Raw genomic sequence first — 144,179 nt, 5'->3', positions numbered from 1 at the left:
CTTTTGTATTAAGAACATATGTACATATCAGTGAAAGTTACGAAATAGAAAAATGATGATTGCCAAATCGAGCAAAACGTTCACTACAATGCGTATTTTGTATCTCTAATTTGTTGTTTGTGATCTCGTACACGATTAAAAGAGACGTTCATTGTTTTACAATCTAATTTTATTGCAGATTAGACATTTGGCTTAATTTATCAGATTCCAAGTTTTGCAGTTCATAAAGTCATTAACTTTTGCTTGTTTTATGTTCTTCTATACCAATATCCCCCATGAACATATAGCATTTAAGACTTTAGGACGCAAAAACTCTCACAATTCTCATCTAATGAATGCAAAGTTCAGTTTTAATTTTTGAATTGAAGTATATTAACTTCACAATTCATTGGTGATCACATATCCTGGTTTGACGACGCGGATGGCTCAATGCTATGCCAATATCTTTATTGTCAAATTAGAAAAGTAATACTTCTCCATTCGTTCAAGTTCAACGACAATATTGTCACGAAGGAGGATAAATATATCAAAGAACTTACTCTCTTTATTCAACATGCTAACAACGATCATTCTTTAATAGAATTCATTTATAAAATCTCTGCCTCTGATATAACATTCCGTGACACTGTTACACACTGTCAAGTGAATGATCGATTGAATGCAAACACAATCAGCCGATATGAAATGTACAATTGCTGTATTATGATAAAGGCTTCACCTAAAAATGTTGTTTGTGCTGACTTAACAATCAAATATTGATAAATTTGCACACCTTATAGTGATATTTTCTTATTATTAACTAAATTTGAAATAAATCGAAAAAAATCCTAAAGTATCTACAATCTTCCACGAGCCAACTGCACTGACCTTTCTTGGGCTTTGAAGACTTGCTGTTTTGAGAGCCGATACATTATCATGAAATGTACTTATACATTTGTGTTGTTTAAATACATATGTATTACCATGCATGTTTATCATGTTTTAATTGTGTTCTTACTATTTAATCTGTGATAAGTCTTACAATTACACATTTCAAGTGCTTCAACTTGGAACGTTAAGCTCGATTTTCACGAAAAGATTGTTGAAATCTTAAAATAGACGTTTAAACCCGCTGCATTTTTATGCACCTGTCCTAAGTCAGGAGCCTGTTGTTCAGTGGTTGTCGTTTGTTGGTGTGGTTCATAAGTGTTTCTCGTTTTTTATATAGATTAGACCGTTAGTTTTCCTGTTTGAATTGTTTTACAATAGTCATTTTGGGACCCTTTATAGCTTGCTGTTCGGTGTGAGCCAAGGCTCCGTGTTGAAGGCCGTACTTTGACCTATAATTATTTACTTTTTACACATTGTGACTTGGATGGATAGTTATCTCATTGGCACTCACACCACATCTTCTTATTTATATGTTCTTTGAATATACATTGAGATTTAGTAATTGTAGTACCTATGTTAGTGCACTTCTAATAGTTTATACTATAGTTAATTTCCACTTAACTTGCGTCAATACTAAATTTGTGTAACATTTAATATTCCAAAATTATATCAACTAAAAAATAGGGCGCCATTCTTACTCGAATGATAAAAGTGAAAATTCAGATTTATAATTGACCACAGTTTCAATTCTTTGGTAATTTGCAGGAATGCTTAAAAGGACACTGCACAAGAACTAACCTAAGTTTTTAAAATAAAAACTTGATAGTCTCCGTTATCATTTAGTTGTCATTGTAGACTACAGCCCATCAAATATTACTGTGGTAAGAAGAACATCCTCAAGCATCAGCATTAAGTGGATCCAGGCAAAAACTTGTTATGAACGAGCCGGAATAGTCATCATCTTATACACACCTGACAATAAGACAATGGAGTTCCCAATCGACAAAGATGCTACAACCTTTGATCTTTCAGGGTTATCAAGTTTGACCTCTTATTGGTTTCTTATGTACACAAAGTATGGAAACGGCACAAACAATGTCAGCAGTATAAGTCCTGCTATGTTTTCATTTGCAACACGGAAAAAAGGTAATATAGTTTGTTTGATCCATACGAAATTTATTATGTGTATCAATGTAAGTTCGATGAATTTTGAAGAACATAAGAAAAAAGTGCTTAATATTTGTTACCACACACTTACACACAATTGTGTATATTGGAAATCTTCGAGTGCTGTTGTCATTGGCATAAGAAAATGAAAAAAGACAGAATAAGTATTACATTATGAATAATAAAACCAATTATATTCGTAAGTGCACTAAACACGCTTCCTTCGAAAAACATGACATATATGAGCTTTATTTTTATATTGAAAAAATGATTTAATAATAAAATTATGATGAAAAAAAACCGGGTTGCTCAAAATAAGAAAAAATCCAATCAAAATTGATTGAAATGTAATATTGACTTAGACATGTTAGATAATACAATATTATAAGCATACGACACAGTTTTTTTTTGCTTTCAAACTAATACTGACATGAGGGATAAACACTGCATGTTTACAAATTTGTTTATTCATATGTATTTTTTTATTTTCATAATGTACATATAGTTAATATATATATAATATATATACAAGTCTAAATTGAAAACAACGTTCAAACCTATGATTGCGTTGGATAAAAACCGCAATTTTTATACGTGTGCATGCAAAACAAATTTCTTGGTAGAGGGGTCTAAATACAGCACAAACAACATTTTCCAATAGACCAAATTGAGTGAAAAAGTATATTTTAACAAAACGCATTTGACTAGCAGGTCGAACAACAAATGTTCTTTAACCCTGCTGACTGCCATTGGCGATTGCCAAATAAACGGATCACCGATGTAATAAATGGATCTTAATTATAAATTAAATACTAAACAGAAAACAATAAACTTGCGGGAAAGATGGTATACCACAAACAAAAGGTGCAAAGATTTTTGTACACCATATCCGGATTTCGACAATTAATGTCTCTTCAGTGATGTTAGGAATCGAAACGGTATTTGGAAAGCCATACAATTTACCTCAATTTAGGATAGATATATTGTTTCTATGATTTGGAAGGTAACATTATCAAAAGAATGTTTCATTGAACGAAGATGTCTTGTGAGAGGACAGTTTTTGTTGGTTTTGTACCATGAACGATGGTTATTGAGCCGAATATTAAATTTGTCCATTGTTTCTCCCACATACTGAATGCCACATGTGTCACATGTTAATATATAACATATTGTATACAAGCAGTTCTTTCATCAGCTCCGTTACTAAACAAAATTATACCATCTACTCAAATTCCAACTGTAAAACGGAGAACTCAATTTATATATTAACATGTGACACATGTGGCATTCAGTATGTGGGAGAAACAATGGACAAATTTAATATTCGGCTCAATAACCATCGTTCATGGTACAAAACCAACAAAAACTGTCCTCTCACAAGACATCTTCGTTCAACGAAACATTCTTTTGATAATGTTACCTTCCAAATCATAGAAGTCAACACCGAGTGGGACACCACGGCGAGAAGGAGAAGAGAAAATTTTTGGATCCACCAACTCCACACTTTAGAACCTGATGGTCTTAACGAAAAAGATGAGAAAAGATACAGGAAAAATAAAGAATAATTTAGTACACAGCATCGTCCTTTTAATCCTGTAATATTGGCCAATGGACGTTGCTAACTTCAACTACCAATTTTGTAAAAATCTTGAACTTCATCCAAATTATGTATTATTTTCAAGGCAGCTAAATTCAAGTGCAACATATACATTGAGCTGCAAAAGTTTCTTATCATCTACATCCGATTTCACCTGGATAGATGCACGCTTGATAAAGCTAGTTAGTCTAGCGAAATATTGCGTTTATTTTCATCATTTTGTAAATATTTTAAACATTCTTATATTTACATACTAAATAGTGTGTTAAAATTACATTGTTAGGCAATCTATATATATATATATATATATATATATATATATATATATATATATATAAATAAATTTGATACAAATCTGATTCATTTGCAGAGGAAGGTTTTCCAGTTGCAGGACTAATAGCAGGTATGTTTTTCAAAATATTTCCAGGAAACCCTTTCTTTTGCTTGTTTGATTAATTCATAACTATTCAACTCTTTCCAAATAATATTACTATATGGATCATCATAAACAATAAATTGCAGTGTGTAAAGCATCATTTCCATAGCAATAAGATATAATACAAAAGAATGCATGTATTTTTTTCCCTATCTATACGATTCACGGTAGTAAAAAAAGATGTTATGATTTGTGCACGTACATAAATGGACAAAACAGAACTTTATTATGCACGCTCGAGACCACCAACACCAACACCAAATATGAAATTTTGGACAGCACAAACATTAAAAAAGCCAAAATAGGCTGAACAAAAAAGTCAAAACTGTCTTTTGTCACCTTTGTCTGAAGGACTCACTTAGCTCAAACTAATTTAAGATGATTGATGAACTTGAAAACTACAGATAAATTGAATCAATTAAAGTCATTATACCGACAGCATTGGCTACTTAGCCAAAACTTTAAATATCGAAAGTATACATTGACATTAATTCTGATAAAGCCATTAATTCATACTCTGACTCCAAATAACCCAAACAGAGTTAAGGATGTACTCAGTATTTTTTGTCAGATGTTCGGACTCCTTAGGTGTTTTCCTACGCTTCTGGGTAAAATATTTTGCCCCATATCACCCACTTTTCTTCTCATATAGGACTTTAATAGGTCATAAAAAGGTCATTACCAAATTTTAAGCAGATTCTAAATTTTTTTCGTACGACTATAGACCCAAATAATGCCAATGCTTAATAAAAGGTAAAAGTCCGAGTCAGTCATTTCCCGCCATTTTTCAAAAATCAAATATCACAAAAAGGAGTTCGATAACCTATCAATATTTTTCAGCTAACTGTGTTCCTTAACGAATGCTCTTCTGACTTATAGTATAAATTTTAAATTCTAGATTTTTTTTAATTTCACCTAACTACATCCGTAAGAAACAAAATTATAGGGAAAACGCTTATCGGGAGTTATGGTCGTCTTAGAAAGTTAATCGACCGTTTCATAGTCACAGTTTCTAAATCAAAGTATCAACTCCGTCATTGATCTTAAATGTCTGTTTCCGTCTATTCAATATTATCTTGTTTTTTTTCGTGTTCAATATTTGTTATGCAATCTGCTATCTATACAAAGTTAGTTGTTTCTTTACATTTGAGCGTTACAAATAAGTAATGGTCTTTCGGGGTAGATTGACGACAAGGAAAGATAGGCGAAGGCTAAATTTGGAGAAACTTGAAGCTGGCCTCACTTATATATACCATTTTGAGTCCAATTAATATGTTTGGTTTATAGCACATACTTTCTTTTCATTGTGCATAGTCCTTATCTTCCATTCATGTAGCACATGGTAGGATACTCTCCATCATAACATGCATAAGGAGTTATGTATTACTGTACTGTGGTGTATACTATATTTGCATTCAAGGCGAATCGATGTATCCGTCAAATTTATTATATTTGTTTAAATGAATATATTTTCGTTTTTTAATTGTTTAACATCATTATATTCATTCTGGTAGGTTTTGTCTATTTACAACAGGATTCATAGTGGTACTCATAGTTGTTATTATTGTCTTGGTATTCCTTGGAAGGACTGGACGATTGCAACCAGCCAAACAGCGTATCACAGCCGGAATACGTACAGTTAGAAATACAATTCGAGTTCGAGCAACGTCAAATGCATATTATGTAAGCAAAAATGAATATACTCTAGAAAATAAATTTGAGTCTGAAAGGTAATTTTGATCAGAACCACTATTAAAAGACTAAGCATAGAATATTAAATCATTTTCAGTTTGCCAGTCAACTTCTCCACAGCAGTAAATTCAGTATTGTTTATACAATTCGCTTGCAGTCAATTAAGATCTGTTCAGTCTATGTTCAGACTGTTCAGTGGTTTACATGTATAGATCAATAGCATACTTAATTGTCTGAAAAGTTACTAAACAGAACTGAATTGACTGCAAGCGAAATGTCTGAACAGTAAAAAATTAATAAAGCCGATAAATCTGAAAATTTATTGAAGGACTTAACATGACTTAATAATATTTTGTTCAGACTTTACTTATTATGTTAAGATCAAATTGACCACAGAAATGTGTTTACTAGTGAAAATATTTAGGCAAAGGATTACCCTATTACAAAACTGGTAATGGTTTTTTGAACATGCATACAACAGAAGAGTTTTGGATGCCGATTAATAAATCATTTTTGCACCAACGTTAATACACCGAAACATTAAAATCTATACTCAAATGTATTTTCAAATGCACACGTATTTAAACAACTACAATATAAGATTCTTAATAGGGAATTAAAAAAAGACAAGGCACTAGATATTAAAACTATTACCGTTTTATAAGTAAAGTAAAACTAAGTTTAATCCCCACTGTCGTTCGGAATTGCCCTTCCCATGTTAGCACAAGGACATCCAATCGCTTGTTTTCACCATCTAAAGTGGGGATGAGAAGAGGGTTCATTTAAAAAACGAAGAAAATGACAAATTGGAAACACATTGCACAAGTTGAAAAGTGAAGACAACACCGTGCCCCTATAAAAAATGGACAAAACGACAAACAGTGTACAAAACTTTGCATCAAAAACTTTGAAATCTTCTTCAAAAATAGGCCTGCTTGGAGAAGGTAAACATTTCTTGTTCCGCAATTGGCAACCGTAGTATTGCTCTTTTTTCGGAAGTAATAATCCGGTGTTAAGTTTTATAGAACAGATTTCCTAGAAAAAACCCTTTTCAGTAAGTATATCAATAATGCATTTTTACACGTTACTTGAAGTTGGGTATATTCATGAGTGCCTATGAAATAAGACCAATTAACAGTGCATTACCGTTCTGCCTTAAACAATGAGCTAAACTTATATCTTTATGTGTACATAACAATTAAATACAAAATCCGACAACATATAATTAACTTATCTGACTATTTACTAGCTAAAGCATTGTATGATGATTTAGAGTATTAATATTGAAGGCTAACTGACATTCACGAACACCTGAGTTCGTCTCTGCCTTACGCTTGTGTTGTCTGTCCTTAAATACTTTTTTCGAATGCTCCAATGTTATAGTTTTACTTTTTTTTTTCTATAAAATATTTTTAGAATCGGGCCTATGTTTCAAAGCAGGATGACGATATCTACTTCTATGGGGGAATGGATATGAAAGAGGACAATATGAAAATATCGCGTAAAGATATATCTCTGGAATCTGAATTGGCGCGTGGAAGATTTGCTGTGATTTTCCTGGCGAAGTATTACACTAAAGGCGAATGTCATGATGTTGTTGCAAAGACATTAAAAGGTACAAACTTTTCAAATGACTTCATCTAACAAATTAGTAAGGTTTAACAGGTTTAACAGTATATTTATTATATGTCTTTGTTCCAAAGTACTACCGTGTTGGAAGATTTATAATGCATATAATGATCACAAAAAATTTATCCAAAACTATATGAAACACTCTGAGAGAAATATAACATTGAACTAAAAAGAACTGAGTATAGAATACAATAAAATGAAAATTATAACACTATATACATTTAATGCATCCAAAGCGCTTTCTGGATCTACTTTCCTCAGAAACGGTCAACACCATATATTTTAAAGTCAAGGACGGATAAGTACCGAACCACAATTGAGCTGTCTGACCAAAATGACCTCAAATAATATCCAAATCTATCTAAGATGAACTTTGCCGGGGTGAGTTGGTACTTTAGTTTCATCATAAATTGTAAATTTATCAAACAAAAATTCAAAAAAGGTATGTTATATATGTACCGAAACAATGACTGCTAAGTCGAATTAAACAACTGTTTAGAATAAAAAAGAATTCGAGCAAAAAGAAAGCGATCATGTAAAAGCAAAGTTGCACTTGTGTCTGATCCAAATCCCAGATCCCTATGTTAACCGATCTGAAGAACCATAATGAATATATTTAGAATTTTAGCATGTTATAACCAAACAAATGTCTAATCCGCACGAAATCACCAACAAAAGAACAGTTAAGACACATTACACTGTTGAATCCTTATTATTCCAGCTCAGTTCTTTTGAGGTAATAGCAGTATAATTGTAGTTGAAATTTTGCCTTGAAATTTATGGCGGTATACAATCAAAATGAACGATTGATACAAAAATGTTGCATTATGATTTTGTGATTGGTATTCCATGAATTATATGATAAGTATATCATGTCTGTTAAATTCCAGGTTATGAAATAATTTTAGTTGGAGAAGGGTTTTCCTTTAAGACCGAGTTAGTTTTTTTATATTTCTAAAACTTTTATTCGGTGCAAATTTTAAAAGCTGCAACCTTATTTACGGTAAATTCAATATTTCTTTTTAATTTATTTATTTTTTGTTTCATGTTCAAACTTGGAATGTATGCATTTTATCGGATACCTTTGTCAGGTCGTGTATACAAACAAATGTAATAACAAAAATACCTGACTCCAAGGTAAATTCAAAAAGGGGAAATCAATTAAACCTGACAAACCAAATGCTCAACTATGTCAACCAATCGAAGGACTGGAAAAACAAATTCCAAAAATCAGGTAAAACAAATGGGAATAAAAATAAAAAATATCGTTATGGTATATATCATTGGAACAAAACAGGCAAATACGAGTAATTTTTTCTCTCTTTTTCTTCAGATGATCAGAACGAAGAAGCAATAATGAAAATGAAAGCAAAAATAAATTTCTATACTAAAAAAGTTGGTCGTCACAAAAATGTCTTGGAGTTTATTGGAAGCGTTGAGGATGAAGTTCGTAAGTGTAAATAGATGATCGTAACAAAGCACAAATAAATTGAAAATATAATACTCAAGATAAAATTCGTTAACAATGTGTATCTGCTGTACATAATATAACTTTACACTTGTACATGAATGAAATAACGTATGTCGCTAGTAGAGCAGAAGATGTGTGCCCTTCTGTAGCACATAAGTTCACCCAAAACGATGTGGTGTTCTTGCTGTCTAATCTAAAGTTTTCACTGATGTGTATTTGAACTGTTGTAGATTTTGAATTTCTTAATTTTTATCTTCTCACTTCGTTTGTTTTAAATGTATAATCCGTTTTCCGTGGTGTCCGTGTTTATAAAAAAAACATGTATGTACCATGTATGTTACACCAACATTATTAAAAGAAACTTTGAAACTTTCATTGAGAAGAAATTCGACAACACTTTTCAAAACGTTATCTTTTATTTGAATCAACGGACGTTGAACGAGACACAATGCACACATATGTATAATATGTATAACACGATCTCTTTTCAACAATACGAGAAGCACAATAAACAAAAAGGCCATTCTATTTTGGCTAAATACTGCAGCTGTGCTACTTGCGCAATCAAATTGCATTGACAGTATACTCATTAGTGATATACAGTCACTGACCGTATATCGCCTTGTTTATGACGTTGACAATGCGTTTCCGTAGAGTTTTATTTATGACGTCAATAAACAATATAGGTTCGCGGAAATTTTACGTCGTCCGCTTCAAATAAAAGAATGATTGTTTTTACCCTAAATATTTAATTTGGGATAGCTATAGGAGTTGCAGTATATAAAGAATTACCATACATTGTCTCGAAATATAAATTTTATTTGTACTCGGCTCAAAACAGGCTAGAAATGCTGGGCAAAGCCTAGCTTTCTACCTGTTTCTAAGCCTTGTACAAATAAAATTTATATTTCGAGACAATGTATGGTTACTCTGTATATACACGGTATTTTGTTTTTCTATAAAGAACCGTCTTTGAGTATAAAATAGATTTTATCAATATGAAGGAATAAGTTTGGTAAGGGTTATATTTGGCCCCGAATATTAAGTCCATTGTTTTTAGAGAAATATATTTCAAGTTGATGAAAATACACACAAGTAAGTGAAATAAAACTTTTTTTGTCAAGTTTTTCTTACGGAAGCGTATAAGCGCCACACAACTTTTTTTTTATATTTCTTCCTACGTTTGCGTTATAACGCAAACATTTGCGAAATAACGCAAACCTCTTGCGTTATAACGCAAACATTTGCGATATAACGCAAACTTTAACGTTATAACGCAAACGTTTGCGATTTTGTTTTATCTTATTTCTTATTTAAGATTCAAAGGAAGGAGCAGTTATTAATGGAGGAGGCTGCATACATTAAAATTTATCTTCTTTGTACTCATTGCAAAGTAAAATGCTTTACTATTTAACTAATATTGAGCAGGCTAATAGATATAAGAAGATGTGGTATGAGTGCCTATGAGAAAACTCTCCATCTAAGTTATAATTGGTAAAAGCATGCGGTCTTCAACACGGAGCATTGGCTCACACCAAACATCAAGCTATAAAGTGCCCCCCAAAATGATGTACATATATTACAATGAAAATTGAGTAAATTAAAGTTATACCGAAGAAAAAAAAAACCAACCCTGCTAATATAGCTATAGCCGAATATAAATATACTTCCAAAGTAAGCTCTCGTTTGAGGATTGTGTAAGGTTGGTTAACTACCCTTTTGCAGTAAATGAATAGAATGAAGATGTTTTATTAATAAAATTATGTTCTCTTCATTTAAATTGCTACCAAGTTACCACACTAGATTGAAAATTTCATGACTTTTTATTAAAGAATCTTTATGATATTCTGAGATTTTAAAAAACGATTTCTTACATCAAAATTAAAAAAGAAAAAAATCTTTCTTAATAATTCATTTTACAGCAGAAAGATCATTTTGTCTATTTGACTTGACAGTTTTACAATTGTATGACATTATTTTTGCTCGTACTTATCTACTTAATCAAAATGTTAAAAATGTTGGCCTTTCAAATAAAATATGCCTATAACATTTCTATTTTCTTGTTAAATTATATACTTTTCTGGTTCCTATGCATATTTATTATAATGACTTTGCCTTGTATTTATGGTTCTTTTCCTAACTAAATCACAACAGAAATTTAATGACAGACGGACATTTATACAAAACTCAATGAATAATTGAAATCAAGATGTTTGCGTTATAACGCAAAGGTTTGCGTAGGTTTGCGTTACACGCAAATGTTTGCGTTATAACGCAAAGGTTTTTTGCGTTATAACGCAAATGTTTGCGTTATATCGCAAAGATAGAGAGAAAATTATAAAAAAAATACGCTTCCGTATTTTCTTCTAACGCTTCAATATTTACAAAACATTAAACTTAGTATAGATTTTGGTGAAATTTGAAAAAATCATCTAAATTTCAATCAAATTTAGGTCTAGGAAACACAGGCTTCAACAAACTAGATATTTAATTCAGATATGTAAAATGTTATAACACATATCTTTTATGTAGACGCATGCGCTCTATAATTCCAGTCCTAAAAATCAATACAAATTGACTTTTTTCATTGAATTGTCGCGAAAAATCAAAATGCGTACTACTTGTAACCACAGGAACAGAAAGCTTATACGTAACATTTTAACAAAAAGACCTATTTCCTAGCTAGTCATTGTTTAATCTATGATGCATTGTGACATTGGCAAATTAACCCTAATGAGAAAGTTTATCTAGAAATATGAACCATATCAGGGCCTTATCGAACCTACTGAAGGCGATGTCCTTTTCTACATTTACCATCATAAGGAACATTCATACCCAAATATTTGAAAGCCAATGACGTACATATACGTAAAACATGAACGATAAACAAACAAAGATATTTATATGTAGGTGGTCCAATGATGATACTAGAGTACTGTTCAAAGGGAGTTCTCAAGCAATTTCTGGAAGCAATCAAGTCAAACATATCCGTTGACATTGACGAACGACTCTCTAGAATGGTATTTGGAGTATGCCTTGGAATGGACTTTCTTGCTTCAAAGCAGGTAAGTCTGAATAATGCATATACTTGTGAAATTTCATGGATAAAAATTCTTATAGGCACATCTGTTCACAATTTCTGACTCTACTTACATTCTACAACATAATTATGTCAACGCCTTCCACCCGTCAAGCATGACAAATTGTATCGCATTTTTTTTTTCGCAAGTACTGCAAATCAGATTTTCCTGAAATTTGGTATCGTGTTGTACCATGTGATGCGTTTTCATATGCATTCTCCTCGGCTAACTTACTTACTTACTTACTAAACGTAATACGTACAACAGTGTATCAGTTGTGAGCATCACAACCAATGTTATTTGGTTTCTCTTAGTCAAATAAAGACAAAACTATTTTATTTTTAAATGCTTCATCATCTATCACATGCAAATAAAGTATAATTCTCGCTTATGGAGATAAACAGTATCAACAACTTGTGCACTTGAAGCAATATATTCTAAAATTTTATAATTTAGGTTGTTCACAGACGTTTGGCTGCACGAAATATATTACTGAATGACATGTACGAACCAAAGATCACCGGTTTCGGCCCAGACCCTAATCCTGACGAAGAAGATGACAAATCTGTAGGTATTTAAATGCAAACAAGGAGGGAATATCAGTTGAATGAATTCTTATTGATATATATCCACATCTTCTATTATTCATAAGGAACGCGCAAACAAAATTCATATGATATTTTATAATTACACGTATATATCATGACCGCCTTCATCTTATATTTATTTTTCATAATAGAAAAGATTAAGATATTACTTGATATCAACGTGAGTGATTTGAATTCAATGTAAGAATAAACGAACCTTTGGCGACTTTATTGGTATTATTGATTTTGAAAAAAATTAGATAAGAAATTATCACAACCATAAGATAATTTTTATTAAATAAACAAAAATGTTTGATTCATTCTTTGTTAATCTATACATTAGGGTCGCATAGTTTGTATTTACCATATAAAAAATGGCAGCTGAAAAAATCACAAATTAAAACCAACACATATTTGTTTACCATACTAGTCTATTGTTCTTTTGATTCCCGTGCGGATTAAGGTTAGTTTTCACTTAATTTTAAACAATAAAATGCACATTAATATTACAACAGTCAGTTGTGAATGTAAATATATACACATATGGAACATAAGGATCTTGGGAACAGTATAAATTAGACCACTATTGATTTACAGGGTAAAGGTACGGTCCTCCGTTGCAAGTAATATTACTCACGCGCAGTAAATAAGAGTAAATTGTTTGAAAATGCTTTTACCGGCGTAAATGGAAAAAAGTAAAATCACAAAAATACTAAACTCTGAGGAAAATTCAAAACGGAAAGTCCCTAATCAAATGGCAAAATCAAATGATAAAACACATCAAACGAATGGACAACAACTGTCATATTCCTGACTTGGTACAGGCATTTTCAAATGTAGAAAATGGTGGATTAAACCTGGTTTTATAGCGTTAAACCTCTCACTTGTATGACAGTCGCATCAAATTCCATTATATTTACAACAATGCATGAACAAAACAGACATAATAGGTAACATTGTCAAAATATGGGTACAGCAGTCATAGAAATGTGCTCGTAAACAGAAATCCACTCAATCATGGAGAATTACAACTTGATTAATAAATGACAATTTCTTTTCTCTGAAAGGAATTACTACTAGATACATGCCGAATGTTAGAGCGATTTCAATCGGTAATCACTGTTCTCTCAGTCTGCTTTTACTTTTGACAAGAACTAGTATGATTAAGTATATCAATGTCTTTTCTGCAGATGAGTGTTAAGTATTATATTGGGTCTTTAATGTTACTCTCATGTAATTCTACAAGAAATGTATTTTTAAGACACCAAACAGTAATTATTTGATGGGATTGAGGCATGGGTTGTTTTTTTTTAAATTATTTGCTTCTAATTCAATAATTAAACAATTAACACACAGGAAGACGGATTTTTTTAAACTTAACACTGCATTCTCTTTTCCCCCAAATTTTCAATTGAAACTAACATATCATTTTTTTCTGTTCTGATAAAAATAGTATTAATGTAAAACAATTTCATAATTCCCTTTTTGAGAATTGAATAGTATCTTTCTTTGAAAATTAATTCGATAGACAGAACATTAAGGAGCTAAATTAATATTTTATACTGTCTCGTCGTTCCAAAAAGTAACTACATTTTTGTTTTAGCTAAAATTAATATATGCATGTGCTTTAAATTGTGCCATTTTTTCACTCAAACTTGAAGTTTATACCCAGATCAGTTCATAGTGTTAATAATTCCGCAGTCTTTCACCCCTTCAATCAGTTCTGTTGACTCATCAATACCGTCCTTATATCATTCCGTAAAGGATGGCATTTGATTTGTTGTACACATTAAGTCTTTACAACAGTAATTATAATATAACTAAATGAAAACATTGTTTCTTTTATAAACTAAGCTATTTTCTATACATTCGCACAATTTGTTTTGAATTTTATTCATATTAGTGGGTGAATCCATATTGAAAAGTAAAATTACAAAACTACCATACTCCAAGGAAAATTCAAATCGGAAAGTCCCAAATCAAATGGCAAAATCAAAAGCTAAAACAGATCAAACGAATGAAAAACAACTGTCATATTCCTGACTTGGTACAGGCATTTCCTCATGTAGATTAAAAGGTGGATAAAACTGGTTTTATAGCTAACTTAACCTCTCACCTGTATGACCGTCCTATAAAATTCCATTATATTGACAACAATGTGTGAACAAATCAAACAGACATGATAGGACAACATGTCAAAAATAGGGGCACAGAAGTCAACATTTTGCTATAATCTTAATAACTATAAAAACCAACAAATATGTCAACGAAGAAAAACAAAATGGCATATAGACAAAGCACATAAGCAAAAATGAAATTGTAATAAGTGAATCATTCTCTGTATTTGTACAAATAAATCATATATCAGCGGGGTCCATGTTTCTTTTTTCTAATCATAGGGGCCAGAATCTGTATCTACCTTAGAGTTATAACAAACTGGTGTAATTTGTAAAGATTACTCTATATCGGCTACTTAAGCCATTCAGATACCTACGCCCGTTTTCATGAAAATGAGTTAATGTAAAATAGTGTCAAATGTACAGATAAAAAATAACTTAAATTCTTTCTTTTTAAAACTCAACGTTTAAGACACAGCTTCAATCTTACAATACTTTTACATTTTGAACCTATTGCATTTGGAGCAGTTGATATGGAGTGATTAAGTGTTTGTACTTTCTTCCGTTCATTCGTCATTCCGTTCAAATTGTGTGTCCGATACTGTTCAAGAAATGCTTGAATCAATTTTAAGGAATTTCACAAAGTATTTTTAGTATTACTAACAGAATGTTCTCTTCCACCTCCTGTTTCCATTCTTCATCCGAATTTATTTTTGGTTTACCTTGACATGATGTGGATTTTGTTAAATTTGCAAACTGCAGTACACATTATTCTCTAAAATCCCTTTAATAAAACGTAAACATATCAAATATTCACCATATAACGCAATTTTGACCCCACTTTTCTATTTTTTATCATAGTTATCTCTGGAATTTCACTAGTAAATCATTGACTTTGGCGTTGATTTATCACGGCATATTAATTTTGTATCGAAAACTCCTCCTAAACGAATTATATATGTATTTATGCAAACTTTCACATATGTCTAGTCATAAAACCCAATGTTTATGATATTGCACCCCCTATTTTGTTGCTTATCTTTTTTTTTGGGGTTTCCTTAAGAAATATGGCATTGCTTTATTCTGAGCGAAGGTATCATTATGTAAGCTTGCTGAAAATAAGTTCATAAAATAAATTAAGTCAAAACAAAGTTACATCTCTATCCTCCTAATTCACATTTTTTTTCTCATATTTCCTGCTGTCCGCCCTTCTATTATATTCCTAAAAGCGTATTTGATAGTAATTTGTCTATATACATACTTCAATAGAAGGTAACACAACACCGCCGTTTGAGACAGGAATTACTTAGAATCATCAACATGATGAACGCACGCTTCAAGAAAATAAAACTTAAAAACATTCCATTGATCGGATTAAAATTCATATGCATTTGTACAGTTTCAAACAGGTAATTAATTGACGATTAACCATAGTTTTTAGGTCTATAAAAAGTACCTGTCAAACTTAATTACATATCAGCATACGTTGGTCGAACCCACATTCCATTTTCGTATACAACAGGAGGATGTATCGAAATTCTAGTGTACTGATGATAATATGGACTGATTTGTTGTGGAATATCTGAAACAATCGTCTACCGAATGCGTTCTAGAAAATAAAACAATTGCATCTACTGTGTAGGTATAGTGCAGGCACATTGCATAACGGTTTTGTGTGTACAATTTAATTCCTATTTCAGTGTTGAAACTTTACTATTTAAACTAAAAAAATACTTTTAGGGAAATGAAAGAATTCCTATCAAATGGGTGGCTCCAGAATGCATGAAATCAACACAACATGCCAATGAGCTGAGCGATGTTTGGTCTTTTGGGATTGTCATGTGGGAAATATTTTCACTTGGTAAGACAATAATTCTAGATGAGTCCTGTACACTCAGTTCACAATGTTTGAAAACTCCTTGAGAAAAATGTGTTTTACCATACAGAGAACGAAATCAAGAAATAAACATGCTATTTTACAAAATAAATTTTGAAAATATCTTGCAATCCTCAAACAACAAAACACTCAAATGGAAAACGAGGGAGAATATACACACCATAAAACATACGTTAAAGTAACAGTTTTAGCATCAACCTGAAAAGTTATTAAATCAAAAATGTAAAAAATAATTCTGTTAATCAATGGAGACGTGCGAAGTTTTGCGTTTTTGAAAAATGGCGTACCATGTTATGATTTGGAATGATATTTGAATAAGGTATGCTTGTTATATAAAAAAAAAACAGATAGATTTTTGTTTGCACAACGTCCAGTGGCAAATGTTGAAGGCATATTAAAGACGAGAATAAATGCAAAAGTTAGTCTCTGCACAGTAGACAAACCGGGGAATAAGAAATGAAATCGGGACTTCTACTGGAAATAAAAACGCTATATCAGATAGGAAAGAGGCACATGACTGCAAAAAAAAAAAAAAAAAGAGATACAAATCAATGAATAGTTATAATTGTAATTATTATCATTATCATATTATCAATAATAATCAGGTGAAACACCGTATCCAGGATTGCAGAGCAGAGAAGTTCCAGGAAAAATCAAACAAGGCTATAAGATGAAGAAACCTGAATACTGTGATAATACGTATGTATAAACAAATACATCAGTTCAATAAATTATTTATATCAGATGTCGATTAGAAAATTCAAAGAAAACCCATTGGTGGCCTTCTGCTGTTGTCTGCTCTTTGGTCGGGTTGTTGTCTCTTTGACATATTCCCCATTTCCATTCTCAATTTTATCATAAATATTCTAATTGGAAAATACCAAGATTATAATTCGGTATCAAGATATATACAGCACGGTGTTCACATACAAAATATATACATTTGTTTAATTTGTCAAATTAATTCCTATATTTCTTTTTTTTTATAATCGATGGCAGTTAAACACATTTTGTTTGTTTATTAATTACTTTCTAGTAAAGATTATTTCTCAGTTACTGTAATCCAAATTTTATCAATTTGATAAATACGTTCAAATCATATTTAACGGAACTATTGAAAGTATTTAGCATGTTAAGCAATTAAGCAAGGACAATGCATGCTAGTTACTGTGTCGTGTTTAGTTAATAAGAAACAAAGTCGCCCAGAGCTAGAATTGAGGAAACTTGTCTCTAGTTATGCAACTATTTTTGAAAGTGGTAACTTTCCAACTGCAAATATGGATCTAACAATTTCAACAGCATGTACATACTGCAGCAAAGCAACATGGTCTATAGTGTATAACGTAGGAAACTTCACGTCATTCTCAGCTGTGCACTTCTTTATTTTAACTTAAATATATTGATTTTCATAGTTTCTATTGGTATAATATGAACCTAGTCATATCTACATACAAAAAGTAGTGAATTCATAATTCCCGAAATCTCTCATTTTTAAAGACACTTGGTGTATAAAAATTACGTTGACCTTAATGCAGTTATGGAACTTTTTATATATATTAATAATAATACTTCAAAAAGGAAAACAAGATTCTTTCAATTATGAAACATTGGATAGTTCGTTAATGAAACATTTCCTACATTTAATAATGGATTGATTCGAATAATTTACTGATTGTTTCCTTTTCCGTATGTAGATTCGCATGGCGAATGATGCACGGTCTTGCTCCTTTTTGGAGTTGGTGCGATTCACTCAGTTGTTGTTTGTAACATTGATTTGTCTTCTTGTTCGATTTATAACATTCGAATATCGAGTTATTACTGTTGCCTTAATTTGATACAATCTACTGTCTTTTGTAACTTAAATGTAGGACACACGTGTTTTTTTTTATTATCAATAATCAGTATATAACTTACATGGAAATAAAAAAGATGTGATAATGATTGGCAACGAGACACTCTCCACCAGAGACCAAATAACGTAGAAGTTAGCAACTATAGGTCATTAAACGGCCTTCAACAATAAGCAAAATCCATACCGCATAACAAACTATAATTGGCCTCTTAATGACAAATATAAAACAATTTAAATGAGAGAACTAACGACCTGAAAAACAATAAACAAAAACAAATGTGGTATACAGCAACAAACAACAACAACTAAATTATGCATTGAAGATACTTTTTTAAATCAAATGGTTCAGTTTGAAAACGGTAAAAATTCTGGTCGCTATTATCATCATCTTTTCTCACCATTATGACCATTACATTATGAACATAATATTACATGTATACTTGTACAGTATAATTACTATCGTCGTGAAAAATATATATTTTAGATTTTATAAAGTAATGCTGAAATGTTGGCACTATGATCCACGGAAACGTTCGGGTTTTAAACTTCTGAAGGAACAGATGGATAATATGTTCACCGAGGCTCCTGGGGATGATTATTACTACAGAACAAACGATCTTTAAGAAGGTTTCAAATTCGATGACAATGACGACACTACTGATAACAGCGATGAATATTTCAAATTATTCAAATTGTATTGTTTGATATACTTTTATTACTTTTTTTCTTCTTTGTATTTATGTTATTAACAGTTGTATTTTATTAAGAAATAGATCAATTCTGTAATATACGTAATCGAAGTTCTTAAAAGGTGAACATTGTGTTGGATACTCCTTTTCGCGTTTTAATGCACTATGTTTTCTCGCGGATGTTGAATTCATCCACAGAAGTAACGTCGCTTTTCATATTGAACAATGTTTGTTTTCTACAAATTATTTGCGCTGATGTTGTGATCACACTTTCGCGTGAAATAAGCTTATACAACAAAAATATATAAATGGAACACTGTTCAAAAATTTCAACGTTTTCAGTATATTAAAGAGAAAGACTAAGTGCATGTCTGGTTACTAGACTACGCTGAAAGAACCATTCGGGAATCTTCGACTCTTTTCATAAAAAAATCTAACGACTGAAATTTATTGTAAGTTATACTGAAATATGAATAACTTACTAGTATTTTTACTCTGAAGATACTTTTTGAAAAGTGCAGATGGGTGTTTACCATCTAATTAGGAAACGAATTTCCTCTAATTTTCGTGCTATTTTCACATTTCTTGACTAGTGAAAAATGTGTTCTCGGCAAGTGATTGGTCGAATTTAATTATGACGTCAAATTTTCTTGGTTTCTTCTGAATTTTCCTATTGTGACGTCATGAAAAAAGGCGACCATGCCTGATGACGTCACATATAAAGAACACAACTTTCTGCAAATCTTTGAAAAGGAAGGATAAGAATCATTAGAGAAACAGATTCCACCACTATAACTCGTGTATTACGATGTTTCTCCACTCTCAACAGTTAAATTTAAAGTATTCAAAAAGCTCGGCAAGACTCGCGCTTTAAATATTAAAATTTAACTGTCTCGAGTGGAGAAATATCGTAACACACTTGTTGCAGTGGTGAAATCTATATTTCGCAATGTAGACAAGTATATATTTCCCTCTTATTAACAAAACCGCACGTTTTTTTTTAAATTATTAAGTGGTATATAAATGCATGCGGTTTTCGTTTTAATGACGGTAATCTTATAAAAATTATTTTATTAATAGACATCGAACAATATATAACACTGTTTTTGTCATGTATTATACCTATGTTAATTTACAAATTATTACTGTTTTTATTTTTAAATTGATGCAATGACAACATATTTTGTAATTTGTTTGGTAAGATTTCATGTTTATATTTCTATAGAACGGGTTAATTCAATATTTATGTTTGGAAGCCCTATACAGAAAGACTGTACAAGCTACATTTTGTTTATCCTGTTACATTATTTTACGAGTTATATACGATTATACAACAATGTTTCTTTCTGCAGTCATATGTTTCTAACTGTATATTCGAATCGTATTAGAATATATATTGAAACTTAAAACTATAATGATTACATTACATGTATGTTTTAATACTTATCTGTAATTAATATTGGCTGACAACAATTTCGTGGCACTCCAATATCATATTCTATTTACAGTAACCTGTTATGACTGCTATCCGTGAAAATGTTAAAACAATGGATGGAAAAAAAAAACGAAAAGCTTTTATACAATTTTTAATTTTATGGTTGTAGCACAAAAATGTAATTATAAGAACTGAATGCTTTTTTTCATAATTTTATGGAGTTGTAAAAGCGTTGATCGTGCGCACATTTTAGTTTGAAGCGCTATTGTGCATCATTCAAAATGCGCTACTGTCAAGGCTTTTCCACCAAAAAAAAAATAAATAAAAAAGAATAATTCAATTTATAAATATAAGTATTTGGTCTCCCTTTCACTGTGCTTGACAGATTTTTGAAAATAAGATTAATATGTGTTTGCTTTGCGCTTAATTGATTTGAAATAAAGACATTTTAGATTTATCCAAAAGCATACTGCAGACAATTGGGGATTGATATGTTATGTAAAAATCAAAAATAATACCTTAAAGGCATTGTCTAAAGGTTTGAAGAGACATAAATCTTGCGTGTTTTTTTTTTTTTTTTTCTTGTAAAGTGTAGCACTTTTCCCTAGTGATTTGCAACGATAACTTTAAAAACCTACATTGATGTGCTGGTATTTTACTAATGTAATGTACTTACATGTTTTATAGTATGAGCTTGTGTGTAATTGCATAGAAATATATGCATGTTTCAGTAAAATGCATCGCAACTCTCTCTTTTGAGAGCCTTGTACATATGGCATCATATCATAATTATTTTAACCATTGATTACAATGCTTTAATTGTAAAATACAAATGAATTGAAAATATTACATCGGTTCAAAAATGAAATAAATCTTACAGCTAATAAACCAGTATGCTTTTGATATTCCTGTAACAGCAAATTCAACAGCTGCGTACTTTCTTAGAACAATTGATGCATCCATAGAGTTGGAGCTTAGTTTTGAATGAACGACGAAGGCTAATTTCTACCCTACTTCAATTTTAGCCAAAGCGCTTCTTTCACTTTCAACATTACACAACAACGACAATGTGTCACGTGTAATGAACAATAATGACTGCTTATAGATTATTGAAAAATTGCTTGCAAAGCGATACGTATTATCAAATGCGTAAGAATACGGTACAGCTACTTTTTATTTGGTAATGAATTGGTTTGCTTGCAAAGCGATACGTATTATCAAGTTCGTAAGAAAACGTACAGCTACTTTTTATTTGGTAATGAATTTGTAGGTTCAAGATGGTTTTACTTTTAAAAACCAACCATATTACGGAGAGTACCATGAACAAGCTATGATAAATAGTTTAGACTTTAGAAAATTTTAAAACATTCTCCGATTAAAACTTGAAATGAACGGCGTGTTTGTTTGGTAGAATGCTTGGAATATTTGGAAATAAGTTCGATTTAGAGCCTATCAATAATAATTGGTGTTGATTGAGTGTTGGACTTTTGGTGTCTTTTATTGTTATTTATTTTTTTGGGTTGCTGTCTCATTGACTTATAACCCACATCTTTCTTTTATTCAACAGAGAGTGATTAGCGAGTTCTCAGTAGACAATATATCAATTCATTCTTCTATTAGATTATATACTGTCCAATCAGAATTATATTTTTTTAACTATTTGTTTGTCATAACGGAAACAGTGTTGCAGAAAGCTTATAAATCTATGTGAAACTTAACTTTTCCAATTGAATGTAATTCGTTCATTCATTTAAACATGAGTAGCCATTGTATTTGTCAATATCTTTATACGTGGAAAATATTGACAAATATAGTGCCTTATCATGTTAAAATGACTTTGATGGAGAGTTGTCTCGTTAGCACTCATACCACATCTTCTTATATCTATTTACTGCAAGGTTTGTTGCTCGTGCTGTGTGGATGCAGTAGAATGTGTCCCCGTGCTTGTGGTGTATGCCCTTATATTTTTCAATTATGGGTTGTTTGCCTGTGAGAGAGCTTTCACATGTTTATTATATATTTGTTCTTAATTGTTAATTATATATTATGGTGTTTAGATGTATAAATACTCATCCACGCCTGCTATTTTTATTATTGCCCCCTGCTATGGTTTTACTAAGATTTCTTACCATCTCTTTTTTTGCCCTGTGTTTCTTATATGTCAGTATTGTAATACTCAAGTCTTTACGTCGGGCCTTTTATAACAGTTTTTGTAAGAGTTCTTTTACTGCTTTGCCTATTATTTCCTATTCCGTAATTGTGATCCTTATTCAATGTTACAACCTTCGGTCTTTTTTATTGTTCCTATACCCCTATTTAATTATCATGATTTTACGTAATGGAAAGAAAATTATTAACAACACAACTTCTAGGATATCCACGTGCTTAAACACACGTATTTGAAATGCCTCTACAGCCAGATTGTTTAACAAAAATGCATGTGGGTATCCACAAATTTTCAAGTGCAATGCCAAAAAATGACTAACCTGTTTTAGATTAACTTCACAAAATACTGTAAGGTCAACAGTGAACGGGAGAGCTTTTTTGCTCTCCTTTTCCTGTGACATTACCTGAAAAACTCAAAACCTAATATATGTGGTTACTTGAACCCAACCTTAGTGTGATATTCAATATGTGGGACAGACGGGACGAGAGTTTTACAGAAGAAATCAAGAACACCTTTACCGCTTTCGTAGACCTAAAAAATTCAAAAGTTTGATATATCAACATTTAGATAAGTATAATCACAATCTAAAATTTATAAAATTTCAACCACTTGAAACTTTATAACTTTTCTTAAGAAAGGACCGACATATCGTCCTCCATCTAAAATAGATTGGAAACAGTGTCGTCAAGTCATTAAAGACGCTCTGTCTGTCTACTGTTAAAATTGGTGTAAACGTAAAAATTCTGATAAAAAATCTCTAGACAGTTATTTGAATAAAATTATGAATACTGTTAATATTCGTATATCTCATTTTGAAAACAATTCTGAAATTAATAATAGGGTCCATGATATTTCCATTTCTAGATTAAGAAATATACTCCAAGTACTCGCAAAGCGGTTTGTGTTCGTACCGGCAGACAAAGCAGCAAATAATGTAGTGGTGGTGTGACGGATAAACTACACGGAAGTTCTCCGAAAACGAAATTACAAATTCTTCTACATTCAGGTCCGTACGCTCCACAGAGAGTCAAATTGTAAACAAGCATATCACTGCCACTACCCAGTTTAAAGCCTCTTCCGAACATATGAAAGTCCCTACTATGTACTGGTTACCTAAATTGCACAAAAAACCATTTAAATTCCGTTTCATCTCCGCGTCTAGTAAGTGTTCTACTACCAATCTATCAGTGCTTCTAACTACCTCCCTTACTACTATCAAAGAACTTTTGTAATAAAGCTTATGAAAATAATGGTATTAATTATTTTTGGAGTGTTAAAAATTCTTTAGAGGTTTAAGATAAAAAACATGCTTTTGATGGTCCTTTTAATTCTGTTGACAGTTATGATTTTCTACTCTCTATACTACACTTCCACACAATCTTATCAAGAACAATTTTTCATATTTAATTAAATGGTCTTTTGAAAATCTCATTACAAATTTATTTGCTGTAACTCGATTAAAGCCTTTTTCTGTGACGAAAAAGGAAAGTCTGCTAAATACACTTACTAGAAATGTGAAGATATGATTGAAGCTTTAAATTTTCTCCTGGACAACATATATGTACGTTTCGGTGATAAAGTGTATCGACAAGTAGTAGGTATTCCTATGGGCACTAACTGCGCCCCTTTAATAGCAGATTTATTCCTGTTTTGCTATGAATCTCAGTTTATGACCAAACTCAGTAAAGACATGTCATTGTTACATTTGGTTGATACATTCAACAATTCTTTCCTTTATCTGGATGATATTTTTTCGGTAAATAATCCAGAGTTCTCTAAATATACTACCGAAATTTACCCAAAACGAACTTACTTTAACTAAATCTAACATAAACAGCAGTAATTGTCCATTTCTAAATTTTGACATTTCAATCTCTTAAGTAAAACTCCATACTAAAATTTACGACAAAAGAGACAACTTTTTATTCCCTATTGTTAATTTTCCTTTTATAGACGGCGATGTTCCTTTGGCTCCATCATACGGTGTTTATATATCCCAACTCGTTCGTTATGCCCGTGTGTGTAGTGATGTCATAGATTTTAACGAACGTAATCAATGCATCACTGGTAAATTATTAAGTCAGGGATTTCGTAACCATAAATTACGTTACACTTTTACTAAATTCTTTCATAGATACAAAGATTTGATAAGTAAATTTGGCTGTATCTGTAGAAAACTGATTAAAAACGGTATTTCACATCCTAAATTTAACGGTAATATTGTACTTAAAGCGCGGAAATCACTATGTGATCCGTGTAAACTCATCGAACCTTTAAACAAACTTATTAGTAAAGGTTAACTTACCTATGTTGTAATTAGATCTTTGAATAAAGTTTACATTGGCACTAATATCGATTTTGTCATCAGAAAATTAAAACATGACGTCAAAAGGTAAGTGTTGTTTATAGGTGTCGTACTTTCTTGTTTATTTTACCTCTTGATTCTAATTGTAATGCTTTTTTGTTATTTAATGTTTACTTATAAAGGGTTATTTCTGGTCTATGTACCAGCTTTAATAAATGTTTGGTATTACTATAAATTTTCACTTCTTCGTACTATGAACATCAAAATTATTTATTTTGTAAAAATATTTCCTTTCTCCATTTGAACTGTACACGTATACCTAACAACAAAATTATTTTCATTTACCTGTGATTAAAGTAATTACAAATGGCTGATATTTTTGTTCAAGCATATTGTTTTTCTTAAATTTTTTAACATTTCACAGCGGTATAACATGTTACTTTAACCATTCTTCCCTTAGTTTATTTTTTTTGTATTTACATTGTATCATAGATCAAATTTATTTGTTCAGGGTATGTTCACTGGTGTTAATATGTCTTTTGATTGCGTTAAGCCATTTCAATTGATATTTTATAGTGTTTCTTTCTATGTTGTGATGTTACACTAGTGTGTCAGATAAGGGTGAAGGTTTGGTTCCATTAAAACGTTTAAACCCGCTGCAATTGTTTGCACCTGTCCGGAATCTCATGTTCAGTAGTTGTCGTTTGTTGATGTGGTTCATAAGAGTTTCTCGTTTCTAGTTTTTTATATAGATTAGACCGTTGGTTTTCCCGTTTGAATGGTTTTATACCAGTAATTTTTGGGGCCCTTTATAGCTTGCTGTTCGGTGTGAGCCAAAGCTCCGTGTTGAAGACAGTACTTTGACCATAATGGTTTACTTTTATAAATTTTGACTAGGATGGAGAGTTGTCTCATTGGCACTCATACCACATCTTCTTATATCTATAGAGAATGACTTGAAGAAATTAATCGATTCTTATAGGATTGTTGAGAGCTTTTGTATTTCGAAGCGGACCTATTATACACAACAGGCAGCTACTCTGATTGGGTCACATAAAACGTTATAGAAATCCTAATCGTTTCACGTTTAGAAAATGAACAGATAAATGTAGACCTACTTTAAGACAGATTGTATTTAGTTTCTTTGCGAGCAATATCAAAAGAAAAATTTACTTTCATTTTCATCTATCGCGTTGTTCAAAACACAACATCATACACGTGCAAACAATGTTTTATTAGAGTTCGAAAATGATTTCGATTGCAAAGTTTAAGCGAAAGAAGAGTGTCATGAACGAGAATTATCAAATTGTTATTATATAAAGGTCTTTTAATTGTCCGGATAATGTCAATAAAGCATAAATACCCAGCCACGTCTGAATGGAACCTTCAATGCGATGAACCTTGTAAAAGAAATTAATAAGTTATCCTTTACATTCCCATAAAAAGAACGAATGGAATTTGCGGTAAATAACCTTTGGGTGGTGATAGATGTTTGCAATATCATTGTCGGTTCCAAAAAACATTATCTGCAACAACTAATTAAACGGAATTCATAATACATCAATGTCAGTTTACAAAATATTGCAAGAATTTGAGATACATTGCAATCTTAAAAAGTGACAATAATTTTACAAAATATCATAACGAGTACTGAAAAGACATATAAATACTAACAAATGTAGACGAAGCATTTCAAACAAAACCTCAATATTTACTACGAACGCTTACTAAGTTATCGGGGATATTTACTACTGAATTATTGATGGTCATTCTCGACTTAAACGTGTGTCTGTATGACATTCAATCAGTTTCTTGATTGTATTGCAATCAAAACACGGATGGTAGCATTGGTATTTTTATGTTCTATGGTATTTACTACATTCACATGTAACAGCAGACAAGATATTAGTCCACAGACAAGACCTACATACACTTGGAATTCAAAACGAAAAGAAATTATAATTCAGGTTGACATACCTTCACGTGATATTTGTGCAAATAGAAAAGCAAGGTTTCTATATATTTTTAATTCTCCTGAAGCATTTTGTTTTTATTTTCAACTTTTATGCACGAGAATCCAAAACGTTTAAAACAATCTAAACTTATTATCGAGAGCAAACATATGCTATACACAATGTGTTATAGAAGTAAAAATGAATACTTTTGTTTTCGTTATTTTTCCTTTTTAAAGTTGATTGATATTTAATAAAGAACCTTAGTTGGTGCGTTTTTTACTGCAGATCAACATAATCTTGTGTGTTTTTTTTTACCTTAACGTCAAGTTCGCTTGTCTTAAAACATAATCATCTTAATTCGTATTACAGTGAGTAACACGACGGGTGCAACTAATGGGGTAGTATATGGTGACCCTTCCAGAGCACCCGAGATCACCCCACCCCAACTTTTCACGTCTTTTACTTTTTGCCATGGCATTGTGAGTCTCTGTCGATTTAGGAGTATTGAATGTCTACTTGTTATCTTCCGACTTGATTTGTTAGATAATGATGCAAATATGTCTTTCATTTAAACTCCTTTTTAACAAAACCTTCCGGGAAGCGACACTATACTTATAACCTATCTCACATTTGTAAAATGAATTCATGATTCATTTGATTTATTTTTTAATAGAGATTTTTTTCCCTCTTTTCGAAGCAGGAGATAATTCACTGTGTGTCCTGTTCCAACAAATGCCTTCCATGTCCAATACTTACGTGAAGTTGAAATTATTTATAGGCTGTGTCACAGGTCTTCTATATATATATTATGCTTTAATTGGTTTTATGAAGAAAAAAATCATGTTATTTTTTATAATGTATATATCTATTTGCAAAACAAGGAAAAGGGAAAATTATTAAACAATTTATATATACTACAATTCATGTCCATATGTGGTGAAGGTCATTTGTTAATCAATGTAACTGTCTGTTAGACACATCAAACCGTTATCATGACATTATAAACCACACGGATTTTGTGTTACTTTCTGAAATTAGAAAATGAATAGATATGTATTTTTTGCTTTAAATGTGATAGCGTTTTGTGGCTTTGGTGAAAGCATTCTTAAGATAGGTACGTTCAACTATTTTATTATGAGAAAGCAAAGACCACCCAAAATTGAAACAGATAAAAACATCTGCTTTAAACTGAGGCACATAAGCTTTTATTGTTTTAATATATATAGCATAATCAGAAAAAAAACAAGAAAAACTAAATTGAAGATTATTTCAAAACTACAATTTCAAAAAGCTGTAAACCGCATTACTTGATAATTTATATGCTTGTCATAAGCTGAATTGATTAACATTTAACTTTAAATTTTGTCTCGAAGTATTCGGATTTAAATTTAAATCGCTTAATTGTCTTTTTAAAACAGAAACATGCACCATGTACATGAAAAACATATATATCGTCCTCTAAAACGGTTGTATTAAGAAGCCCAAAAAAAGATTTAACAAAGGGGAAAAGTGTCATCAAATGTCATAAGAAGAAAAAGACAACACAATGACTGTAACAAAACAAAACAACAACGAATGTTATCAAAACATTACACCAACAAAGAAATTGGTTTATATATTCTTTTACTCTTTAGTTATAATCTAAGGTTCATTTTAATGTTGACATTGTGTATGTTGGACAACTTGTGACCAAACAAAGTAAGACTGATTGATAGCATGCATTATAAAACTAAAATTATAAGTAAACACTGGCTATGATAAGGGAAAAAATTAAAAGTCCTTGTACGTAACCGGACATCCGGATTAAAGGACGTTTTTTTTTTTAAAGTATGATTCTTTTTTTTTTCTTCTCGTTATTTTATATTTCAAAATTGTATCATAATCAAACAGTATTATTGTTTCCCCCGTTAAATGTTTATAATCAGTTCCTATGTTGTACGTTAGAAAGGGCAAACGTCGAACATGTTGTTCCTTAACTTCACTGACAATAAAATAAATCTACACGAAAACCAAAACGACAAAAAATACAAAACATAAAATATATTTAATAGATAAAAGAATATCAAGGAGACTGTAATACAGTTTGTTGACATGAAATGACAAGTGTTATCAATTAAGCGCGTTAAGATTACATGTATAAGTTATCAAATAGTGTATGTAAGTGGTTTTGGTCAGGGTGTATCATGCACGGACCGACGAATTTGATGAATATAGTATGTAATCCGCGAAAGTTCGAGCCTTAAATGTATTATTCGTTTTTAGAGCTAAAAGTAAATTATTAAAAAATTATAAGTTAACTTATTATTACACAGTAGTCAGTGGATTATTATTATAGTAATCTATAGCTAGAACAGTATATTGACGTCCGCAAAATGGGTCAAGTGTAGAAAGCTATGAAAAAAAAGGAGAAACAAATAAAGGTAACAGGTTTGTAGATAAGTGATCTTGTGGGCATTTATGAAAATTTGTAGCACTAGTACACAAGAAATTGCATACGAATGTAGATAGAACTTTATTACTAATGTTTTATTGATATACGATTAATAAAGGGTCAAAAGAGTTCATGTTCACTGTATGAATCATTCAAGTGTATCAGTAATATCTAGAAACTACGAAAAAATCAGATTTTGGGGCACAATGCAGTCACGACGGCACGATTCCTTTTTCGGCAATTTTCGCCAGCTGTGCTGACAATTCAACTAATTATAATGAAAATATGAGTTTGGTGACCCGCTTTATTATCAAATATTTCAGCAGCAATAATTATGATTTTTTAAAGGCAATTCGTAAGACAAGTTAATTTTTAATAAGTCAATTAACGTAGAATTACATAATTATTTTGTCGTATAAACATAATTTCTTTAAATTTGTACTTCTAATTTCCGGATAGTTAGTTTGTATTTTTTTGGAAAGTATAAAAGTTATATACAGACTTTTTTGATATTCATATGTAGTTTTTTCTTCTTAAAGTAGCATGGAAAATTTCATAAATTTCCTTGTTATACAATTTACGTGCCTTAAGTGAATAAAATTGAGAATGGAAATGGGGAATGTGTCAAAGAGACAACAACCCGACCATAGAACAGACAGCAGCAGAAGGTCACCAACAGGTCCTCAATGTAGCGAGAAATTCCCGCACCCGGAGTCGTCCTTCAGCTGGCCCCTAAACAAATATATATACTAGTTCAGTGATAATGAACGCCATACTAAACTCCAAATTGTACACAAGAAACTAAAATTAAAAATAATACAAGACTAACAAAGGCTAGAGGCTCCTGACTTGGGACAGGCGCAAAAATGTGGCGGGGTTAAACATGTTTATGAGATCTCAACCCTCCCCCTATACCTCTAGCCAATGTAGAAAAGTAAACGCATAACAATACGCACATTAAAATTCAGTTCAAGAGAAGTCCGAATGTTCATAGATGGTGAATTAATATGGTTATGGGCCGATGATTGGTTTAATAAAGTACTCTAATTCATAGATGTTAAGACAATATTCCATTTACGAAAAGTTTAATTTTGTGTAAAATCCGAAAGTGAAACGTCAATGCCGAAAACATGTATCCGCATGGCTAAGTACGTCAAAGAAAGAAAGATCCACATACACATACAGATAATATGTATACGAAGAATGCGCGAAAAGAATAAGGTAGCGTGTATGTTAAACCCGTGCCATTTGTATTCTAAAAGAAAAAGTATATATATTCATATTGATGATGATCTATGATCTTTGGTTTTTTAGGGACACTCGAAGAAGAGAACAATAATTCATCAAATCCAAATGACACGTTAAAATCTTCATATACAGAGCTGTTTAGTATGATTAGTGATTCCCTATGTTCAGGTTGTGGCAAAGTAAATGGAACAGGATGTCGAAAATTTTGTATAAAGTCTAAGACTCCTTGATAACGTGTTGATATCTCTTCAGTGTGAAATAAAATAATTTAATAGAAAGTTATTTTTTTACAAATGCTATTGTTTATGGACGTCCATATAAATAATGATATGAAAACATATAAACTACTTTATCTATACATTTGTTTTACAACTTTACATAAAATATTCAAACTTATATAGAAATGGTTTAAATTTTCATAATTCACCGTCATCTTTTGAGTGTATTTTTACATTATCGCCAAACAGACACAGTAGAAATTTCAATTTAGAATACGTTTAAACACACGCAAATGCAAGTGTCAATATAAGAGTCAAGGACAAAAAGATGACAACATAAATTAATCGAGTCAGACACCTGTTTTGAAGTGACTACGGAAACAAATACATACACACGTACGCATTTTGTATTATCAATCAATTCAAAAGAAGTTCCGAAACTGATTTGTGGACGTTTCCAATATTTAAAAAAAATATTTGTTGAAAAATATAGATACCTCCATATAATAATGATATGAAATTCGCATGCAATTAAATAAACTCTGTTTTATGTATACATTTGCCTTAATACAATACAATATAAATGTAAATATATTTATATAGAAAGGTTATATCCTTTTATAATTCACGGTCTACTTTTGAGTTATCTTGCATTTATCACCAAATAAAATAGAAATGTCAATTGCGAATACGTTAAAACAAATGCAAAATTAATGTGAATGTAACCGCCAAGGACAATGAGATGACAACATACATAATTTAGTTAGACATCTGTTTTAAAGCGACTACGGAAACAATTATATTACACACGTACGCATTTTTTTTTAATTCGAGTAGAATATCCCATTAGTATCTATCTGCCATATTTATGCAATTTTGTGACAGTAAATACCAGATTTTAAGCTTATAAAAACAGTAAACGCGGATTGCAAACTTGACTGGTTATATTCACACCAAATGCAAAAAATCGTAATTGTAAAAGGCCCTCGACTTCAGAGAAGATACTATCATTTAAAAAAAAAGATTTTGACAGTACAATGCAATCGTACCATTGTCGTCAACCAGGAATTTACATAGAATTGCAGAAATTTAAAAAGTGTTATTTTCATTTGTTTACTGATTATCTCAGTTTCTTGTAGTCCTGATCAAAATAAAAAAACCTTCAAAAGTTCTTTTGTGTACAATATCAATTAGTCTTCAAAAACAACATTTTCATGCTGGACCCCCCCTTTTCCACCCCCCCTTTTAAAAAAGCTTAACCCATTTCACCATGAATTGAAGCAGTATGATAATGTTTGAATGACATGCGCCGCAAATAGTTCTGTTGTGATAAACGCACAGACGGAATTAAAATTTGTGAATTAGTACAATTGAAAAAAACGCCTGTACTTAGTCAGGAATATGACAGTTGTTGTCCATTCTTTCCGTTGATTGGTAACGTCTAACGTTTGATTTGTCAGATTTTATTGAATCAAACATGGAGTTCGGTATTTTTGTCATACATTTTTGCAATGCTGAGAAGGAGAACTTTACAGAAAACGGAGTAAATTTAAGTTGTACAGAAGAAAATTAAAAACCAACCCTGTTTATGTATAAAATTTATACACAATTCTGGAGAAAGCGCTCGTATGCGCCCTGTGTAAGATTCGTATGATCCAAACAATCTACTCTTGACATAAATGTATTAGATAACGATATTGTTATTATAATTATTATGTATTCTATAATCAAATTGCTTCCCGAGCGTCTTAAATTGTAACATTACTACATTGAAATTTAAAACCCCATGAGTTTTTGTCAAAGAATCTGTATCGTATTCTTAGATTTCAACAAAAACTTTCTTACATCAATAAATTAAAATTTTCATAATCTTTCTTTTTTATTGAACATTGTTCATTTCTTATCTATTTTTATATTCAATTTATATAATTTTCCGATACGAAAATCATTTTTAATTTGTGTATAGTTCCGACACAAGTTTTCTTTTTTCCTATGCACCTTTATGATAATTACTTGGCCTTGTCTTCGTGGTCCTTCTCTTAACTAAATTTCAAGCAAATTTTACTGGCAGACGGACATGCAAATGCCGATGTTTACAAAGCGCTATTTTTCCCATCATAAAACAAAATGTAAATTGTAAATTCAAGATAGTTTTTGATTATAGAATATACAAAACTTAATGAATAATAACATCAGAACGTTCCCGTTTTAAGAAATACATTAAAATGTTTGTGTTTCTTTTAAAGCCCAATGTGAAACATTCATTGTACCACTTGTTGCTCTTTCTAGAAAAAGTTTTGTTAGTGTAATTTTCCTGTGTCTCTTACGCTCTGGTAGATAAATTATTAAATTGATTTATTATTCCTGTGAAGCGAAAGATTCATCATAAACTGTAACGTAAATGTACAGGTGTAATATATATATATATATGTTGAAGGAAAATAATACATGTGTATGTAAAATTATACATCTTACGTTGTCAAATCAACCACATTGTACTTCCGTCAAAAATCTTCCATAAAATATTTGAAATAATAAAATTAAATAATTAAGGCAAACAGCTAGAAAAAGTATAAATGTCAATTTAAAATAATTTCTAATTTAGTTATAATTAATTAAATCATCATTGTACTAGGACGCACAATCAATTATTAGTAGTATGTATTTTACATTGAATCCGTATATTAGAATCCAGCGGCGGTTGGAGGTTAAGTATCATAAAACAAGGAAAGACCATTATCAAGCATTAAATCAATAAATCAATTGACCATTCGTCTATTAATTTGTGAGCAATCAAGCAGCTTTTTACTTGAATATTTCAAATAAATATGTGGAAGATAAAAACAACACGTTATAAATTTCAACTTGTCAAACTAATAAAACAGCATGAAAATACATTATTATGACAGATAAGCGTCAAGTTGCAAAACAATTATATAATAAGCATCGTAAAAATAAATAAAAAAAAAAAAAAAACATGTAAAATGTTTAGATGGTGACGAAGTTTGGGGAATTGAAATCTTCTCTATTATCTGGCATTGATTAATTAATATGATAACACAATTGACAATTCATCTTTCCTCCAACGATCTGATAGAATACAAACAACATATTAAGTATATCTCTTCGTCTTAGTGAAACACATTTAACGTCTCTATTATTTACACAAGTATTCGTAATGCTTAGATACAAGACAGATTGAGATAATAAGTCCAATTTGGATTCCTGAAACCGGAATTACCAATGCAATGTAAATACAAATTTAGTGTTTAAGGAACGGGTGAAGAGAGGCGAAAGATACAAAAGGGACATTCAAACTCATTAGTTGAAAATAAATTGACAACTTCATTGCAAAAAATTAAAAAAAAAGACCTAAAGACAAACGACAGTATTCAAAACACAATATAGACAACTAAAGACTGAGCAACATTAACCCCACCAAATACTGGGGTTAATATCAGGTGTTTCGGAAGGGTAAGCAGATCCTGCTCTACTTGTGACATCCGTCGGGTTGCTCATGTAAGTACAAACCCGATGATAAGTCTCATTTAAGGCAAAGAGGACATGATTGTGTTATGACAATTGGAACATATCCGTTGTCATCTGTGAAACAGATATTCTTTAACGGTCCACTCGTGATGGCGTCCATAAAATGTTCGAAAGGATGATTTTAAATTCACCATTTGGAACTCTTGGTTTAATAGCTTCCTTGTAAGCAGTTACTATCAAGAAACACATGTTAGGAAATGCAAGCTATGAAATACCGTATCAACTGGGAGATATATATGTAAAATAACACCTTGATTCCGACTATGAATTTTGCGATTCTAATATCATCAAGAAGCTTGACTTTTTTTTATTTACGACACAATTGTTTCGTTTTGAGGCAGTGTATTTCAAAAATTAAACTTTATATCAATGTTATAATACTACCATGAGTTTTAAAACATGTTCAGTCGTTCTGAAGTATCATGTTGATGACGTCACCATTATTATCCGTCTGTAGACATTTTTGATATATACTAAATGATGGTTTGTCGTTTGTCTTTTCATAGCCCCTCTGTAAAAAGTAGACCGATTCATTTCAATGTTTTAAGGTGTGTCGCGATGATAGCTTGTTTACACCAGATCAGTATGAAGCATAATAAAAAATCTTCTTCAGTTGTAGTAGTCAACTTATGACAATAAAAACGTGTGTTAGTAAACTAAATTTAGTGTGCACGTTTGTCAGAAAAACCTATTCAGATACTGGCAAAATAGTTTACGAGAAGGTAATGTTTTTTTTTAGCAAAATAAAAAACAAAGTGGATTCTGGAATTTATAAAGATATACATCAATAAACCATTTATGTAACAATGAACATGCGGAAGAAGTTCAACATGATGCTCTGAAGGATTTTTTTTTTATATGAATAACAAGATATTCAGGGTATACGTCATAAGCACAAATACTAAAAAAAATTATGCAACTAGAAATTAAATACGTTTCTTAACAAAATGTGTCTAATCAGCATATTAAGTTCATAATCGCACCGAGCCACAGAAAGTAGTAATTGAGTTGACCAGACTTTCCAAGATATGCGATCAACACCAATTCTTATTTTAATGTCTAAATAGAATAAAACAAATGTTCGGAAGCGTATTAGCGCCACACAACTTTTTTTTTAAATATTTCTTCCTATGTTTGCGTTATAACGCAAACCTTTGCGTTATAACGCAAACCGTTTGCGTTATAACGCAAAAATTTGCGAAATAACGCAAACCTTTGCGTTATAACGCAATTAAACCTTTTGCGTTATAACGCAAACCTTTGCGATATAACGCAAACCGTTGCGTTATAACGCAAACATTTACGAAATAACGCATACCTTTGCGTTATATATAACGCAAACATCTTGATTTCAATTATTCATTAAGTTTTGTATATATGTCTGTCTGTCATTAATTTCGGTTTTGATTTACTGTAGTAGATAAGAAAAGAACCATAAATACAAGGTTAAATCATTATAATAAATATGCATAGGAATAAGGGAATACTTGAAGTGCCATTATACATAAATTAAGAATGATTTGTGCATCAGAATATATAATTTAACAAGAAAATAGATATGGTATAGGCAAATTTTAATTGAAAGAGCAAAAATAATGTCATACATCTCAAAATATGATAAAGATTCTTTGATAGAAAGTCATAGAATTTTCATTTCAATCTAGTGAAGTAACTTTAAGATGCTTGGGTAGCAATTTGAATGGAGAAAACATAATTTTAATAATAAAACATCTTCATTTTATTGCAAAATGGTAGATTGTTTGGATCTCACCAACCGTACACAATCCTCAAACGAGAGCTTACTTTCCAAGTATATTTATATTTTGCTATAGCTGTATTAGCAGGGTTGATTTTTTATATTCTTCGATATAACTTCAATTTACTAAATTTTCTTTGTAATATATATTATCATGTATATAATTTATGAGACCCTTTATAGCTTGCTGTTCGGTGTGAGCCGTGTAGAAGACAGTACTTTGACCTATAATGGTTTTCTTTAGAATTTGTGACTTAGATGGAGAGTTGTCTCATTGAAATTCATACAACATCTTCTTTATATCTAATATCCTACTCATAATTAGTCAATGATATGTTGAAAATATTCAAGCATTTTACTTTGCAAAAAGTACAAAGGGGGATAAATTTTAATATATGCAGCCTCCTCCATTTATAGCTGCTGCTTCCTTTGAATCTCAAATAAGAAATAAGATAAAACAAAGGTTTGCGTTATATCGCAAAGTTTTGCGTTATAACGCAAAAGGTTTGCGTTTGCGTTATAACGCAAAAGGTTTGCGTTATAACGTTATAACGCAAAGTTTTGCGTTATTTCGCAAATGTTTGCGTTATATAACGCAAAAAGTTTGCGTTATATCGCAAAGGTTTGCGTTATAACGCAAAGGTTTGCGTTATTTCGCAAAGGTTTGCGTTATAACGCAAAAGGTTTGCGTTATAACGCAAACATGGGAAGAAATATTAAAAAAAAAAGTTGTGTGGCGCTAATACGCTTCCGTATAAATGAGTTTAGACTGCATTTTATTTTATTTTTTTTAATTTACCTTTCACCAGATTTGTATATTATTTTAAAGAAAGACCACTTAACAATTAAAAATTCAGGATTCTAGATTTTCTAATGTTAAAAGGTGAATTGAAAAATTACAAATTTAATATGTAAGTTCGAATTTCAAATAATTTTTAAATGCAAAGTAGAAGGGGAATAAGGGTTCATTTTTGACACAAATAGATGAAATTTATATAAAGTAGTTTAAATTAACTCATTATACAAGATGTATAAATATTTTCAAATAGATTTACATTGCTATGACATGATCATTACGCAATAATATATAAATATAAGGACATGTAATATGTTTGCAAGTGAAAAAACTATCCATAAATAATAAGCAAAACCATAAAGTAGAATAAGCTATAAAAGGCTCAAGATTACAAAATATAAGAAAATAAAAAACCGGCCTGATTTCTGCAACTAAAACCAAACAAAATTCGAATTCATAGAAATGTTGTTTAAAGCCTTATGCAACTCAAACCAAAATCGAGCAGTATACCACCTACGGATTAGATACAAATACACCACAAGCAGTCTGAAAAAGTATGAACTTGAAATGGCTTGGTATTATTATCGACAGGTTGTAGGACAAATTAAAACTTTGATTGCAAATAATCTTTAGTTGTGTATTCCTACTGTTGAAACTTGAATCAATGGTAGTACCGATAAAGTTCATATTTCGCACACAAATAAGGAAAACTGCTGATATTGAGTGGTTTTCAAACAACAATACGTTTTAGAAACATTGTCGACAGCAATGAAAGACAAAACAATTTCAGATAAGCTTTATTAAAGCTATTGACATAATCCAAAGACATCTAAACATTCAGTTGCTATAATGTTGTTTCTTTATTGTTCCAATCTACCATATATTAAAAGTTAATGCAAAACAAGCCCAAGCTTGAGATTTGAAAAAAATGTACCAATGTTTTAATGTTTTTGCCATGTTTACATTTTGAAATTGTGTTTTTTTCTACTTCGTTTACCCAAAGTAAAGGTCATGTACGGTAACTTTTGAAACTTCCTCTCGATGAGAAGTTATGATAAGGCCACTTATTTTGGCCCTTGCATTAGAAAACTACCAAAAAATGAATCTATCAAATCACAATTTTCAGATGTATATGTCACATATTAGTATCAATATTTTTTAAAATTTCATCACACATACTTGTATTAGGGCTTCGAACCTCTTGCATTTAGCGCAAAACTGTAAAAACTTTCACTATTTAGATATATCCAAGATATTATTAAGCTGTTTGCTATGTGTAAAATAACTAATATATAATCTGTTTGTTCCGTTTTTTCCTTTTATAGTTGATGTGTTTCCCTCGGTTTTGGTTTGTGACCCGGATTTGTTTTCGCTTATTCGACTTATGACTATTGAACAGCGGTATACTACTGTTGCCTTTATTTAGCAAATACGAGCGAACTGGCCTTTTAAGTCAACTAAGACAGTTAAGACGTGTGTATGGCATCATAATTCCATCATATGTGACTTTATGCACTACGATTTAAAATGATATCAACCTGGTTATTTTTCTGTTATATAAGCAAAATTTTAAAAGTTTGAAAAGTTTAACTTTATTCGGAGATTCAGGGGATAACTCATGGCTCATATAATGTCTCCTCCTGTTAGGCCAGATATCACATGTGAAGCAAATAATATCAGCAAAAATAGTCTCAAAATTTGTCTAGATAGGTCAAAAAGAGTGTTATAAATTTATGTTGAATAAACTATAAAAAAAAACAAATATTTGACAGTTCTTGGCATCTGCCATCTTAGGATGAAACTAATATGCAGCAAATTTACATTATTCAGTTATCATTTAGTTCTTTGTTATATACATGGAGATATTAAGAATAATTAATTAATTCTTGAATTCAAGTAAAAAAACAAGTCATAAGAATTTTTTATATTCATTGGAGACAATGCTAATTGGGTTTCGCTTATTGGTTTAGGCGATATCTTGAAAGAGATAAAATCATTACTTTTTTTTTATTACGAAATGAATTCCGAATATACGTGTTTAGACTTTTACAGACGTTATACTGTGTATAATGTATATTACGAATGCATTAACAATGTAAATCACCCTAGTTTGGTGTAGGGTTTGTGTTTCTCAGTCATAAGTTTTCAATGTTGTGTTTTGTGCATCATTGTTCTTCTTTTTGTCTTTTTTTGTTTGTTTCTAACATTGCTATTGTCAGTTTTTTTTTAACGACCTATGAGTTTGATAATCTTCAGGTATTTTTCGCCTAAAATATAATTATGCGTAAAGGCAAATTCAGAGAGCGTTTAGACGCTTACGAAAATGATGAATGAAATTCAGACAACGCTAAGACTGTTGCGAATATGTTGAGACAAATAAAGATAATGTTAAGACTACTACGACACAAAGCTAAGAATAATCATAAAAATTTAATAAATTGTAGAAAATGTTAAGACTGCTATGACACAAAGCTAAGAGTAGTCATAGTAATTCAATAAATTCTTGACAATGGTAAGAAACATTGAGGAATAAAATGCGTTTCAGAATGTTAAATCAAAGTTTTGTACAGTTCCAAATGATCAGAAGATGTCATGTCGTGCAGTCCATGAAAATGTTCTTCTTGCATTTGTTTGGTAATCATAATCATAAACATAATCCTCCAACTTAAGAAATAGAATATTATCTTTCATCAATATTTGTTGTTTAAGAGACCAAATGGCGAACTTGTTTACATTTGTCATTTCAGGCCTTTTATAGCTGATAATGCGGATTGGGTTTTGTACATTGTTGAAGGCCGTACGGTGACCTATAGTTGTTTATTTCTGTGTTATTTGGTCTCTTGTGAAGAGTTGTCTCTTTGGCAATCATATCACATCTTCTTATTTTTGTACCTTTCTTCTTAATTCATCTGCATCAATATATTTCTTGCCAGGTCTGTGTTGATTATTCATACTGTATGGAGTTATTTCTTTAATCCATCATGCTTATTGTCCCTCAATATTTTTCTTAATTCAATTCCCAAGTCCAATTGTTCCACTCGAATAGATATCCCACTTCTGACACCACTGTTGTGAATTATGTTTGTGTTAAGGCAGATATTTGTCATTTTAAAATCTACTAATTTTGTAGTGAGGGTTGTACAAAATAGCCGAATATTCTAGAGTTACACAAAAATAGACAGTTGCCAATTTTAGCAAATCATTTTCATAAGTTTAGATGTTATATTTTGTAGTGAGCTAGTTTATAATTACCAGATACCAATTATATATTTGTCCATGATTATTAGAAAACGAACAAAAATCTTATTTAGGGAGTATAATCTGGAAAGATTTGTAATTTAGATATTGCTTAGCTTTGCGTTATCTCCTACTTGACATTAGTAAGATATTACAGTTAGATGTGAAGACTAGAATCCACAAACTTTCGAAAATCGATTAGGAAAAACAACCAATACTTTCTCATTTCGATATTTCCTTTGAATGTGACATTATCTATAATTTTCACATTATAGGTTGAAAAATAGAATGAAATAGATTTTTAAAACATTAAGTAGAACGGAATATTAAACAATTATAGAATAACTAATCCAAGAATTCAAATATAGAAAAAACTTCAACGAGTGACCGAACAAACTATTAATTCATTTTTGTCACAGTGGTCAAAATTACTTAGCTGTTGCATGATTAATACTAGGACAACAATTTGATTTCATTTATATCGATATTTATGCAACCAGTGACCTCAGTTGGAAAGGAATGTGCCTGTACTCAGCATTTTCGTTGATTGAAAAGAATATCACTTGAAAATGTGAATTAAGGGATCCGACAGGTAAAACATTTCGTTAATTGATTCAACCGTTCAATTTGTTTAAGAAGAAGTTGAAACCTTAGTTTAAGCACAATTACTGACAAGATAAATAATTTCAATCATCTTACTACTTGAGCAATGACTACCAGAACTCGTAAAAATAATTTAATCAGAACTTTAAAAATGTTAATTTTTTTAGTTTTGATTTTTCCTTGATTATAAGTTATGCCAACCATAGAAAAAAATTAGTTTAACCATTGCTGTAATTTAGCCAATAAATCATTTAACGTGGTTTCTGTTTCTTCATAAATCGGGGTGTTGATATTCCGTAAGGTTAAGACGAATTGTAGAAATAACGTTGGGAGTAAAACAAATTGGTAGGTTTTGCTTTTCTGTGTTTCTTTGGTGTTTATATCATTTGTGTTAATAATGAAATTGTATAATAACTTTCAATTAGATTTGAACTTTTTGGTTCACCGACATATTTCCTGTCTTTTTATTCAACAAAATATTTACGTTAGCATCAATATCTTTTTTCAAACATTTTCAGTAAAATACTATTCATATCAGTACACTAAGGGATTAGACATTTAACTTCAAAAAGGGGGGGGGGGGGGTATGGTTTTCTCCTAAAAAAAGATACTTTGATCCCAAATTTTATGAGAAAAAATTTACTATGCTCAAGCAGATGACAAATTAATGTTCTGCATGATTCCTGATTTTCCGAATACCGTATAGTGCTAATTTAAACAAAAATATTTGGGTGATGGCGTTGAAAAGTAAATAGTTAATATACTCAGAAAAGAACATACCGCCCCATTTATGAAGCAAAATAATCGGTCAATAAATGTTTCTTCGATATATGGACATGAATAGTATTTTGGACAATGCTGAAAGTAAAGAAATGATGATACCGACGTTCATATTTCAATAAAAAAAGACAGGAAATAAGTAAATTTAAAATCAAATCTTATCAAAAGATAAAATCCCTATCAACTCACCAATGCACGATTGATCCTATAAAAAAAAAGTGTTCGTGTAATACACGTCCAAATAAGCAGCAAATCTAGAAGAAAATCATTCAACTTATGTGATCAGTTTTGGACGGTAAGCTGCGATTGGACCATATAGTAACACGTGTTTAATCCCGATCAACACTTGCAGATCTAGAGACGAGCATGAATTTAAAAAAAAATCAAAGTATATGCCTGAATATATATAATATTATGACAAAATCCATTTTTTCATAACATTTCATTCACTAATGAAGTAGGAAACTCATTCTTTTGATACATTTATATTGTTATTGAATTTATATATACATATATATCAGTTGCGGATCCAGCCATTTTAAAAAAGGGGGTTCCCAATCCAGGACAAAACAGGGGGGGGGGGGGGGGGTCTAACTATATGTCCCCATTTAAATGTATTGATAGTTCAAAAAAGGGGTGTTACTACCCCCGGGACCCCCACCACTGAATATTGAATTAATGTATTTGGCAACAAACGTGCGATTTTTACGATTTTTTTAAAGGGGGAATGGGGGGATGGAATGGCACATTCTGCATTTTTTCATCAAAATAAAGATCACAGCCTGTTTATTTTAAATTAAATTAGACCCCCCTCCCCGCTTTCCGTTTCATCCATAAAAATCAAACGTTAGCTTACTTATCACTAAAATATTTCTTTAATATATTACTTTTTTACGAAGTTGCATTTTAAAAAGTCTTAAATGTGTACAGCATTCATCTTTTACTTGATATGGTTCTTTTTTATCAGATTACTAGATTCCTGATTTTTTTTCTTGAAAAAAACTCTCGGTTGAAGGGAAATGAAAAAAAAGTGTGTTTATACTATAACTCACATTTACTGCTTTATGGCTAGTATCTAAGTTTCTCAAATGTTTAGTCTTGCAAAATGTATTATTACTTTCTTGAAACGTCGTACAAGTCAGATACAAAACAAATGTAACAAAAAAACAGGCCGGAAACAACCTGCCGTATAGTTTTTCTGCACTTGTAGTCAGATCAAGGTCCTCGGCTATCGCCTCGGACCTTCACCTGACTACTCGTGCAGAAAAACTATCCGGCAACGGTTATTACCGGCCTGTTTCTTTGTTACCTTTGTATTGTATCTAATACTTATTTGAGCTCACTAATAATGAGTTCTAATTAAGAATAGAACTGTTAAGTTTGAAAAGTCGTTACAACACTATTTAAAGAATACAGTACAGTGCTTTAGATCGATGTAGGATTTCATATAGTTCAAGTGTGAAGAATGCATGTAAAACCTTTTCTTATTAAAGGATTATTATATTGTTTACTAACAACTCAATCCAAAAACCTCTGTTTAAAATTCAGTACATTTTCTTAAGAATCAACTTGACAGGAGTTCTGATTAAGACTCGTTTAAACTTGAATTTTAGATCAAAAAAGGAAAAAGCAAACACGGTTGAGGTTAAATTGAATATTGATAATTTCTTGAATCCACAAACTTCAGATTGATAAAGACAATAACAAAATTTATATAAAAAACTAAAAATTTCAATTATTAAATAGAACCCCAAAAGTTTTCCCTTGAAGACTAAATCCGTTTGATATAATGTTTCATTTTATCTTAATTATCTTTTATACCAAAACAGTATTTGACGTTCATCGAGACATTGATCGTGATTAAAGTATAGTTGTAACTCTTAACATTCTTTATACTTGAACTAACAAAACATCAAACAAACAATAATCAGTCCTAAAAGACAACCAGAATTATATTCCTACTCAACATTAGGACCTTATACAATTTCTATCATATCACCATACTGTTGTACCATCAAAAGAAAAAGCACAATTTACTAACTTTGTAAAATATAAAAAAAAAATCCTTACATCACAAGGACTAGTCTAACTATAGGTTACAATTCTGTAAAGATAGACAATGTAATTTTTCATAGGAACTCCTTTTACGGCTAAAACTGTACTACTTTTACTATGAAGTTTCGAAAAAAATTATATCCTAGAATGGAAAGCTCCAATGCACTACTATTTTTTTCAAAGGTCAAAATATAGGGCTGTGCGGCATATTTTTCACATTTATTTGCCCCGAACGTCTAGGAGTTTAAACTTATACTTAAATTCTATACCACCCCTACCTAAACTTTGGGTCTATCTCAGAATTCAAGGCGGCCGCTTATAATGTTTACTTATACTGGTAACACTCCCAAGTTATGTCTATGAGAAGATACATAGAGATCATATCTGGGAACCAGTACGTAATCAAAACAATCTATCTATGAATATTATATATCTCCCCAAAAGAGGCTTAGTTTGTGAAAGAGCTGTATTTACAAAGTGCAACCTATAAAGCCTCAAAAGTATGCTTGATGGCAATGAGCATTTTTAACCATTATTAATTTTGACTAAGACAATAGATGTAGAAGTAGACTATTCGATAAAATGGTAGGAATTGCACAATTTTCTTAATTGTGAATATGCATAATAATCGTGTATTCCTTAGGTGTTGAATTCGCATTTTATTGATTATCAATTCAAATCAATAAATTTTCGGAATTTCAGTTACAATTATAATTTCACTCCAAACCCAATACATGTACATCTCTTTACTTAAAATATAATATACTACTTTGTTTTGTTAGGTAGTTAATTGAAATTAAATAATTCATTTTTAAATGGCGTTAAAATAAATAATCTGCTGTTTATCTAATTCGTTCAACGTATTTGGCAACTTTAAACAAATTGGTAATTTAGCCGACTGGTTACCTTATAGTTTTTTAATAAATACAAAGGAAGATTGCGGTTTAGAAATAAGACCACTCTGGTCTTCTCCCGACAGACGGTAAAACTCTTGACAAAGTGAGGTGTCCGTTTGGATGTGCGGGTGTATAAATTCGCATCCACGTCCGATCAGATTGGGAATGTTATATTCAACGCCTCGTGTAGAAATAGCGTCAACCTGTTTTCCAGTTAAAGACCAAATTTATAATATTGTATATAGATCTGTAGGTGGGCAGTTACAAGACTAGTTTTTGACTCTATCCAGCATACCATCATTTCCAGTGGCAGTCGAAATTTCCTGCTCTTCATCCCAGCCGGCCTACTTTGCAGAAACCTCTCATTGTAATGATTTTGCTAATAGTCTTTCGTTCGAAATATGAATAATATATTTTCCGCTGGACGTTCAGAAAACAACAATCATTTCAATCAATCTTTTATTTTTCATTTTGCTTGTGCATTGTTTTATTTTAATCTATTTTGCAGTAAGACGAGTTTTTAAGTTAATATCGATATATACTTACTTGAAATTTAACCTTTTAATTTCATCTTTTTATGTTTAGAAATTCTAATATATTTTCAAACATTACGCTGAGTAATGTGCTTCAGAGCAGTTTGAGATCCTTTGTACAGTTTTGAACGGTAAACACTAGGATAATCCATTGCTAAGAACATGTTTCACACTAGTTCTTCTCAATAAAGAAACATGAAATTCTACAGTTTCATTGGTCGAAAGTACTTACGTTTATTCTAATCAATTATGAGAACGGTAATTACTTTAAACGTGATGATCTATTTCTTACACATTCATTATAATCCCTGGCTTTTATTCATAACGTTTGATTGATGTTCTATTCGATTTTTGATGGAATGCAAACTTTTACTGACCTCAATTAAGTGATAAATACCTTCGCTTTGAGTATTGACAAATCAGTACCAACAATGTCAAGTAGACCGTTCCTATTAATCAATTTACAACTTTTTAAATGGAATTAATTACCTTGTTGAAATGTCGAACTGGTTCGCTGGGTTATTTTTATTTCTACATGGACAAAAGAACCGTAATATGAGCTTAGGAAGGTATAACTGGTAAAATAAATTATTTCCATCAATTTACCACTTGCAAACCTGTGGATCAGTTACCATGTTGTAAAAATTTGTTACAATACCAATGTACTTTGAAGGAATCTTTTTAACTATGGTATGTGTATGTGCATTTATAGGGAATATGAGTATGTGGATAATAATATGTAAAAATCAGAATTTGAGGACTGTAACAAATGTTTTTATACTTGGGTTAACCACTGCTGACTTATTAGTTGCTGTGGCTAGCATGCCTGTAACAATTTTTTCACTTTTTCTTGGTAAATGGACACTATCGGTTGGCTCGTGTATTGTATTTGGATACTGCAACATGCTTACTTTAGTATTGAGCGTTATGTCTCTTTGCAATATTAGTATTAACAGATACGTCATGGTTTGTAAACCTATCTACTTCAAAACTGTATACACCAATCAGAACGCTGTCATTATGATATGCAGTAAGTATGTGTAATTTAAATATGTGATAGCATACATGTGGGTTACACACAAGAATGTAATAGAAGTTTTTAAAGCCCAGTAGAATAAATAACTACTTCATGCATTGTGTTTAAAAACAATGGGGTATTTTACAATATTTAATGATTTAGATTTTAGGTGGGGTAAGTGTTGCTCAGTCTTTATTTTTCTAAGTTGTGTTTTGTGTACTGTTGTTTGTTTTTTGGTCTTTTTCTTCTTTCTTTTGCCATGATGTTATCAGTTTGTTGTTCGATTTATGAGTTTGAAAAAAAAGTTAAATCACAAAAACACTGAACTCCGAGGAAAATTCATAACGGAAAGTCCCTTTGGTATCTTTCGACTCACTTTTAGAGTACTTATGTATTCGTTCCCGAGATCAAACGGTAAACATTAGACGTTCGATTCCTAAAATTATAAACATCTACATTAAATTCTTCAATCACAATCATTACAGTTATGAAATGATATCAAAACGTTTGATTGTTCTACGCTTTACACTGCTATGACCCATGCTCAATTGAAAGATTGAGTACATCTTCTGCTTCAAAATAGAAATCTTTTAATAAAGCTGGGAATCGTAGATACAAATAGTCTGTGTCAGTTCAAATGCTTACTTATTATGATTCTTACCGTTTAGCTTAGTTGTGTAATCATTAGAAGCAACATGTTTACTCTCTCAAAGACAAAAAAAAACATGTTTCACATTTCTTTTATTTAATTTTAAAATATATTGATGATGTCTTGTCACTCAAAAACCCACGTTTGAGACCAGGCTGACATTTAATATACCCCAGTGGGGTATACACTGTAAGGTCTGATTCATAATTGGATCTTTTTCTTGATATTAACGACTGGAAATCTAGGATCCATGTTTCCTAGCAGTAACAATCCCTCTGTCCATTCGTATGGAGTTTACATGTTACAGTTGATTCGTTACCCGCATGCATGTTCACATTTTATACAAAAATAAAAACAAAGAAAAGTCTCTTTTTCTTGCGACTCCCTTAGTTTTATTTTAAATCTGGCTTTCTACCTTCGTAATGGATCTTATAAGTATTGAAAATACGTAAACTACTATTGCCTTTAATTTGATTGAAAAAACAACAACAATACTTAAATCGCACGGAACCTGTTCAGTTGTCTTCTGTTTTATTCATTAGTTTTATGTTAAGCGTTCAGATCCACACTTGTGTACGTGCCATTTTGACATTTTTTTGCGTTCAACTTGTAAAAAAAATACGTTTGATCATATGAGGTGTGACAATGCATAGACTGGAAATGATTAGATTTGACTTGCATAATTTTTCAAGTTTCCAAAAGAAAAAAAATCAAGCATGACATTGAACTTTGGAGTAAAATAAAATCTTTCAGTTTTTCAATAACACAATGTCTGTATTTTATGCCCTTTATGCCAAGTGACGCTCTGGATGCTTTATAAATCCTCTGTATTTGGTCCATCGTAGTTTTACTATCATCAATTGATGATTTAAATATATATATATATACTTTTAAAAGAGGTAGGGACAATTTTCCCTGACTTTATTTAACACCTTTGTTTAAAGGCTTTTAATCTTTCCTTTAATGTTCAATATTACGACTCCATGTGTGTTGTTTGATATTGAATAGATCATCAACAATGTTATACATCTGTCAATTTGTGAAAGTAACTGTTTTCCTTCCCTCAGCTGGACTTGAACATGTACTGTGTCTAATACCATCGACCACTTGATCAACTAGACTATAAAATAGGACATCCAAAGTCAGATATGGCCTGTGTCGTTTTGTTTAAAGGAAGAAGATAATGTAACTGTACTTCTACACCCTGTTCGACCTTAGGAGCTTTGTGACCTTGGCGTAAATGTGTGTTTTGTTAGAAGTATTTACTTCTTCTGCGCTCCATCAAAGGAATTGTTTACTTAATTTTAAATAGTTGCAAAATACTTATATTATTCATTCGAATTTCGTAAACTATCAAGTTTAACTCACCCGTTTTGGTTTGTGATTCAAGTAAATATTCAGGTTAAATATGAATTAACTGTCCAAGTCAATTCGTGACCTTTTTTCAAATGAAACGTTTTTTCCGGAATTCATGGATAGAAAAACAACAAACTGGATTGATGGAGAAAACATAAAATTGAGAATGGAAATGGGAATGTGTCAAAGAGACAACAACCCGACCATAGAACAGACAACAGCAGAAGGTCACCAACAGGTCTTCAATGCAGCGAGAAATTCCCGCACCCGGAGGCGTCCTTCAGCTGGCCCCTAAACAAATATATATACTAGTTCAGTGATAATGAACGCCATACTAAACTCCAAATTGTACACAAGAAACTAAAATTAAAAATAATACAAGACTAACAAAGGCTAGAGGCTCCTGACTTGGGACAGGCGCAAAAATGCGGCGGGGTTAAACATGTTTATGAGATCTCAACCCTCCCCCTATACCTCTAGCCAATGTAGAAAAGTAAACGCATAACAATACGCACATTAAAATTCAGTTCAAGAGAAATCCGAGTCTGATGTCAGAAGATGTAACCAAAGAAAATAAACAAAATGACAATAATACATAAATAACAACAGACTACTAGCAGTTAACTGTCATGCCAGCTCCAGACTTCAATTAAACTGATTGAAAGATTATGTCTTCATCATATGAATATCAGGCACAATCCTTCCCGTTAGGGGTTTAGTATCATACCATCATAACATATATGAGAAGAACATAACCCGTGTCATGCCAACAACTGGTTTTTAAATAATTGTGTTTAGTGCCGATGCAAAGACCCTATAAGTGAATCAATATTAACGCCAAAATATGCAATCTTTAATGACCTGACAACAGTATCGTAACTATATCCCTTCTTAATAAGTCTATTTAAAGGTTTTGTTAGCTTCAGAGGTGCATACTGACATTTTTGTGCTTTATAAAGAATATTTCCATAAAAAATTGGATGTGAAATACCTGAACGTATAAGAAGTCTGCATGTTGAGCTATATTTACGAATGTCCTTATACCGATGATAAAATTTAGTAAATGTTTTGACTAGTTTGTGATATCGAAAACCCTGGTGTAATAATTTTTCAGTAATACATAAATTTCTCTCGTTAAAATCTAAAACATTGTTACATACACGAGCGAATCGTACAAGTTGAGATATATAAACACCGTAAGATGGTGACAAGGGAACGTCCATTTCTTATATAATTCACAATCTTGTGATCTGTCTAATCCTTTTAATTTTTCTCTGCAACACTGAATATGGAATATGAGCATCAAGCTATGACAAACTTATTATCATAAAAACTAAAAGCCGAGTTATGCTACCTAGACATAAAAAGGTTAGGATCAATAATATATACTTAATTCTTTCTAGAAAAAAATTGTCTTTAATAGACTGTCAAGCTGAGTTAAACAAAAGGGTTAACATCTGCATTCTCAGTGATCGAGACATTAAACGAGTTAATAGAAAGTTGAAGAATAGCTTGATGACTTTTTTTTAACAGTAAACGCAAAATTTATAATTCAATGGGATAAAACAATATATAACAAAACATTTAGTGCAAATCAAATATGGATATAAATGCAAAACTATAAGTCAAGAAGACGAGAGATTGTTGTTTTTAAAATAGAATTTAAACATGCAACGAATTGTCATAGCTGACAATTTGTTTGTTACGCCAAACTGTAATTTAGAACATATTAAATATACAAAAAAGTGATTAAAGCCATTTATCTTAGAATACCTTTGTTACTAATGAAAATGTAAAGCGGCAACAGTATGGTGTTTGGGAATAGCGAAATCCAAAAACACTGAATGTTTAAACCAAGTTTGTTTCTCGTTTTCGAAAATCTCAGTTTTGAATAATTGAATCTATCTTGATATATATAAAAATGACAATTAAAAGACTCGTTTTGTTTATATGACTTGGATGGAGAGTTGTCTCGTTGGCACTCATACCACATCTTCTTACATCTATATATGGTCTTTTTAAATGAATTAATGTCGGGAGATTGGGATTTCTAGCTTAAGTTTAACCCATGTCAGCTTTTTATTTGTATTTACAGAAAAGAGAGCCAGTTTTGTATTCTTTAATATACTGTAACAGTTTAATTTTCCATGAAAAAGGGACAGTTTTTTATTATGTCCGGTAGCATCGTATCATATCTAGACATCGGTAGGCATATTTATTATTATCCTTATTTTTATATTAAACCTAAGTCACATTGAGATGCATGTAATGTTGGCTGTGTATAGCAATACGGATAAATATGCTAAACGTGGGTCTTTTGTTTCTTCTGATAGACGAACACGAATTTGCACTTAATCAGTACATTTATTTAATTATTCTGGCCTCCTCAAAAGAAATTGTTAATTGATTTTGGATAGTAGCAAATAACTTCTTATTCTATTTAGCTAAATTACTCAATCTGTAGTCAATAACTCATACAAATGTAAATATCCCAGCTAATTGTCATTTAACTCTAAAAGTTAATGTTATATAATGAAAGACAATTCTGGACTGTTATTAAATGTAACAATTTCTTTAGAAAATTGTGTTTGAAAAAAAAAGAAAGCGAGGTTGATGGAGAAAACATGTTGAATATTCATACAATTTACAATATGATGGACATTGCAGTACTTTGATTTTCCTCTGTAACGTTTAGTATGGAAAAGAAAATTCAAGTTATAATCTCTACAACTTCAGTAGGATCTGCATGCAGACCTTTCTGGAGCACCGGATATCACATCCAGTTCTTGGTGAGGTTCTTGTTGCTCAGTCTTTAGTTTTCTATGTTTTGTTTTGTAGACTTATTGTTTGTCTTTTGTTTTCTTTTTCTTTTTTTTTCATGGCGTTGTCAGTTTATCTTCGACTTATGAGTCTGCGTATTCTTTTGGGATCTTCCGCCTTTTTATTATAACAAACTTATACAAATCATAATTAAAAATCTGAATGGGACTATGAATACGGTCCGTGTATATTTGCGTCCATTCGTTTTTCGTTTTGAAATAGCAAAAACAAAAAACAAAAAACGAGAGTGTTTTCATTTTTCGTTTTTGATTTCTCAAAAACCAAAATGAAAAACAAAAGTGTTTTCATTTTTTGTTTTGATTTCTCTAAAACCAAAATGAAATCAAAAGTGTTTCCTTTCCGTTTTTCGTTTTTGATTTCACTAAACAAGAAGTTTGTATTTAATTTTAATTATTTCTCGTTTTATAATGTACAATGTTTTCCTTTCTTGTTTCACAGTCATTGATAGTAAATAATGCCAATGTAAACACCCCGGTGTTCTTTCAACATAATGTAGACAAAATAGACCGCCTGACTTATGAATTGAACTACGGTGATAAATGAATCAAAGCCTTTCAAATAACCTTGTTTATATCTTTACTAAAAAAAAATATTATATTTAAATATTAAAGGAATCATAAATTTAAATTGTACAATATAATATTATATAAGTATGGTACAAATAGATAGATTGATTTCAACATCACATTAACAAGGGAGGTTACTTCTTTTAAAACTGATAAGAAAACTAGACCAGTCCTTAAAGTATACATGCACAGCGGTTATCAGATCTATAGTATTTAAATCGAAATTAATGTCGACGGATGAAAAAGTCTTTATCAATCTGAACAATAAGGTTGCGTGATCTTTACTTTTAAGTTTAGAAAGGTTGATCTAAGATGATAAGACAGGACCGTAACTAGCCTCTATTACAAGTGAAGCAAAATATATTTTGGGCGAGGGGTCTAGGGCTCAAGGCCCCCAAAAGATCTGGAAAAAATGACGCAAAATCGCGCATTCTGAACGTTTCTTTCGGACCCTTTCTTAATCTAAAACGCAAATTTTGTTTTATTTATTTTTTCGACAATATATCAAAATATATAGATTCAGTGTAAGACTTTTAGTATTTAGGGACAACATCAAAAGACATATGTAGGATAAAGCAAAACATTGGAATCCACATAGTCAGGTGTGTGGCTGTTGTTTTTAGGGTATGAATGGTTCGTTGCCTCGTTGAAGACCCTCCGGCTACTTTCAAGATGAAGAACAGGAATAAAAGCCCTGTTCATTGATAATTTTCATTTTTTCTGTGTATTGTGTGCGATGTTGTCCCATGCACATTTACTCCACATCTCTTTATTTTCTATTTTAGGGCCTTAACAAGGCTCAATGCAAGTTTAGCCCTTCAACGTTAAATTTCAATGTCATATGTTACACTATTGTTTCGGGTAAGGGTGAATTTGGTACCTATTAAAACGTTTAAACCCGCTGCATTTGTTTGCACTGTCCTAAGTCAGGTATCTGATGTTCAGTAGTTGTCGTTTGTTGATGTGGTTCATAAGTGTTCTCGTTTCTCGTTTAGTATATAGATTAGACCGTTGGTTTTCCCGTTCGAATGGTTTTGCACTGGTCGTTTTGGGGCCCTTTGGAGTTTGCTGTTCGGTGTGAGCCAAAACTCCGTGTTGAAGACCGTACTTTGACCTTTAATGGTTTTTCTTTTACAAATTGTGACATCTTCTTACATCTATATATGGTCTTTTTAAATGAATTAATGTCGGGAGATTGGGATTTCTAGCTTAAGTTTAACCCATGTCAGCTTTTTATTTGTATTTACAGAAAAGAGAGCCAGTTTTGTATTCTTTAATATACTGTAACAGTTTAATTTTCCATGAAAAAGGGACAGTTTTTATTACGTCCGGTAGCATCGTATCATATCTAGACATCGGTAGGCATATAAAATTGCAAAACCACACATGATCGTTCATTAGTTTTCGTAGATCTATTCCAAGTTTTAATAAGTCTACACAAAGCAGAAAATGAACTTTTACAACAAGGAATATTACACAACTGAAGCCATAGTCATAAAGATCGATTGACGGATTGGTGTTCCTTTAACGTCGCCGCAGAACGAAAAAATATTATCTGATATTCATTCTCAAAATCTTCAATCTCTATTGTTCCCAAGGAAGCAACCATTTGATTCTCTGGGGTGGGACAGGGATTTGTACCCGAAGTTAATACTTTTTTTTAACCCAGACCATAAAACATGCCTTTATCCACGGCCAATCACAAACACAACTAGATATCATTGAGATGGGAGCCATCTCTGTGATCCCCGCTGTGAATAATGTGCATTAAAAAAATTGTATCTTTACTATAGGACATGGGGTTGTCAACTGAAACCAAATTTTTTGACCGTGACCTTTGACCTAGGAAGTTGTACATAAACTATGAAACACCCTCTGGTGTTGGTTTATATACATGTCAAGTATAAACTTTGAAATCATAACGCTCCTCAAGATATAGAGCGGACACGATCTTTACATAGAACATGGGGTTCTCAACTGAAACCAATTTTTTTTACTTTGACCTTTGACCTAGGAATTTGTATATACATTATGACACACCCTCTGGTGTTGGTTAATATACATGTCAAGTATAAACTTTGAAATTGTAACGGTTCTCTAGATATAGAGTGGACACAATTTGTTAGGGACGGACGAACAGACAGACAGACGGACGGACAGACGGACAGACGGACGGACGGACAGACGGACGGACGGACGGACTGATCACTATAGGGCGCTGCCATTCGGCGGGGCCCAATAATATTTTCAACATTTATCAAAAACATTTTTTTTTACACTTTTACATTTTTTGTTGTCTTAAAATATTAATTTGACTAGAATTTATTCGAGTTTACTAAATATACATGTTTATACCAAGCCAAGTCAGTTTATATCTTGTTTCTCGCCTGACTATACATTGTACAAAAGCCCAGGAGAGCTTTGGCCATCATTTGTCGTCTTTGATAGATAAGGTTGACTTATAAGCTGTCTATACAAAGTAATGGGACAATGGCATGAAGACATCACCAAATCACCATAGGCAATACACAAAAAGACACCTAGAGCTCACAATACGGTCTTCAACTACCCATCAACAGGCAGTAAGCTCTGGTTGGCTCCAAACACAAATCCAAGGGTACAGCAAAATGTGAAAATATCTAATTAAAACTGGGTGACCTGGGAGGAAAACATTGGAACTTTCCTAAGAAATACAAATTTCAACCCCCTCAACATTTTTGAATAGGGAGATGTGGTATGATTGCCAATGTGACAACTATCCCCAAAGTTCAAATGAAGTGGCTGTAAGCAGTTATATATACAATGTAGGCAACCGTACCACCTTCAACAATGAGAAAAAAAAAACCCATACAGTATAGGCAGGTATACTAGGCCCTCACATGAAAAATATGAAAGAGTTCAATTGAGAAAAATAAAGGCCTAATTTATACCACAATTAAACAAAAAACAAATATGACAGACATCAACAAACGACAACGACTGAACTACAGGCTCCTAACTTGGGACAGGCACATACAGTATGTGGCGGGGTTAAACATGTTTGTGAGCGCCCAACCCTCCCCTTAACCTGGGACAGTTTTGTTACAGCACAACATAAGAACAAACTATGAAAATCAGTTGAAAAGGGCTTAACATATCAGATCGATAAAAACAGGGAAAAAAACATCTAACAAAAGCACAGACCGGACGTGGCAGGGTATTTATACATCCTTAACAAACAAAAAAGGACACAAAGTACAGATCTGAGAGTAATCGCAGTTACTGACAGCTAGTTTAAAGCCAATAACAACTAATAAAAAAAATCATGCATCTAAGACTAAAATATCAATCAGTACACATCCAACATCCAATGGACTTAGTGTGAAGACGTTATTAACAGTCAGAGAAAGACATGACCTTGTGCAATGCCAAATCATAGGTATCAACAGATTGTAGTACCTTGGTGTGTATAACAATAATATGTAGTATGGTTTTGAGTTACTGATAACAAAATTAATATTTATATACCAATTAAAACAATATTCAAAGATCTATTTACAGTGTTCAATTGGTAACCTTTTAAAATAAATTTATTTAAAGGATTGATAAGTTTACCCTGATCGTTTTTAATTTACATACATACAATTTCTATTTATATTATTATTGATAAATACAATATTGCAGAAGTTGTGGAAATAGATCTCAGGTGGGGGTAGTTGTTTTTGACTTCAGGGAACTTTATTTGGATATGCCTGTTATGGTCTCATTAAGATTTACCAGACCTTCATTCAATTTCAGTACTTTTTTTATGTCCCATTTATGGACATTATGTTTTTCGGTTTGTGCGTCCGTTCGTTCTTCCGTTCATCCGTCTGTTTCGCTTCAGGTTAATGTTTTTGGTCAAGGTAGTTTTTGATGAAGTTGAAGTCCAATCAACTTGAAACTCAGTACACATGTTCCATATGATAATATTATAATCTTTCTAGTTCTAATGCCAAGTTAAAGTTCTGACCGCAAATTCACGGTCCACTGGACATAGAAAATGATAGTGCGAGTGGGGCATTCATGTACTATGGACACATTCTTGTTCAAATCCTCTATTAAAGAAGTTAGTAAATTTACTTCAGATAAAAATACTTAATTAGACGAACCAATCTAATTACAAGATATATCTCTGATTTCGTTATACTTATATGTATGAGCACGTTAATATATGTATGAATTTTAATAAGATACTACTGGACAAACGCGTTCAATCTTCGGATTTAATTCTTAACAATTTAAAAAAAATTAAAAAAAAACATTGACGTCTTTCAAGCCAAATTTTATATGTTTGCTATACACACAAATTTATTTTCTAAACTTGGTAATTAATAAATCTAAAATACAGTCCTAGATAATCAAATAATCATGAAACATTTGGTCTAGTAATCAAATAATCACACACAAAAAAAAAAACAGCCAAGTAATCACATAATCAAAAACTCCACGAGGAGGCTCATTAAAGATGACATATTTTGGTATTAATATTGATTCACTTATATGGTTTTGCATCGGTAATAACCACATTAATTCTAAAACCAGTTGTTGGCATTATACGAGTCATTTTATTCTCATATATTTAATGAAGGTATGATACTAAACCCCTCACAGGAGGGATTGTGCTTGATTTTCATGTGATGAAGACATAATCTTTCAATCGGTTTAATTGAGGTCTGGAGCTGGCATGTCAGTTACTGCTAGTAATCCTTTGTTAAGTTATGAATCATTGTCATTTTGCTTAGTTTCTTTTGTTACATATTCTGACATCGGACTCGGACTTCTTTTAAACTGAGTTTTACTGTGCGTATTGCTGTGTGTTTGTTTACTCTACATTGGCTAGCTATAGTGGTATAGGGAGAGGGTTGAGATCTCACAAAACATGTTTAACCCCACCTCATTTTTTCCGCCTGTCCTAAGTCAGGAGACTCTGGCCTTTGTTAGTCTTGTATGTTTTTTTTTTAATTTTTAGTTTAGTGTGACGTCCATTTTTAATGAACTAGTATACATTTTTGTTTAGGGGCCAGCTAAAGCCCGCCTCTGGTTGCGGGATTTTCCCGTTGTGTTGAAGACCCATTCATTTGGTGGCCTTCGGCTGTTTTCTGCTCTTTGGTTGGGTTGTTGTCTCTTTGACACATTCTTCATTTCCATTCTCAGTCTTAATTAATTTATTATTTCACCAATGAAACTTTACATTATTTTTTGCCTTTGTATTAAATTAATTTGTAAACTTCTTGGAACTCTACAGTGACCGTCTGATTACAATTAGACCCGCAAGAATGTGAAATATGAAAACTTATTTGGCCTTCAATGCCTCAACCTTTTTAATGTGGGTATCTACTTTGTTCAGTCAGATTTCGATTTTGACAATTATTTTGAAAACTACCATATATTTCCGGTAATTGTTCTGCATAAAATCCCATGGGAAAGCACATTGGCATAATTTGCTAAACGTTTATTGGAACCCAATAATTTGGCAAGGTGTTGCAACCTGTAATGTGAAGACTGAATGAAAATGCGGAGTTTGTAAGACCAGGCTCAAGCAAGCAGCCACTCGCTAGCAGCCACTTCGCTAGCAGCCAGTTTTCAGATATTTATATAAACCCAAATGTTGCATAAGATTCAAACGTTCTTCAGATGTTTTTATTAATATATAACCACTATATTATCAGTTTTTAATAAATAATTAAGCAGTCAAAGACATTATTCAATGAATTTTAAAGTTTCATTTCTTGTTCATTAATTATATAAATGCAATAGAAATCGCTTTCAACATATCACACAGCGTACTGCACGCTTTACATTTTAAATAGTCAACACTTTTGAGTGTATATGGAATCGTAAATATTTATGAAATTATTTTAAATGTTGGCAAAATTGCACTATTGTGTGAAATAGCTTTCCATATTCTCGGCATCTTGTCAAATAGTTCATGAAAAGTAACTATTGTTCTGCATTAGAAGAAAAGAAAGTTTCACTCGTGCTTTAACTTTTTTTTTTTGCCACACAAAACTGTTTTGACAAAACATTCTACTTCTGAACCAGTGGATTTCGCTTACTTATGATTGGGCGAAAGGTTTATTTTTTGTACTCAAAGTATGGTGGACAAGGAAATAATTTATTAGCTTTAAAAAAAATAATCCATGCAATACATGTACCTAAACTAGGAATTTTGATCAAGTATGCGCTAGATCTCTAGCTTACGTTTGCATCTAGTGCGGACAAACGTATTGCCGTAGAATTTTTTTTATTATCTTTTCGGGAAGGGTTGGGTAGGGTATCCGACCTCAACTTTGGACCTACTTTAGAGAGAAAAGAACTAAGCCGAACAACACCCTGGATTTTTTCTACTGTAAACCTCAGCTACCCAGCTTCCCTTTGCGCCTAGTGCGGACAAAAGTATTGCTATAGACATTTTTTTATTAACTTTTCGGTAATGGTGTGGTAGGGTGGGTAGCTGAGGTCTATTTGAGAAAAAATCCAGGGTGATGTTCGGCTTAGTCTTTTTTATAATGTAATAAGCTGGCAAATAATGAAAGCTCACATCTTAATTGATAGGCATAGAAATAAAAAGAAAACGTATGATAACCAATAACAATCTACCGGAGACAAAATAACGTTGTACGATGGTCTGGATGCGGGGTTCTTCATTTCTGTATTCTTTGATATGTTATACCATTTTTCTCTATTCTTTAATTAGTGTTTTATGCCATTTATCTCTATTCTTTATTTCTTTTTACTTTTTGTCAATTATTTTGTTCTATTCATATTTAAACATCCTAATTATTCTATTTTTTTATGTCTTGGTTCATTGTCTTTTTTATATATTTTTTTTGCCCGCTATTCTCTATTCCGTAAACCCCCATCCACACCCTCCAGTTAAGTTACCATATAACTTTCACAAATAAGCAAAACTAATGGCGAATAGGCTCCAAATGGCAAAATGATTGAATGCTAATCCCGGTTTGAATTGTGAAATTGCGCAAATTTGTTTTTCAATCAATTGATCAAGCAAAACATATTATCGTCTGAATGTTCGTATAATACTAGCAGATGGACCTTGGTCATCAATTCTAATCATCTTAGAACAACCTTTCTAAACTTAAAAGTAAAGATGTTCAGATTGATAAAGACTTTTGCATCCGTCGACATTAACTTCGATTTAAATACTATAGATCTGATTACCGCTGTGCATGTATACTTTAAGGACTGGGCTAGTTTTCTTATCAGTTTTAAAAGTAGTAACCTCCCTTGTTAATGTGATGTTGTAATCAATCTATCTATTTGTACCATACTTATATAATATTATATTGTACAATTTAAATTTATGATTTCTTTAATATTTATATATGATATTTTATTTTAGTAAAGACATTGTTATCTTTCTTAACATTATATTATCATGCACACCCAATTTAATTACTCATACCAATGGAACGTTTATTACATCGATCTTCGTACAAATCCGAAATCATTTCAGCCAGTCATTTTGTTATACAATTTTTGCGAAGAAAAATGTGAAGCGTAGTTTGATAATTGGAAAAGCTACATCCTAAAACACTAAATCTTTTAAGCAAGTGTGTTTCTACATACCGTACATTTCTATTCTAAACTAAACAATTTTAACTTATCGGGCCTTATAGCAACATCACACTTTATAGAGACATGCTGTATAATTTTATGACAATTTCTCTTTTTTTGATTTTGCATTAAGACATCATATTCTAAACCATGATTTAAATTTTACCTTTTTCCTATTATATTTAATGATCCCTTTCTTTGATAGTTGCAATGTTATGACGATGCCTTCTTGTTTTATTTATGTTTTATATTTCACTGTTCAAGTACAAGTCTTTTAAATTTAAATATCAAATCAAAGAATCAGAATTTATAACTTTATATTCAAAATGGTTTTATAAAATACAATGATGCGTTGTTATTGAAATTTCTCGTTCATAATGTGTTTTAGTAGTAATGGCGGTTATGGCAAACCAATAGGAATCCGTTTTTTTTATTTCTATATTTGATTTATTATTAAAGAGCTGTATGTATTTTTTTTCCATTATGAATGCATTGTATGCATGTAAATCGACTTTTTCATGAAACTCGTTGATAATCTCGTCATAGATACGAGGCTTTAAAAAGTTTACCCTTAACTTGCGTTTCGTCTAAAAAAGACTCATCAGTGACTTTCGAATCCAAAAGGTAAAAAAGGCCACATAAGTATTTGTTTTTAGTTTGATCATGTTGTTTCCTATGAATTCGATGTAAAATGTAATACAAAAGACGGCTTTCTAGTTAGACGTGAAACCGAAGCTTACAATTAATAAATAAGTATTTGTGATAAAAAATTGTTTTTAACCATACAATAGTTTAAGCTATGTAGACGAGGAATCAACAAATTTAGGTGTTTTGTTTTTTGTGATTAAACATGATAAAATAAATAAAAAGCGATGTTGTATGATCGCCAATAAGACGAATGTTCAACATAGATACCAACGAACAAGCTAGTACAAGAATGCGGTTGAAATTGTATATTTTGAATTATTGATAAAAATAGACTATAGACTTACATGTTTTACGATGCGAAACAATGTTGAATTATCCAACTGAAACGATGCCTGGCATTTAATATTATAATGTCCTCATCGAAAAAATATCAAAAGGGTTGATTAAAGTAAAAGCAAAAAATGGTATTTCAAATGAAGAAGTGCAAAGCAACGTTTCCACAGATCTTGAGTAATACAAATATCTAAACAAATGGAGGATAGAACATTTATTCATAAAACATAGCTCCCTAAAATAAATCATCGACAGGAGAAACTCGTCAGAAACAATTCCATCTTTTTTTAGACTGCAATCTATTGTTTGTTTATATGAAACGATAACATCACGATTCCGTAATTATATATAACATTTCGTTTGTTATAGAACGGATTAACTCATAATAAATCTAACCACAGTTAATTTGATAGCTTGCTGAGTTTCATTTCCTTGCAATTGACAAAAGTTCATATTAAGCTATTTCCGTTTGTATTATCTTTTGTCTGCTTTTTCCGGTGATGCGTTGAACTTTCTGTGACTTTTCTTTGAAGTGTTTATGTCCTTTTGGTTGGCATGCGAGATTCAAGGACATTTTATGGTACAATGTACTAAGGTAAAAATTACTATGGCCAAAAATGGTAAGGATACATGTTTCTATATCCCTTGTTTGAGTTCAATTTGAACAAAATTAACATTCTTTAAGCTTGTAACACATATATGTGTGTTTTATTGTTCTATAATGTTGTAAATTTTTGGTCCTATAAGGACTTTGTTTTGTTGTTGTTTATACACTGTATTAACCTCTGTGATCCATGTAAGGCTTTGTTATATATTTTGCTATTAATCATTTCACTTATATATATAGTACAAACACTTCTGTATGTTCAGGGGAGACTATTTTACTTTTTCAGATGTTTGTTTTATTTGATGTGGTTGAATGCTGTTTCATTGACTGTTATATCCATTCAAAATTTTCAGCGGCAAACAATACGGATTGTCGATATTTGAGTATGGAAGATTTACTGGATATTTTATGTTTCAGCCGGAGTTAGAACTTTATTGTTGATACTAAATAACATATATAAATGAATTGACGGCCATAGTTCAATTATCTATTTACAGATTTACGCTCTCTCTTTTTTATCAAATTTTAGAAAGCGACAGTTAGCGTTCAGTTAGGTTGAGGAAAAGTATTTGTTTATAATGTCCCCATCTTTTGATATTGACCAATTCAACAACGCAGTGTTTTGACTTTCGAAAAACGCTTTAACTCTGTCATAGTCCAAACATATATTCTATTTCCCATCAGATATAATGACAGATTTGAAGATGCGTAATACCCTAATACCTGGTTGACACCTGATATGACATTTGAATTGGATGCCAATTGTTGCCTGCAAAGTTAAAAATGTAAGCTTTATTGGTGTTTTTATTCTCAATCTTGTTGACCCATGACTTATGAACTAATTTTGATGTATACCTATTCTACATTAAATCCCCCATAAAAGGTATATATATGGGAGATAAGTAGATAAGTATGATAACTTCTGAAATCAAAATCAAAACTAGCAAAAGTCTGAAATGAACACTTTTTGTACTCGACTGTACTGATTTTTATTCGACCATTCTGAATTGTTCTGCATTTTACTGGATATTACTGAACCATACTAAACAGTCTGAACTTGTACTCTATCCTTAACCTGCCCAAACTGAAAAGTCTAAATTCATACTCGGCCTATCTGAAACAGGTCTTAACCCATTTTCGACCTGCACTCGGCCATTACTTAACCAGTTATTGACTTTTTTTCAATATTTTACCAATACTCGCAAGTATCGTTAGGACATAAAGGTCTGAATCTTACTCGACCAAAGTCTTAACAATACTCGACCAGAGTCTGAACCATACTCCACTTGAGTCTGAACTTTACTCGACCAATAAAACCTCTACGTTATCAATATTTTCTATTGTACATGTGTATTTAAATTCTTTTGAATTTATTTCTCCCATGGCCAACTTCCTGCATAGCGTATTTAACCAAAAAACCTGTATAACATATGTGTGATTTTTCTTAGCTGACAAAATATTTTTCTTAAATAGAACCTATTGGTCAAATTTCTAGCCAAGGGAGACAAATTTTGTAGAAAATAGACTTTAAATAGAAAAAACTTAGAGAGAGATAAATTAAGAATATGTCGAGGATTGTGAGGAATTGGTCGAATATGGCTCATACTCTTTAAGATGGTTGAGAATTGGTCGAGTACAAGTTCAGACTGTTAAGTATGGTTCAGACTAGAGTCGAATAAAATCAAGTAAAATTCGAACAAATTCAGAAAGGTAGAGTAAACATCATTGCAGTCGAGTACAACTACTGTCAATTTCAGACTTTTACTGGTTTGTAGTGTATGGTCTTCAAATTTTGTGTTACTTCTAGATCTGTAAAAGCTTTGGAGGCATCTATATGTTCGTCTTTTTCTTTAATTTAATGTTTGGTTTTCTCGTTTATGCATTATGAGGAGTATTGTTTTTATAACAGATTCTGATCGATGGAAATACTGTAAAATCATTTATTTTAGTAGATACAAATTGTTGTGTTTTAAGGAAAACTGTATTTTCGAGGCTGCAAATAATCATATAGAAAATTTGTACTTCGTTGCCATGAATATTTAAATTCATTATTAAAAGTTTGTCGTTTTCAATATAATGGTTAAATAAATTCGAAAAATTCATATTTCTCCTATATATCTCAGTTTGACGTCGCGAGAAATAACATTTTACGCTAGAGACGTCATTACCTCCCCTACTATGCCACATATGGAGCAGGATCTGCTTTCTATGTTGTGTTTTGTAGTCAGTAGTTTGTCTTTTTGTGTTTGTTTGTTTTTTTGTTTTTTGCCATAGCGTTCTCGTTTGTCTTTAACTCATGAGCATGGCTATTCCTGTGGAATTTTCGGCTTCTCTATGTACATAAGGGAAAAGAAGATATATTTAAAAAAAAACGGGTATTATTGCTTAGAATCGTATTACTTATGTTTATCATATTATGTAGTACGTTAAGCACGTGAGATACTATAATTGTTAGTATGGAATAGACGTCAATAAAAAAGTGAATTTGGGGGGATCTGGCCATTCTTTAGGTCTTTTTTGTTTTAGTCCGCTCTTCAACATTTTTATTAGATTTTGGATATTCAAATACTTATCCCGCTAGCATCATTGAAGAGACATTAATTGTCAAAATACGCATCTGGTGCGTTAACATTTGTACTGTTAATGTTATTACTACCACTGGAGTGGTACCTCTTGTTTGTCGACGTTTAGTTCCCGTGGGTATCACCAGTCAAGTAAGCAGTACTTCGCGGATCAGTACTGGCATGAAAATTCTGATATGATTTGATTAAAATTTGCTATTATAAAATTTTGTAAATCGTTGTTAATTATGGAACACTTCTCTCTTAAGTAAAGCTCTGATTCCTTGTTCGGATTTGTCTATTCTTTAGTTTCTTTTTGGTTAGATCCGCTCTTCAACATTCGTATTAGATTTTGGATATTGAAATATTGTAGCCTCGAATAACACTGAAGACTGATTGACTGTTAGTTCCCGAGGGTGTCACCAGCATAATAGCCAGTAATTTGGTACTGGCATGAAAATACGGATATTGTGAGAATAAAATTTGCTGTTATGAAATTTTGAAAATTATTTTGAATTAAGGAATTTATCCTACCTAATTCAAAGCTCTGATATCTTGTCGGGATTCGGCTATTCTTTAGGTTCTTTTTGGTTTGATCCGCTCTTCAACATTTGTATTAGATTTTGGATATCCAATATATTGACCTCGAGCATCACTGAAGATACATTAGTTATCGAAATGCACATTTCGTGCATTAAAAATGGTACTGTAATTGTTATTCTTAACTAACCCTTAGACATTGTAGTCGGTTATATTTCAAACAAATTTTTAGTATTACAATAATTGAACATGAAAAGAACCGATTAAAGCAATTTGATGATGGCTTGATAATATATATTTTAGTTTTGAAAATACATATTTTAGTTTAAGAGTAAGTATGCTGTCGTAAAAGCATTACTGGTGGATTATAAGTTCCCTATGAATAGAGCTAGTACTTTTACAATGGCATACAAGTATTCCTGTAACAATACTTTATTCGTCAATCTCAAATTGAAATAAATAGAATAATAGTAATATATCAATTCATATTATGATTCTCTTTATTGATCTGAGATAATACTCTGCTGTTCTATCGCCAGGTTTATTTGTCCATTATTGCTGACAGGAGATCGGTTATTTCCGATTTTTAGCATTTTGTGTTTAAAGCATTGGATACTTATGACTACATCATTTTTGTAGCATGTTATTTTAAAAAGTCAGTACCTTGTTTATAACCTAGAATACAAAAAAGTTCAAGAAAATTTTAAATATGCAAGATGACTGCAAAATACAAATATGAACTGAAATAAATAGATTGTGTTGATATTTTGAAATAACTGATAGATGTCTGTGTTAAGAAAAATAAAATGTGAAAAGATTGCTATGTGCACAACGATCGTTTCTGAAATTAACTTCGTCTGCTGGGTTCTTTACCTAGTTTTCAACAACAACCATTTAAACTCATTGAAAGCAAATAATAGATAACAAAGGAGGAGTTTTAAAAGAACAGCCAAATGGTGTACACTGATAATTGTTACGACTTGATAAACATAGTGAATGCTAACTTAAATTATTCGTTCAATTGAACATATTATGTGCACAGTTTGCAAACTGTGACCATAGCAACTTTTGTCTGATGCAGTAACCATAACAGTAACAGATATGTATTAAAATGAATAGGTACGATTTGCGTAATGAATATGAACCAAAGGCATAATAAGGTGGCAAATTTCAATACATACACCAATGGTTTATCAATTTAATGTGCAACATAAAATTCTGACGTGGAAAAGTGTTTATCTGTTATCAACGGTCTTATGGGACGAGTTTTGTTAAAGAACAACAAATGACATGCATTGTGTGGGTATTATCTATTCTCTCATTTAAAAACAAGGGAAAAAAGGTTCAATGTATCATTTGACTATCAACATATCCTTTTCCAATTCAAAACAATAACATATTCTTTCATAATAATAAACCTTTATCTAAAAAGAAAGGGTTTCGTACATGTCAATGATATTGCTGACGATTAGTATCTTTAAGAAATGTATCACAACGATAAATATTGCAATATCTGTTTTAGTTTTTATCCATGCATTTTTAGGGGTTGGGGGTCGTTGGTTTGCTGTCTATTTGACTTACGCCGCACATATTCTTTGGTGCGTATTTGCGCGCATTTATTATTCTTGTTGTTGAAAAAATGGATTTAAATATGGGATAACCTTTTACTATTTCAGAAAATGTTGCACACCAATAATGCAATCAAATATAAAACTTCAAACGTCAAACTCTACAATAGTTTCATTGGTATGATCCTTATCATTAATATGATCATATCAATAAATTACTGTTAACAAAACTTTGATTTTATACGGCAACCATTTTGCATGCATTATATAGGCGGATAGTGGTGGTATTAAGGGCTGTCACCAAATTCACGAAAGATCTCAAAAGATATTAAATTCCTAAATGATGTATTTGTCCAACATTCATTTAATCAAAAAAACATGTCACTCTTGCAATGAATATTGCATCCGTTAGACACAAATCAAAGATAACGAATTATTGATAATAAGTGTAGTTTAAAATCGAATCAATGAATAATGCTCTTTTAATATAACAAGTCGTCAACGTTCAGAAGTTATTGACTTCGATCTTGGATGAAACACCTGTCGTAAATTTGAGATCTTTGTAACAGAATCAGACTTCAAATAAGATTAGAAATTCGAATAATTACATGTAATATGACCATGAAACCATTTATTACAAATATCTTTTGTATGTAGTATAGGTTTAATAGCGATGCAACCTTATCTTTAAGACAATTATATAAACATCTGATTGGAAATTTACAGACAAAATATATTTTTGAATCATACAAATGTATCAATACCAAAACCAAACCTTAATTATATCCTATTATAATGGAGCTTAATAACCACTTAGTTATCTTGGTTGGTGCATTTAAACTAATATTCATTATATTTAGAAGTAAAGTTAATTATTTAACTGGTAGGCGAAAACTAATAATACTTCGTATGTACTTACAGTTTAAGGAATGTTATTCTTAAAAACATTCGTTATTTACCAAAGAAAAAACACATTCGAACTAATTCTTTTGTAAAAACATAATGTTACTGAAATTTAAAAAAAAAACATATTCTTCATTTGCGATTCTGAAAAAAAATATATATTGAAAGAGATGAAATTGCCTTACAAGTCAAATCAACAATGGTGTAATTTTCATTTGAATTACAAGAAATAGCGATAATCATTAAAAAAACAGATAATAATCCATTTCTATTGCAAAAATAAATGTCATTGATAATCCAAAAGTAAGAAAAACACGAAACAGAGAATTGAACTAAATGTATGTGAATAATTATTACTCACAACCGTAACTTATTAAATATAAAATTGCCTTTCAATACCATCATTGTCATGAAAATTGTTTGGACGAGTATTGTGAAAATAATTGTATAAAACTCGAGATTGCATGTTAGTTACGTAAGCGCGTCATTGTTTGTGATTTCCTGTGGTGTTTGTCGTTGATGGAATATGTTCGTCGTTGTTCTGCGGTTTGCATGTTGTGTCGACTATTATATCATTTGTTCGTGCGTTTCTCTGTGATGAATGTTCTTGCGTGTGTTTGTGTTGTATTTTTGGCACGTAGTGTTGCCATTTTAGCGATAGAGCGGGAGGTTTGGCTAGCCATTAAACCAGGTCAACCCACCATTTTTGTCCTGTAGCAAGTCAGGAATATGGCAGTTGTTATATGGTCAAATTAAAAAGTCAAACACATCAAACGAACGGAAAACAACTGTCATATTTTCTGACTTGGTACAGGCATTTCCTTATGTATAAAATGGTGGATTAAATCTAGTCTTATAGCAAGCTAAACCTTTCACTTGTATGACAGTCTTAGAGAATTCTATGATATTGACAACAATGTGTGAGCAAAACAAATAGACATAATAGATAAAAATGTCAAAAATTAGGATACAGTAGTCAACATTGTGTTATAATCTTAATCATTATAAAAATCAAAATCAAAACTGGCATATCGACACTCTATAGACAAAATACATAAGCAAAAATGAAAGACAGGTATACCAAAATGACCATAGCACAATAACACAATGGCGAGATGTATAAATACCTAGCCACGCCAAAAGTATATACTAAAAAAGAACTAAACAGTAAAGGTTATATATAATTATATACAAAGACAAATAAAACGAACACTATAACACGTTAGTAAGATGAAAAACAACGTCATTACATAGAATCTATACTTCAATACCATCATGTATTATTTGTGAAGTTGATATGGGATATTTATCAACAAGGTCTTGGTGTCTTCCGATGAAAAGATTTTTAGAAAAGAAAGAAACGTTCTTTGACACAACCCTGATTCATCAACTTTCTGCTCAGACACTGGTGATGTTTTATAATGTCTAATAGTAGTTGCTGCAAGCTCTTGAATACCGAATGAGTTGTAAATGTATATCTCATATGCAGGTGAAGTTGCTAATAAGGTGGGGGAAATCTATAATTTCAAAATTAAAATCGTCTCGTTTGTCATAGATTCTGGAACTGAGATGACCATTTATGTCTAATTCGAGGTATAAGTCTAAAAATGAGACAGAGGAAGCCGTGTCTGTTGTTTATTTAAGTTCTTGTTCGGAAGGATATATTAATTAAACCCAAGCAGATAAGTTTGAATTGTTAATTGAAAGAACATCATCAAGATATCTGCATGTGAAATTAAATGATCTGGGTTCTTTGATCTTCTAGTGTCTGAATGAACTCCGACTCATATGAAAATAAGAAGAGGTCGGCAAAGGGAGGCGCAAAATTCGCTCCCATAGGAATGCCGACAATTTGTTGAAAAATTCTAACTCCAAATTCAAGAAATATGTTGTCAGTAAGAAACTCCAGCATACTGATCACTTGTTCCTCTGTGTAGCATGTTTTACCTTTTTGTTTACTATTAACAAAATATTATGGTATTTCAAAGCAATATAATACCATATGACCATGAACAATCATAAATCCGTTTTATATTCATTTGAATTTAAACGAATGTTGTATTGCTCCCAGTTTTGGTTTGATTAGTCTTGCAAAATCATTCCAATTTTGTGTATTACATCTTATATTTCTTCAAGTTATGGTTTATATTGACGCCTTGGCTGGCTATCCTTTTTAAATACTCAATTGTTGAGTTGTAACTACTCTGCCATTTTTCTATACAATACTTTGTTACAAAGCAGACATACTTTGTATACTTGTTTAATTATCATATAACAATTTATGAAAAAGTAGTAAAACAATTGTAAAAACACATGAGTAGCTTTGTTTAGATATTAATGGTTATTACATAATTCCATACAATGGTAGTACGTTGTTATAAGACGAACTTTCAGAGAAAAGAATCAGATTAAAAGATTTCTAAGGATAACACGAACATGATCTATTTTTATAGAAAACAATAGTCAGAATTTCTTAGATACAGCTTGAAGATTTTTTAACATTTTGATTGATCACCAACAAGTATTATTGTGACATATATAGAATGTGCAAATTCTTTATGACTTAAGCTAGTACTCTGGTTGATATCAAATGAAATCAATGTGTATTTCTAACTTAAGCTTAACAGTCATACATGAAAGAAATAAAAGTCTATTATTTGAATGTAAACTATGAATTTTGGAATACAAATAGTTAATATTAAAGCAAAAATGCGATATAGTTGGTTTCTCTAACTTTCCAGGGTTATGTAAACTATGATTAAATATCTAAAACAGTATTTTATTTGTCAATACAATAAGAGTACTGAAATAAAAAAAGGCTACATTTTGTAAATATTTCCGTAACTCTATCAGCATCTGTTTAGGCTTCTGTCCTTTTAAACAAACCCTGATTTTTAGTTGCAGTTTAAATTTTCCGTCTTTCACCACAGTTAAATCACTTAGCAGAACCTAGCTATTGATTTAGTTGCTAATTTGTTCTCGCTCTGAGTATGCTTGAAATATATATTACTGCACTTTAAACAGGCAATAAATAATATATAAAGAAAGTCTTACTTATTTATCTGGTGACTTTTTGTCTGGTTATATCGGCCACTAAACTTCTAAAAAACAATGGGACCTCGGTACATCTACAGGGATCATTAACTTGTTAAACATAATGTTGTGCGATTGATCCCCGCACGTAGCAAAGTGCATTCGACTTTGATGTTAATGAACAAGAAAAACTGGCTACTAAGATTGGCGTAATAATTAGTGTTTTAACAAAATCTATGTTGTATTAGCTTTGACCTCTAAAAAACTAAAAGTAACCGATGCGTCGACAAATTAAGTCCCTTGGTTCACATACGTATGAAATTATCAAGGATTTTTTTTCCCATAGATCGACATTTTTTTAAGGTATATAAAGACAGTCATTTGGCAGATTATTACAAAACTCTTCATGAAATATCAAAAAAAAAGAAGATGTGATGTGATTGCCTTGAAACAAATATCCAACAAGGAAGAAAGGACTACAGGGCATCATACAACCTTCAACAATGAGCAAATCCATTACCGTACAATAAACTATAAGAGACCCTGGCATACCAAAATGGGTACCATTTCAAAAGATAAAACCAACGGGTAAATTTCTCAAAGGATTTTGCGTTTGTTTTTATTGCTTTCAAATTTTATTTACGACTTCCGAAATCGACCTTAGGACTAAAACTCTCGACTGCGCCATTTTTAACAAGTTGTTATCCCAGATGACTAGAGTATTATCAGCTTTCGGAAATCTGCCTAAATAATATATAAATCTAGATCTGGTATGAATAAAATAAATAAAGTTTATACAATCTTAAACCACGCAAGAGTCTTTATTATTGGATGAAAAGATGGATTAGTATTATTATGTAAAATCGGGAACAATACGGATTGCATCAAGTCAACAGACGTAGGTGTATAAATAACTCATCAAAGATACTTGATATCAAGATATAAGTTCGTCAGACATTCGAGATCAACAAGATTTATTTTAACATAATTACACAAATCAATATGCGAAACAATGACAAATAATTAAAAAAAATAAAAAATGATAGTAAATTAAAATTGAAACACAGCATCTACTTTCATTTCTAAATTTTGAAAGTTATTATAGAGTTAAGGATTCGTTTTGTGAATATTTATAATTTCTAATTGCTGTTAAAAAAAAACTTGTGTTACAAGGATACATTTTCTACCTTGGTTTCTTTAATTAAATATAAGGAAATTGGATGCAGTATAGTTTGCTGATCAGTAATTTCATTTCACCATAAATAATTATGCTTACTAAGATTCCACATATGTAACCAATACATGAGTACTTTTTCCTGTTGGCATACATGTGTTAATATTTTGAAAATAAAATATTTGCATTTACACAATGGAGAATTGATATTGATATTAAACATTATCTCCTTAAAGCAGAATCAGCTCTAAAGCTGTGATAGTTTGTTTTCTTTTGTTTTCTGTTCAATATCGTTAATTCAATCAAAGTTGTATAATTTTCAAAAGTTTGATTATCATTTATTCTTGCAATGATTTCTTTCGGTTTTGAAAATTTATGTTCAACCTTAAAAGCTTATGTTCTTATTTGTAACAACGGATGATTAAATAACTTAAGGAACACTCAAGTATTTTGTTTTTTAATAGACCTTAATTGCTATTTTTCACATTATTTGGTATGTGGTGGAGAGTTGTCTCATTTATAATAATACCACATCTTCTTATTTTTAAACTGGTAGGTCAAAATATGCTTGACCCACGACAGACGCAAGTGGACAGCAATAACGCTTTTGATTCTATGTTCCAGATGAGCCTTTAAGTAAAATATGCTATGAAAACAGTCAAACCTAACGATTAAAAAAACTCAATTTGCAAAGTTACCCAAAATAACACTTAGCAGTAAAAAAGTATAACAAAACTCCCGAACTCTAAGGTAAATTGAAAAATGGGAAGTCGATAAAAACAGACAAAATCAAAAGTTACACTTTATCAATCAACGGAACTAATGGAAAACAACTGTCATATTTCTGATTCTCTGAAGGAAGTTATGATTAAACCTTGTTTTATAGCTAGCTAAACCTCCCATTTGTATGACAGTTGTGTATAGTTTCATTATACTAACAAAATAGGGTGTGTAACCAAAACAGACATAATAGGTTATCTTAAAATGAACATTATGAACAAAATACTCGTTTCAAGGCATGTAAAAAAGAATATTTCATCCTTTTATTCTAGAAGTACGTCATTTGGTCTAAAAGAATTGAAAACATATTTATTTAGTGTTAAGTCGTTTCTTATTAAATGCTTAAGACAAAGTTTTAAAAATATCATTGAAACAGATTACATACAAATACAATGTCATTCTTTTTAAACTGAGAACACGGACAATAGAATGTTAGGCCCTCCTTTCTAAAGGTTGATATTATGCAGACGAAAACTTGGATGCATACACTATATATTTTCAAGGCATGCAATTTGATTTTATTTTACTATTTTGATGTCAATGACATGTTAATGTTTTTGGCATTCTAAAAACAGTTCCAATTTTTTATCGTTGCGTGACAAACCCGTTTCTGTGCGTCATTACAACAAATTCCTTAAGTGGTATTTTCATTGACATTGATAACATACATCTTCATAAATCCAACTGAAATTGATTTTAAAGATACTATAGAGGCAATAAATTCTTCGATTCTAATTTAATTAGATGCTGATTGACATCTACAAAACTAGCAATTTTTTTTGTGCAACTGTTAACACATAATGTCAATTTAGCGCTGTCCTTAAAAATAAGGGCCTATAAAGCTAATAAAACAACAGTAGGTTTCTGCAGTTGACTGTTATCGACTCGGAAGTGTTACGGCCAGCATTTATAGTTACCACGGAAACTTCAAGAACACTATAAAAGGGAAACTTCTAATATCTGTATGAGGGAAACTTCTAATATCTGTACGAGGAAAACTTCTAGGACACTGTAAATTACGCATGATAGATTATGTTATTGATAATGCATTTTGTAAGGTTTTTCTTGTCGTAGAACACACCGAGGGGTGTCAGGATTGATCAAATGAAAGACCGACCATAGGGAAGTCTTTCTTTGAACAATCCTGACACTCCGAGGTGTGTTCTACGACAAGAAAACCCTTAAAATATGCATTATTTGACTTATATACCGTCGAAAAAAATTCTGTTTATTACAATTTTGCAGAAATTTCTATCCTATTTTACCGATCATTAAAGTGGGAGATTCTGCTCAAATTAGTTTGGTTATAACCACGCCTAACATTTAAATTATAGTGTATATGCAAATAAGGTGAAAATAATTCACTAAAATAAAACTCACTAATTAAGATATAAAAGTGTGTAATCATTGTCCAGTTATATTAAAAGAAAATCCACACTACGACCATGGATGGTATAGATTTGTTACAGTGGGACCCGATTTTTCTTACGCAAAGTTCGTATTCTCAAGTAAGTGAAGAAAAAGAAAGTGATATTCTAAGTTATTTTGATTTAAAACCAAGTGGTAATGATTTGGAAATTACTAGTATAAGTCATCAGTTTAGACACGGTCAACCAGAGACAGCAAAATCCCTTCAAAACAAGATTGAGGAATCGGTGCCGAAAAATTCAGTCAAAAAATATAAATGGGGTTATAATGCTTTCAATAGTTGGCAAGCCGAGCGCCGTTTACGTCTGATATCAGATAATTTAGGAATTCCTCCGAATTGTTTGCAAAAGGATTTGGTACACATGGACAAAACAGAACTGTCGACTTCGTTACAATATTTCATTGCAGAGGCCAAAAAAAAAAGACGGAGGTAAATATCCGTCCAACAGTATTTATGACCTGTTTTCCTCAATACAGGGATATTATCGTCATCAGAAATCATCTAGTATAAACTTCTTCACGGATCCCGAATTTCTTCGGGCTAGACAAGTGTTAGATGCTGTCATGAAAGAAGGGGCCACTGAAGGTCTCGGTGCAAATACGCGCAAGCAGGCTGATGTGATATCGGTAGATGAAGAAGCGTCATTATATGATAAGGGTATCCTTGGCGTGGATAATCCCCAACAACTTCTAGACACGTTGCTTTATTTGTGTGGTTTGCATTTTGCATTAAGGGGAGGCACTGAACACCGACAGCTCAGACTTAATTCTAATCCGCAAATAACTGGTCCGTTTCAAGATAAGGATGCTAAATTAAGATACCTGTTGTACAAAGAGGATGTTTCAAAAGCTAACGCAGGTGGCCTTAAGCACAGAAAAGTTGTTCCAAAATGTGTCCGAGCATTTGAAAACCCAGAAAACAGAAATAGATGTATTGTTACAGTATTTGAAAAGTACAAGTCACTTTGGTAAGTAGCTTATTATTTATAAATAACTTTATAAAATGGGGGGGGGGGGGGGGGGGGCTTATATTTAACGCATTAACGCTTTTCAACACTTACAAAAAAAACGACTAATGGTATTCCTTGTACGTTAAAATGACAATAGAAGAGGAGCGAAAGATACCAGAGGGACATTCAAACTCATAGATCGAAAAAAATGACAACGCCAGTGGTATCCCCTCCTCCAAATTTAAAAGATGAAGCCCTCTCTGTACCGATTTCCTTATAAAGGTAAAGAACATGAGAAAATATGAAAATTGAATGGTGTAAAGAATATACAAACAATGTATAAAACTTTAAAAAAAAAAACCAAAGGCAGCAGAAAAATATGAAAATCGTCTAATGTACATGTAACACATCAAACCAAATCATGAACACAAAACAGACATCCAAAGGTTGAATAAAATTTTTCAATACGAATCCACAGGATTTAATACTGTTTTCTTTAATATATCTTCTCATCATGCTTCAATGAATATGATAAAATCTGAAATATTTGTTGATCTAATATAACGTATTTTCCTTTAACAGCTAATTTCCTAATGCATGCAGGGTAAGACTTTGGTTAGCTTGCTTGCTTTGTTTGTATATTGACAATTGTAATTGGGATAACTTTCAATCAAATTTAAATATAATATATACTTGTTTAATAATGCCTGTTTATATTGTTTGCAGATGTCAATCTTAAATACAATGCTTCAGCTTACGTTTATACAAACAAAGCAAGTAAGCCAGCCAAAGTTTTACTCCACAAGCATTAGGAAATTAGCTGTAATTTACTTATAATAATTAAAATCATCTTTACATTATTACATTATGTGTGTTTGAAGTAAAATTTTACAAAACGTTTTCTTTTATTTAAGTCCAACAAATGGCGGAAAGAATTGTTTTTACCTTACACCTTTAAAACATATCAAAGATGGACAATGGTATAGCAAAACTCCTATTGGACACAACACTTTACATGGCACTGTGAAACGGTTGTGCACAAGTATTGGACTGACTGGAAAACGTACAAACCATAGCCTCCGAGCCTCAGCAGCAACACGTCTTTATAATGCTGGCATAGAAGAACAACGTGTGGCCGAAACAACAGGTTATTTAATAGTAAAATGAAACATTATAATTTCTAGTCTTTTATTTTTAATATTCTTATTTAGCCCACACAAAATGGCATGACAAAAAAAACAAACACGAAGGTATTCCTTGTCTGCATGACATTACCCAATAAATTGTTCTTTTTCACATTTTTTTTTCAATTGCTTTAATAGAGAACTGATGATTGTAAGAAAAATGTATAATTATCTTTGTACAGAGACTTCAGGAAACTTATCATTAAGATAAATGATTGTATCTGTCACGATCACGATTTTTTGGGTAATCAGATTTACCATAACTCGTCCGCTCGTCTGTTTGTCCGTCATGCTTCAGTTACTGCTAAAATTTTGAGTTTTATTCCTTTTATTGTGATGTTGAATATGCAGTTCAATAAAAATAAAAAGTGCTAACGTAAACGCAAAAATAATTAAGCTATGTATTGCAGGTCATCGTAGTAATGCAGTAAGAGTTTACAAAAGGACTTCTGCCGATCAACAAATAGAGGCATCGAACATCTTGTATGGATTAAGACCGTCAGATGGAAGTAAAAAGGCAAAACCATCAGCAGCTGCCGGTGCACCAGTTGGTAGTGCTTCGGTTGAATGTTCAACAGCCGAGAGTGACAAAAAACTGTGACTTGCAACTTTTCTTTCAATTTTTCGTTATGATTAATTCATGTAAAATAAAATGAATAAAATCTGTTAACAAACAGTTAAAGTAGTTTTTCAATCAGGATAAAATAATGACCTGACACAGGTCATTATTTTATGCCTTGGAGCACATTTCATTGAAAAATGGTATCGTCCGGGTTGATTCTGAAAAAGAATGACCTATCGTTCTGAAAGAAAATAACTCCATATAGGTATATAAGGAAAGGGGGAGGTGATATTTTTCTTTTTGTCTATTTGCAATGACATTTTATCGCGGAAAAGTGGTTATTTTTTCAACAATTTTAATTGAATCGAATGAAATATTCAGAATGATTTTCTTTTGAATAGCAATACATTTTTTAACAGATAATCAGGATATAATTATATACCCTCCCCCCACCCGACCTCATTGTGAGGTACGTGAATGTTATTCAATAGAATATAAGAATATTTTATTACTTAATCATTTGATAGAGTAAAAGGTATACATAAATTTAAAAAAGACACGAAGGGGGCACGAAATCGTGATACATGTACATGTTACACGAAAACGAATATCAATACATGTAGGTCACAGTATGATTTCCTATTCAGTGTGTATCACGATTTAAGAAATATGATACATAAAACATGATTTAAGAAATATGACACATAAAACATGATTTAAGAAATATGACACATATACATGATTTAAGAAATATGACACATAAAACATGATGAATTAATAAGTATGACCCATACAACATGTTGAATTAAGAAATATGATACATAATACATGTTGAATTAAAAAAAATATGATAAATTCATTCATCAATAGCTTCAATGTCTCATCAATGAGATTTAAACTAGACTAAGTGATTAGAAGTAAATAGTTATAAAACAAGGTATTGGTATGGGAACAAAAAGATTAAAGTAAATATATAAATGACTGTTTTAATTTGAGAGCATCAACATTTTTTACCTAAAGTACAATAGCTTCTTCACCAAAAATGTCTGCGTCAAACAATTTGTCTATTACCAATTTTTTTATAATTTGTTTTCTCATAGATCCTCTAAAATCCAGTTTTAGATATTTAGCATGCATCACTTATTCCTCTCTATTTAATTTATCCGACCCCCTCCAGGTATGGGGTTTCTAAAAATTTACTGCCGTCAAATGCCATTCTGTTGAATATTGCTGGCTAATTATAACTAAACAAATACTGAAAATCTATATATTCTGAAAAATTTTAATATTATATTTACGTTCTTCTGGACAGGCCCCTAATTTCTGTTACGGCCAGAAATCACCTTTAAATTGTAGCCAACAAAAGACAAAAATCAATAATTAATTCAAAAAGTTTTGTAATACAATTTTACAAGAAATATTATACAAATAAAAATGTCAACTTAACTTGAACAATATCTGAATGTTCGATCCTAGTCTTTTCTTTATCCGCAATTCATCTCTTAACTATTGTGGAATCCAAATGGAATATTATTTCCAATAAGTTCATAAACTAGTCTGATGTTATAGAACTTACCAATAAACAACTCCAGAGATCTTTTGAGAATATATTTCTTGTTTGTCTAATTAGTGACTGTATTTATAGTTACCACGGAAATATCTAGAACACTGTAGAAGGGGAACTTCTAGAATCTGTAGAAGGGAAACTTCTAGAACATTTTAGAAGTTTAAATTACGCATCATAGATTACGATCATTCTGGAATTATTATGCAAGTCAAATAGAAAGTTCAAACTCATAAGTCGAAAATAAACTGACAACGCCGTGGCAAAAAAAGAAAAGTACCAACAGACAAACAATAGTACACAAAACACACCATAGAAAACTAAAGACCGAGCAACACGAACCATTTCAAAAACTTGGGGTGATGCCAGGTGCTCAACAAGGGTAAGCAGATCCTGCTCCACATGTGGCACCCGTCGTGTTGCTCATGTTGGTACAAACCGGGTAATAAGTCTAATTTGGCAGGACACATTCGGGAAAAAATTACGGGATTGTATTTTCGACATTAGGAACATATCCGCTATCATCTATGAAACGGATATTATATAATGGTCAACCAACTTGTGATGGCGTCCATTAAAATTACGAAGGAATAGTTTCAACTTCACCACTTGGAGCTCTTTGTTTAATAACTTCCTTGTGAGCAGCAACCCTCTATCAAGGAAATCATGATAGGAAATACAAGCCTAATTATTCCATCAGTAACTACTATTGTTCCAGTGAATTCTAAACTGCAAAATAACATTTTGTTGTAAAATAAAAACTATATATAGGTCATAACCCAATTATGTAAACAACGTGTAAGGCCACACAAAACAAATGAAGCTTAGATAAATAATAATTATAATTACAATCTCATAACAGAAGCATCTAAAACAAAAGGGAGCTTCTTGTTGCAGTCTTATAATAGACAGCTCCAAATGGTATACATGCAAAATAGCTGATCTTTACATTTTTTTCGTAATAAAATGCTTCATAGAAATTTTTGTTCATGAACATATCATGTATATAGTACTGGAAATTAAGATTTAATTGAAAAAAGTATCTCATGCTACGAAGAACATAAAGTTTATCGTAGAGTCAAAACTACTGTTTACTACTTTCTTTTTGCTGTGTTTATTAGTCCTCCCAACTTCTAGTAAACGTGATTTACTCCGACTGTCCTCGTTTTATGATGCAAAAAGATGCAACGTTGATGTTTCAATTCAGTATATACTTTTAATCAAACAGAAAACATTGAGTCTAGAATAAAGTTCACCGGAAACTGTAGTTGAAAATATCAAATATTGATGATGATATGGGACTAGCTCGCTCTCTAAATTTTCTTTCATTTATTAATCATATAATCGTAAGTTGTTTATTTAAGTTGTATGCACCTTACAATATCACTTATATTCAGCATGTTTGCGAACGTTAAAATATAGACATATACATGTGAAGCAGGATCTGCCTACCCTGCCGGAGCACCTGAGATCACCCCGGTTTTTTGTGAGGCTCTTGTTGCTCAGTCTTTATTTTTTTATGTTGTGTTTTGTGTATGGTGTTTGTCTTTAAGTCTTTTTTTCCATGGCGTTGTCAGTTTATTTTCGACTTATGAGTTTGAATATATCTTTGGTATCTTTTGCATCTCTTTTTCTACCACGGATTAGGATATAAGTAAATTAAACTTTTTATTTTCTACCGGTATTATGTGCATTAAAATGATTATAAAACCGTAATGTATTCAACACACGTATAAAGTAAATTAAACGCATTATCGTCGTTAGCACTTCTGTGTTGACTTGAAATATCTTTGATATGGTCACAAGTATACATTTACTGTTTTACTGTTTACAAAACTTTGAATTTTTCCAAATACTTAGGATTTTCTACCCCAGAAAAAGATTAACATAGCTGAATTTGCTAAACCTTTCGGAATTTGGGGTTCTCAAATGCTCTTCAACTTCGTACGTTATTTGGACTTTTTAACTTTTATGATTCGGGCGTTAGTGCTGAGTCTTTTGTAAACGACATTTGCGTCTGACTTACCCAATTTTAATTCTGGTATCTATGTTGAATTTATTTACATTGAAATTTACTACGGAAACTTAAGCAAGCTTCTAAATGACAATGAATGTGGCATGTATATTCTAGTATATATGCACTGTAAATGAAAGCGGTCTTTTTCAATGCCGGACCGAAAATGTTCTGAATTTAGATCATACGACAATAAACCTGTGCATAATTTCAAGCCCCTTAAATTTATAAAATTCTCCGATTGAATGTAAAATGGCAAATTAATTACTTATAATCACGTTTAAGATGCTTTCACTTAATGTTATGACACAGAAAGTAGACGAGCGAATATCGACCAATTACTAATGCAACGTCATTTAGACCTTCCTTTCACTGAATTAACTGTTTCTGCAAGGACATTCCCCTATCAGTCAATAATTAATATTACCGTTAGCTGGTTGCTCATGTATTTTAAAGAATTTTTAACAAATCATTCCACTTCACCGTAATATGTAAGAGAAATGTGGGAAATAAATAGTTATTAAATCAGGGAATAAAGTTCTAAATATTTGTATAAATACAAATGTATTTCGAGGGAATCTTTTTGACTATAGTATGTGTTTGTGCATTAATAGGTAACATATGTATGTGGATAATAATTTGCAAAGCAAATGATTTACGGACAGTAACAAATGCCTTCATACTGGGACTAACTACCGCTGACCTTTTAGTTGCTGCGGGAAACATGCCAATTACAATACTCACATTTTTTTTTGGCGAATGGTCACTCTCGGACAGCGGTTGTATTGTATTTGGGTATTCAAATATGCTAACATTAGTACTGAGCGTCATGTCTTTGTGTAATATAAGTATTAACAGATATATTATGGTGTGCAAACCTTTCTACTTCAAAACAATATATACCAAAAGGAACGCTGTTATTATGATATGTAGTAAGTATGGTTTATTTTAAGTGTTTTATTTTATTCCTCTCGACCTTTTCTAAAATATGTGTTTAATTTCTCTAAACATAATATATTTTTCATTCAAATATTGTTACAACTTCAAGAGAATATGACCATTTTGATTAAATTGTCTCCATTAGAAAAACGCCTTTTCTTATACATTTTTTTAGTTACTCTAAATGAAATATATTTTTCATTGAAATTAATGTTACCATATTTAGAAAATGTGACCATTTCAATTAAATTGTCTTTTTTATACCGAAGTTTTCTAAAATGACATAAATATAAATACCCAATTCCATATATGGTCAACTTTTCCTGAAGGAGTTGGAACCTTAATTTCATTATAATTTATAATTTGTTAAAGGACAATTTTAGAAAGTTTTGTCATATACCGAAATACTGCATGACTATTAAGCTGATGATACCCGGGGATTGATGACGTTATACACCCTAATCAATCAAAATGTTTTGTTTGATCGTACTTGGTGAAGGTAAATCCAGTAAAATGCTTTGGACACACAAAAGTTGTAAATTGTTATTTTCATTTACTCATTTCGTATCATACCCATTTCGTACCATTATGATTCGTACCAAAGATCATCAAATCGTACCAAAAATTAGTCATTGTGTACAATCAACAAAGATAATGTCGTAGTATACACTGGCGTTACATCTTACTAATTCTATCCTAATTATTTTTGCAAAGAATTCCTCTTAAGCCGGTGCTTGGGGCTGTTTTAAACTTGCAGTGAGGTGAGAGTTTTTATCTCAGTGTTGAAGGCCTCACTGAGTCTTTGAGATGAAGAACAGTAATAGAAGCGCTGTTCCTTCGCATTTTGTGTTTTTTTGCTCTGCATGTACTGATTTTGTCATAGATGGATACCCCATATCCTTTGTGTTTTATTAATAGCCATTTGGTACAATATAAGCAACTGCATGCATAATTATGTTGTACCATATGTTAAGGTACGTCTGTAGAGGAAAACATTTCAAGGACTAAATTCCTTTAGATAAGACGGCGGTATGCATTACTAAAAACAATAACTAAAAATCACTTAATATTAATATTACTCTGTCATTTGAAAAGTTTTGATAACCATATACATAGGAGTGTAGTAAATGCAGGTGGAGATTTGAATGTATAGATCTAGATTGTTTTTCATCTTGCTAGTATTAACATTTTTAGCATAACAGTGCGTTGAATTTATTTACTACAGTAATACTGCATTAATTTAAAATGCTTTGCTTATGACCTTATCTCTCATTGTATTGCTTTGCTTTTTTATACTTGCATGTTCACTCTATTTTTTAACAGATTTAATTAAAACAAATTGAAAAAGTACATTATATTGTATGAACATTGCCCAACTTATTACATTAGAAATATTCAACCAAGAGGAAGTCCTGAAATGTCATGCCATATAAAATTAAATCTGTTAAAATCAACTGAACCAGTAGTGGTATAACCTTTCAAGGAATTAAAACAAAACAGTTTACAGTGTATTAAGGCTATACAAGCACAAAGCATTCATATTATTACCTGCATCTGCTTTTATAGTCAGTGATAGATGATTTTTTCATGAAATGCTGTGAAAAATGACACAAGTTATATTCAATCAAGAAAGATATCATGAAATGTCATATCATATAAGATTAAATCTATTAAAATTTACAAACTCATCTGTGACATAACCTTTCAAAGAATTAAATCGAACAAGTATACATTGTATTAAGGCTATACCAATTAATATGCATTACACAACACATATAGTATATACACACATACAAGACATTTTAAAATTTTAGAAACAGCAACAAGCTTAAAAAGACAAAGACAAAGAAAAATTAAGTTAATTTAAGGACTTTTAGTGCATTTCGAACTTTTTTATATGTTTACTTGTCTGGATGCAGATTCGATTGTATATATACTGTCCGAATGAAATTTTAAATATCTTGTACTTAATACATTACTGGTCCCATTGTCAAGTTCATGGATATTTGTAAATGTTTTATATTTCATCATTGATATTACACTTTTAGATTTCATTTGATAACCAAAGGCAATTCCGGTTTTATTGACCTTGGATCATTTTAATTTCGACTTGCATAGCAAATACATGTACAATGTTTAACTTAATTGTATCTGTGGACGGAGTTTATCGTGTTTTTTCAGTGTAAGGGTAATTAACTAACAAAATTGAAAATTATTAACATCATCTGCTTTTATAGTCATTAATAGTTGGTTTTGTCATGAAATGATGTGAAATGTGACACATTCAAGCTAATATTCAATCAAGAGGGAAGTCATGAAATATCAATGTTGTGATTATTCAAAAAAATTGCACTATATCAAAATTTGATAAAATAATTATTTAGTCATGAAATACTGTAAATAAACAGCTGCGCCATGAGCGCATGATACGTCCGTCGTCTTGTGTGTGAATTTTTATGCAATAATCATAAATAGTTTCTGACATACGGCACGACATGTGAAAACCCCCCTTTTTTTAACAAAAAACTCAATATCTCTAAAACAAAATTTTGAATCAAAACCAAAAAGTATACAGATCTTTAGATCAATATAACTAAGAAGTGTGTAAAATTTTAAGCAATAATCATAAATTGTTTTTGAGATACGGCGCGACATGTGGAAAACCTCTCCCCCTTTTTTATAAAATACTCAAAAACTCAAAAATAAAATTTTGAACCATTTCCAAAAAGTATACAGATCTTTAGATTATTATAACTAAGAAGTGTGTAAGGTTTTAGGCAATAATCATAAATTGTTTTTGAGATACGGCGCGACATGTGAAAAAAAACACACACCTGTTTTAGTTACTAAGTCCCGTAACTCAAAAAAGTTTTAATCTTATTTTAAACAAAAAGTATACAGATCGTTTGACCATCATAAGAAACAACTATGTTAAGTTTCATGAAATTTGGATACGTTGTTCTCAAGTTACGGTGCGACATGTTTACGCCGGACAGACAGACGGACAGACGACATTTGTATACCATAATACGTCCCGTCAAAATTTTGACGGGCGTATAAAAACGACACAAGTTAATATTCAATCAAGGATGAAGTCATGAAATGTCATGTTTTCGTAACAATTTGAACCTTTTGTGACTATTCCAAGAAATTGCTATATATCAAAGAGTGAGAAATAAAGGAATTGTAATAACAAAAATTATATATCCAAATTATATAACCAAATAGTTTCTGACTGTTATTTATAAAATAATTTTACATTATTTTGAAATCCGACAATTAACTAATTTAACGGCCACAACCACGAGTTGGTTGACAGGTATGGAATGTCTGCTTCACTGATGACGACGGATATGTTTAAATTGTCATAACCACAACCCCGTCCTCTTTTTTTAAATGTGACTTGCCAATTTAGAGTTATCAACGAGTTTGTACCTGAGAAACACGGCGGGTGCCACATGTAGAGCTGGATCTGCTTACACTTCCGGAGCACTTGACATCAACCCCAGCTTTTGGTGGGGTTTGTGTTGCTCAGTCTTTCGGTGTCAATGTTGTAGTCTGGTACTGCTGTTTGTCTTTAAGTCGTTATTCGTTATTTCGCAAAGGCTTTGTCAGTGTGTTTTCGACTTATTAGTGTGAATGTTCCTTTTGTATCTTTCGCCTCTCTTTCGCATATTTTTAATGTGTTTTTCATTGATTATTTTAACCGGCGAACCACAAAGACACGCGTTGCGATTCCAAAATGGCATTTGTACTAAATTAACAAATTTGATGTAATATAGAATAGTTGCTGCCGTGAACATTTTATTTTTGAAACAATATGTTTGCATAGAATAGAAGTAACAAAATAAAATTACTTCAAATATTACTAAACATATTTTAATATTAACAACTTTCAATAAATCTTTCTTTGAAAATTAAAAATAATCATGTTAGCAATTACCACTGATGGGTTCCTCTTTCAAATAGCACGTGTCTTCTGTTCTTAAATCAAAATCAACTAGCAAATGCAACTGAATTATTTGCCTCCTTGGTGAAAAAAATCATGTCATGAATATTGTTTGTCCAAATGGTATGGAATTGTTAACAAATAGCTGTTTTATATGGTGCAAAATTGCAAATACACGGTCTGATTATCATCTTTTGTGTTGGTTTATATGGCAAGAAAATGCATCATGGCAGAATCCTTTTTGTACGAAATGGCATTCATATTATTTGCCCATATGGTACAAAATGGCATTCATATAAGTCGTCTTTATAGTAGGGCATGGCCATGGTACAAAATAGTTTTAGTACGTGAACGTTTTATTCATGGAACGAAAGGACTTTATTTCTTTTATGCCCGTACGAAGCTACAGTTATTTTTAAGCCATTCTTGTGCTTTTGCATTTCTATTTGAATTATTCGTTTAAATAGTTTGAAAGAATTGCTGTTACAGAGGACATATTCAGTTACGTGTAATATTTGTTAGACAAAAAGTCTGAATATAACGAGCAAATCTTTATTATACAGTACATTTGGGCTCCTTCGCTATGTATGAAGAAAGACATGAGTTAAATCGTCATAGGTAACAAATTCAGATACAGTGATCAAACATGAGAAACCAATGGAGATAATTGAAGTTTTAATTTAAGAAATGATTTTGTTTTAAGCTGTATTTAGTTGTTAAATTATGATCGTAGCACGTTTTGTATGGAGCGCGGAGGTATTCAATTACTACAACCACATGTAAATGATAAGTACTAGTTGATTCAAAGGTTTTATATAAAACTTTACACGTAATGTTGCCATGGAGAGCCCGTGCAGGTATAGGTGCTGCGATTTATTTTGAGATTAAAACAGAACTTTAAAGGTCCTCATCATTTCTGCATACAAGTCAAAATGATGGCACCCAATGAAACATCTGTGTGATATAATCATTTAGATAACAGCATAAAAAAGAAATTCTAAATAGGTCGTAATCGATGTTCTAGCAGTGAACAAACTTAATGGAAATAATCAACAATACAATAACTTGTTTAGTATTAGCGTTGGAGACCGTATATATGTTTACTTCACTTATGCATTGCATTCTATGTGGTAAGTATGCTTTCACATCAATAATATCTTTTTTATTCCTACATAAGACGTGAAATATGCATATTGGTTGGTATCTTTGATGGTTTTTTTTCAAAATTGAAACTTTAAAAAAATATTATATATATATATATATATACTGTGTACAAATGTCATGTTGTACAAATTATAATTTGTACAGATTTTTTGTACAAGTTATCGAAGTTTTATGAACCGCTTAACACAAATTGATGATGCAAGCACACAGTCTTTTGTTTCGCATATTTATGTCAAATTTCCATGACTACATTATACAATTTAATACTGATCATTGATACATAAAACATTATAAGAACACAAAAAGACTTTTTATGGATATGATTTTGGTATAAGGAGAAAACTAAAAATAGAATTTAAACTATTCAGGTGTCTTTATAACCAGTTTGAGGACAAGGAAAATAGCACTAAATGTTAAGTTGAAGTATATAAATTTGAATTTAAGACATTAAACTGATATATTTTAGAAGATAAACTCTGATCACCGGGTGCAAAAAAGGTATGTGTCAAAAAACTTATAACTAAATTATAATTTGTACAAACTTACATCTTGTACACAACATATATATATCTTAATGCTCAGGGAACAGCACAATAACAGAATAATACATTTTCCTTTAAATATCAACAGCAATTCATTTCCTGACCTTGAAAAAATACAAGCCGTCAGCTTGAAATTTGACTAACTTATTAAATAAAATAAAGACAAAGAGGTGTCTTCTTACCCAAATACCATACCCTTTCCTCTTAACAATTCATATTACTAATCATTCCTAAGTTGCTATATTTCTCTCTTAATTGAAAGAAAAGGGAATTAAATTTTATAAGTATTTTGTGTCATTTGAACTGAGTGTGGATTCACATGGCGGATGGTTCATAAACAACAGGAGACGTTTATCCTGTTAACACACCCGGTCTTCAGTTTTTTTAACCTTGATTTGTATCTTCTTAATGGATTTATCTATAAATTATTTGTTTTCCTACATAGTTGTGAAGCTGTCGTATTTTCTCGTTTGAAACTTAAGATATTGTGTTCAACATTACATGAAATGACGTCACATATTAGATAAATATTTGTTGAAAGGATACATATGTTTCAAAATGTACTTACTTGTGTATAAGTAACATCTGTGGCTAACTATGATCTGTTCAGGGTATTTGAATGAAATCACTTGCCTGTAAAATTCAAGTGTGTAATTATGCTAAAATTAAACGATACTATTTGTGTGCGTGCGTACATGTTATTCAAGAACGCGTATTTTGCCCAAGAAAATAGTATCATACGCGATTATAATATACTTATTAAAAACATATAGTTATACTAAATGAATGATTTTGAACAACCATGTAGTTAAAATGTAATAAGCAAATCCAATAAAACAAAAAAAAGGTAACAAAAAATCATGTCAACAGAACTATACAAATTATACATTGAGACAGATCGAACAACTTTGTGGCCAAATCAAAAAATATAAATAGGCAAATAAGTCAATTTTTCCGAAGCCCCCGTCTAATCTTCTCCTATAATATATATATATAAGTAAAGCTAACAGAATACATAAAACATGATTGCAACTGATACCATCATCAGAATAAGTACAAGCTCGTGTTTGTTATGCATGTTTGTAATACAAATGTATAAATGTTCAAACGGTTTAATACACATCTGTCTGGGCAAATATTAGCTGTACTTAAAGTTCAGGAAGTCAACAGAAGATTCGAGTACTTGTTATCAGTGTTACAAAAATTTAACTGATAGTATACAAAATCGATTATAACAAGTTTGAATATTAACAAAGTTCGATATTTTAGAACAAAACAAAAATGTGTAAAAGGATGTAAAGTTGTATAAAACCGAATCACTTGATTCATTAAGGTCAGAATAACTGTTTCAACCGTATGTGAGCTTGCAAGTATAAATTTTCTCGTTTGAAATTTTGGAACTTAGAATGTTAATGTATTTAGAGGAAACTTTTCTCATAATAACGTGTGGTTGTGCCTTTACTGGCAATGTATGTATTTGGATCATTATATTGAAGTTTTCTGAATTGCGCAGAATTACGTATGTATTTTTACTTGGACTTACAACGGGTGATTTATTAGTCACCACATTAAATATGCCTATTACTATATTAACTATATTTTTTGGAGAATGGATTTTTTCAACAAGAACGTGTATTTTATCTGGCTATTTCAATATGGTGACTTTGGTACTCAGTGTACTGTCTTTGTGTAACATAAGTATTAATCGCTTCATAATTGTGTGTTATCCGTATTATTTTGCACAAATCTACACGCCAAAACATACAGCCATAATGATGTTCAGTAAGTACATTTTGATAACATCTATTGAAATATTTGTTGTTTTACCTAAGTTAATATATGGATGGTTAAATATATATCTTCATAATAAACTTTGTTCGACAGAGATGAGCTTTTCGTAACGATGACAAATCTAGGAAATGGCAGTTATTGCTTTTAATATTGGAGTTATCTAAAGTAAGTTCCTTTTGGTTAATTTCGGCAGTATATTTAGATAATTCTTGATTTTTTAGCCATATGTATGGTTAAATATATATCTTCATAGTATACTTTGTTAGACAGATATGAACTTTTCGTGACGATGATGAATCTAGGAAAGGACAGTTATTGCTGTTAATATTTGATTTATTTAAAGTAAATTCCTTTGGGTAAATTTCGGCAGTATATTTAGAGAATTCTTGATTATTAAGCGAACAAATATCATCAAGATAAAGGTAACTGTTATTGACTTTATCAGTTAAATGGAATTTAGACGGGTCTTCACTAAGTTTGACCATAAACTGTGATTCATAACCGTACATGAACAAGTCTGCTTTCAAAGAGCCACAATTGATACCCATAGGAATACCTTCAACCTGTTTATACACTTTTCTATTTCCGAAACGCACATAAATGCTGTCAAGGATAAAATTAACGGCTTTAATCATCTCATCGCAAATCCAGTAAGTATATCTAGCATATTTACCTTTCTCATTAGAGGAAAATGCTTCATATGAGTTGCAGCAAAAACATTTGCAATCAGATTTTTTAAATTAATTATACTTTGTTCGGCAGAGATGAACTTTTCGTGCCGGTGACGAATGAAGTTGTCCATCACATTTTCAGATTCCAAATGAGTGTTTGCTGCGTTTAATTTACTGTCCATATTGTACAATATATACCTTTATCTGTTTATTCGTAAAATGTTAATGCTGAAAGTAAAGAAAAAAAAATCAACCAATATAATAGTTTACATTTAAAAATGTTTGTAAGGACTTGTAGTTGAGGGAGTGGCATACTTAAACGCCAATTCAACTAAGAATTGCTAAACCCTTTTTATTATACTAAATCAGACTAACTTATTTTCCTTTAACGCTTAATACGGTGCAATCGTTTATCAATGTACTCTGGTGCTCCGTATGTTTAGTATATCTTGTTTAAATGAAAAATAATACGAAAATCTAATTGCCATTCATAATTTATTAAAGCTGACTATTTGATATCAATGATATGGTGTAAACGTGATATCCTTCCTGAATATAATTACAAACCATATGACATTGCAATTCTATATAACCAATTCCCATAAAAGTTTTCTAGTAAATGAATATATTTCAATAAGTTTACTATGTTCAGGTATAAGTATTTACATTCGGGAGGAATTATATACAAAGCTGATAATTTTGTCAATATTTAACAATAGGAAAACAACTGTCATTACATAATCAAGTAACAGAAAGGCGGAAGATACCAAGGGTTAATGCAAACTCATAAGTCGACGACATACTGACAACGTTAGCGTTCTTTCTTATTATTATTGATTTCTGTATATTCGTTATTCTTAAGTTAAAATAAATAAATGCAAATAAGACGAGAACAAAATTTAAACAATGCATTTGGTACACATAAACTACTGAGGACACAGTTCTTCATTCTCACATAAGATTAGAGTTTTCTTATAAATGTATCGTTGAAGTTTTCTTTGGAAACGATTTTTTTTTTTTCAGCTGTTGCGGAAACGTATCATCAAGCAACCAAAGGGCACTGATTTTCTAACTCGTCTTTTTCCTGTTTCGTAGCGAGTACAACGACATTTTATATTTCCGACAATGTACCTATATTGTTTATATCCTGCAATTTACACCAAGCATTTGAAGCTTAAGTTGTTTAAATCCAAATATTTGTCTCTGATTTTTTTTAAAATTCTACATATTTTAAACGCGGACAGCAAAGTGAACCCCAAAATGAAGTGTCACGCAAAAAGAAATATTCACACTGTCACTTGCTCAACATAGAAATACAACAAAAGTAAGAAATTATTTGTGCACCTGTTATTTGCACAATAGTTGGCTGATTGCAGGATAAGTCATAACTCTCCGATCCATAAGTTCTAATCCAAGAGTCTAAGCGGCAAGATTAGTTCAGTCAAGTCAATCTGAAGCTATTTCAAAATCAGATCAGATATTTGAGGCTGTGTCGATCTAAAAATCATTCCTAGCTTAAATGATTATCACAATCTATTTTTCCCTGTTTTGTGGTACAATGCAAGAAAACTTCAGGTTTACATAGAATAACATTCATAAATACTTTTGATGATTAAAGACATGGTATTAGACAACAACTTAATCTATGATCTTGATGATAATTATTATAACGATATTTATTTTATCACATACATGAATTATGTGTTTCTTTCCAAAGAAGTCAGATATTTACGGAATCCATAAAGGAACACATAAAGAAGAAAATTAATCCGTTATCTGGGTTTCCCGATTCGTGATCTCGGATTCCGAATCCGTTATCTCAGATTAATAATCCGTTATCTCGGATAAATAATCAGTTATCTCAGATTGATAATCCGTTACTTCGCTATCCCAATCTGTGATTCGTGATCTCGGATTAATAATCCGTAATCAAGGATTGCCAATCCGTGATATCGGATTTATAATCAGTTTTCTCGGATATCCAATCCATGATATCGGATAAATAATCAGTTATCTCGGATTAATAATCCGTTATCTCGGATTGATAATCCGTTATCTCGGATTGATAAACCGTTATCTCGGATTGATAATCCGTTATCTCGGATTGATAATACGTTATCTCAAATTACTAATCCGTTATCTCGGTTTCAAAATCATTTCAGAATATAACTGTTGATTTCCGGTATCAATCCGAGATGACGGATTATCAATTCGAGATCACAGATTATCAGTAGACAATTTTGAATAGACATGTCGTTAAAATGTAGTAATCATAACCAATAAAAAAAGGTGAAAAGGGTAAAAAATAACTTGTCATTAGAGCTTTACAAATTATGCATTAAGACAGATTGAACAAGTTTATGCCCAAATCAAAATAGCCAAAAAGGCAATCAAGTCAATTTCAGGAAAAGCCTCCCCCCTACATAAAACATTAAAACATAATTGCAAATGATACCATTCTCAGAATAAGTTCAAGCACATGTTGGTTCTGCATGTTTGTGATGCAAATGTATAAATATTAATACAGTATAATACAGATCTGTTTGGGTAAATATTAGCTATACTTAATCTTCAAAATAAAATCCGAGTTCTTGTTAGAAGTGTTACTTAAGTTTAACAGATTTTATTCGAAATCGATTATATAACAAGTTTTAATACTTATAACTAAATTCAATATTCTAAACAGAACAAAAATGTGACATATGTGGGAAAGGAGTTCAATTTGAATCATACGGAATTAGTTGATTCATAAAGATCACAATAACTGTTTCAACCGTATGTGAGCTTGAGAGTATATTTTCCACCGGAAACTTTGGTACTTAGTATGTGAATGAATATAGACATTCTGTACCAGCATTTTAATCAGCCTGATCATTCCATCATTTCTATGACAGTTCGTTTAATCGAAAAAATATACCACAAGACTAACAATCCTCAACTTGCAACGCCTCTCCGTGGACAAAAAGAGAACTACTGGATTCGACAATTGGGAACTGCGACACCATATGGTTGCAATGACAAAATTGATGGTATAGGTATTCTATCTAGTCCTTCCTGTAGCTCGGTGAATGTAATGAATATTTTCAACTCTACTCCTCGACGTAGACGCAGTCATGGTCATCGTCAATATACATCACCTACTTTGCATGATATCTCTATTAATGACTTGCTGCCATTTATACAAAAGCCGTTAGGCATTCACTACATTCGCACGAAACTGTATTCATTACCCCTTTCAAAACTTCATTTTCTGTTTAATTTATGTTTGGATACCACTGTTACAAACCCTCATTCAAACCAATACAAACTCACAGCTATCATTTCGGATATTGCAAGTCACAGACTTTTTAAACCAGTTCGCATTGGAAAAGATGAAAAAGAGAAAAGGTCTTTTCTTAAACTTTCCTTTGCCAACAAAGGTCTCGATGGCGTCAACTTAGGCTATATTCTTCATCATAAATTAGTTCAGTCGAAAATACCACCTTATTTTAAAGATCAGTCTGTACCAATAATTTCTAATACCTATACCAAACCAATTGCAACTAAAATTTTCAATTACAAACACGTTTTGCAGGATCTCAACATTGACGACTTCAAGTCTAAACCTCCTGATTGTACCTGTGCTAGTTCCCAATTCACATATAATCCGGCTGACCACGTCATTACCGGAGACCTCAACATTGTCAATAACACTTCCCTGCGAAATTTGTTATCCAAAGGTCCGAAATATCGTGAGCCTAAATCCATCAATTGGAAATACAACTTCAAAATACTGATGGATTCAGTCGAGGATTATGCCAGGCAATGGGCTAAACGCGAGAAAGAAGACGTAGATACTCTTTCCGAATGGATTAAGGCTGTGAGGTCGTTGATACAAATCCGAATTAAGAAACTTAATGGGCATATCAATACCCACGCTACGTCAATTTTTAAAGACCCAAATGTTGCAAAACACTTGTCCTACCTCCATGACAAATATGGTGTTGTCCCCGCAGATAAAGCCCCAAACAACATCGTTTGTGTGTGTAAATATCATTACATAGACTGCTTGATAAATGAATTAGGTATTGACAATTCACTTGGAAACTCAACATATACCCTCACGACACTTACCAAAGAGGAAATCCATGATAATCATAGGTCTGTTCTGTGTTCCTTATGAATTTCAACCAAAGATGAAGAACTGGATCTTCCATCACTGTACTGGATACCTAAACTACATAAGTGTCCTTACAAACAACGGTATATTGCTGGGTCTTCCAAGTGCTCCACGAAACTTCTTTCTAAATTATTAACATCTATTTTATCAGCAATCAAAGCCGGGCTCCAAAGTTATTGTGAAACTGCATATTCTAGAGGTTGCGTGAATCAGATGTGGATACTAAAAAATTCCAAAGATCTTTTAGAGTACATACAATCTAAGACTCTCTCATCTTGCAATAGTATTAAAACATTTGACTTTTCTACACTTTACACAAGTATTCCCCATTCCAAACTAAAAGACAAATTGAAAGGGTTGGTATTACTTTGTTTCATTAAAAAGAATGGCGAACGTAGATACAAGTATCTTGTCTTGGGGAGGGATAAATCCTACTTTGTAAAGAATCACTCTGATTCAAACAAAAAATTCTCTGAAACTGACATTATCAAGATGCTTGATTTCTTGATTGACAACATATTTGTTACGTTTGGAGGACGTGTTTTTCAACAAACTGTCGAAATTCCAATGGGAACCAATTGTGCTCTCTTCTTGCCGACTTGTTTCTTTATTATTTTGAGGCTGACTTCATACAGGAACTTCTTAGGAAGAAAGATAAGAAGTTAGCAATATCCTTTAACTCTACGTTCCGCTATATAGATGGTGTTCTCTCACTAAATAATACACAATTTGGTGACTATGTTCAACGAATCTATCCCATCGAACTGGAAATAAAGGATACTACAGATACAGTTAAGTCTGCCTCATATCTTGACTTACATCTAGAAATTGACAATGAGGGTCGGTTGAAAACAAAACTTTACGACAAAAGAGATGATTTCAGCTTCCCAAATTGTGAACTTTCCATTTCTATGTAGCAACATTCCAGCAGCGCCTGCATACGGAGTATATATCTCCCAATTGATACGATATTCCCGGGCTTGTGTTTCCTATCATTATTTCCTTGATAGAGGATTGCTGCTCACAAGGAAGCTATTAAACCAAAAGTTCCAAATGGTGAAGTTGAAGTCATCCCTTCGTAAATTTTACGGACGCCATCACGAGTTGGTTGATCGTTATGGAATAACCGTTTCACATATGATATCGGATATGTTCCTTATGTCGTAACTACAATACCCTCCCTTTTCACAAATGTGACTTACCGAAATAGACTATTTACCATATTTGTAATAACATAAGCAACACGAACGGTGGCACATGTGGAGCAGGATCTGCTTACCCTTTCGGAGCACCAGAGATCACCCGCAGTTTTTGGTGGGCTTCGTGTTGCTTAGTCTTTGGTTTTCTATGTTGTGTCATCTGTACTATTATTTGTCTGTTTGTCTTTTTATTTTTGGACATGGCGTTGTCAGTTTGTTTTCGATATATGAGTTTGACTGTTCCTCTGGTATCTTTCGTCCCTCTTTTAGAGGGAACATTTCTCATCATAACGGGAGGTTGTGTCATGACTGTCAATGCATGTATTTGGATCATTATATTGAAGTTTTCTGGGTTGCGAACCAATACATGTACGTATGTATTTTTACTTGGAAATTACAACGGGTGATTTATTAGCCACGACATTAGATTTTCTTATTATTATATTAACTATACTTTCTGGATAATATATTTGTTCATCTAGAACTTGTATTATATCTTGCTATTTCAATATGGCAACTTTGGTACTCAGTGTACTGTCTTTGTGTAACATAAGTATTAATCGCTTCATAATTGTGTGTTATCCGTTTTGTTTTGCACAAATCTACACGCCAAAACATACATCCATAGTGATATTTAATAAGTCTATTCTTATTACATAGATTGAAATATTTGTTATTTTACCCAAGTTTACATATAGGTGGTTAAATATATATCTTTATAGTATACTTTGTTCGACAGAGATGAGCTTTTCGTGACGATGGCGAATCTAGGAAAGGACAGTTATTGCTTTTATTATTTGAGTTATCTAAAGTAAGTTCCTTTTGGTTAATTTCGGCAGTATATTTAGATACTTCTTGATTTTTTAAGCGAATGAATATCATCTAGATAACGGTAACCATGGTAACTCTTGTTGAATTTATCAATTAAATGGGATTTAGACGAGTCTTTACTAAGTTTGGCCATAAACTGTGGTTCATAACAGAACAGGCACAAGTCTGCTATTCAAGGGGCACAATTGATACCAATAGCAATACCTATAACCTGTCGATACTCTTTTCTATACTCTTTTCTATTTCCGAAACGAACATAAATGTTGTCAAGAAGAAATATTACAGCTTTAATCATCTCATCACATCTCCAGTAAGTATATCAAGCATATTTACCTTTTTCCTTAGAGAAAATTGATTTATATGAGTCGCAGCAAATGCATTTGCAATCTGATTTTTTAAACGACCAGTTAATTATACTTTGTTCAGCAGATATAAACTGTTCATGACGGTGACAAATGGAGCTGTCCATCACATTTTTCAGATTCCAAATGATTGTTTGCTGTGTTTAATTTACTGTCCGTATTGTACAATATATACCTTTATCTGGTCAGTAGTATTTCGTTGCTTCTGATCTATCTTTTTTGGAGATAGATGATACGTATGTGTTTCGTCATCTAAATATTTAAAAAATGTTGATGCTGAATGTAAAGGAAAAAAAACCAACCAAAATAACAGTATGCATTTTAAAAATTGTGTAAGGACTTGTGGTTGAGTAAGTAGCATACTTAAAAGTCAATTCAACTAAGAATTGCTAAAGCCTATGTAATATACTAAATCAGACTAGTAACCAACTTTCCTTTAACACTTGATACGGTGCAATCGTTTATCAATCTTGAGAACAAATGTACTCTGGTATTCCTAATGTTTAGTATTTCCTGATGTCAGGAAAAATTATACGAAAATCTAATTGACATTTATAATTCATTAAAGTTGACTATTTGCTATCGATGATATGGTCTAAACGTGATATCTTTACTGTATTTAATTCGAATGTGTATGACATTGCAATTGTATATAACTGATTCGCTTTCAATTTCCTAAAATACCAAGTAACTAATCAATACTTTAATAAGTTTTCTATGTTCAGGTATAAGTATTTACATTAGGGAGAAAGTATGTACAAAGTCTATATTTTTGTCAATATATGTCAATAGGAAAACGGCTGTCATTATATAAACATATTTTTTGTTCACTTCAGACAATTGTTTACAGAATATTTGATATTTGATTTCTCCTAGATGCAAGTTGTGTGTCTATTTCTCCACAAAATCTAAATATCTGATGGACTTGCTTGTTTCTTTGGGTTTTTTAAACCCGAGTTAGATGTAATCACAACTATAGGCTCCGAAAAGCCTGTGTCGTTCATCTGATTCTACTTTGGTTTTGGAAATCATGTAAAAATAGTTTAAATCACGACAGATAATGATTGAGGCCAAATTTGGTTTAAAATTGGCATGTAATTTATTCAAACGCAGAATGATTTTGTAAAGTTTACAGAAATAACCGATAAATTCATTGAAATTGTAGAAAATTATAAGGACAATACAAATCAGCTACAAAGTAACAACACTTGGTCAGCACCTCAAAAGAAATATTCATACCATGTTTGGTTTCAATCCATAAAGCGGTTTTTTAGAAGAAGACGTTTGTATACATATATTTTCCATAGGGTCCTTTGTAAAACGGAGTCCCCCTTTGGCAGCCATTTTGGTTCATGGATTTGCTACAAAGTAACAACACTTGGTCAGCGACTCATAAGGAACATTCATCCCATATTTGGTTTCATTCCATTCAGTGGTTCTTCAAAAGAAGACTTTTGTATGTATTTCACATAGGGTTTTTGTTAAACTAAGGTCCCCCCTGGCAGCCATCTTGGATAATTGATTTGCTACAAAGTAAAAACACTTGGCCAGCACCTCATTAGGAACATTCATGCCATATTTGGTTTCATTCCATTCAGTGGTTCTCTTAAAGAAAACATTTGTATGTATTTCCTATAGGGTCCTATGTTAAACGAAGACCCCCTGGTGGCCATCTTGAATGATCAATTGCCTACAAAGTTACAACACTTGGTCAGCACCTCATAAGGATCATTCATGCCATGTTTTATTTCATTCCATTTAGTGATTCTCTAAAAGAATACATTTGTATTTATTTCCCATAGGGCTTTGTAAAACTAAGTCCCAATTTGGCGGCCATCTTGGATGATGAATTTGCTTCATAGTAACAAAGCTCGCTCAACACTTCATAAGGAACATTCATGCCATGTTTGGTTAAATTCTATTAAGTGGTTCTCTAAAAGAAGACATTTGTATGTATTGACCTTAGTGTCCTTTGTTAAACGAAGTTTCACACTGGCGGCCATCTTGAATGCTGGATCGGCTTTAAAGTAACAACACTTGCTCGGCACCTCATAAGGAACATTCATGCCATGTCTAGTTTCATTCCATTGAGTGGTTCTCTAAAAGAAGACATTTGTATGTCATGTCTATAGGGTTCCATGTTAAACGAAAGACCCCCCCCCCCCCTGGCGGCCATCTTGGATGATGGATCGGCTTCAAAGTAATAACACTTAGTCAGCACATCATAAGAAACATTCATGCTATGTTTGGTTTCATTCCTTTAAGTGGTTCTCTAAAAGAATACATTTGTATGTATTGTCCTTAAGGTTCTTTGTTAAACTAAGTCCTGCGCTGGCGGCCATCTTGGATGATGGATCGGCTTCAAAGTAACCACACTTGGTCAACACCTCATCAGAAACATTCATGTGATGTTTTTTTTCATACCATTTAGTGGTTCTCTAAAATAAGACATTTGTATGTATTGTCCATAGGGTCCTATGTTAAACAAAGCTACCCGCTGGCGGCCATCTTGGATGATGGATCGGCTTCACAGTAACAACACTTGGTCAGCATCCAATAAGAAACATTCATTCCATGTTTGGTTTCATTCCATTCAGTGGTTCGCTAGAAGATGTTAAAAATGTAAAAAGTTAACGACGATGACGTCGACGACGACGGACGACGAACGCCAAGTGATTAGAAAAACTCACTTGGCCCTTCGGGACAGGTGGGCTAAAAATTACGATTATTTAGTCAATTGCATGTACAGGGCACGTACAATATACCCGAAAGTGTATTTAAGGGAATATTGTATCGTCTTCTTATCTGATTTAATAGAGAGGTTTTTTTTAAAGTTTGATTCATAAGAGCATGATCCATAATTGAATGCTTAAACTTACCAAAGGTTTGTAGTAAACAAGGTTTTCAAATAAGAAATAGACGGGTTTATCTCCAATACAGTAAAGTAAATCCACAAGTTCTAATTCAAGAGTCTGAGCTACTAGATCAGTTCAGTCTGGTTTATATTTTACATTCAACCTTGAGGATATCTGAAGCTATTTCACTTTTAGATCAGGTACTTTTATTTATTTAATCTAAAAATCAATTTTAGCTAAACTGATAATCACATACTATTCTAGTGTGGTGCAATGCAAACCAACTTTAGGTTTATATAGAATCGAATTTAAAATTCATGAATACTATCGACAATTAAAGATATGGTATTAGACAACATCTTCTTCTATAATGATTAGTTTTATGACATTTATCTCATCACATGAATGAATTATAGTTTCTTTCCAAATCAATCAGATATTATCTAACAATAATAATAATTAAAACTATTTAATAAGATCTACAGAGTATCACGAAGTTGGAAAATATCGAAAAGAAAAGTGAAAAAAAAACAATTACTGCTCGGATACAACTATAATGGTTTATTGTATGCAAATTACATTATAATCATTTCAAATGGATAAAAAATGAAGCTTTTTTATCCAATTTACTATCTTTGTATATTATGTTGTTTTCCTTTGAAAAAACAATGTTGTTTCTAAATACAATAACGCGTAGGAAGAAAATGAACATTACACGTTAACGAGTGTGGTACGATATTTCTCCTCTCAACATTTAAGTGTCATATTAAAAATGCAAGGCTTACTGATTATTGATATTTAGAATTTAACAGTTGATAGTGGAGAACTGTCGTTTTGCACAAGATTCGGTGGTGGAATCTGTTTCTCTTAGTATTTAGAGACGAGACCTGGACACTTTCCTTTTCAATTGTTTTCGTCAGACATGGTCGACATTTTTCGTGATGTCACAACAGAAAATTCAGAGAAAAAGCCAAAACATCTTCCGTCCGTCATAATTAACTTTTGACAATGAAAATCTGACATCAAACGAACCACATGTTGATTATAAACAAAACAAATCAATAGGTCAAGAAAAGTATAAATCGGGTTCGAATAAGGACAAAAAAAGTAAAAAAAAAAGAAATTCATGGTTACATGTATCAAATATACTGCTAGAGAAATATAGATTCTACCACTTTACCGAGTGTAATACCATGTGTCTCTATTGAAGACAGTTAATATTTTGGATATATAAAATAGACACGGGACTTGCCGAGATTTTTAGATGTTTAACATTTAACTGTCGAGAGCTGCATTTTATCGTATTGCTCGAAATTCGGTAGTAGAATCTGTTTCTTTAAAAAAAAATTAAACGACTTTCTGTTCAATTAATAAGCAAAAAGAATGTGTTCTTTTTATGAAATATCACAAAATCAAATTGAGAGGAACGCAACAAAATTTGACGACACGGTTGAATTTTGTCCAATGAAGAAAATATTAAACAAACCAGATGTTAATTAAAAAACAATAATTATCAACCTGTCTGGAAAAGTTTCCATCGACTAAGAACTAAAGCAAGTTTTTCATGAACTTTTGAAAATTGTTAAGTCTCGATTAAATGAGTTCTCAATTGTTTTAGGTAAACATACTTTATCGAGATACAACTGACATATTGGTAATCAGTAAACATTTACTATTAAAAATAAGATTACTTTTACACTTAACTATCTTAAAAAAGCCAAGAATCATCAGTATAGATTGGAAATTCGAATTGAATATCCGATCAAAAATCAAATATATCATAGATACAAAACCATAGGCTGAAGACCAGACGATACCATTCCTAAGATACGTTTCTTCTTTGCATTTTACATGTTTATATATTTACTTTTCACACCAGCTATTGAAGGGTTAACTCTGCTTTTAAATTCATGAGCCGTCTTTTATTTCCTTGTTCAAACTAATGACCATTCTGTTGGAAGATGGTGCTCTTTTTATTGTGTGTTTTACCCTATAATATATGCAATAGAAAAATAAAGAGGAGGATTACTGTGCACTTTATACTAGTTTTACCTCTTCAAATTGTGTGCCTGTACCAGAAACATTAAACGGTTCCATTAACTAAACCAAATGCGCATTTCGACAGTGATGCTCGAGGTAAAAATATTTGTAATTATAAAATTTGATCAAAAGAAATGCTTATACTATCTGGACCATGCGTTGTTCGTTGTGGTTAGAACGTATATTTTTTCGTTGGTTCTTAGTGATCTGTTGCAACTTCCAAACATTTTCGATAATTTTCTGTTATTCTTTTTATGACCTGATATTGCATGCTTTGTCTTATACTTTGATATCTATATTTATCTTGCGATCGGCCTACTATTTTGCAAATACATTTTTGCTCCGTGTGTATACTTTACAAAAACCGTCTCCATTAAGCCATCTTTTGTTTTGAGGGAACAGTAATTCTAGAGTCGCTGTTAAAATTGTGTGTCAAATTTCGTTTTGATAGATTGTACGTGGTTTTTAGCCACAAGCGTGTGTACATTTTTTCAAGAAAGCGTAGTTTACTTAAGAAAATAATATCATACGCGTTCATAGTATACTTATTATCTGGTTTTTCAAACCGTTTGAAACATATACGTATGCTAAATACATGATTTTGAATAGACATGTAGTTAAAATGTAGTCATCAATAACCAATGAAAATGGGTAAATAAAACAAAATGTCAACAGAACTATACAAATTATGCATTAAGACAGATTGAACAAGTTTATGCCCAAATCAAAATAGACGAAAAGGCAAACAAGTCAATTTCCAGAAAAGACCCCTGCCCCCAAGAAAAAAATAAAAAAATACATAAACATAATTGCAAATTATACCATTCTCAGAATAAGTTCTAGCTCGTGTTGGTTCTGTATGTTTGTTATACAAATGAATACAGATCTGTTTGGGTAAATATTAGCTGTTCTTAAACTTCAACATAAAATCCGAGTTCTTGTTATAAGTGTTACTTAAGTTGAACAGATTTTATTCGAAATCGATTATATAATAAGTTTTAATAATTATAACTAAATTCAATATTTTAAACAAAACAAAATTTGACATATGTGGGAAAGGGGTTAAATTCGTATCATACTGAATTAGTTGATTAGTAAACGTCACAAAAACTGTTTCAACCGTATGTAAGCTTGAGAGTATATTTTCTGCCTTAAACTTTGGAATTTAGAATGCTAATGAATTTAGAGGGAACATTTCTCATCATAATGTGAGGTTGTGTCATGACTGGCAATGCATGTATTTGGATCATTATATTGAAGTTTTCTGAGTTGCAAAGCAATACGTATGTATTTTTACTTGGACTTACCACGGGTGATTTATTAGCCACCACATTAGATTTGCTTATTACAATATTAACTATACTTTCTGGAGAATATATTTGTTCAACAAAAACTTGTATTATATCTTGCTATTTCAATATGGTGACTTTGGTACTCAGTGTACTGTCTTTGTGTAACATAAGTATTAATCGCTTCATAATTGTGTGTTATCCGTTTTATTTTTCACAAATCTACACGCCAAAACAAGTACATTCTTATTACATATATTGAAATATTTGTTATTTTACCTAAGTTTAGATATGGATGGTTAAATATCTATCTTCATAGTATACTTTGTTCGACAGAGATGAGCTTTTCGTAACGATGACAAATCTAGGAAAGGACAGTTATTGCTTTTAATATTTGAGTTATCTAAAGTAAGTTCCTTTTGGTAAATTTCGGCAATATATTTTGATAATTGTTGATTTTTTAGCCAATAAATATCATGTAGATAACGGTAACTCTTGTTGAATTTATCAATTAAATGGGATTTAGACGAGTCTTTACTAAGTTTGGCCATAAACTGTGGCTCATAACAGAACAGGCACAAGTCTGCTATTAAATGGGCACACTTGATACCCATAGGAATACCTACAACCTGTCGATACACTTTTCTATTTCCGAAACGTTCATAAATGTTGTCAAGGAGAAACTTTACAGCTTTAATCATCTCATCACAACTCCAGTAAGTTAATCTAGCATGTTTACCTTTTGCCATAGAGAAAAATGATTTATATGAGTTGCAGCAAATGCATTTGCAATCAGATTTTTTAAACGACCAGTTAATCATACATTGTTCAGCAAATATGAACTGTTCGTGACAGTGACAAATGGAGCTGTCCATCACATTTTTCAGATTCTAGATGATTGTTTGCTGTGTTTAATTTACTGTCCGTATTGTACAATATATACCTTTATCTGGTCAGTAGTATTTCGTTGCTTCTGGTCTATCTTTATTTGGAGATAGATGATACGTATGTGTTTCGTCATCTAAATATTTATAAAATGTTGATGCTGAATGTAAAGAAAAAAAAAACAACCAAAATAACAGTTTACATTTAAAAAAGTTTGTAAGGACTTGTAGTTAAGTGAGTGGCATACTTAACTGCCAATTCAACTAAGAATTGCTAAAACCTATTTATTATACTAAATCAGACTAACATATTTTCCTTTAACACTTAATACGGTGCAATCGTTTGTCAATATTGATAACAAATGTACTCTGGAGTTCCGTATGTTTAGTATATTTTGTTTTAATGAAAACTAATACGAAAATATAATTGCCATTAATAATTTGTTAAAGTTGACTATTTGATATCGATGATATGGTGTAAACGTGATATCTTTCCTGAATATAATTACAAACCATATGACATTGAAATTCACATAAAAGTTTTCTAAAAAACGGAGTAAATGAATATATTTCAATAAGTTTACTATGTTCAGGTATAAGTATTTACATTCACGAGGAATTATATACAAAGCTGATATTTTTGTCAATATTTAACAATAGGAAAACAAATGTCATTACATAATCAAGTAAAAGAAAGGCGGAAGATACCAATGGTTAATGTAAACTCATAAATCGATGACAAACTGACAACGGCAGCCTTCGTTTCTTACCATTATTGATCGCTGTATATTTGTTATTTTTAAGTTAAAATAAGTAAATGCAAATAAGACGAGAACAAAGTTTAAACAATGCATTTGGTACATATAAACTACTGAGGACACAGCTCTTCATTCTCACATAAGATAAGGGTTTTCTTATAAATGTGTCGTTGAGGTTTTTCTTTGGAAACGAATAATTTTTTTTTTTTCAGCTGTTGCGGAATCGTATCATCAAGCAACCAAAGGGGCACTGATTTTCTAACTTGTCTTTTTCCTGTTTCGTAACGAGTACAACGACATTTTATATTTCCTAAAATGTACATATATTGTTTATATTCTGCAATTTACACCCAGCACTTGAAGCTTTAGTTGTTGAAATCCAAATATTTGTCTCTGATTTTTCAAAAAATTCTACATATTTTAAACGCGGACAGCGAAGTGAACCTCAAAATGAATTGTCACGCAAAAAGAAATATTCACACTGTCGCTTGCTCAACATAGAAGTACAAATAATGCAAGAAATTATGTGTGTACCTGTTACTTGCACAATAGTTGGCTGATTGCAGGATAAGTCAAAACTCTCTGATCCATAAGTTCTAATTCAATAGTCTAAAAGACTAGATTAGTTCAGTCGAGTTTATATTTTATTTCAGTCAGGTTTTTATTTTACACTCTTCCATGAGAATATCTGAAGCTATTTCCGGTATCAATACGAGATGATGGATTATCAATTCGATATCACGGATTATCAATAGACAATTTTGTACGGAAGCCCATTTAAGACCTCCAGAAAATATTATTTGAATTCGATATCACGAATTTAAATTGTTATCGCAAATTCTAGAATTCGTTATCACAGATTAAATTCGTTATCACGAATTTATGGAATTTGTTATAACAGTTTTTGTAATTCGTAATAACGGATTAAATTTGTTATCACAATTTTCTTGTAATTCGTGATAACGAACTTTATAATTCGTGTTTACGGATTAAAATCGTTCTCACGAACTTGTGTAATTGTTATCACAGTTTTTTTTGTAATTCGTGATAACTGATTAAATTCGTTATCACAGATTATTGTAATTCGTGATAACGGTTTAAAATCGTTAAAACAAATTATATAATTTGTGATAACGGATTAAATTCGTTATAACTATTTCTACGAATTTGTGATAACGAATTTAATCCGTTATAACCATTTATGAAATTCATTATAACGATTTTAATCCATTATCACGAATAACCAAAAAAAAGTGATAACAAATTCTACGGATTCGTGATAACGATTTAAATTCGTGATTTCGAATTCAAATATATTTTTTAGGAGGTCCAAAATGGGCTTCCGTAATTTTGAATAAACATGTCGTTAAAATGTAGTAGTCATAACCAATAAAAGAGATGAAAAAGGTAAAGAAAAAACATGTCAACAGAGCTATACAAGTTATGAATCGAGACAGATTAAAGTTTATGCCCAAATAAAAATAGAAGAAAATGCAAATAAGTCAATTTCAAGAAAAGCCTCCCCCCCCAAACAAAAATAATTAAAAAATACATAAAATATTATTGCAAATGAAACCATTCTCAGATTAAGTTCAAGCTCATGTTGGTTCTGCATGTTTGTGATTCAAATGTATAAATATTAGAACAGTATAATACAGATTTGTCTGTAAATATTAGCTGTACTTAAACTTCAACAGAAAATCCGAGTTCTTGTTAACAGTGTTACTTAAGTTTAACAGATTTTATTCGAAATCGATTATAACAAGTTTTAATAATTATAACTAAATTTAATATTTTAAACAAAACAAAAATGTGACATTTGTGGGAAAGGGGTTAAATTTGTATCCTACTGAATTAGTTGATTAATAAAGGTCACAATAACTGTTTCACCCGTATGTGAGCTTGAGAGTATATGTTCTGCCTGAAATTTTGGTACTTAGAATGTTAATGTATTTAGAGGGAACACGTTTCATCACAATGTGTGGTTGTGCCATGACTGGCAATGTACATATTTGGATCACTATATTGAAGTATTCTGAATTGCGAAGAATAACGTATGTATTTTTACTTGGACTTACAACGGGTGATTTATTAGTCACCACATTAAATTTGCCTATCATTATACTAACTATACTTTCTGGAGAATGGATTGTTTAAACAAGAACATGCATTATATCTGACTATTTCAATATGGCGACGTTGGTACTCAGTGTGCTGTATTTGTGTAACATAAGTATTTATCGCTTCCTAGGTGTGTGTTATCCATTTTTTTTTTCAAAAATCTACACGCCAAAAAATACAGCCATAATGATGTTTAGAAAGTACATTCTGATACTTCAATTGAAATAATCGTTTTATTTTATCTTAGTTTACATGACTTTTTTTGTGTGTCGTTATTAAATATATATCTTCATAGTAAAGACTTTGTTCTGCAGAGATGAACTTTTTGTGATGGTGACAAATGGAGCTGTCCATCACATTTTCAGATTCCGAAAGAATGTTTGCTGTGTTTAATTTACTGTCCATATTGTACAATATATACCTTTATCTGGTCAGTAGTATTTCGTTGCTTCTGGTCTATCCATTTTTGAGACAGATGATAGGTGTTCTGAAATCAAACTATTCATAAAAGGTTCATGCTGGGTGTGAAGTAAACAAAAAACAACCAAAATAATGGTATACATGCAACTATTGACAAAGTGTGTAATGACTTGTAGTTAAGTGAGAAGCATAATTAAATGTCAATTCAACTAAGAATTGCTAAAGCCTATTTCATATACTAAATCAGACTACATTATTCTCCTTTAACACTTAATACGGTGCAACCGTTTGTCAATCTTGAGAACAAATGTACTCTGATATTCCGTATGTTTAATATATTTTTTTTTCATGAAAAATAATACGAAAATCTACTTGACTTAAAATTTAGGCATATAACAACCAATAAAGATTTCTACAAATTTTCATTCTAACCTCACACTATTTCTGATTGGAATTCACTACCTGAAGCAATAGGTATGTCTGACACCCTGGAATCCTTCAAAAGTAGCATATCCACTCTAACATTTGAAGGACCCACAACAACTTATTAAACTACCAAGCCACTGTACATAATGTATATGTATTATTGTAAACTATTTTTCTTCATCATATTAATTTTAATGAAGTCCATATGTGCATAGCACACTAGTTCCGGGAAGTTTTACACTCCTACCTAGGAGTCTAATTCCGTATTCGGAAGAAGAAAAAAAGACATGAAAAATTCATTAAAGCTGACTATTTGCTATCGATGGTATGACCGTGTAAACGTGATATCTTCCAGAATATAATTAGAAATTGTATGACATTGCAATTTTACATAACCGATTCACTTTCATCTTGCTAAAATACCGAGTAACTAATTAATATTTTAATGATTCTAATATGTTCGGGTACAAGTATTTACATTCGGGAGGAATTATATACAAAGCTAATATTTTTGTCAATATTTAACAAAAGGAAAAACGACTGTCCTTATATAAACATGTAACAGAAAAGGCGGAGGATACCAAGGGTTAATGCAAACTCATAAGTAAACAAACTGACAACGACAGTGTTCTTTTCTTACCATTATTGATTTCTGAATATTCTATTTTAAGTTAAAGTAAAAAAAAATGCAAACAAGACGAGAACAAACAATGGATTTGGTACACATAAACTACTGAAGACACAGTGGTTTAATTTCACATAAGATTAGGATTTTCTTATAATTGAGTTGTTGATTTGTTTCTTTGAGAACGAATACATTATTCTTTTCTTCAAATATTGCGTAAACGTATCATCAAGCAACCAAAGGGCACTGATGTTGTTCTAATTTTTTTTCATTGGATAATTGTTTAGAGAATATTTGATATTTGATTTGTCATAGATGCCAGTTTTGTGTCTATTTCTTCAAATGTTGCGTAAATGTATCATCAAGCAACCAAAGGGGCACTGATTTTGTTTTCATTTTTTTCATTGGATAATTGTTTAGAGAATATTTGATATTTGATTTGTCATAGATGCCAGTTTTGTGTCTTTTTCTTCATCAAATGTAAATATCAAACAGACTTTCATGTCTTATTTATTCCTTTGTTAATCCGAGTTAGACGTATTCACAAAAACGATGAATATTTAGTCAATTGCATGTACATGACACGTACAATATACCCGAAAGTCCAATTAAGGGAATTTGTTATCGTGTTCTCTTCTGGTTTAATAGGGAGTATTTTTTAAAGTTTGTTTCATAAGAGTATGATACGTACAGCACTTAGTAAATCACTCAATAATTGACTGATTAAAGTTATTAAAGGTATGAAGTAAACAGGGTTTTCAAATAAGAAAAAGATGGATTTATCTCCAGTACATTCAATTCACAAGTTTTAATTCAAGAGTCTAATAATATATAAGCGACTTGATCAGTTCAGTCTGGTTTATATCTTTTATTCTACCTTGAGGATCTATGAAACTATTTCACTATCAGATCTGGTATTTTAGACTTTTTCAATATAAAAAATCAATTCGAACTGAAATGATTATCCCATACTATTTTTCACTGTAGTGTGGTACAATATAAGGAAACTGAAGGTTAATATAGAATTGCATTTAACATTCATGAATACTTTCAATAATTAAAGATATGGCAGTAGACAGCATTGTCTTCTATAATGATTATTATTATGACATTTATTTTATCACATAAATGCATTATGTGTTTCTTTCCAAATAAGTCAGATATTATCTACAGTTGTAATACAATATAATGAGATCTAAAGCGTGTCACGAGGTTCAAAAATATCGAAAAGAAAAGTAAAAACGATTACTGATCGGATACAACTGTAATGATTTATTGTATACAAATTAAGTTACAATCATTTCTAATGGATAAAAAATGTAGTTTTTTTATCCGATTTACTATCTTGGTATATCATGTTGTTTTCCTTTGAAAAACACTGTTGTTTCTTTATATAATAACGCGTAGGAGGACAATGAACATACCACTTTATCAAGTGTGGTACGATATTTCTCCACTCAACACTTCAATTTTCATATTTATAATGCAAGGCTTGCTGATTAATATTTAGAATTTAACTATTGGTAGTGGAGATCTATCGTTTTGCACAAGATTTGGTGGTGAATAGATATAAGAAGATGTGGTATGAGTGCCAATGAGACAACTCTCCATCCAAGTCAAAATTTATAAAAGTAAACCATTATAGGTCACAGTACGGTCTTCAACACGGAGCCTTGGCTCACACCGAACAGTAAGCTATAAAGGGCCCCAAAAACATTACTAGTGTAAAACCATTCAAACGGGAAAACCAACGGTCTAATCTATAATTAAAAACGAGAAACGAGAAACACTTATGAACCACATCAACAAACGACAACTACTGAACATCAGATTCCTGACTTAGGACAGGTGCAAACAAATGCAGCGGGTTTAAACGTTTTAATGGTACCAAACCTTCACCCTGTTTCTCTAATTGTTTATAGGCGAGATATAGAAAAGCTTTCCATTCCTTTTCGATTATTTTCGAACGAACAAACGAACCACCCGCTGATCTTGAACAAATCAAATCAACAGGTCTGGAAATGTATAAACTGGATTCGAATAAGGAAGAACGAAATTTAGAGATTTTACCGCAGCATTTCAGAATTTGAAGTTAAAGCTAGACATGACAAAGATAGGCGAAAGATACCAAAATGACGTTCAAACTCATAAGTCGAAAATAAACTGACAACGCCATTGCTAAAAAAAAGAACAACATACAAACAACAATACACAAAACACAACGTAGAAAACTAAAGACTAGCAACACGAACCCAACCAAAAACTGGGGGCGATCTCAGGTGCTCAGGAAAGGTTTTTTAGATATTTAATGTCTATAGTGGAAACGTATCGTATTGCTTAAGATTCAGTTTCACTTATTAGACAACTTGCATCTTTTATATTCTAATAATCTACAAAAACAATGTCTTCTTTGAATGGAATGTCACAAAAGCATATCAAGAGGAACGCAAGAAAATGTGACATCACAGTTGAATTTTGTCCAATGAAAAACAGATAAACCGAACAACACGTTAATCTTAATGAAAATAATAATCAGCCGGTCTGGGAAAGTATAAATCGGCTAGGAATTAAAGTAAGTTTTTTCGAAACACACTATATCGAAGCACAACCGACATATTGGTAATCAGTAAACATGTACTGTTAAAGTTAAGATTACTTTTACACTTAACTATCATAAGAAAGCCAAGAATCGTCAATATAGATTGGAAATTCGAAATTCAATATCCGATAAAAAAAATTAAATATGTCATAGATAGAAACCATTCTTAAAAAATTAACATGTTTATATATTTGCTTATTACACCTGTTTATGTTGTGTGTTTTACTCTATCATTTTTGTCTATGATATATGATATAGAAAAGTACAGAAAGGGAAGGGGGGATACTGTGCACTTTAAACTTGCTTACTTCATCAAATTATGTGAGTGTATTAGAAACATCAAGCGATTCCAATTTAACCGAACCAGATGCGAATTTCGACAGTTGATGTCTTAACAGTGATCTTCGTTGTTAACAAATTTGTTAATATAAATTCTAATTAAACAAAATACTTATGCTATCTAGACAATGCGTTGTTCGTTGTGTTTGGTCTTTGTTTGAACGTGCCTTTTCACGGAGCTTGTTGATTCTTAGTGGTTGATGTCATCTGTATTTCCTACTTGTTTAGACTTTTCATATTATTGTGTATACACATGTCTAAAACGTTGAGTCGTACTCTCATTGCCTTATACCCTTTATCTCTTATACAGTAATGTATTACTGTTGTCATTTCATGTAATACATTTTTTTTTATTAAGAAATATTTCTTACTTAAAGTAATGGCATTCATTGTTTATGTTGACGGAGTAGGAGAATGTTTTCCCCTAAGTAAAGTGCTGTGTTGTCGTTAATTAATTATATACAAGCAGATTACAAGGTTAGCTCGAAGCATTTTGATAGGCTATTTGTGAATTAAGTGTTTCATTCGGTTAATGTATTTAACATGCTGATTATTAATCGCTATCAAAATAATATTTACTGAAGAAAAAATGCCGAAGCATTGTGTACGTCTTTTGCAATGACAAAACGTCTTTAAATATGTCAGGAGAATGATGATAACAAAACTGGACATGTGTGGCAATGTCTGATGGTGTAACAAGCTAATAACAGCATAGGCACAAGTTGGTTCAACCATGTAAAATACGATTAAGCTTGACAATAACTAAGTGCGTTTAATTCATACATCTCAACTAATCAAATAAAAATGGTATATTACTAATGGTTAATTTAAATTTACTTCATAAAACGGGGAGATGAAAAAGAGGGCACTGACACTTTTCTAATTGGATAAGATTCGTTAGGCTTTTGCACGTGTAAAAAGTGTTCAATTTTAGAATTTTGCACGTGTAGAAAGAGTTCAATTTTAAAATCTTTCACAGCCTGAGCCTTAGGGCACAAAGGATGTTAGAGTAAAAAAAAAACATATTGCATATACTTTACAGCTATCAAAGAAGGAAACACTCCAAAATCATAGCTTGATAATTTTTTTTTTTTTTTTTTTTTGCTCCAAAAAAAATTAAATTCCTTGCTCTGCCAATTGTTCTCTCCATTTTAATCTTCACTTAAACTCTTGACATGAGTCAAAAAAAGGAATGTATAAAGTCAGGTGATAATTTTATTTTACTAGTGTTGAAAACCGGATGTGGGTTCCTTTTATTCCCAAAGGTCTAGTTTGATTGTTCTAAATATAAAGCCATAGTTTTTAAGTAGTAAATTGTTTACGGTTCTGTAATTAGAACATTTATCCCTCAGATTAAACTAAAATAAAAAAAAATAAAAAAATGATACTCTAGGCAGAACAAGCAATAGGACCTTTTTGGTAGCAAAAAATAAGAAGATGAAGTCAGAGATTAATATCGGCGTCGTTGAAGAAAAAGTCCAGGAATCGCAAGCTAATAGATTTTCGAAACTATGATATATTAGTGTTCCTATTTTGAAGAATAGCGAACGAAGGTACACTTATAAGGTATTTCAAAGATAAAAAAAGAGTCGATTTTTGGAGTTTGGTGTAATCTGTACTAATATGTTTGATACTTCCTGTTAACCTTTTCATATATTAAGATTTCTGAAACCGCTCTGGTTGAAACAAAATAGACGACATGTTTAGTAGATATTGTTACAATGGTACCCGTGGAGTTGTGTAATAAAATATCCGTTGAATTCGTTGGACATGTTTGCATTCAGTTAATTTGCTTTCTGAAAACTCCGATTGTATATGACTTTTAGCAGATTTATTTGTTGACTCTAGTTAAGTAGTTTTTTGGGCTCAAACTGATTTGCAAGGTATGCGTCAAAGAGACAGTAAACCAACAGCACAAAAAATAAAATATCAGAGGTCAACATATGATAGAAAAACAATGGGTATGAGGTATCCATCCATGACACAAAATCAGTACATGCACTTCAAAAACATATAAAAAGCACAGGAACAGCGCTTTTATTGCTGTTCTTCGTCTCAAATTCACAATGAGGCCTTAAACACGGAGCAAAATAAAATCAAATAACGATTGCACCTCATTGCAAGTTAAAGACGGCTCAAAGTTGACCTTAGATAAATTTGGCTATTTTGTAGGTCCTTTTTGGTCATATAGCCTTTCAACTGTTTAGTTTATTATACATTCTAGGCGTTCAAATATTCGGCTTTGGGTGTTCCTGATGAAGGTAAATCCAGAAAAGCGCTTCGGACGAATGAAATTTATAACGTGTTGCTTTCATTTTTTCTCAATCACCGGTTTGAGCGGAATTCTTTGCAAAATTTTTCGGATAGACTTTGTACGATGTAACACCAACAAATCTGTTTTGTTTACAGATTATTAAAAAACGATTAAATCCAAACTTTGATTTCTATCTAGATTTAGGTTTCAAATAAAGATGCCTTTTTCTGGATAAAACATATATGAACCTACTAGTCATTTTAGGGGGCCTTTATAACTTGCTGTTCGATGTGAGCCAAGGCTCCGTGTTGAAGGCCGTACTTTGACCTATAATGGTTTACTTTTACAAATTGTGACTTGGACGGAGAGCTGTATCATTGGCACTCATACCACATCTTCTTATATCTATCTACACCATCTGCTCATGCTTTATAAAGAAAAGTTGCTTCTTTACAATGACTTTCTTCACTTAGCACACCCGTTGTCATAGAATCAATAGGTGATACTCAGCCTACAAACACATTTCAAACAAACATTCTACAGTCACTTTAATAAAATCGCTCGACTGAAGGTAAGTGTTACATGTAAGTTATTTTCCGTCCAGTGCTTCATTTCATCTTTAAAATTTAACATTTATCAAATGTTTAACTACTATCTACCTTTACCAATAGGATATGACAACTGTCAATTGCAACTTAGAATATGCAGTCCGTCCGAATCCTCTACATGTAAACCCATTCTTGAGTTGGAAGGCGGAATATGCAGTGCTTTAAACTCTAATGTTCATATTTGTTCGTAAACCTGTTCTGTAGTCATTGATTCATACAATTCAATACAGTCATCATGGTACCAGTTACAGAGTTACACTTTGGACAAGTTGGCTTATTATCGTTAATATTTTGTAATTACGATCATTATAATTACTTTTTCCTGGTTTTATTTCTTTTATACCCAACATATAATTGTTGTCACAAGTATTTTACAAGTAATAACACATATTGTGTTTGATCTGGTTAATGCTCTGCCTGTCTCAGCATTACTTATTAAAATAAACGTATATAATGTTATGATTGTTTCTCTTTATTTCAAAGCTAACGTTTTTATTATATCATTGAGATCGATGTTGCAGTTTAATAGTCATAATTAACTCATTGATTAACCGTGTCTATTTCAACATTAACATTCGTTAACTGTCTATCATATCCTTGTTAAAAGGTTAAACGCATGAAATTTTTTACAATTATATTCCGTTCTAAAATAGAGCAATTTCCGATTATTACATCTTGGTTAGTTTTATAATCAATGTTCACAATACAAGACCATTTGTAATGATGAAAGGTATTGCATTGCGCAAGTCCATGAACAATCAGTTATTTCACATTTCTATCAGAGTAATCGGTTATGAAAATCTCTTCAAAATGAAGTAAAAAATACGGCAAGTAATGAATAGCTTTCCTGACACAAAGTGCCAATTGGGGTATTCACATCACTAGGCGTTCGTCGTCTGCCGTCGTCCGTAAACTTTTGAAACTTCCGGGCCAAATGGAATTGTTTAATATAGGTGTAAGATGGTCCTGTCTATACCAACCAACGTTGCCAACATGGCAAAGATAAAAAAAAAAATAGGGAAAATGCAAGTTTTGTCTATTATCTTGAGAAACGCTATAGACATAATAGTCATAGAAAATCTGACAGGACAGAAAGGTCCAGAATGTTAACGTTGTACACTGACTAATGTCCATGAACACCAACACTGGTCGACGACTCCTTATAGGAGTTATTGCACTTGTATGACGATTTTTACCATCTGTTATTTTTAATTTTGTCTACAATCTGGAAACTATAACAGATAGGCGAAATATACCAAAGGGACATTCAATAGATAGAGAGAAACTATAAAAATGTTATTGGCTTGAAAAGACCAACAAATTAGTCAACATGGCGGAAATTCGATTTCAAAATAATGTTGAAATTGGAGACTACTTTTATATGTATATTTTGCATACTAGTAAAATATCACGTTCGAACACTGATTTAATTCTTCATTTGTTTGCAAGTATAAAAGAACATTGATTTATTGATATCACTGTGGCTTTGGACCTTTTTGGCTTCTATTTCTTGTGAGTAAATCATAACAATCTTAACGATATAAATAAAGATATATTGAACCAAAGTCAGCGGGTCAGCATCCTACATGTAACACAATAAGTTAACCAGCATTGACATTAATTATTTGTGATATTAGTGCAAATTCAGAGAGTTTATCGGAAACCCAGCTCCGCTTGCTAGACTTCTCAAATTGGGTTGAAGTGCATACATGCATGCTAAATCAAACTTAAAACACTTTACTGAAGAAAAAAAAACCATATAACTTGGACATTTTTTTTGCATATTTTTCGTCAGAGAAGAATTTAACTTTACAGCATAAAATACTCGGGTCGATTGAGAGAAAACAAGATAACGAAAGATGTACATAAAATAATCACTTCAGGTAGAACGAATGTCTTCCGCCATCTTGGATCGTAGAAAAGCAGAAAACAATCGGTATAGATCTTGAATGGAATATGCAAATTTTTTGAGAGAAGAATGTAATTCATTTAAATGATTTTTTATTTAAATGAAAACATTATGTGTTTTGTCATATTCTTTACGACTGTTTTCTTTAAAAATACAGAATATTTTGTCTGATTCATTTTTTTTTTAATTTGCCATTTAAGGGGAGATAGCTCAGAGTTTTGTAGCGAGAAAACGAGTCCCGTGACCCAAATTTTTATTTTTATTTTCTAAAAGAACATCATAAGAGCTATCTTCTAAAATTTTATCTTAAAATTCTATCGTTTAGTTTTCTTTCTATTGCACAAAATCGGAGTTTCCATGTATAATATATGCAAAATCTGACAAATTTACACAACATTTAGCTAAAAAAAAAAAGACCCCTGACCAATACTTTTTATCATATTTTAAAAAAAAAGCATGATATAAACTACTTTTAGGCAAATTATTTAACAAATTCTATCGATTTTAATTTGGACCCCCATCTACCTTAAAACATAATATTATTTGCTATCTTTCACGTGTTCAGTAAACATTTTTTTCATGTCGGGACCTTTTATAGCCGACTATACGGTATGGGTTTTTCTCATTGTTGAAGGCCGTACGGTTGCTTATAATTGCTTACATCCACTTCATTTTAACTTTCATGGATAGTTGTCTTATTGGCAATCATACCACATATCCTTATTTTTATATTATTTCATGCATATCTAAGTCAATATCACTTTACAAATAATATAGCATTTTACTAAAACTAGGAAAGAATGAGGTGGATTCTTTACCTTCAGTATGCAAATAGTGAGTGCTCATTTTGTAATGATAGGAAATAAGACTTATAGAAACTGCTTAAAAATTGAGTTTCCGTTAGGATAAAATGTCCGAGCATATTAATCATATATCACGAAATATGGTCAAAAGACATTCTTCCGTGCGGAACTCATACCCGTGCTAAAGGTGAGGGATTGTCGTTTAAGCATGTATCGCATGGCATATTTCAGGCTTTTCAATATACAATGTATCTACTTTTTCAAATCCAAATAGCGGTCTATCGACTTCACAGAACCTTATCAAATCGTTAGTGTTTTAAATACTGTAATAATGCATGAAATACTTGCCACTTGACGATAAGAAAACAACAATCAATGTGATTGTCAATTGTCAACCCTTGATAAACAAACATTCCTAACTACTTAGTATATGATTTTTAATGATGAGTGAAAACTAACACCATATGAAGTTTTAAGACGGTCAAATGATTTCCAGTGCCTGCGGAAGACCATTTAAACTAGGCCGACAATCTATACATCCATTAATGGTAGAAATGAGACGTTTATTCGTGACTTACCACACTAAATTAGATAACTTTAAAAAAAACTGTATCAAACCAGTATTCAATCAACTAGAGCTTTATCGGTAGAATTAATGGACTTTCAAAAAAGAAATAATGATTAAACGAAGGACGTTAGGGATGCAACTTTGACTTAGATATATTTCAGTTTGAACTCAAGAATTTTGTTTGCAAAAATAAACAATATGCACAGTTTAAATGAAAATACAAGAGAAATGTATCATTAACATATTCTTGGAAGATTGTTGGTTTGCATTTTTAGCGTCGATCGGTAAATACTTCACAAATGTCCCTACATATTTGGAATGTAAAATTGTGCAAAATTCGAACAGAGATGACTCGCAAATAACAAATGGCCTTTTATCAAATTTTTAGATAAATAGAGCTGCGTAAGATTTGTCATCAACAATTACTACTCTTTTTCAACATTTGCAAAGAAAACGAGTGATGGGAATGGAACATGACATTTAACACAACCCAATGTACCAAAACCGAATAGGATTTGAAAAAAATATTACAACTTAAATATTCTACATTCCGCATTTTTTTTTTTGTAATACTGTTGGCTCACCGATGAGTTTAATCTTGAGCCCCACCTATGAGATTCTTTTGTCATGTCTTCACATTTTTTTCTCATTTGAAGAATTTTGGCAACGAAGTTAATGGCAGATCTTTTAAATTTGCTGCGATTTAGAGCTTCTGGTTGGTAAAGACATCAGTCCTTTCTACTGTTGAATACTGTTTTTGACCTCTAGAAGGCCTTTGTAGTTTTTTTTTGTTTGTTTGATCATAGGATTGCTGTCTCATTGGCGTATTCCCAACATATCCTTTAATTCCAAAGAATTTTAAGGCGTCTTTGTTTTTCGGAGATATTATCAATTATTTTCAATGTCTTGACACTCAATAGCATTGACAGACCACAAATCAACGTTAACACAGCCTCTTTAATTAAGCTGTATTTTGTAAATGTTTATGATTAAAAGCATAATGTCTTGTACATTTAAACGTCCATAGTATTGCCGTAACATCAGTAGACTTACTGAATTTGTTAATGAGTTCAAACGATATATAATGTTGGGATAACCTTAAAATACAGTTTTAACTCGGAAATATGTTTCGCTTTATCATGACTGTTTGATGGATTCTTCAAACGCTATTGAATCGTTAGGGTCATTTCCGCATAATTTTTTTTTATGATAGTAATTTATGAATAGGATGCTTAGCAAAATAAATCGCTAATGTCGTATTTTGAACTGAGAATTGCTGTAATATTTAGGTCTACAATACTGTATAATCCTCTTTTTCGGAATAGTTTAAATAATACTATAAAATCTGGTCAAATTGAATATTGCATTTTAAATTATACATGCGACATCAGCACTCCGACTTATGAATCGCATTGTTGAACGTGTATATACAAAAACAAGTACCAACTCTATACAAAACTATTTTAAAGGGTATATCAATTAACTACTACATGTACAATCTATATATGTAAAGCGTATAACCAAACAAGACTGGTGGACACCTAAGTTATTAATATAGCACACACCATGTTTTAATTATAAATATAATATTTTATTGATGTACATAACAATTCAAATAATCTTATGGTCATGTGTATTGAAATATATTTTGAGCTGTCATCAGTGATCCTGCAGGCCAGGAAAAATCATCATACACGAGTTGATTCGGTCAAACTACATTTAAAATGCAATCAATTTATTTGAAATGTGGGCGAAATACCAGTCAGAACAGATTACAAGAGATAAATTCGTTCATTCCATGAGCTTCAGATATCAAACAAAAACTGACCTGTGATGACTGTGCGTGTCTTTATGTCTTTATAATGTTTACTTTTAGCTTAATATAGCTATATGTATGTGTTATGAAATGAATTTTTAACACGAATGTGTTATGAAATGACTATTAAACTTTTAACCATAATGAAAATTATGACTTTAACTTTACCGGTCCTAAGCCCGGATAAAATAGGAGGGAAGTCATAAGAAGCAAATATTGTAAAAGCGCAAATGTCCTATATAAAAAGCGCAAATGTCCTATAAATTAAAGCGCAAATGTCTATCTAAAAAAGCGCAAATGTCTATCTAAAAAAGCGCAAATGTCCTATGAAAAAGCGCAAACGTCCCGCGTCGTTTTAAATATAGTGGAGCATGTCGTGTCGTAAACCTGTGCCCAAAACCTAATTTCACAACGATGGTTCTCAAGAGTTATAATACTTTGGACAGTGTGAACAAAATGTATTTTTGTATATGAATGCATATTTTATTAGTAATAAGGTATTATGTTTGCATGAAAAAAAACCTTTAAGGAACTAGTCATGTAAAGTTTAGGAATTTTTGTCAGATGTTCAGACTCCTTGGAGTTTTTCCTACGATACAGCGTAAAATATTTTGCCCCATATCACCACTGTTCTTTTCATGGAAGACTTTAGTAGCTCATAAAAAGGTCATTACCAATATTTAAGCAGATTCTAGATTTATTTTCTTAAGATTCGAGACCAAATAATGTCAATGCTAAATGTAAGGTAAAAGTAAGAGACGGCCTTTTCCCGCCATTTTAAAAAAATCAAATATCTCAACAAGGAGTTCCATATATAGTATCAATTTTAAATTCTAGAATTTTTTTAATAGTTCTCCTTACGACATCCTTAATTACACAAAGGTAGTATTAGTATGTCAAATGCATTGAATCATAAACTATGTTGGGTAGCTGTACAAATAACGTTCCCTAGTACCGTTATAACAATAATTTCCCACTAGACTATCGAAGCGAGTGAAATTATGATTATATCATGGTTTCGACTCTATAATTCTAAACACATGTCACTTGATCCGAGAGAGGTGTCCAATGTTTCACAATAATACCAAAAAATTGCATAATGTACGTTTCTATTTGTCTGACTATCTTCGTTGCTTAGAGAGGTAGTGATGTTATTTTAAACATTTAATACTGAAAGGGATTAGATCTACAAAATTAAAACAAAGACTAGCACAAATTAAAATCACACACGTGCACAATGCATACAGCAGACAACAACTTAGAATCAAAAGTTTACTAAAAAAAAGTCGTCTCAGCATGCAGCATTTATTGTTTTGATATGGCTCAAAATCAGTAATTTATTAGTATTAATATGTATGAGGAACTTAGAGTTCAAGGATAATCAAAAATAAATAATCCTTTTTTACATCACAAGATCGTGTAATACAGCCTACACGTACACAGTCAAAGATCGTGTAATACAGCCTACACGTACACAGTCAAACAAGTAGTCCCTTAAAACTACACCTTTAACAATACTAAAACAATTTGTACTTCAAAATTCAAAATTAAAAAATGATAACAATGCTATCCTTATTCTTTTGCAGGTTGTGTAAGTGTTTCAGTAGTGTTATCGTTGCCACCGCTTGTTGGATGGGCTGAATACTCGTACATTCCAGAGCAACATTTTTGTTTTTGTAATTGGGCAAAAGCTCCGTCGTATGCCTTTTTCATGATAGGTTGTTGTTTTGGTATACCATTTACAGTAATGTCAATATGTAACATACTTATTTTTCGAACTGTACGAGCCAGTAAGAACCGCGTGGCAGCTGCTCAATCTAAAATTAGCACAAGCAATCATCATAGAGGAAGCTTGAAATCAACCATTGTGACACAGGCCACTTCAATCCTACCAGAACCTTCGACTGTGTCGTCTTCACAAACCGATAAAACATTATTGTACATCGCTAACCGTAGCCCAAACAATAGAAAAGCTGTTACATTGGAAAATCTGTCTGCTATAGATGATGTAAAGGTTGATGTGTCAACGATACATTCCAATTCGAATAGACTGTCAGTTATAAAATCAAAACAGCAGCAGAAAATCTTAAGACACGCGACAGACAAAGCCCGGTCAGATGAAATACGTCTCGCCCTCGCTCTTGCCATTGTTGTTATTATGTTTGTAGTGTGTTGGCTTCCGTTTTGTATTAGTATGTTAATAGGCATATTTAGTCCTAATGCTGCGTCAGATAAATTTCATATGTGGACGTTGTTAATTGGTTATTCCAATAGTTGTATGAATCCGGTTATTTATGGTGCTTTGAACAAAAAGTTTGGTGAAGGTTTTAAAGACATATTTTGTCGATTTTGTACAAGGTGAAGAAATTGTTATTGTTTATTGTTAATGGTCAGACAAAGTCTTCACTGTATATAAATTGAATTTTCTTCTTAAAATGCAACCATTTGTCCGAAAACGAAATCAATTCAGTTTTTACAGTTACCAAATTGTATAATTATATACATTATATTATATTGTAATTATTCATTATGGATAAGAAGATAAAAAATGAATAGCAAAATGAATGAGATTTATCGAAACAAGACTTAAGATTTAGCTTAATAATAATTGCGTCCTAACTCCATTGTTTTGATGTTCTTCATCTTGAGTCTTGCTGGAAGGCTTTCATCGACGAACTAACCACTTCACATTATATATGTGGTTGTCCCAAGCCAGGACCCTGTTATTCAGTTGTTTTCGTTGTTTGCTGTCTGTAATATTTAAAAAAAATATTTACAATAATCAGGCCGTTGGTTTGTTTTTTGAATAAGTGTGTTCGGGGATAGTTATTGTTTCAATTCGGAGGTTAAGAAAGTAGTATATCACGTGAAGTTTTTCTATGCATCCGCCAAGTATTTTCAGCTAATGGAATGATTAAATTAGATTTGCACTTCAAAATTCCGACCACACTTTTCTATAATTGTGACCCCTTAACTCTGATGAAAACCTACCGTAAGTTGACATCACCCATAAGTTCATGTTTTCATTCAGTCGACGTTGTATTGATCCCAACCCTGCATACATTTTTGATGTTTTTACGTTGCGTTTGTGTGTAAAATGAAATTGAACACGGACAAATAACTTTCTTGGAACTAATGTATTGTTTTACATTTTGTCGGAACGGGTCCTCGTAAAGTTCCTATACGGTAAGGGGTTTGCTCATTGTTGAAGCCGATCGTTGAATCTATTGTAACTTACGTCTACGTCAGTTAGTTTCTGGTGGATAGTTGCCTTATTGCCAATTATATCACATCTTTTTATTTTTATAAGGGGATTCCACTTCACAGCGGTTACAACATGTTCATGATCGTTACAATGATTTTGATATATTTTTATTGTTAAGGTGGTACCTAACACTACAGGGAGATAACTCAAGTAAAAGGGAGTAAAATCAGCTAAACGTTTTAATTACGTTGTGTTGTTAAGGGAATATTAAGCTTCTCAATGATCAAAGTTAGTGTTTGTCAAACTGCTATATAACCAGTCTAATTTTTCTGATAAATTGGTTGGTTCAAATTTTTTGAAATTTTTATATTTTTGTCAAAGGGTCAAAGTAAATACTTTTTCAAAATTTTATGAAAATTAAACGAGCCAAATTAATTTTAGTGAAGGTGTTGGGTACCACCTTAATTTGCCATCTATTCTGAGTTTTCCACACATCTTTTTTCATCAACGTTTTCGACTCCCTCCCTAAGGGTATCGCGAGAAAATGGAATTCGTCTCACTTTCTCCTAGCCTGTTGTGGATTATGACTATGTGCCAGGATGTATAAAATACACAATCCGTGTTGGGAACATCCCATATTAATTTGGTTAAGTAGTTGAAAATGAATACTGTGATCCCAGTTTTTCTGTTCATATTCAGAAATCATTTCAATTAAAGATATCTTTTGATATTATTTTAAATTTCTACCATATATTTGTCTTTAAGTTTTGTTTTGTTCCCATACCAAACAATATATTATTGCCAGATAATTTTTGTATCGGGTAAAAACTTATGAATTTCATAAATAGTTGCATTGACTAGGTTTATTAGCATAGCAACATCGTATAACCAATATCATTACCGCCACACGCCACAATGAATAACTAAGAACTTAGATGGAGATTCATGATTTGACATAAGTCTAATTCTAGGAAGTGGTTCCTCCTATTTCATACCCCCTTTCCTTGCCACCATACCTTTACATTGCAGCGTTTCATACCCAGGTGAACACCATCAAATGTGTTCCTGGCATACCTGTATAAAAGCATGCTGAACTATGGAGGAGCCAACTACCCAAACTTGACTTTCTTTTACATCATCTATTATAAAAATAAAATTGCATTTATATTAAGGAAAAAATACAGCTGTATGAGACGGATGATTTAAGGAAATCTGCCCACTGTTATACATTTATTTCTTTTAATGTTATAATTAATGCTAAATTAAGAATATAAGGCTTAAATGTGTCTGATTTCCATCGACCTAATTTTTGAATTTCTTGTTGAAATGCCCCTTTTGCATAATGACTGGTAAAAAGAATGTGTTCGAAATAAGGATGATTAAAACTTTAACGCTTTTTGTAGTACTGACGCAAATTGATATCGAGTAAAAGAGGGACGAAAGATACCAGAGGGACAGTCAAACTCATAGATCGAAAACAAACTGACAACGCCACGACCAAAAATAAAAAGACAAACAGACAAATAATAGTACAGATGACACAACATAGACAACCAAAGACTAAGTAAAATGATTATCCCCAAAATGACACTAAAACGGACCCATAATATTTGGCTGCTGAGTTAAGTAATTTCGGAGATATAGCACCGGACATATGTTGTTTTTGGTCTACGCTATTTCAATTGACATTCCTTTCCCATATTGGTCTGTTTTTGAAAAAGGAACATTCAGCTCTATTTTATCCAAGACGATTTTTATATTGTTCTTGCTAATAACCTGATGTTTCTGCCATGGTTTGCTCAGTACAATTTCTCCCACTCGTAGCAAACCATGAAAAGCGAGTGTAAAAGCAAAGGAAAATAAGGTAGCTTCACATTTAAAGAACAAACTGACGGTAGCGCATTGATTATACTATTTAATATCTCTTCAGTAATTGGCAATCTTGTATCTTTTCTCTTGTTTGATCTTTTCATACCCTCTAGCATTTTCTTTATTGTGACACTTTGCGAGAAATCTACGTACTGTGCCGTTTTGCAACGAAAATTAATAGAAAAAAAAATAGGTACTGGCAGTATAATGTGATTTACCGCTCAATGATAGAAAAGCAATGAAAAATGTAATGTGTGATAGTGGAGGTGGCCATATATTCTCCAATCAATATTCCTTACGAAAATACTCGAAAGAGGCCAACCCTGTTTGATATGCTTCTGTTGTATTCTCCGAAATTGATGCACCTATAAGTCGTCTAATTTCATTTCCGAAATTTGACGAGTGAAATCTTCTGGTATTTTCTGTGGGTGGATGTCCGCATCCGGCTGTACATCTCTGAATCTGGTCCACTTTTTACGATAAATGGCATCTGCTATGCAATTGAGCAGGCCTTCAACGTGGCATGCTTTAAATTGCATGTTAAATAGCATAGTTTGCAGGACAAAAGGCCAGACCAATTGCCTAACATGCTTAAATTTAGACGATTTCTTGTTTATAATAGAGACTGATGCTTTGTTATCTGTATGAAAGAATACGAGTTTGTTAGCCAACTGTTTTTTGAACAGATATATGGAAAGTAATATTGATACAAGTTCTAAAAATGTAATGTCCGATATAATAGCAGGTCGATAGCTCTAAAACAAAAATTTAATAAACCTTCGAGTGACTGTGGCTCTCGTAAAGTGACTTTCTTTTTATTAAAAACAAACATTAGTTTCTGCCTTGTTTGTTCTAGTTTGTTCTCTGAATTTTGATCACCATCTCAATTGTATCTATGTCAAGGCCAAGAAAAACTAGAATTTTAGTAGGATAAACAGTTTTTTCCTCCGCCAGTGTGACACCTTAGGCTAGTTCCTCTCAAACTTGGCGAAAACTTTTCATAATCAATTTACAGCTCTGTGTGCCTGCTTTACCGGCCATTAACAAATCATCAACATATTGTTCAATTAAATCCTTTTGAGATTTGAATCGCACAACCCATTCAAGAAAATCAGCGAACTTTGTAAACAGTAAATTTGATGGTGAAAGGTCCATTGGTAGGCATTTATCAAAGTAGATTCTGCCCTTAAATTAAAACCCAAATAAGTCAAACTCTTCGGGATGTAGGATTAGCAATCTAAAGGCCGATAGTACGTCTATCTTGGCTATTTCCGCATTTTTTCCTAGTTTGCTTATAGATTTAGTACTTAATCAAATGACGTATACTGGACAGAGACATTTTCTTTATCAATAAAACTATTAATACTCTTGCCGAGTGGATATGACAGATTCTGAATAAGCCGTCAACCACTGGATGGCGGCTTCTTCTTAAAAAGTCCAATTTGGGATAATCTTAAGTTAGGGAGTACCCTATTTGAAAAGGGGCCAGCAATTCTGCCTAACTCTACCTCCTTCAAAATGTTTTCTTGTAATTGAGATTTATATTCATATGCAGAAGCTAAATTTGTACAATTTAATGGCAGTCGTGGACCCTCATAGTTTGTTCTCAAACTTAATTCAAAACCATTATCTAAAATATGTGCATCATGTCTATTTGAATAAAATTTTAAGTCTTTTCATTTCTAAATGGGCGTTTTGCAATTAAAATAATTCATATAAGATATATGCAATACTTCGCTTGAGCCAAAATTTGTGCTGCCGTTGTCTCCATCTAATATCTTTAATTCCATCGTATTCCCAACGTTTAGTTTACATGGCAACTGACGAGAAATACATTTTTTAATTGTCCATAAACATGCATGTAATACATCAAATTAATTTCGATATCTTGATATTTCAAAATATTAGCAGAACTCAGAAAATCAAATACACATTTTCAAAGGAATATGTACAAACAATCAAAGACTTTTATGCATATTATTAAAACATTTACCATCACAAAGTTGTAATCAATAAAGTGTTTTGTCTGTACCAATGACTTAAACAACAGCTAGCCATTTCAAATAAGCTTCCTTCGTCTTTAGTAATTAACAGAAAAAAAAAATCGAATTTTAACGGATCACTTCCAATTTCCCAATTACAGACGAATAATTACATAAACACTATAATGTATTTCCTTTCAATAACTGAGGTATGACAATCTATCAGACAGGTATTGACGTTTCAGTGCAATTACAGTTTCATTAACTTTGTTATCATGCCCATCCATAGAAAAATAAAAGATGTAAATGTTTTAATTGACAGGTTAAAATGATTTAGATAAAATTTTACGTCAATATTATCATTAAGGATGTATCTAAATTATAAATGAGAAAAACACCACAACAATAGCTTTGTACTATTCAACTAAAAAATCTGCAAATTCGCCAGAACGAGAATTAATGAACAACTACAACATCATTACATTTTGAAGAGTCAGTGTAAAAAACCACATATGATATGAGTTCCGCGTGCACATCACGTGGTTTTGAAATAAATCTCCATACGGTTTGTTAAAAGCCAATGAAACTATGTAATTTCCAAGAGCATAAACACCGAATGGGTTGTAGCAAAACAACTAGAACTAATTCGTCGCAACACCAGCCTAACCCGTACCTCCGAGATTCAACCAAGGTTTGCCAGTTGAGCATACACTGTTTAAAACCGACTTTGCCACAGAGAGTTTCAACCTTAGTTTATCACATTTACATACTTTTGTTAACTGGTTAACAGGAAAAAACAAATATCATTGAAATGATGGTCATAACACTTATGTTTGTCTATTCTGAGTTGGCAATGACCAATTAAAGCCACAACCAACTAGTGAGGTGGAAACAATATCAACGCTTAATTAAACTCTTTTCCTATATTTTTGATACAACTGCATGTAAGCGTATGGTTTGTCTTTCGTTATTGTCTTTTTTCTTAGTTACATGTGTACACGTATTATACTAGTTGCGTTTACATGTATGTATTAGCTCAATTGAAACATTGATCATACTTCACCAAGAATACCCTGGAATGTTTGTTTCTCAATGTTTGTAATCCTAGCGTCTAATAAACTTTAAGGTTGAGGTATGGTAAAGCCGATTAATTAGGCCTCTTGATTCGAAAATCAAAAAGTATTATTAATTTTTAATATTCACATGATTTTCGTCTGCCAACCACTAGCATTACTATCTACACAATGTTTATCATTAAATTCTGTCTTGCATATTGCTAAAGAGCTAACTTGATTTCAAATAATGCAAAATTACAAAATTTGCATAAAAGTTTCACTTTTAGATTTTTGACATTAATATTTTAAGTAAGTGTTTAGTTGTTACTTTGATTTGTGTCGTCTTAATCGATTTACGAGATTTGAACATCGGCAAACTACTGTCGCCTCACATAATTGTATAGGGCTTATCTGTAGTCAATGATATGAAAATGTTCATAATTCGACATGTTCATATACAATTACAAATTCTTACGATAGAATGATTTACAAATATGCCTAAAAATACATGCAAAGACATGTCAGTTGATGCAGGAACCAAGTCACTTGGACACATATATTGATCTGTTATTGAAAATGTACAAATCAAAAGGTAGGCTCTAATGAGAACATCGAATGAAAATTAAAGTCGACAATCAGAAGAAGAATGAATTAGAGAGATCTGGGTTATACGTGAATGAGACAGTAAGACAACCAGATGACCTCTAGATGACAACATAGATGCTTAAAAAATAGACTGGTGTCATTGCAATGTGCCATGCTCTAAATCGGACCGAGTCTATACAAGTTGTGAATAAATCGAACAAATACAATTGAAGATCTGACATACCTGGACGTATTGACAAACGTAAACTATCGAAAAAGGCAGACAACATTTTATCATTTGCGAAGCCGATGTCACGTGTCAGGATGACTGCAATCGATCTTCCAAGATGTACGTACAGAACTGATTTCTGTGCAAACAGATAACGTTTAACTATTAAAGACCCAGTTTAATAGCCTCCTTGTCTTGTTTAAAAAAATAAATGGTACACACCTATTGTCAGTGTCAAAGAAATATGCAATAAAACTTGAATCATTAATTTTGCTTTTAGAATTACCATTAAAACTATAAGTAATATCAAATACACTATTCTGTTAGTAGTGGAGTGACAAATCAAGAAAATGTCGCTTATTTTAAGAGTTTAATGGACCGACATACCTTACGGCTGAAAATCCACATGATGATAGAGTAAACAACTTTCATTAAAATTTGTTTAGCCCTGTCGTAGAGTTTTCCCACGGTGCATTTTTTTTTTTTGTAAAATCGCGGTAAAGGTTGATTTTCCAATTTTTTTCTTTTAAATTATCAAACACGGGAACGCTAATAATTATTTTTTTTGAATGAAGATATCAGCAATTATTTTCTATAAAATGAAAGAATAATGTATCAGCTTTCATTAAATATCAACATAATTATCATATGAAATTAACTATGGAGTGAATTTGAAGAATTTCAATTGCATGTGACATTTTTTTCACTCTTATCGTCTGTAAAAGTATATTAAATTTCTTACAAAAAATAGTGGAACAACCAATACATAAGAAGTTTTAATATATCAAAGTTTGATAAAGCCTCAAATCAATTTTTACAAGCCTTTTTATAATACTCATCATATAGCAGTTTTGCTATTCAAAATTCTCCACAATAAGTCATGTTGCGCTCCCTTTTCCTATTTCCTATTATCCCTGTTTTTCACAATGACTTAAATGTGCATTTTCCTAATTTTTGTAAATAAGAATATAGATTTGTATGAATGTTTGACAGATGTTAAGGTTGAATAACTTTTGTCTTTTTTTTTTTTTATTTATTCTTGTTGAGTTTTTCGAATAGACTAATTTTAAACCACATTGGAACACATTCGCATTAATTCGGAAAATGATGGGCAGTGCTGATTTCATTAATTAAGAACAAGTAAAGTAGCATAGGTCGTGTTATAAAGCCTATACATGTACAAGAAGAAGAAATTTTGATACATTATAATTAGTGAAAAACCAATGCTCAACAGCATGTGTTGATGAATCAACTTGCGTTAAAACACACTACATGGCATTACTATTAGACTGGTCCAAATGTTTATTCTACAGACAAAAGTCATACAATGAGATAAGCAATTAAGACATGTCGAGTCATTTGAGCGTGCCGATTATGTTTTAAATGACGCAAATTACCAGTCTTACTATCCAGCGATAATAAGTTTACTCTCCATAGATTAATTCAAGGACAAGGCGCTGCATCATTCACAATGCATAATTAACTACTGGCTGAAATGAAAAAAAAAACCAAAACAAACTTGCTTCTGGTGCTTCAAATCAGTCGGATCATGATGTTGCTTTCCAAAAACTAACAGAAAGTCTATATGATGATCTTTTTGTTAAACAATAGCATTTGCGTAGTCGTATAATTTGCTAGAAACATATTGTTCCTTTCTTCCAGACCTTTCATAATGCGAAAAAAATTGTGAAAATCAGTTTACGATTGTTCGAAATTTCAAATTGTTACTATCTATTTCCGTCAAAATTTAGTATTCCTACAACTTTAAAATGTATTTCTATACCTCTGATAAATATTTTTGCCTGGTTAGTAGATGACAATTATTTTCATATGGATAATGATAGTTATGCACTCTCATGTGAGACTGTACGGAAATGTATACCTTTAGCTGAGTGTGTGATATCCCTGCCTTAAAAACCAATACATCCCTATGTGTATTGTACAAAGTCTTTATGTAAAAAGGTACAACAGTTTTAGAGATTTGGCCAAGGACACCTTTAAAACCCTAATAGCTTGTTTTGAAAACTTCGGGTGGGTCGTAGACGAGATTGATCGATATGATGTGGAACATTCTACAAAATCAACAGAAAGAATAAGGAGGTCTATTTCAAATGGTGGTAGATCTAAGGTTCTTCAAATTATTGAAGGCAGATCAATTAGAGACTATAAGAAATTTCGTTGTGCACTTGAAAATAAACATGGGTTGGAAAGATTTGTAGGTGACTATGCACTCCCGCAATAAAATGATTTTGATTTGCAAGACCATGACGAAATATTCCTGGTGGGATCTTTTCAAAATCTATAGACTGTGAAGCAATTTTGTGCCTGATCTGTACGTGACTGAAGAGGCATATATAAGAATTATTCTGCCGTCTATGCTTGCTAATGAACAGAGGGTAAAAAGTTTTTCCAGGGGTCGAATTATATTGAAATCCCCAGATACATATGTTTAATTTCTAATAAGGTATTTTCCTCAGATGTCAAACATCATGAATTGTGGTTTCAGACTGGAAGCGTTTCTTCAACAAAAGGCAAGACGTTTTTTTTTTAGTTTTTTTTACCACTGGTGTCTGGCACACTACCAGCTGCTCACGCGCTTACAGGATGCGACTCATCTTCATTAATCGGAATTGGAAAAAAAGACTGTTATAAGGCTTCGAAACAAAACCCCGTCAGCACATTCTTCGAGTTTCACTCTAGGTGTACGTCTGGATGAATGCTTATATCGCAAAACCATCACCTAGATCACCTTTTGAATATGGATGTGGAGAAATAACCCTATAGTTTTAGTATATTTTAAATCCAATGTCCTCTGACTTTTTACAGGACCTTGTTTGTACATGTAAAGGCAAAACTATTTGTAGCAAATCTTGCGTATGCTACGAACAGAATTTGTTGTGAACCATCATGTGTTGTAAGGGCAGTGGTGATTGTAGATACAAGGTTGTTTTAGAAGATTGCTACGATAAGGATGATGCTTTAACTATTAATCTCAATGCCAAATATTTCATGTTTTCTGCTATAGTTGCCTCCAACTTGATGTGGTTGGGGAGCTCTCTTTCTCTCTCGTTGTCTCTGACTTGATGTAGTTGGGGGACTCTCTCTCTCTCTCTCTCTCTCTCTCTCTCTCAAAAAGAACAACCCAAAACAAACCTAAACTAAACAAACAAACCTTTTAGTGGTCTCGGACCTTGACGCGATTGGTGCTCTTTCAAACCAACTGGAGATATTTGAATCGAATATTTTGGAAGTATTGCATACCATGACATCCACATATTTTTTTCTTAGTATCCTGTTACCTTTTCAAATGGACGTGCATATTGGTGTCTATTGTTAGTGAAATATATACCTAGACAGCTTCCTTTGTAGCGTAATATCTCTGTTAATCGTGTTTATTTGCAATTAACATATATATCGAGCTTTCAAATCGGTTTTAGTCAAGTTTGCTATATATTCCAATGTTTGTGTTGTTTTATAAAAAGGGAACACAAGTTTTCAATATGCTATTGATCTTGTACTGATTGACCTATGAACATAAAAAAAATTCATATACTATCGTGTTCATGTTGACATTTATGCAACAAGACTATTTTTTATAGTTCCAACCTTATTTTGGGTTTAAATAATCAAGAATGAAATTTATTATTTTTTCATTGAATCAAGGACCGGGTGTTAACCTTACAGTACTTATTTATCCTTTGTTCTTTATGGCATGTTAACAATACTTTCCCAAAACTATCTTTATATTTTGTCACATATTATTGCATAGCTGAATATAAAATATGAATATTTTTTGTAGATAATTTTCGTAGATAAAGATATTTTTTTCATTTTCTTACATGTTGGAAGCGGGGGTATACATCACTAATCTCTGACAATAAGGCATAAATATGACAAGCTAAATTTGTGCAATATTCCAAGAGCATGATTCCATAGAAATATTTTCTCAGTTATCATAAAAAGTAGAATAACAAAAATACCGAACTCTGAGGTAAATTCTAAACGGAAAGTCCCTAAGCAAATGGCAAAATCATGAGGGCCCCGGGACTACCGAGATATTGTCCAAAAAAAAAATTGCGATTTTTTAACTTCACCCCTTTTGACCTTTGACCACAGTTTTCAAAAATCTACACCACTTTGACACTCTACAACATGCCTTAATCGAAGGATATTATATTTATCTTCAAAATTAGACCAAAATTAGCCGTGAGGTATTTCGGTCCATTAAATTTTTAAATTTACCTTACTTGTAATCGTACTATAAGGTTCCTTTTTGTCATATAGTCCCCCAAATATCTATAATGCATTCCTCAAATTATTGACTTTGTGCGGTTCTAATGAAAGTAAATGAAAGCTTCGGACGCACCAAATGTGTATAGTATTTTCTGCAATACATGTGAAACAAGTAGCAGCCGAAATAAGAATGATTGGGCGACAGAACTAACGAGTTATGCAAAATGCGTTTTTCTTCTGGTCTTTGACAAGATTTGGTCAAAGGTTGGCGCTACATATAAATATAAATATAAAAACAAGTCGACCATTAGGAGTGCACAATGAATACCAATTTAAGTACCGACAGGTTTTTTTTAAATGTTAGTCCACGAACATCGACAAAAAGCTCAATAAAGGCAACAATAGTATTTCGCTGTTCGAAATTCATAAATCAATTGAGAAAAAAAAAACAAATCCGGGTTACAAACTAAAACTGAGGGAAAAACATTAAATATAAGAGGAGAACTACGACACAACAGAAACACAACATTAAAATGTAACACACACAGAAACGAACTATAATATAACAATGAACTTCTCTTGAACTGAGTTTTACTGTGCGTACGTTTGTTTTTTCTACATTGGCTAAAGGTATAGGGGGAGGGTTGAGATCTCAAAAAACATGTTTAACCCCGCCGCATTTTTGCGCCTGTCCCAAGTCAGGAGCCTCTGGCCTTTGTTAGTCTTGTATCATTTTTAATTTTAGTTTCTTGTGTATAATTTGGAGTTTAGTATGGTGTCCATTATCACTGAACTAGTATACATATTTGTTTAGGGCCAGCTGAAGGACGCCTCCGGGTGCGGGAGTTTCTCGCTGCATTGAAGACCCATTGGTGGCCTTCGGCTGTTGTCTGATCTATGGTCGGGTTGTTGTCTCTTTGACACATTCCCCATTTCCATTCTCAATTTTATCCATTTTCCTGACACCGTATAGGACATTTTAAGATAAAAATGGTGGGTTGAACCTGGTTTTGTGGCTAGCCAAACCTCTCGCTTTTATGGCAATGTTAAATATAACATTAAAATGACAACATTACATGACAGGACTACAATACAAATAAATGGGAGAACATATAGGACAGAGAAACATACGAATAATAGCTAACATAAGGTACCGGGTTTAAAATTTAATACGCAAGACGCGCGTCTCGTCCACAAAAGACCAACCAGTGACGCTCAGATCAAAAAGTTGGAAAGCCAAAACAAGTACAAAGTAGAAGAGCATTGAGGACCAAAAGTTCCAAAAAGTTGTGACAAACACGGCTAATGTTATATCTCCGGGACAAGAAAATTCCTAGTATTTAGAATAATACATAATTTTGCAAACAGTAAATCCACAAAAATGACCATACAATAGATATACATGACAACACCGAAGTGGTGACTAACTACAGAATAAAAACGGATACATAAAACAACATAAACCAGCACATAAAAATTCACAGCCGAGTTAGCAAAAGAGATCAACGCAGAAAAAAAAAGGTGACGTCACATTTGAATTTCTGAAATTTCCCCAAAATAGGATAAAATTAGGATAGAATTCAAGACTTGGTTGAAAAAACTCATATAACATTTATTAATAACAATGAAAATTACAATACTAATTAATATAAAATGTGGTAGTAATTAGATAATTAATAGTATTATCTAGTTATGTCGGTGTTTCTTCTAAATCAAACTGTAAACCAAATATATCGTATAAATTTAGTTGACCCAAACTAAAATCTAAATAATGAACTGGGTGATTAATTATCTTTACCATAACACACGAATACAACAGAAAAAAATAATATTTACAACTACAAACGATAAGACATTTGACAAAATCCGATGAGAATAACAAATATAACATCAAAACTAAATACATGAATTTTGGATAGAAAAGTACCGTGACACGTCTTATAGCAATGCAAATTCACACTCAGCAAAACAGTCACAATCGGGAATAAGTCACGTTCGGTAATTAAAAGATCAGACGACGTAATGTCAAACCACAATCTAACACGTGGTAAAAATGTGCTCAGTTAGTTTGGACAAAGACACATCATATGGATCGACCAATTCGTGATGGTGTCTGTAAAATTTACGAAGTGTCATTTTTAATCTGTCCTCCTCATAACTTTGTTGGAGCAGTTTCTGCGTTAGGAGCACACTTCTGTATATAAAGTCCGTATAGTGAGAACATGCACGAGCATAACGTATCAACTGAGATATGTAAACACCATACGAAGGGACAAAAGTTGAAATGGCACTCGGTGATTTTTTTGTTGATTCAATATGGTTTAAGAAATAGACTTTTCGTAACCAAAACATGATTTTCGTTTTTAGCAGTCTTATTTTGTAGAAAAGACATTTTAGTGAGAAGATGTGCTCAACTTTTAATTTAGCATGAGGAATAGACATTTATAGTGTGAGCAAAAACGTGTTTGGTATTGTTGCAAAATTACAAAGATTGTGATAGATCATTTCTTAGACGAAAAGTAGAAGTATATTTACAAGAATCCACATTGTTCGACACCGCAAGTAACATAACAATATTTTATGGGTATTTTATAGTATAGAGAAAAGGTATGTCAATTAGAAAAATGTAAACTAGCCTATTGCACATTTGCGAAGTTCGGGTATCAAATATTATATAAGAAAGGGTTATATATCAACAAATAAGATTTATTGACAAATTCAAATGTTCATGGTATATAACAGTTACACACGTACTTGCATGCTTATCATTGCAACATGATTCAGCATTTAAGAAATGTCTTACAATATTACAGATCATTTGCAATCGATATTCTCTTTCCTTGAGTACTCAACCTCTAGCCCTATAGTACATTTTAAAACAGTATACTTTTGCAAGATAGATTAAGGATCCATTTTCATTTAAAATATGAAAAACATGGTAAGCTGTTTCTTACAATTCAGATAAAACCGGTTGTTACATCGGCAATGACTATAGATGTGAAAGCTGCTTGTAAAAACAATAATGCAATATTTTTGTGTATTAAAGTACAATTAACGATGTCTCCTAAATTGACTACTACACTTTGCAGTTATGTTTCTGCAACAACATATATTATATCAATATTTGTTTAAACAGTTAAAAAGTTAATGCCAAACATTAGTAAAGACCACATATATGCTAGCTATGCAATATCAATTGTCGTATACATGTTTATATCTTTTTTTTAAATCTAACGTCTAGCAATTATTAGATAAAACATCAGACATAAGAGGTTATCTGGCAGAAGGAAAATTGTTTTTCAAAGTGCGTTTGAAAAAAGAGTAACATGAACAAAAAAAAATCCAGATGCCATGAACATGGTGAAAATGATAATGAGAACCATATTATACCTTCTCTGTTTGAAATGAAATGCAACGAAAATATAAAACTTACCAAAATTAGACACAATTTAAATTACTAGAAGATTACAGTCAGTTGCTGTTTTCTTAAACATAAATAAGAATATAAACAAATTGACTTTTTAATAAATTTTATGATGGTACATTATTAATGTTGCACACTAAGATATCGCATTTTTGCTCTCTTGAATTTTTAGTAATCTTCTATATGTTTACTAAGAGGAAAGTTAAATAATAATCTATGGTATGATGCAGAACAAATCTTATGTTTCCAACATGGTCATTTTTTAAATGATAATATATTTTTGACCATAATGCATCTGTAAAAAAGACGACAACAGCATTCCTTGGAGTAAATTCATTAACCATTGTCTACAAATCTTCTTTTCTTTTCTTTTGTACAACTAAACGAAGTATAGCCTTTGGAACTGAGAGGTCTGAAAAGGAAATTATTTACATTAAAAAAGAGAAAATAGAAAATTTTCAATCATGTTTGTAATATCCCTGTTCTAAAATTGAATTAACATATTTATTTATTTATCATTATAAAAGTAAGGAGATGGTATGGTTGCCAATGAGACAACTATCCACCAAATGTTCAAATGAAGTGGATGCAAGCAATTATAGGCAACCATACGGCCGTCAACAATGACAAAAACCCATACCATATAGTCGGCTATAACAAGGCCATGGTAAAATTCATACATATTGTTTCTGGTAAATGAATATTAACAAATTTCTTCACAACAAATTAGAAAATAAAACATTGTAAATTGTATGCATATATATTTAATTTCTAATCAATACTTCTTCACTGTAGAAAGTACTTCATGTATCAGAAATATTAGACAACTACATATTTAAATTCATAATAACATTAAATGAAAATAACATTTTTAATTTTTTTGCGTGCGAAGCGATTTTCTGAATATACTTTCATCAGGAACGCTAAAACCCAAATATTTGAAAGACAGGAATGTATAACTATGACGAAAACATTATCGAATGTATCCATATAAGTTTAACTTTTCCTGAGGGAGTTGAAACTTTCGTTTCTAAATATTTTATTAATTACTCCAATAGCGTAAAATAAGAAAACGGTAGTTCGTGTTATAAGAAAGACGCTAGGCATGATAAAACAAATACTGACTAATACAAATAAGTAAATAAGCAGACGTCACGTCAATGGAGCAGCGACCGAAAGACATACACCATCAAACAAGGATAATACGTTGGCAAAGGGCAGTTGATAACTAGGAGGTAGTCAGAAAACATTAACCGAAAACAAGTCAACATCCTGTCCAAAAACCTGAAACTCAGAGTAACAATCCACAAAAATACTTCGCAAAAAACTAAAGATTGAGTAATCCAACAAAATAAAAACAAGAATAAAATCATATGACACGGAATGATGATGCTACTTTTTTGCCTTTTTGTATTTATTGTGTGTATTTGGTTTCGTGGGAAATAAAGGCAACAGTAGTATACCGGTGTTCAAAAGTCATAAATCAATTGAGAGAAAAGAAATCCGGGTTACAAACCAAAACTTAGGGAAACACATCAATTATAAGAGGAAAACAAAGGAACAACAGGAACACCGAAGTGCACCAAAAACAAACGCCAACACACATATAAACTAACTATTTGATAACAACTTTCATAATGCTGACTTGGTACAGGACATTTTAAGAAAAAAAATGGTGGGTTGAACCTGGTTTCATGGCATGCCAAACCTCCCGCTTTATGACAATGTGGAAAAATATTGTTAAAACACTATGTGACGGAAATACAGCACAAACACACGCAAGAACATTCATAACAGAGAAACGCACAATCAAATAATATAATAGTCGACACAACATGCAAACCACAGAACAACAACGAACATATTCCATCAACGAAAAACACCACAGGCTATCAAACACAGTGACGCGCTTACGTAACTAACAAGCAATCTCGAACTGTATACAATTATTTTCACAATATTCGTCCAAACAATTTTCATGACAATGATGGTATGGAAAGGCAATTTTATAACTATTTGGATAACAAACGATAAGACATAACAGATTATCCAACCGAAACCATAACAGAAACATCAAAATAAGTCCATTAGTGTTGTATGTACAACACCGAGACACGCCTCACAGCAATGCAAATTCACATTTAGTATAACAGTCATATTCGGGAATGTGACAATGATGGTATTGAAAGGCAATTTTATAATTATTTGGACAGCAAACGATACGACATAACCCATTTTTCAACCGAAACCATAACAAAAACTTCAAAAATAAATACATGAATGTTGAATGTACAAAATACGGGTACACGTCGTATAGTGAACAGATATATCATGTTAATGGGTGGTATTTGCAAAAATACCAGTCGAGAGAATGTTAAATTTCGCGAGCCGTAAGGCGAGGGAAATTCATTCTCAAGACTGGTATTTTTCGCAAATACCCCTCAAGAACATGCTATATCTGTTTAATTACACCGAATGTTAACGTACAAAACGCATTGATGATCGTGACATAAAACGCATTGATGATCGTGACATTACAAGCGAATACCACGGCAGAGAGGGTAAAAAGGGCATATCCTTTTTGCATATACCCCGGCGCTGTTCAAAAATGAACGATATTCATTTAAAAAAGTTAATTGGTGCAAAATACACTGGCTATCAACCAATCAAAACCCAGGATTCTTGCTTAAGGTGTAATTACAATGTAAATTCACTCTAGGTATAACAGTCATGTTCGGGAATAAGTCACGTTCGGTACTTAGCAGACAGACGACATAAATGTTAATCCACAATCTAAGACGTGGTAAAAATGTCATTAGTTAGTTTAGACACAGACACATCGTATTGATCAACCAATTCGTGATGGTGTCCATAAAGTTTACGGAGTGTCATTTTTAATCTTTCCTCCTCATAACTCTGTTGATCAGTTTCTACGTAAGAAGCACACTCCTGTATATGAAGTCAGTATAGTGTTGAGTGATGTTGAGAGTAGTGTTATAGTTGATGTGTTTCCCTTAGTTTTGAACATGCACGAGCATAACGTACCAATTGAGATATGTACACACCATAGGACGGAGCAGAGGGTATGTTACTGCAGGAAATGGGAAATTGATTATAGGGAAGTTAAAATCATCCCGTTTGTCATAGATTTAAGTGTGAAGTCGTCCATTTGTGTCAATATTGAGGAAAAGATCAAGGTATGAAGCAGTCCTTATTGTATCAGTAGTATCCTTAATTTCAAGTTCACTGGGATATATGAGATGCAAGTACTGACTGAAATATGGGTTATTCAGTGATAGGACAGCATCAATATATCTGAAAGTAAAATTAAAGAACTTTGCAAGGTACTTTTTCTTTTTGTCTTTTAGAAAGTTTTGAATGAATTCTGCTTTATACGAGTACAAAAACAAGTCGGCCATAATGGATGCACAAATAGTATCCATTGGAATACCGACTGTCAGTTGAAATATCAATCCTCCAAACTAAACAAATATTTTGTCGATTAAAAATTCCAGGATTTTGATAATATCATCTTCACTGTATTTTCTGATAGAATCAGTTTGGTTCTTCACAAAACAAGAATTATTATAACCCAAAACAAGAAAGTATATCTACGATTCCCATTTTTATAGAAAAAGCTCTGTTTAATGAGATGGTGAAGTCGATCTTTCAATTGAGCATGAGGAATAATAGTGTAAAGCGTAGAAAATCAAAGGTCTTATTGTTGCTGCAAAATTGCAGTGATTGTGATCTGAGATTGAGCAGTAGATCTTTAGAATTTTTGATAATCCACATCTGATTGACACCACTGGTTGAATAAATCTCATCACAATATTTTTGAAGGCCATCTTTTACTGTAGAAAGAATAGTAGTCAACACTTTAGAAAGATGTTTAGTCGAACATCTTTGATGATCCAGCTATGTATCGTTCTTTATACGGAGTTTTATGAATTTTTGGTATCCAGTATAATAACGGTAGATTTTCTTCGTTTTCTTTGATTTTAATACCAAATGAAAGAAGAACAGATTTGTGATTTTGTAAAATTCCATCCTTTGTAAATGATGTTAAAGAATATGTAGGATTACCAGTTGTGCTGTTTATTCCAAGCTCTTCTGTGAGGCATTGCAAATAATGGTTTTTACATACGAAGACAATATTATTGGAGACTTTATCTGCTGGAACAACGACATATTTGTCATGCAAAGAGGATAAAGCATCCACAACATCCGGGAACACAATAAAATCATCTACTAAGTACCGTGCATCTGTTTATCTTTTTTTAGAATATGAAACATTACCCTGATTCTGAATAATTTTTAATGGAGTGATCTTCATTGTGTTAATATAAAATCAATGTTCATATTTGCAATGAAGCTATTTAAAGACAGATACTGTGACGTATCAAACTTTCTTTAGCATCAACTTAACAAGATTCTCACAGCAACAATGCCTCATTATTTCTACTTCAAAGACGATGAATAAAGTTCATTAAGTTCTAATTATCTCAAGGTGTAAACATCATTTTTCAGAATAAAGGAGAAAAGTTATTAATACATTTGCATACTATCGGAACATATTATTTGATTATAATTTCCCTGCTATTTGTCGCATGAACAATATTTTTAAAACCAGCTCTTTTATTCTTTTGTTTGTTCCCAGTGCCATTATTTAGTCTTATTTAAACGAAACACGCTTCATGCATGCCGAAATAAATTCCAATTATCTGTCATGACTTTAACGTATAGTGTATTCCAATATTTTAATTAATTGACATCTTTAGTAGGATTATACTTATGAAAACCTATAGTACATGTTTAAAAATACAGCTTGAATCTGAAAAGATCGAAGTCAAATAAGTCGTGATAATTTGTTCATCCCGATAATATTCCCATGTTGAAGTCATTTGTAACTGTGATCAATGGGTCTCGGTTGATTCGAAATATTGGTTACCTCGAATCAGTTATAAACTTTATGATTGTGACAGCAAAACATATTAACAGAAACATAAATGCTTGAATAACTTTGGTAGATCAAAAACATTCCGTATATCATCCTTGCATGTCGACCATAAATCTTTCGAAGGATAAAACTTGAAAAAGTGATTGATTACCTTTTTAACAGTGTTTGGTCTACTATGCAAATGATTTCCTTTCTTACACCGACATCAATCAACAACTACTTAAACATTCAGTATAACGATTGAGTGCTGCAATATTGGTTAATCAGGAAAAATTATTTTCGATTTTTTCATTTACAAGAAAATTGTTCTGGCATAACAAAGTAGGACGAGCTCAAGGAGAAAGCTTAAACTACCAATCAAAGATTGTTCAAATGACATCTAGGAAAATGTTTTTACACAAATATTCAAGCTCTAAATCAGCCCAGGGTTTTTATCTTATTTTTTAGGTCCTTTTTGGTTATATAGCTCTTCAAATGGTTCGGTTCTTATACATCCTTGGTTTTCAAATATTCGGCTTTGAGCGTTCATCATGAAGGTAAATCCCGAAAAGCGCTTTGGACGTATGAAATTTATAACGTGTTGTTTTCATTTTTTTATCACCAAATTCTCAATTAGACAAACATGTTAAGACATCTTCAAAAGTACATATTTGTTACGTTTGGAGGACGTGTTTTTCAACAGACTGTCGGAATTCCAATGGGAACCAATTGTGCCCCTCTTCTTGCCGCCTTGTTCTTTATTATTATGAGGCTGACTTCATACAGGAACTTCTTAGGAAGAAAGATAAGAAGTTAGCAATATCCTTTAGCTCTATGTTCCGCTATATAGATGATGTTCTCTCACTAAATAATACAAACTTTGGTGACTATGTTGAACGAATCTATCCCATCGAACTAGAGATAAAGGATACTACAAATACAGTTAAGTCTGCCTCATATCTTGACTTACATCTAGAAATTGACAATGAGGGTCGGTTGAAAACAAAACTTTACGACAAAAGAGATGATTTCAGCTTCCCAATTGTACTTTCCATTTCTATGTAGCAACATTCCAGCAGCGCCTGCATACGGAGAATATATCTCCCAATTGATACGATATTCCCGGGCTTGTGTTTCCTATCATGATTTCCTTGATAGAGGATTGCTGCTCACAAGGAAGCTATTAAGCCAAGAGTTCCAAATGGTGAAGTTGAAATCATCCCTTCGTAAATTTTACGGACGCCATCACGAGTTGGTTGACCGTTATGGAATAACCGTTTCACAGATGATATCGGATATGTTCCTTATGTCGTAACTACAATACCCTTCCCTTTTCACGAATGTGACTTACCGAATTAGACTATTTACCGGATTTGTAATAACATAAGCAACACGACGGGTGCCACATGTGGAGCAGGATCTGCTAACCCTTCCGGAGCACCTGAGATCACCCCCAGTTTTTGGTGGGGTTCGTGTTGCTTAGTCTTTAGTTTTCTATGTTGTGTCATCTGTACTATTATTTGTCTGTTTGTCTTTTTATTTTTGGCCATGGCGTTGTCAGTTTGTTTTCGATCTATGAGTTTGACTGTCCCTCTGGTATCTTTCGTCCCTCTTTTTTATATATATTGCGTAAGAAAAATATAACAATATCACCACAAAGGCCGTTTATAAAGAATTAGACTCCCTATTCACATAATCAGATCTTGAAAATTTTACAAAGTCTTTAAAACATGAGAAGTATACTGGATATGTCAATATTATGAACGAATATGTATTTACAGAAGACTCTGTATCAAGCCAGTGTTGTGGAGACTGTTGAATCGTATATTGTTAGCTGGCGATTTTCCAGAATTGTGGGTTCAATTTTTTTATTTTATTTCAGGAAGTATCACATGTTGGTAAACTATTCACATCAATTATTGACACCAGGCTTACCAAATGGAGCGAAAAACATAATATAATAACCGTTACACAGTTTGGATGTAGACCAGGTTAGGGAACAACGTTAACCGATGCCATCTTCGCTCTACATTCCCTCATTTCTAAATCTTTACGTAGTGAAAAAATATTTTATTGCTGTTTAAAAAACTATAAAAAAAGCATTTGATAGTGTAAAACATTTCAAACTGTGATAAAACTAGTGGGTGTGGAATAAGTGGAAACTTATTAAAGAGGAAAGGCGAAAGATACTAAAGGGACATTCAGACTCATAAGTCGAAAATAGGCTGACAACTCCATTGCTAAAAAAAGAAAAAGACAAACAACAGTACACAAAACACAACAAAGAAAAATAAAGATTGAGTAACACGAACCTGTTATAAAATCTCTGTTAAATGAATGTTGTGTTAAATCGGAAGGACGTTTTTAAATTTTTTTCCAAAGTAATGTTAGATTGATGCAAGGAGAATCCTTATTTTCTTTTCTATATTCTTTGTATATTAATGACATTGAAACTGTGCTCATAAGTCAAGGTTGTCAGTGATATAATTTGAAGATGCTCAATTTATATTTACTATTGTTTTCAGTTTATACAGTTTTATTTAGTCAAACTATTGATGGTTTACATATATTAATAAAGCGATTAAGATTACATGTATAACACAATGTTGACTGCTGTACCCCAATTTTTTACATTTTTACCTTTTATGTCTGTTTGTTTTGCCATTTTATAAAGGACTTTCCGTTTTGAATTTTCCTTGGAGCTCGATATTTTGTTATTTTACTTTTGCTTACACATTGTTGTCAATATAATGGAATTATATGCGACTGTCATACAAGTGAAAGGTTTGACTAGCTATAAAACCAGGTTTAATCAACCATTTTTTATGTAAGGAAATGTCTGTACATTGTCAGGAATGTGACAGTTGTTTTCCATTCGTTTGATGTGTTTGAGCTTTTGATTTTGCCTATTGATAAAGGACTTTCCGTTTTGAATTTTCCTTGCAGTTCGGTATATATTTTGTTGTTAGCACCATAAGGTAACCCTTCTTAAACTTGATCACCGGAATAACAAAATGCACATAACAATAAGTAGAAGAAATTTAGTTTTTTTTTTATATTAAAAAATATTTCTTTTAAATAGCATGATTGCACGAAGACAGGTATAGTTAGAATAGTAGTAAAACATTACAACGATCTATTTCTCATAAACATTCAAGACATTCTGTGAAGAGTACAATAACAAAAATACCAAACTCCAAGGAAAATCCAAAACGAAAATTATCTTATCAAATGGCAAAATCAAACGCTCAAACACATCAAACTAATGGAAAACAACTGTCATATTCTTGACTTGGTACAGGCATTTCCTTATGTATAAGATTATATGTCTAAATTATCTTTATTCTTTTACCCAAGTTTTCTCCTCTTTATTAAAACATTTACATCCAAGATGAAAACATTATAGTTTCGCTACATCAGAACTTTTTAGAAATGTTGAATAAGTACATAAAATTTATATAATCCTCCCCCCCCCCCCCCCCCAAATAATTTTGACATAACATATAAGAAAATTTTATAAGACTTGAGATTTTAGTTTGACATTTATTATCTATTTAAGTAAGTTGTCCCTCAATTCATACAAAACGCTAAGGTATCATGAAAGCTTATAAAAGACCTTTACTCATTTTGTGTTACATCTCGTCTTACTACATGTACTATTTTTGATATGTACCACCAGTATTTAGTATGACAAAAAAATTTTCACTTCTGTACTCATACTACATGTATGAATAACAAATTTATTTTGTAAAAAATGTTTCTGTATTCCTAACAACAAAATTATTATATTTAAATTTACCTGTGTACGTTACTTTATTTAACGCCATTTTGTTCTAGGTTAAAGTTGTCTTTTTCGACATTGGAACAATTTTTTGTATTTATATTGTGTAATAGATCAAACTTATTCGTTCAGTGTATATTTACTTGTTTTTGTGTATTGTCTTTTTAATCGAGTTAAGCCATTTCAACTGATATTTTATTGTGTGTCTTTTTATGTTGTAATGTTATACCACTGTTTCAGGTTAAAGTGAATGTTGGCGCCGGTTAAAACGTTTAAACCCGCTGCATTTTTATGCACCTGTAGTAAGTCAGGAGCCTGTTGTTCAGTGGTTTTCGTTTGTTGGTGTAATTGATAAGTGTTTCTCTTTTCTCGTTTTTACATAGATTAGACCGCTGGTTTTCCTGTTTGAATTGTTTCTTTTATGGGGCCCTTTATAGCTTGCTGTTCGGTGTGAGCCAAGGCTCCGTGTTGAAGGCCGTACTTTGACCTATAATTGTTTACTTTTTACACATTGTGACTTGGATGGATAGTTGTCTCATTGGCACTCATACCACATCTTCTTATTTATATATAATTTACATGTTTTTCTTTTTTTAGGGGGATGGGGGAGGAGTTAAGCTATTCAATTTTAAAATTATCGTGTTTTTTTTTTTATATTATCTAAATTTATGTAAAATTGAGTTAAATTTTACTTTAGATTATTTATCCTACAATACAGATATACAAAATTATGAAAAGAATAGACTCGCGTTTAATAAGAAAGCAGACGCACATTGTGGACGAAAAAAAACACGCACATAGTTCTTGGCAGGTCTATACCTTTTAAACCTACGATTCAAACGTAGATCGTTCATGTTAGATTGATACAATCTTCTAACAATCGATGTTCTCAAAGTGATATTGCATAGAATGCATAGCGAATTGATTTTAACATCGGGAAACCACTGATGCTCTAGTTGTCTATACTTTTTTAGTTACTTTGTGTAATATATTCTAAACCGTCATTTCTGCATCTTCGTTCGTACGTAAATGCAACAACAAATATAAAAATAGTAGTTATTTTACCTTGATCGTTTCCGGAAAGCATATATTCCACAATATATCCTACAGAGAACAAAGCTACAACTACAGTGAACGTGATAACTGTTTTAGTAACCGTATCCATATCACCATGTTAAACGTCTCCAATTTAGAGGATATATGCTTATCTACTTGTCTTTTTACTCCTTACGCCCTTCTTTACATTTCACATTTTTTCTTGTTTACAGAAGATAGCACAACATCCTTTACATTTAGAAGTCATGTTATTTTGGAATCATTTATCTATATTTCAGTTGTATTAACATATGTTTTCTAAATGTTTAGTTTCTTGATATTCAAGCCTTGAAGCTGATATATATCATATGAGATTTATTTGCTGATAAAAAATAATACTATTCATAAATTATTTTATTTACCAGTTTTACTTAAGTCAATTATCAGATATGGTTTTATGACCTTAATTTTGAATTATTAATCGAAGCCAGATGTCAACATGGTCAATTAAATAATCATACGTCGTATAGCTAGAAAAAAAACACCAATATGTTATATACAAATATTAAATAAGATAAAGACCACTGATTTCTACTATGTTCATGTACATGATTTCTTAAATTTTTATTTTTATATTATTCCTATTATTCCTACCTAAACAATCTTGTACTTTGGGCTTTTATACATCGTTGTAATAATGGTAAGAATGGTAAGTAATCTATAAAATCTTGTATTTTTAAAAATGCTCAATAAATAATGATAAAATAAGTCTTTTTAGTTTCGGATAATATGTGATATGCTTTTACAAGGGTTAATTGAATTGTTAAAACGAAATAATAATGACGGTTGTCATTGATAGAACTGCTATTTCTCCCAGAGGACTTTAATTCCCTCCAAGTTTTGGGATGAGTTATATTACTTGATCTTCACTTTTTTCTGTATTGTTTTTGGTTTATTGTTTGTTTGTTTTATTGGCTTTTTACTTGGTCCGT

The 144,179-nt window shown here is 31.8% G+C and overlaps 1 protein-coding gene across 1 annotated transcript; it reads left to right on the top strand.

Moving 5' to 3' along the window:
* Positions 1-80,675: 80,675 nt before the first annotated feature.
* On the top strand, positions 80,676-119,579 carry LOC127720852 (tyramine receptor Ser-2-like). Its single transcript, XM_052227600.1, has 4 exons — positions 80,676-80,685; positions 83,359-83,388; positions 99,843-99,908; positions 118,437-119,579. The coding sequence occupies exons 1-4, from the start codon at positions 80,676-80,678 to the stop codon at positions 119,210-119,212; spliced, it is 882 nt and encodes a 293-aa protein (XP_052083560.1). The 3' UTR covers positions 119,213-119,579.
* The last annotated feature ends 24,600 nt before the right edge of the window (positions 119,580-144,179 follow it).

Source organism: Mytilus californianus, unplaced genomic scaffold, assembly GCF_021869535.1.
Source record: "Mytilus californianus isolate M0D057914Y unplaced genomic scaffold, xbMytCali1.0.p SCAF_11, whole genome shotgun sequence".
NCBI lineage: Eukaryota > Metazoa > Mollusca > Bivalvia > Mytilida > Mytilidae > Mytilus > Mytilus californianus.
This window is presented reverse-complemented; position numbering and strand designations above follow the sequence as displayed.

What these genes read in the sequence shown, in the direction of transcription:
- LOC127720852 (XM_052227600.1), top strand. An exon ending in CAACCCCAGCTTTTGGTGGG is followed by an intron (nt 83,389 to 99,842) that starts GTTTGTGTTGCT and finishes CAGTAATTCTAG; the next exon opens with AGTCGCTGTTAAAATTGTGT. An exon ending in CGTGGTTTTTAGCCACAAGC is followed by an intron (nt 99,909 to 118,436) that starts GTGTGTACATTT and finishes ATTCTTTTGCAG; the next exon opens with GTTGTGTAAGTGTTTCAGTA.